We start from the raw sequence: 144,179 nt of genomic DNA on the forward strand, positions 1-144,179 counted from the left end.
TTCCATCACATACCTCACACAAATTACAACCATTGGATGTCTTGGTCTTTAAACCATTCAAAGCACAATTTTTGAAGGAAAGGAACCTTTGACAAGTTTGTACATTTCCCTACCAAGCAAAGAGGAGCTAATAGGAGTGGCATCAAGAGCATTGAAATTTGCTTGCAATCCAACCAATATCAAGGCTAGTTTTGAAGCCATGGGTACTTGGCCATTGAATTACAACATTCTCACATTTGATCATATGCCTTGTGCTAACATGGATGTTGAATGTAGCATAGGCAATGTGAATGATCGTGTCATCCATGGTGATCCTTTAGATCAATGTAGCCAAGTGCCAACCACACCCCTTCAAGAGAGAGTGGAAGGGGAAGCTGCACTTGTACTCACTACCTTGGGTATACAAGGTGAGAATAACGACCATTTGGTAGTGGCCCTTCCTTTGAATCGTTAGCCTAAAGCATTGTGGATTTGCTTTGAATTCCTAGAGAGTGGGTATGTATCCAGTGAGTTCAAGGAGAGGCATATATTGACTACTCAAGCTCTCTCATCCAAAGCATGCTAGCTAAAAATGCAAAGAGGCAGAGGTGGAGCATCATTGAGATGAGAAGCACAAAGTGAAGGAACAAAAGATGCAAGAAGCATTGGCCACTATAGCTACAAAGAAATGGGCTCATGAGGAAAAACTTGTTCATCAAGTGCAAAAAAGATGGGAGGCCCAACAAAAAGAAATCGACAAGCACATGAGGTTGGTGTTGTGGGAGGGAGGTGTAGAACATATGCATGGGCTATGTTTGCTTCATGTGCCAACATTTCAACATAAAGTCAATAGAGCAAATCGTCTACATGTGTTACAACAAAAGAAACTCCGTGCCATGGACGTATGCACCACAAGATAGGTGTATATCTCCCTAAAGCCCTTTCAATAACTCTTCTCTTCTCCTTGCAACCATTTCTCTTACCTAACTTGTGTATCATAGAGCCCTATCTTCTAATCCTCCCATTTTTTCTTAGACAATATATTGCATTAGCCCCTGTTGTAGCTTGGGCATCACTAATCTATATATCCGCAAAATCAATCTATCAAACTCAACCCCTTTTGCCACCATGGCTATTGACTTTGTATTTTCAATCCCCTTTGATGACAATATATCTATGGAGTCCCACATTTTTATTTCTTTGTGTGGTAGAACATTTGTGTAATTGCTAGTGTTTACAATGTTTATATCAGCAAAAGCAATCCCCATAGTAGCCTTGGGCTGTTATCAGAAGGCAATTGTAAAAACCCCTTAGGATCACACTTGAGAAATACATCTTCAATAAAGTCATAATTAGCTTGGGAGTTTGCAAAGTAATTCCACAGATAGGGAATCAACTAGCAAGTTGCTGCCTCAAAGATCTCAAGGATGTCCAAGGCTACACGATGGTATATCCTTAGAATGGGATCTCTCACACTATAGGTTCCATTCAATTGGTTAATCACTAACGATGAGTCGCCCTTCAACTAGTGCACTCAATTGATTTAATATCAACTAGATTGGGAGTACGTGAAACCAAAATATCAAGGTTGTGTTACGAGTGAGAGATGCTCACTTGAAAAATTGTGTTTAATTTTGCCTTGGATACTCCACTGCTTTAGATTATGTGCACCTACTTTGATGTCTCCTTGTCTTGTTGTTTTACATACTTAATACCTAGAGATCCACCTTTATTGTCAGCTTTTGATTAACATTTGGATTTAGTGTATATGTACATTCTAGTGTTTGCACAAGTAAGGCTAATGAGTTATTCAAATAGGTATGTATATTTCAATATATTCCATTTTTGAATATGTACATGCAAAGCATATCTCAAGCAAATTTCCTTCTATTGCTCAACATAATTCTACTAAGCAATGGCAAGTGTTGTAGCTACATTTTATAGATTAACATTCTTATAAAACCTCAGCTTAGGAATATTATACCTTAGTCTATCTAGCCCATACCAATCTACTAGTATAAGCCAATGCTATACCACCACGATGTCAGCTTTGTAGCTAGAAGGAGAAGAAGTTCTTGTCAATTCTATGGCTTCAGGATGACAATCATAGTAGATAAAGTGTAACATTGCCTACAAATACAAGGTGTTCTAAATTTAGTCCCAATTCTCATAGGTTGCCATTTTTGGCAATCAATTTGATGCCCTCACCATAGCCTCCTTACAATATCCTACCTTTAGTGCGAGCTCCTGTCCCATGTGAACTTGCAGGCCAAGATCAGATGCTTGATGTTGCCCTACATTCGCATGATTTATAGGCTTTGCTTCAGCTCTCCATCGAATTGAGAGATGTACCTCAAATTTCTTTCTTTCTTTTATTCTTTAATGAGGCAAGAAAGTGCAAGATGTTTAATGGGGATCAAGCATCACAACGACCTAATCACAACTTCCATATATTGCCTATGCATTCTCTATTGAAGAACCATGTAGGTTCCCCTCCAAATTTGGAACAAAAAACCCCCAATAGAGAAAGGAATTTCTATTTAGATTAACAAATTGAAGGTGGTAAAGAAAGAATAAATCACATGCATTCCCTTTTCATCCATTAACAAGGCCATCACTTTCATTGTGAACTCTACCATTCCCCTTGCCATTGTGCCCCGACCTCCCATGGGCATCAATCAATCTCATCCCTATTCCTCCTACTGCCACACCTATCATCATCATCATATGACATGCATAAGTGAGAGGTATCTTTAGGTGATAATCACACTACTGCTACATGACTGTTGCCACTCTCCAAACTTGCCCTACTACCAAACCCAACTCTGGACTGCTACCATGGCTAAGATAGATGCATTTTATTGTCTTGGAGACATCACTTATGTTGTGACATCATTATTATTCTAGCAAGAGATTGCAATATTTTCAAGTCACTACTTGTGACACAGCTGGCCAGTCCATCTCTGGGTGATTTCATGCACATTCCAAAATTGAGTGATGTTGGCTACTACATTATGAAAATGAGATTATTGATGACAAGAGGGATATAAAGATAGTCTATGTTCAAGAAGTAGAGGGACCAATTACAATGTAGTCAAAGCGGAGTCAAAGGCTTGAAGCAAAGGTTGGAGAGACTGCATAAGTCTCCATTACTCGTATTCTTGAGTTGTGGGTATTTGGACTCTCTGCTGGCGACACCATGAATCAGTAAAGAGGAGTTCGTTAGATTTGTTGCAGCATAATCTTTGCTTGGGGATTCACAATGATGAGGGTGAGCTTCACATATGAAGGCAAGCAAGCATACTTAGTGAGGTAAATGACAATGCAATGGATGACGATTGGCACGTGATCATGCTGCATGAGTGTGCTAGAGAACTGGGGAAGAAGCTACCTTTCATCGACCACTTGGCAAAAATATAGTAGTGAAGTTTTTCTCCACTTAGAATGGTAATGCCATATCACCCAATGGCATTTGTGCCACATGTTAAAGGCCATTTTTTAAAAATCTCTTTATAAAAGCTCTTTAAACCTTTTATTTGTCTTGGTTTTTTTCCCTAGGATCTTTACAGGTGCAGCTATGTGATGTTTTGTAATTATCTTTTTTGTTATTTTTTTGGGTTAAAGAAGGAAAACATACGCATACACCCAAAATTGAAGAAAAGCTTTTTAAGAAAAGCTTAAACGTTTGAAAGCTTTTAGGCTTTTCAAATTTATAAACTACAAAAGCTTTAAAAAGCTTAAAGGAAAGCTTTGAACGTTGGGAAGCCTTAAGCCTATATAAAAGGGGGAGAGATAAGTAGTATGGGCCATTCTCTTCATTACGACATTAGTCTCTTATTTGAGGAGAGAGGAAGGTCATACATAAGTGTGTAGAGATGTGTACGTCAGTTCTTTAGTCATCGCGTTTGCAAGGTAAAAGGTTAGATTCAAATCTTCGTCATTCGTTCTTTTTAGGATTAGTAAATAGTAGTGAAACAAAAATAAAAGAAAACAATCTTTTGAATGTACAGCGAAACCAGAAGTGTAATGAACTTTTAAACGTACTGAAAAAAATGAAAACATAAAACTTCAACAAACTCGATATTTTGAATGAATGGGATAATGGCATATTCTCCCATAATTATTTAATTACGAAGAGATTTGTGCCAACTCTTCGGCATGCCATATAGTATGTTTTCTCATTTCATTTATTTTTAATTTTTTTTGAAGTATTGTTATTGTTTATTAATTTTATTTATTTATTTTATGAAAATTACTATTAAGAAGAAAAAAATCATCATCATTGAATGTCGAAAAAATTAAATGCCCTTAAAAAAATAAAATGATGAAGTATAGCATGTTTTTCCATGAATCAGTATACTGCAGTTTTATGATAAAAACATATTGTTCTCATCAGCATTAATGGATGCTATGAAGAAACAGAGTCACAAGGCGGATTAAGACTTCTCGAAAAAGGAAAACTATGGCTTCTAGAAAAACATCACAAAAATCATTTGCTGTAACTTGGTACGACATAGAAAAATTTAAATAATCTTGGGCGACAAAATGTGAAAGCATCATTGAAAGACTAATAATGTGTGGATCATGTGGTATAGTCACAATGCAACATCATTCTGTGAACTAGCAAAAGAATGATCCATCGATAGACGAAATACAAGTTACAACGGCTTTGTCAAGCACTATTCTAATCCTTGCATGCCAACAACACGGAGTAAATACAATGATAACTAAATGCTGACCATGTCTTGCGAAAAAAGAGAGAAACAAATGCGTGGTATCACTCTTACTAGACTACACAAAACAAATTCTCAATGCAAAGCCCTTATAGCTTCAACTATTGAGCATCATTGATACATCCCTCTCAATTTGCAAAACGATAAGAGCAATTGCGAACAGAACCTTGGACTATTGATCTATTCTTGATAATCCTCTAGTCTCTTGGAATGATGGATTGCTTTTGCAGCCATCTACTAGAATTGACTTGACTACATCCGATATTGTGGATGCGTTTGCTTTCAACATGCTACATAATCCACATTAATCCAGAAGTACATGGATATAATAGAACATCCACATCCAAGGATAGAGCTTGGTACCCTCAACAAGCAATCCATTGAAAGGATTATAGAGCTCCATTGTGAAAGCTCTCCAATCGACTCAATGCCCCAAGCAGATCATGAGAATGAAAGATATTACAATTTGCTTGAAAATTTAATTAAGCCAAGCCAACAACATGCATTCCAAAGAGCCGATCAGCTCGAGTTCGCATGCATCATATCATGGAATAATAACCATCTCATTGAAAGAACGACGGCGTTCAGAATGAATGGCTTGCCTGTAAGAACCTCACCCTGCCTAGCTATCATCTTGGAAAATGCAGTGTTTCCATTCTTATTCTCACTTGGCAATGGCACCTAACTATGAACAAAAGAAATGTGAACATTCAAAATCACGATTAGTGACTCGAACTACATATGCATACATATTCTCCTTTCGACATCCATGTATTTAGACAACGCAAAAACTTATCTACAAACATACTTCGAAACACCATAAGTTAAACTGTTACATAACAAACAGAACTACATATAGAACTTCAAACTCCTTTACTGATCTGCACATATTATTGACCTTTTTTTTTTCGGTTGTAAGCCACTCGTGGATTGATAATGGGCATGGTGCCATGGTGATGAAAGAGGCATCCATGTTGTTGTGAGGAGGCCATGGGAGCAAGGGGAAGTTGGGTTTTTCACCTGCAGGGCAAAGGGTTATTTTCGAGAGATCTCTCTCCCACGTCCATGTGTCTCCGCGCGCGCGCGTGTTTAGTAGCAGCCAAATAGTATCATTGTGACGACGATGAACGCATGGGCGACCCTCCTGCCATCAGGAAGATTATCAGCTTGGCGAAGAAATACAGGAAGCAGAAGTGCCTGCCCGAAGCCAAGCAGTTGCTCTCCTACACGCGCGATCACAAGCTGGAACCCTACCACGACACAGTCCTCGGGAACTACCTCGTCCCCATGCTCGTCGATTGCGGGTGCCTGCCCGACGCGCAGTCCGTCTTCGACGCATTGCCCCTCCCCAATGAACACTCCTGGTGTTCCCTCATCTCAGGCTACATCCGGCACGGCGACCCCCGCCATGCCCTCCTCCTGTACGACCACATGCAGCATTGCTCCATCCGGCCGAGCGCCTACACGCATACGGCCCTCCTCAAAGCTTCCGGGAGGCTTTGCAATGCCGAGCGTGGCTGTGGCATACACTCTGACATCATCAAGGCCGGATCAGACAGTGACCCCTTCGTTGGCAGCACATTGGTGGACATGTACGGCAAGTGCGGCCTCCTCGCTGAGGCACGCCATGTGTTCGACCACCTCACTGCTCGCGATGCTGTTGCATGGACTGCATTGATGGCAGGTTATGCTAAACATGGGCTTGGCGAAGAAGCTGTGCGCTGCTTTGAGGGCATGCAGCTTGAGGGTGTTTCTCTAGATGGTCTAGTGTTTGCTTCTAGCTTGGAAGATTGTGACAGTAGCCACAGAAGCAGTCATGTGTATGTGGCTTTACTCACAGGTTGTATAAGACTGAAGAATGTAGAGAAAGGCAGAATTTTGCATGCTGACATCATCAGAAGGGGATCAGAAAAAGATCTATTTGTAGGCAATGTGTTGGTGGACATGTACTGCAAATGTGACCTACTGACAGAAGCTTGCAATGTGCTTAACAAGCTTCCTGTCCGTGATACAGTCACATGGAACACATTGATTGCTGGGTTTTCTGACAAGGGGTTTGGGAAGGACGCACTGCTGTGTTATAACAATATGCAGCAGGAGGGTGTTACGCCTGATTCTGTCACATTTGCTTGTAGCTTGAAAGCATGTGGCATCTTAAAAGACACCCAAATAGTCCAACAGATACATGTGACAACTATCAGAAGGGGTTTAGACAGAGAGATGTATGCGGGCACCTCTTTGATGCATGCATACATTGAGTGTTCTTTGCTCATAGAAGCGCAGGAAGTTTTTGACAGACTTCCTGTTCAAGATGTACCAGCTTGGGCTGCATTAATTTCAGGTTATGCTGAACATGGGCATGATGAGGAAGTTCTGGATTGTTTTTCAAAGATGCAGGGGAAGGGTCTGTCAGCTGATGCTGTCACTGTAATTCATTGCTTGAAGGCTTGTGGCAACTCAGGAGCTCTAGAAACAGGTAGGAAGCTTCATTCTGAGATCAGGAAATCTGGATCAGAAAGAGGTGTCTTGGTGGGCAATGCATTGCTAGACATGTATGGGAAATGTGGTTCTCTTAGAGAAGGGCAACAAGTCTTTGAGAATCTGTCAAATCCTGATGTTGTTTCATGGAGCTTAATGATAAAGGCTTATGGTGAGAATGGTGAGGGTAGCATGGTTGTGCGATGCTATGAAGACATGCTAGAACAGGGAGTGAAACCAGATTCTATGACATTTACCTGTCTTCTTTCTGCATGCAGCCAGGGAAGCCTTGTCATCCAAGGCCAGAAGTTTTTCCAGCTGATGAAAGAAGAATATAAAATTGAACCTACATCAGAGCACTGCGCCTGTATGGTTGATCTTCTTGCAAGATCAGGACAAGTTTACGAGGCAGAAAATTTTGCTATAAGGATGCAGTGTCTGTCAACCATGGAAGTCCTAGGAGCTTTGCTGAATGCTTGTAAAGTTTATGGTAAAATTCATATGGCACAGCAATGCTTCCAGAAACTTGTCCAGCTGAACCAAGAAGATGCTGCTCCTTATTTACTCACAGCAGATATGTATGTGAGATCTGGCAGGTTGATTGATGCAAACAGCATAGAGGAGATGAGGATGAAGGCTAAGGCAAAGAAAAAGCCTGCTCTTGCATCAATAGAGATAAACAGTAATTTGTCTAAATTTTGTGTGACTGACCATGAAAGCAAGGACATACCACCAATACTTGAAATTTTGCATGTACATATAAAGATAGAAGGTTTTGTGCCAAGTATAGACATGGTTTTAAGAGACTACAACTGAGTTGACACCTTAGGTTAAAGACTTCAGATTGTTGTGTATCTTAAAGCCAAGTGTCACACACAATGTACATTAGGTCTATTAGGTTCCATTAGTAGAACAGGTTTCTGACAATGAAGGCAGAACATCCCCTTCACAAAGGAAGGAACCAGCTGTTCTAGAAAGTAGGTAGTGACTCTGCGTGGGCAACCAATTTAATGGACGTACCCTAATTAATGACATCTTATCTTGACTGTCAATGAAGATATGTAGCATCTGTGAGCATCCAATGCGGAAGTTCATTTTTTGGCAGGTCCATGCCATTTTATAACTGCCATGCACACTTTTGCTGCCCACTAGCTATAATTGCTGCTTTTCTGGGTTTGCCTCATTATACATTAAAACTGTTCCAAACTTTGACATTGCGAATGTCTAAGAACCAAGGAAAGGTAGAAGGTCTCGTACCAAGCATATACATGTTTTAAGAGACTAATATTCCAGTTGGCATTCTAGGACAAGGGTGTAGTGTTCTTGTGTATGCTAAGGGAACTAGGCCATACTCAGACAGTATGTCAGCTACTGCTCTTAGGCTTGATTGATAGGAACATTTTCAACATGCCCTTCACAAATGGAGGAACCAGCAGCCCAACAGAGTAGAAAGTGATTTAGGCTGCATGGATAACATGCCCTGATTTGTGACATGTTCATCATCACTGGTAGCATTGATGAAAGTAATGGCATTTATGACCATAATTTTTAATAGTTCCAAGCGTCTGTGCCATTTTCTAACTGCTATACTCCCTCTTTAAGAAATGATTCCAGAACCCTGCTACTTGGTTGGAACTTACGACACCTCGAATATCTACATCTTTTGGAATATACTCGCATTACAAGTATCCTGTAGCAAATAAACAACACTGCCCCAAAAAGTATGACGCCTAAATTAGCTGCAAGCTTTGCTATTCTGCTCTTGGCACACCAATAAAAAGCAAACTGCCACAATTATCTACCCATTTGTAACAAATAAACAACACTACTCCAAAACTTATACCCCGCAGTCAGATGATGCCTAAATTAGCTGCAAGCTTAGCTTTTCCTGGCACACCATAAATAGCAAACTGCCACAATTATCTACCCATTTGATACACAAAGATATCCTAACTGCTCCTAGCTCTGACATGGCCGATGTCAGAGTTCTAAAGTGAAGAGTTGCAATAAGTCTTGTGTGCACCTTAGCAGGATTTTATTGCAATAGGGATGGAATCTCTGAGGCATTGTCTGTGAGATATCTACTGATGCTAGAGCCAAGCTTTCATTTAGTCTCGAGACTCTCACAGTCATGGGGTAGGGCTTTCACCATACAAATAGTGTCCCTGAGAATAAGTTGGCATTCTCTCATTCTCTGCATTATTATTGGTTTTAGGTTTTCTGTGTGTGTGTGTGTGTGTGTCCTTCAGAATGAGCAACATCAGTATTTCATTACAAGAATATTAATAGATTAATCAATTCTGCCCTACACGGTTCTAGATTAATCAATCCTAGCCTACACAGTTCTTATAGTTTTCACTTAATAATCCATCTTACCCAAAAAATGGCTCTTCATGAAAATCGATGGACTTTGTAGACCAAAGCAACAAGGTGACCTCACCCTGGAAAAACCGGTCATAAAATGACAAGATATGCAAATCTAGAAGATTGAGTGTGAAAAATTTTGCTTCAAGATAAGACCTATGATTTTCACCTTGAGGTGATGATTTTCTACCGAGTTATAGTGCAATTTACCTAGAGCATAAAGAGTTTATACTATAATTAAGGTGATAACAAACCAATTGATGGCTAGGCAAGCTATGTATAATGCATGAAATGAAAATATAAAATTTTATATTAAGTGGACTAGGTGAAGAAGAAGGGAGAGAGGAGCATCAAATGAACAAGGACTAGGTAGCATGCTTGGCATATGGAATTCAATGCTTCATATTATGTCTCTCCTCTTTTTGTGCAACAATTGACTAGATCATCACCCCTTTAATAGGGTGTTTGTGCTCTTATTAAAGTTGTTGATGCTAGGAGGCATATTCCACAGTGGATTCCGTGAGACCATGGTGGATTCCGTGAGTTTTTTATTCCACGGTGGATTCTGTGAGGTTTTGCGGTGGATTTCGTAAAATTATATTTATTTGTTGGGGCTCGTACACAAGGTGGATTCCTTGTGCGAGAAGTTGATGGGGACGCCTGTCCTTTTCCGACGTCATGTTAATTTAATGTGCACGTGGGTGACTCCACAACAAGTGATTTTGTAAAATACATATTTAAATTAATGAAAGTTTATGAGTTTAGAGTGCACTTGTATTAAATTAAGTTTAGGACAGAGTTCCAACCTATTTATTTATTTTGTAGCTAAAGACTGCTAGGTATTCACTTTTGTCGGTTTAATTTTATTATTTTCTAATAATTGTGAATGCTTTAATTGATATGTAGAGCAGGCATCGGTGGCGTTGGGAAGCACTGGGCGATAGCGTGTATTCAAATTACCTAGAAAAAATTATCATTTTTTATGGACGCGCATCTTATCATTAAAGGCATGGCGCTAATATTTATTTAGATACGCTTATTTATTGAAGCGCTTGATAAATATTTATTATTTTGTATGTGCATGGACGCACGGTTTAAATATTTCATTATAGAACATTGTATTTGGGCACAGTCTGACTTTTGGACCGCCCAACCGCTTTATTCTTTATTTGGACAAAAGCAAACACAAAAGCTAAAGCATGCTAATTGTAAAATTGGGCCATTTTTTAGCTTTGAGATGAATCTTGTTTTTCATGCTTCAATCAACCACAAGAAGAAAAAAAACACCATGAACAATAAATATTCATGTAGCATCATATGTAAGATCTCCCACGGATTTATCTTTAACAAAACTTATCATATTCTTTATAGAAACCACCAAAGAACCAAAGGAACACCAAGGAATGCTCAATCTTGAATGGAATTAATCACATAATATTCTTATTTCATAGTCTTCATAGTCTTTCTCTCAATCTCTCGCATATAGATACAAGGTTCATAGAAATTGGCTATCTCTTATACACAATCTCTCACACATATGCTCTCTCTCAATAGTACATGAGAATAACAAAGAATTAATTCTTAATAATCCTCTCTTGGTCTTGGATAAACCTTCCAAGAGGTATCCTTGATATGAAGAGGTACGAGAGCCATATAGTGACCCTTTAGAGCTTATCAATGTCACTATCACTTCAGTTTTCACTTCAACTCTTCATCAACTACCTTTTTCCACTTGAGCTAGTTAATTTGAGCTTATATTCTTCCCTTCCAAAATTGAAAAAAATCCCCAAGCTAGATATTCATCTAACAGGACATATATATAAGCAAATAGAAGAGAATATAAGGTTTACAAAAGCTCAACAATACACTATAGAAGATCAACAAAAAGTATAAAAATTATATGGCTCATACTAAAACCAATCCAATCCATAAAAAACCATTCAACTCACTCTAAATCATTCTTCAAACCACTCATCTACTATCTCAACCTCTCAATTAGAAAGAAAATAAAGGAAAAAATGAACTTGACAGTACTAAATAGACACACCTACAACACAATCAAAACATCATAACTCAAGCAAAAATCATCATGAGCTTCTCAAACCTACTCAACCCATCCCAAAACACTTCCAAACTCATAAAAAACCAATCAATCAACATAAAATCAACCACTCTGCACAAGCAAAACAACGAAAAACAATTAAAAAAAAGAGAGTCAGTTCGACCCTCAACATAACCTATCTAAGTGGATGTGTTTGATGTTGAAGAAAAATGAATAATATTAAGCTAAAAAACGAGCTAAATACTTCTATCTTCAACATCAAACAATCAACATTCTCAAATCAACCTCAACCCCATCAAGCTCCAAAATAACCTCGATTTATAAAAAAGATTAATGAAAGGAAAACACCTTGAAGCATAAACCAATTCTTGTCTTACAAAAGATACTCTTGCGAGCCATGTCTACATAGGAATACAAATCAAACACATCCACTTACAAATACATAACATATAAATTAGAACGACACCCCAATAAGGGGGAATGAAAAGAGATTCCATCAAAGATTATCCACCAAACACATCCAAGAAGAAACCATCAATGAAAATGTTCTCTTTTAAATGCTTAATGATTCTCGAACCTATCCAAGGAATATGCCTCATCAATAAATGTCCTAGAAGGGTTTTGCAAAAATTACAAACAACACATCCTCTTCACAAGTATAATATAACAACTAGGAAAATAATGAGTATGAAAATACAAAATATTCAATTGTTGAAGGTCAATATCAATATTGGGATTAAGGCATAGCTTTGGCAGTGGCTTTAGATCATTATGAGAGTGTTTATGCATAAAGGCCAAATGCCACAAAAAATGAGCAGCTGCACGAATTGAAGGATCTATTGATTGGCAACGAGTCTTGGCAAACTAAACACTATTATGAAATGCTTTTGAAGGAACATCCCATTCTCTTGGAATCACATGCCAATTAAATTGAGGATTGGTTAAACAATCTTTTTTATTTTAGTGTCTTCTTTTAGGCATATGTGAATCAAATCCAGTCTATTCACTAACCAATTGAGGTGGATAAAAAACAAAAGAAGTAGGGGAAGGAATGGGAATAAGAGTCAATGAATGGAGGAGAGGATCAAATTCATAGGAGAAAGGAAGCGATAGAGATAGTGTTTTAGGGAAACAAATAGAGTTCGACAAAAATGGAGTAAGAGCATAAGCTCGAAAGGTAGAAATGACAGAAATAGGAGGCGATTGAAAAGAAGGAGTAGGAGAAAACATATGATTAGTAATGTAAGGACAATGGGTAAAGATAGGAATATGAGGATCAAATGAGGGTTGGAATAAAAGAGGAGGAATAATAGATGATGGATTTGTGATAAGGGAAAGATAAGCTTTGAATCTATGGGAGAATTGTTGATAGTACATTAAGGAGAGAATGGAAGATTCTAAATCTAAATGATGGGGATAAGCATCAAAGAAGGAAGTTTTGAAAGGAAAATTGTGGGCAATGTAGGAAATAAGATTCAACCTCAGTTTGCTAGTATTCTATATAAATGTAGGGGCTTTCAACTGTCTCTGATTCAAGATAATGGAGTCCATTATAGAATGCCAAGAACTTTTAGAACATTTGGTCACTTTAGAGAGATATCCCTGAAAAGATTTATCCATCTTAATCTCAAGGAAATGACATATAAAGTTGCCTGAGGGACTACATCCCTTAAATACTAAGAGAGATCCTTGCCATTCAGAATCAACAGATCACCTCTAATATACATATATGACATCAACATGGTGTCAAGGTCACAAAATCCTAAAAAACCATTCTAACAACTTCCATTAGGAGATTTAATGACCAAAGACTATCCGACCTATCCTTAGGAGGAGATAAATTCATAGTGGATAACTTAATACAAAATGCTAGTTTTTTGTGTTGGTAATAAATAAAAAAGAATGATCTAGTGGCACATATTGCACGTATTACTCAAAGGCTATCCACGTAAACTCCATCCTTGGGGGCTGTAATCATTCCACCTTATCTTTAAACAAAGGACACAATGCAACACTATGCTAAAGAGTAGCCAAGTTCATGGGGAAAAGTGTGGGCACTTGAGAAGCAACAAGACTTGGGGGAATAAAACGGTAATGAGATAATTGTTCTTTCAACTCCTTAATCTTGGTAGCTTGATTGTCAACAATAGTATTTGTGGTTTGCAACTCCTTAGTATGAACAACTACCAACACCTATAGTTCCTCAACTTTCATCGAAAGACTATTTCTCTCCCCACTGCAACTGGGTCTGGCTATCACTAAGCTATGACTGTAAGGAGGATATCTCAGCCTTTTGATCCTCTAGCACAACTGAGTGGAATAATCCATTTGTTTAAAAAGATTAGATAAAGTCTCATTTGTGGATCTAAGCTCAGTAGTAACTTTATATATCTCATCCTTGGATTGTTGCATATTCTCTTAAAAAGATGAGCATAAATGCTAGACACAAGCTGTCACTATCAACTCAATAGAAGTGTTGAATGTCCCAACATAGGAAAGGAATAGCCTCTCCCACCACAAGGTGATGAAGAGAAGAATCTTGATTCTCCACATTACCCTCTCTCTGTGCCAAAAATAGATTAGGGCAAGTGAGGAATGTAGGAAGAGAACTTGTTGACATGGCAGGAATAGTGACAGGAGGAACTTGATTGGGAACTAGTTCAACCACCCTCTTTAACCTTTTGTGTTGGATTACTACATGGGGCAAAGGAGTAGTGTTATCCGCTTCGATAGGCATAGGATCCTCTACAAGAGCAGGACAATCAACAAGTTGATCGATACATCTGGAGGAGGTAGATTCTGTTAGGGGGTAGAATAGGTAATGAACACATACAGATAAGAACCATACGTCACATTGGTGACATTACCGCGAGTAACCTTTAGGAAGTGTTGGTCCATCTTTGTAAGGAGGTAAGAACTCCAATCAATTTTAATGCCCTTCAACACTACCCTGGAGGCAATGAACAACTCCTTAGACATGTAATTTCTATGAGTCTTAGCTGGCATGAACGTGTCTTGTAGAAACTGGCATAGCTTCCAAAAGGGATTAGAAATCATGGAAACACAGATACCCAAATTATTGATAACCCGTTTAGAGTCCAATGTATCCCGAGTTTGTTTTTGGAGCAACTTCATAATTTCTTCATTGGCCAAGAGTGATGGGCTACTAGAAAGGGTTCTCCTCGATAGGGAAGAGATAAGGCCTTCCCTAGACTTTGGAAGTCAATGTGAGGGTATTATCCCTAGTTGGACCTACATGCTTGCTATACGATGAAAGAAAAGCATCACAAAGGGTAGGACCAGTTAGAACACGTGGCAAGGCAAAAGTCAAATAATCCAGCCTTCTAAATAAGGTTCGATTGCAATAAAGGAGAATAGACCTTGGAAACCAGGGGAACATATTGGATAGGATCGGGTGCCATTCAAATTTGCACAAAACACACACATACACACCATAGACATGTAGAAAGATGCTTGAAAATAACAAATAGAACATTGATAAGATTTTGACCAAAGAAACTATGTGGACATGATAAAATTGACCACTCTAAGCAAACCACAATCCTATGGAAAAAATTTTACATGATCTACACACATATGCAATCTATAGCTTCATAATATACATCACACGTGCACCCTGATCCCCATATTAGGTAGTAAAAGAAAAAGAAAATACAGACCATGTCCCAAACATGATCAACAAAATACACGGAAACGAACAAACCACAACGCATCAACAACTCTTTACCATGGGTTGAGTTGAACTGAGCATAGCTACATAGACTCATTATTATTAAATTGCATTACCCACAAACCCCTATAGCACACTCATTAATTAGGTGATAAATGTGCATTGTGGATGGATTGAGATTTAATGTTAGGTGAATTTTAACCAAGTATTATCAATGGGTGAATATTTTTTAATTAAGTGATCAACCTTAAAAAAGAAAATGGTGGTTCCTTAATTATCTAGTACAACCTTTTGTTAAATTGAACGGTGCATTAAGTGGAATCCATGACGGTGATCCCCAACTCTTAGGGCCTCTAAATGCAAAATTTATTGATTAAAATTTAATGTGTGTAGTGCTAGCGTGTGTCATAATGATGGTTGGTTTATTTTATTACAAATTAAGGTGTGTGTTTGGCACAAGGAGCACGTGCAACGTAAATGAAGTTCCTTTTATTTTATTAGAAGTGTATGTATCAAGCATACATCTGTGTGGAAAAATTGATCAATTGGGTTCATTTTATCAATTAAATATGGTTTGTTCTGAACAAAAAGAGAGAGGAAAAATTAGTAGCTAATCAAAACTCTGAAGTTAAACGCGCTTGGGCCAGAACAATATTGGGATGGGTGACCTCCCGGGAAGTCTTGGTGCTGTGTGAATGCAGCCTAATCTGAATGAGCACATGAAAAATCAACAACCATGTCCATGAATAAAACCAAAATGCAATCTAGTAGTCTACAAATTTACAACATGAGAAACCAGACAAAAACATGGCATGTATTTTTTAAATTTTTTATATTTTAGAATTTTTTAAATAAATTTATTTGAATTTATAATTTTTTAATTTTTAGAAAAATAAACCAATTGGTGAGGCAAATAAAAATAAAATGTTTGAAATTTTTCATGGGTTTTATTTGGATTTTGATATATTTTGCTCATATTTTTATGCTATTTTTCAGCCATTTTTCTAACTTTTTAGGGATTTTAATGTAACTTGTAGGTTTTTATTGGGTTTTTTCAAATGTTCAATTGTTTTGTGTCCATTTTCAGATCGTATCTTTTGTTCCAAAAATTTGGCTATTAAAAATTTTATCTAAATTTTTACAAATTTTATGATTTTATTTGAATATTTGAAGTTTTGTTAAGGTTTTTAGCAAATTTAAATTGGCACCAAGGCGTGTACTTGGACCTGTTATACTGCGCATGAATGACAGTGACTCTGTGGCACAGTCAAAGACCACACATGTCCTCGTGCGCGTTCGAACAATAGCAAGAAACCATGCACACGAACGAACCACGATGACCTGCACATGAATTCAGTGTGGAAATGGGGGGTGGCCGTTTTTTTGCAGGTGGTTTCCCAGTGGTGGGGGTTGTAGGCACGGCTTAGATGGGGGGGGGAAGGAGGATGCTACATGGGGGAACCGGGGGTTAAGAGGGGGCAAGGGAAAGGTGATTTATGAGGGGGACTACTTTGGGAGGAAGGGTGGTTTAGGATGGGTGGCGGTGGAGGGTTGGTTGGTGGTGGAAGGGAGGTGGTTGGTGGTAGGTAGGAAAGGAGCTAGGGGGTGGAGGAGGGTTGGTGGGGGGGAAGAGGGTAAAGGAGGATAAGGAGGGGGTCGAGGAGGTGGAGGCAACACAGACGACAACAATATGCAAAGAGGGGAAGGGCAATGGGGCCGATAGCAGTGGAATTGAGGCCGCACGGTGGCTGGCGCAGAGAGGCATCCAAGTGGTCACAGACGGCCGAAGGCAGAAGTGACAATGATTGGCACTAATGGTGGCAATGTTGGTGGCCGAGGCGGTCCAAGTGGTGGGATGACTAGTGAAGCATGGGGTGTGGGCGAACTTATGGGGGCAGCGAGTGCGGGGCGGGAGTCATGGCGGGGGAGGAGAAGGGAATCAAGGAGAGGCAGAGAAAGGGAGGAGGGAGGTGGGGGCGAGGAAGAAGGAGGAGGAGGTGGAGGTGGAGGAAGAAAAAGAGGGGAGGGAATGGAGGAGGAGGATGGAGGAGAAGCATGAAGGGGGGAAGAAAGAAGGGGGCAGAGGGTGAAGGTTCAGGAGACACAGGGCAGGAAAGAGAGGAGGAAGAGAGTGAAACAAGGAGAGGGAGGTAGGAAGGGGTGCGGAGAGAGAGGGAGGGGGAGGTGAGAGAAAGAAAGAATGAATGAAAGAGAGAGAGAAAAAAAAAGTGAGGAGAGAGACAAGGAATGGGGATGGTGGGTAGTTATGGGGGAGGATTATATATTTTTTAATTTGATATTTTATTTTTTAAAATCATTGGGTGTTTTTTTAACTTTTTTGTATCGCCGCCATCTCGCACATGTGCACAAGGCGAGGTAAAAAATTTTGCATTAATGGGATCGTATGGGAGCATAATGCCTTGTGGAAGCATGGACGGGGTTAATATGACAAATTGGACACAACGACGTATGTCATGGAACAAAAGACAAACATTCATGTGGACATGCAGTGACACATCTAGAAAATCAAGGAAAAATTAATTGTGAAAATTCCGTGCATTAGATTAACAAGAAAATAAAAGGAAAAATAGACACGACAAAAGGGAAAATAGATTGGACAACTCAAATAACACATCTGGCATCAAAAAGGGACATTCACATGAAAAAATATAAGAATATATATATGAAACCACGATCAATTTTAATAACAAAAAATTTGTTAAACTAGAATAGAGTGCAAGAAAAAGGAAAAATGTTTGGTTTGACAAACTGCATAGGGCAATCAAGTAAAAACATAGGATAACAAATGTGAGCATTCACATGAGAAAACATCAAAAATGTATAGGAGAAATACTCAAGACTTGTCAAAAAGTAGCTGTAAAAAGGAAAAATGTCTAATAGAAGGGGAGGATCGAGTCTATGAGGTCAAATCCCAATTCTGGTGCGACAAAGATGGATTCACATAGAAACATAGCCAATTTGCATAATTCTTTTAAAAATGCACAGTGGTCAAATCATAAGTCTGAATAGGGGCCTATAAAAGGAAAAAGTGTTTAGTTTAAAGGGACAAACATGTCTATTATATTAGATTGCACTTCTAGTGAACTTAGGGTGCATTCACATGGAAAGTCTGTAAAATAAAAACATTGCAAAAAAAGGGGAGAAACCCTCGAGTCAAGGGTGTGACATGATGCATGGGTGGAGAAGGGACCTAGTAGGAAATAGAAGAGGAATTTTTGTGTTTGGAGATTGGATAGGGATGTTTTCAAAGATAATATGCAAAACAGATGCATAGGGACGTGTCCCTATACATAAGACTTGAACAAACCCGTTATGCTAATCAATAGGAATCGAGGCACTGAAAATGTATCCAACTTAGTATCCCCACATTTAAAACATGACATACACTCATAAGCACAAGAAGTAGGGTTAATAAATACTTGTGCCGTTTGTCAGTTTTGTCGAGAATGATCAATATTGCTCAATCATCAAGGGGGTGGAGTTGATTGGCAGGAGGAGGAACCATGGCTTAGAATATCACACTCCAATCATGGCGGCGCGGACCATGCAACAATACCCACTAGGGAGGTAGCGTAGTTGATAAAGACCGCTAGTTTGTCATTGATGAGAATATAACACTTAGCTCAATAGTCACTCATGTTGGAATGATAGATCAATCTCTCACCCCATGGCTCATGTCGCTCAAGGAGGAGTGGAAAAACCCATAGCTTACACCCAGTAAATTTGGCATAGATATGAGAAGGAAGGCCAAGGAGCATTATAGTGCAAATCGTGTGGAACAAAGTGACATGTCCTATTGTGGGGGGTGTAGATGCCCATTCCGTGTGTAGAGAAAAATGGGAATGTACCTAATTGCCAATTGTTGTAATGTCTCTCAATCCTCACCTCTTAGTTGATTGAAGGGAAAAATCAATCACACTTAGCCCTCCCTCTATTGCACGCTATATTGATAGATACAAGAGGATAGCCCAATTCCTCAGACCCACTAATATATTCCTCACAGTCACTTATGTGAAGATTGTATGCCTCATGTGCAATTGATGGTGCAATCGTGCATCCCACCTTGTGGTGACATATAGTGCGAGAAAGGAAGGCTAAGAAACCTTATAGTGTGGTGCACAAAACATATCATGCAGTCTATATTGAGAGGTCCAACTCATGTGTTAACACTTCATTCACATAGCTCACCTCTCATTTGAATTGAAGGAAAATGACTAATCACTCATCACATCCTCTGTCTCACACTCTATTGATAGATACAGAGGGCAACCCATACTTACGTCCCCATCCTGTTAGAAGCGAATCTCACATTACTCAAGGGTTGTCGATAAAGATCAGCTTCAGCTTGTCAATGATGTCGAACTTTTGTTAAAGGAAGAGATGATCATGAGGTAGCCAATGGATCAAGAACATAGAATGTGTGTAAGAATATTTTGTCTGCCATAGGGGTTAGACACACCATAGAATCACAAAATATAGTGTACCAAGGGAGGTGGCTTCAAAATTGTAGCTTGGAGATATCAAAACTGATGATTTGATTGATCCAGATTGTAGGATTCTACCACCTTTTCCACAGCTGCCACCTTTTCATTGAGCGAGTCCTGTTATGATAGGAAATTTCTCTCTTTTCTCCTATAATATATTATTATTATTATTATTATTTTCTCCCTACACTCAAGGGTGTTTCCACATTTTCTCAAAGAATAGGTCAGCATGGTAGAGAGTGAAGTTCTTTTCAGCCACAATCATTGTTTTTTTATTTTTTTCTTTTTTTAATTGTAAATTAGTAAATGGTAGGAACACCATGTCTCAGGACCATCTATACCACAATTGTTGGATCGAAAGGAAAGGTAACAAAATAGGGATGGGAGTGGGAGCTAAGGGGCTAGAAAAATGATGCCACCTCGTTAGAATGAGAATGACAATTATCAATAATAGCACAAAAAGAATTAATGAGTGACACCCAAGGAGGAGAGGGGCTGTCAGCTGTGTTTTTTAGGATCCCTAGGGAGGGAAATACTTCTTTAGGTGATAGCCATTAATCAGGAAGGGATCATCAGAGGCATCGAAGACTTGTACTTGGATAGAGCTATTAGGGTTGACTTCAAGTACCTTATAGGGGCCCATCCAGTGTTGTTGGAGCTTTCTAAGAAACTTTCCAAAGTGTGAATCATGGGTGAGAACGAGGTCACCTTCCTTGAATTCTTTATGCTTGATGAAGCTATCATGGTAGGCTTGGCACAGAACCTTTGTGGCTTCCATGCATTGTAAGGGCCAACCTTCAAGTCTTATCCAACCATTCCAAATGCAAGAGATAGCGATGCATGGACTTTTCATCTCCCAATCATTTTTGATAGCTAATTGTCCTTGTAGAGAGGTTTGTTCTAGCTCAATAAGAAAAATAACTTCTATACCATGCAATAGCTAGAAAGGTGTTTATCTGGTGGTAGCCTTATGGGAGGTTTTGTATACCCAGAGGACTTCTTTAAGTCAATCATCCCAATCACAATAATGTGCAGCAATCATCCTTGCCAAGATCAAATAGAGAATGAGATTGTTGATTTCGACTTGGCCATTGGCTCTAGGAGAGTAGGGTGTAGACTTGCGGTGTCAAATCATGTAGATCTATGTCAGCTCTTCCATAATCTTGTTTAGAAAGTGAGTGCCTCTGTCTCACTGAAATGCTCTAAGGGACTACCAAAGTAGGTGATAATGTTTTTATATAGGAATAAAGCCATGCTATTTCCATCATCTCGCTTGAGAGCTTTGGTTTCACACCACTTTGTCACATAATCAGTACATACCAAGATGTATCTGTTTTACTTCCTCTTGGTTGGAGAATCAATAGATCCCATAAAATTGATGCCACATTCTCAAATGGGTTTAGGGGAAGGACGAGTTGTTGTAATGGCATGGCACTAGTTTTGATAGGCTTTCCATTTGTTGACAAGCATCGCATTACTTGCAGTATTCATAGGCATCTTTGTGGAGGATTGGACACCGTCCTGTGAGTAGAGCTTTCCTAGCTATTGCCTCTCCCACAAAGTGCCACCACATGGCTCCTCATTGTATGCCTTTAGGATGATTCCTATTTCGCCCCTTGTAACACATCTATGTAGTACTTCATCTTTGTATTTCTTGTACAGTGCACCATCTAACATGGTGGAGGGCTAATTCCAAAATGAAGCTTCTTCTTCTCTCTACTAGAGGTACCAGGGGAATATTGTTGTGTAGCCAAGAGGTTGGAAATATTTGCATACCATGGGGTTACCATCACCACTAGAAACATGGCTACATCAGGTAGGTCTAAATCATCCTACTCCTCTTCTTCACTCTGAGGAATTCAAGAGAGATGATTGGCTAATGCATGGGAGCAACTAGGCTTTGTGACTACTTCAAAATCAAACTCCTGGAATAATAGTAACCATCTCATCATTTTGCCTTTCACATCGGCCTTGTTCATCAAAAAAGACAGAGCCTCATGATCCACATGAAACTTGAAGTGCGTTGATAAAAGATCATGCCTAAAATTCTTTAGGTCAAACGCCATCGCCAAGCATTCTAGTTTTGTCACTATATAATTTCTCTCCCTATCAATGACTTTACGGCGTGCATAATAGATGGGTTGATCCAGCTTTGAAGTGCCTTTTTGGCAAAGGATTGCACTTAAGTCTTTGATTGATATATCAATATGCACATGAAATTTCTTTGTCCAGTCATCAGAAGGCTATAAAATGGATGCTTTAATGAAACATCGATTTAGGGTGTTGAAAGCTTCTTCACAATCATCTGTCCAAATGAACTCTACATCTTTCCTCAAGAGCTTATATAGAGGGGTTGTCTTTTTCGCCAAATGTACAATGAACTACCTATAATAATCCACAAGACCAAGAAATCCTCTCAACTATTTTAGATTGGTTGGTGTGGTTACGACATGAATCTTTTCAATCTTTATAGAATCAATTATTATTCCTTGTGTAGAAACAATGCGGCCCAACAAAACTCCTAAAGAGACTCCAAAGATGCATTTATCAAGGTTGAGGGAGATCCCATACTCCTAGCATTGATCAATGCACTACTCTAAGTGTCCCCAGTGCTTGCGAATCAAGCTATATACACAAAATTCATCTGCGTAGACTTCAATGAAATCATGTAAATGATTTTGGAAAGTGACCATCATCACACACTAGAAAGTGACACGGGCATTGCATAGTCCAAATGGAATCACCTTGTAAGTATAGCTTCCCCACTCTATAGTGAAGGTTGTCTTGATTGGTCCTCTTCTACTATTTGGACTTGGATATACCCACTAAAGCCATCTAATAAGAAATAGAGTTCATATCCTGCCATTGTGTCTGACAATTAGTCTATGAAAGGAATAGGGAAATGATCCTTCTTTGCCTTAGAATTTAGCTTTTGAAAGTCCACACAGATTCCAAACTTCGCATTCTTCTTGGATTCTACCATGATGGGTAAAACCCATTCACTATTAGCTACTAGATAAATAAACTCAGTTTCTAAGAGCTTCAACAACTCTACTTTCATCAAGGCTAAGCGATTGGATTCATGCGCCTTTAAAATTGCCATACTAGCTTGGCATAAAGCTCTAAGTCAATGTGATATTGACACATAGTGGGATCAATCTCCTTCAAGTTTTTGTAAAGAACAAGTAAATATGTCAAAGTTTTTCTTTAATAGGTTATGAAGGGTCAATAGCTTCTCTTCTAGAAGGATGCTTTCCACTTTTAGGTGACATTCAGTGCCATTTGTATCCATAAAAGTTAATTTCTTTTCACCTTCCACTTCTCGAATTAAGGTCATGTGGACTACTAGTTATAGATCTGACTCCTTCAAGGGAGTGACCTCTTCTAATGCTTCGGTGGAACTATCTTTCTCTACTTTCAACAACAATTCTTTTGATCCTTCTAGATATTGAAATGGTATGAGGTCTATCTTTGATTTGGATTGTGGAACACTCACTTTATGAATTGACTACTCATATTTTGAGGATGCATCTAAGAATGTCATATAACAAGGACCTCTAAGTTTTGTTCCCAAACTGTGGGACTAGTGCGCTGACGGGGTGCATCTTCATCATCCTTCATTGAGAAGGATAGATTAGGGTGATAAGAGCCACTATCAAAGAAATGCTTATTTTTCTTAATCCAGTTATTATAACTCTTTTGCATATGATGAGATTCATTTATTAGTCCAAAGGGTACCATAGTTATTCTATCCAATAACATGGGATCTTCAACTTCTGTGCCCTCGAGGACTTCCCCCTCATTTGTATCCTCTTCTGATTGGATAGAATCTTCCACTTTGCATTCATAGTCTTTCTTTTCACTTTCATCAATATCCTCTTTAAACTTTGTCTCTACCTCTGTATAGGGGCTCTATAAGATAAGAACAAGTTGCATGCTTCATTTTTTGCTTTTGTCTTTGGTTCTGCTATGGCTACATAATAGGGAGAGCAATACATAGATGCCTCTATCTTGCTATTAGAGGAAATTTCAAAAGTCATTTCTGGTTCATGTAGGAGGTATTCACCCATTGACAAAGACTTTGCTTCTTCTTAGGGAGTTGGCTCATAGTACCTACTATTGGGGACTGTGCTTCAGGTTTCTTAAGGAAAATTTACTTGATAGTGTCTTCTTTGGCTAAGGTTCCATCCTCTTTTTCATTGGAAGAGTCAAATGAGACTTCTATGGAGGTGTATCCATGTCCTTTTTGAGAATCATACAACTTTAGCACCACTTTGTTGGGTCCCTTGCTTAGGGTTAGGGTTCCTTTGAACAACCAATCAGTCATCCTTACTCTTGCTTTAAACTGCCATGGTCTTCCCAAAAAAAGAGGTTAAGATGTCCCATAAGAGTTTGGCTTTACCACTAGGTATGTGAGCCAATAATCTCATCCCACCAAGGTGGTCTTAACATACAAGAGGATACCTAAGGGCTTGATTATGCTTTGATCTGCTAGTCTAATAAGCCACTGAGTAGGTTGCATGTCTTGTAGCTCCAGATCTTTCATCGTCACATCCATCATGATATTCACTAAAGAACCTCCATCTATTAATGCACTTGCAATGAAGCAACATTCTATCTAGATGCCAATCTCTAGAGAGTACTAGGATCCAAGAAGGCGTTGGTCACATCTACTTCTTTCATAGGCTCTAGAGCCTTATTGGTTTTGGTAGTAGTTGTAGGTTGGATAATCCTTAGACCATGTCTTTGTGTAAGGATGCTTTTGAACCTCTTTCTACAACTAGGAGATAGCATTAAGAGTTGTTAAAATGTCAAATCAAGGCACAGAAGGTACTCAAGTCTTTCACCAAGTCATAGTCTTTTATAGGGTCCACCGACTTCTCTAGCCAACTGGGGAATGGGACAATACCCACTTTGATTTTTCTTATTTCTTCAATTAGTGGTTGCATCACCACATCTTCTATCACTAGAGGTACATCCATCTCCTCTGTTTCCTACATCTCTAGTCCTGTGTCCTAGACTGTCTTTGTATCCTTTTGTGGCACTCGAGTGCTTTACACTATAATGCCCTATTTTATATTGTTCTTTGGCTTTGTTTTGAGAGCTTAAACTTCAAAGTTTTTGTAGGTGGAACATTTTCTTTCGAAATTTTTGGTTCTCTTTTCTTGGCGCATGTAACTACAGCCACCTCTAGTTCTACCAAGCTGGAGACCAGCTCTTGAGCTTTTTGTTGCCTATTGCTAGTACTAGCTTTTACAAGGGCTGGACTGGGATAGTCCTTAGCAGTGTGGCATTCTCCTTTGCATCAACTATAGAGGGGTTTGTAATCCATGGATCTTCTAGGATTTTGATATATTTGGGGAGATAACCTTCACTTTGCATTTGCAATACTTTACTTTTAATCTTTGGCCAGTGTCAAACAATCTTCATTTGAAACTTTAGGAGGGAAAAGTCCTTAGGTCAAAATTAGGGCCAAAATCTCTAGGCTTTGGTCTAATATCTTGCATTATCATCTTGGATTCCAATAGATTGAACATTTTTCATCTTTCTTCCTTCTATCATATATCTCATTTTTAGAGAGAAAATGTTCTTTGTATGGTTCTTCCTTAGACAACATGAACAAAATGTTCTAGGAATGGTTGGCTTTCACGTATATTTAGTGGCTAGATGTCCCGCTTGATGGCACTTTTCACACCAAGTATTAGACGTAATGATATTTCTTATTGCTCCTACATTTTTAATAAGTTGATAGTTTTGACTTTTAGTATCTATAACTATTCTATAGTCACATCCATTACTTCTTGATATTTGCAATTAAATTGGACACGTAGTTCTTCAAAATTTCTCCTCTTGGAGCACTTGGAGTAGGGTTTTGGGGAGTCTCTATATTCATTTCATAGACTAGTTGGGTTGATGCATGGGGTTATTTGTTGTTCTAATTTTGGTTCAAAGCTCTTGTTTGGAATGTTGGCTCTATTGATTCCAGTTGGTAAGGTTCCAATATTGCTGCTGATTTTCCATTGTGAAAACTGTTTAAGGCCACTACTATTGTGGTTAAACCATCATCTGAGGCATTGTATGTGACCATTATGGATTTGGTACATTGTACTAAGGTATTTTATGCATTTGAGGGTAAGAATAGGAAAATGTTCATGGGACTGCATTTGGCATCAAGCTCCCTCCTATGCAATGTAAAGCCATGAATGGGCACGAGAACCAAGCTAGGAAGAGAGGAGGACAAATGGAAAAAAGGGCCTAGACCACGATCGGCCATGTAAAAAAGGGGATAAGGGGATGACTGCCCAAAAGGGATTTAGGGTTTTGTATATAAAGTTCAAAAAGTGAATGAGAGCTCATTCTTTGACGTGTGGAAAAGTGGATTCTTCTTCTTCTTCTCTTCTTCTCTTCTCTTGCTTGCTTGTTAGTGCTTGAGGGAGAGAGTGTGAGTGAGTGAGGGAGTGAGTGTGTGAGGGTGAGGGATCTTGGAGGTGAAGCCCTCCACCATCTCCTCTCTTATTCTTCTCCCCTTCTTTTCACTCGTCTTGCGCATGGCTATGGAAGATGGAGCTTGAAGGGAAAGGCTTGAGGATGCTTGAGCGTGCATCACAAATTGTGGAGCTATTGGAGTGCTTGAGAGAGGAAGTAACTCAATCGGGAATTAAGGTAAGCTTACTACACTCGTAGAGAGGGATATCAAGTCGGCTATGTGAGAGATAGCCATTAGTGCTCACTTAAAACGCTTGTACAATAAGCGATTTGTGTATCTTGGCAGTTGAGCTTGAGCTCACCTCTACATTTTGGTTTTGTTGTTGGGATTGACGGATTCAAGCTTGAGAGCTTGTGCACTTCAAATTGAGTATCGAAGTAAGGGTTTCATCCCCAAACCGGAGCTTGAGATAGATAAGAGGTTTTGGATTTTTAATCTATGCTACAACTAAGTATTTTTGGTTTTTGATGATTAGTTGAGTAGGAGAAATAAATTCAGTACTTTGCTTTTGATTTTTGTTGCATTTAGAGTAGGATAGGAGGGAGAAATCGGAGTGGGAAGCTTAAGGTTCATTGTTATAAAATAGTCCTGAATAGGGCAAGAACAAGGAAGAATGGAAAAAAAAAGAGTGCTCACATGTCTCGGAGTCACAAGTGGAGTGATCAAGAAGGCTAAGGTGCTGGCCATTAAGGGTTTAAGCTCCTAGGTGACCAGGGAAAACCTCATTTGCAGTCCTAGTTTTGTGTGTGAGAGAGAGAGAGAGAGCTTGCAGGTCACGAGTCTACATTGGATTGATCAAAGCATATCGAGGCTTTCTACGAGATTCAGGTATAGGATGCTCTTGGCCTACACCTCTACTTGATTTCTAGAAGTTTTTGTAGGTAGTGACAACATCAAAGTCGAGATTTTTGACAAAAACGTGATTGATATGCGTTTCGGTCAGCGGAATTGAATGTTTTCCACAATGTCTGATTCCCAAAATCAGACCCAGTGACCGGTCCAATTCCCAAAATCAGACTCGGACAAGGCTAGCCATCCAATTGGACATACCTGTCCAATTTTGAAAATTGAACACTTTGGAAGTCAAACATTTTGAAAATCGGACCACTTCCTAATCGGACACACCACTTTCATCCCATTTCAAGAATCGGATGAGAAGGAATTGAACATACCACCCCGTCTAATCGGATGCTTGGACATCCAATCGCAGCAATCGAACCACAGAATCAAACCCAATATCTTGTCTGATTGGATACACATTCGAATTAGATGAAGCACCACTGTTCTATTCTGAGAATCGGACATAACCCAATTGGACCACAACTCAAGGCGTCCGATCGGACATACCTTACCCGATTGTGATAATTGGATCTAACTTTGTCCAATTCCTAGAATCGAACATTGGTAAATCAAACACAACCTGAGAAAAAAAATCTTGAAATTTGACAACCCCCGGCTAACGAGAAGCATGACCCATGCTGGAAGAATCCATCAAATGCCTCATAGGTAGTTACAGACCTAGAAATCGTGATCGAACAGTTTGGAATTGTGTCTGGTGTTATGGGCTGATTGTAAGACCCCAACTTGACCTTGATTGAGCTGAACAAAATAGCGTAACAAAAAACCCTAGAAGTTGGCAAGGACAACTCTAGAAATCGAACACACGACCCTATTAAGCCAACCCATAGACAAGAGCGCCAAGGCTGTACACACTTTTTTTTCTCACTCACACTGACTTCCAATACTTGAAACATACTTAAGGAGAGCAAAGAGCCTGGTTACGCATAGTGCACTGAAAAGAATGCACTCACACGCATATGTATGGAGTGAGGGTAAGTTGAGGATTGGTTGCAATTATCAAGAAACTCACTCAAATGAAGAACCTTGAAGGAAACCACTAGTAGGAGAAGATCCCAGAACATAGAATGGTGATTGAATCCCCAAAAGTAGGACCAGGTGATAACGCAATCGAAGAGCCAGACATAGCAAGGATCGACCCCATTGGGGAAGTGGATCTACGCGACCTCATTCACCTGATCGACAACTTGGTGGTACAAGAAGCCCTAGACATGGAAGAGGGCAGCTCAGGCCAAAGAAGATATGAGGAGCTTGACCTAGGAGATCTTCCTGAAGATATCCAGCAATTGATGAACAAATATGATGCTCAAACTCAGCTAGAACATTGCAGTAGACCTATAGAGGACGTCATAGCAGACCTCGAGGAAGAGAGGAAGCTATCTCGCAAGGCTCTGCAAGGCCTGGCTGCGTATAACTAGGACCAACAAACTAGGAGCTTTGCGCCAGAGCTTGGAAATGCGAAAGATTCAGAGAGTGCTAGCCTTAGTAGGCAAGAATTGATCGGAGAGTGAGAAAGCACTAGAAAGGGACCTTACACTGCGCAAGCTTCTAATGAAGCAGCTGCTAGATAACACATGAATAGAGCAAAGCACTACAGTGTTAGCAATATCGCTACTAGCAGGGTTAGGGTTTAACCAAGGCTCTAAGAGCCAGTAAAAAATTCCTATGGTGGCAAAGAAACTAGACAAATACCAAGAAAACGACAACACATACAACTTTGTGGAACAGTTCGAGCAAGTCTACAAGGCCAACGGCCTTACCGATCTTACTCAACGCTCCCAAGCTTTTGGATGATGCTTAGGTGACAAGGGCCGGACTTGGTACACGAGTTTGGATGCTATAGAGTGTGCCAATTTCAATGGCTTTAAAAATCTCTTCATTAAGAGATTTTTTAAACCTGGGTACTCCGATAACCTGCTAGTGCGACTCATGAACATCAAGCAGAGAGAGAAAGAGAATATTCGAGATTATGTAACCCATGTGAGGAGTCTCTTCAAGAGAATCCCCATGGGTGAGAAACCAACCAAAAGAGCGGTATCCACAGTATTCATTAATGGAATACGAAGTGAAGAGCTCTATAAAGCCTTGGCCGACAACTCGAGCTTATAGCACGACACACTAGCATGGGTCTTTGAAGAAGCTATTAGAGTGGACAACCAGCTCAAGGAAAGCGGCTTTAGAGGCTCAAATCGAGAAGAGTCCAATGCCAAGAGTTCTAAGAGGGCCTCAATGTCGAGTGAGAGAGCAGATCCAAGTGAGTAGGAGACAAAAAAAAGGGCACTGATTCGGGACAAGAGCTAGCAGAGATTAGGATGGACATAGCCAAACTACAGGAGATGATGAGACAGTCGACACACCCACACATCCAATCTGTGCATTCTGGCAGAAACCACTTTCCAACTGAGTGTCAGGACCCTAGGTCACGACCTTGCGCTAATTGTGGTAGGTTTGACCATGACACCATGCATTGTCGATTATCTCGGAGGCTCCCATACCCGTAGCCTTACGGTCAATCCTACCTTGCGAACAAGCCACCAAACTTCTTTGGAAGGGGAGTCCCATTTTCTCTCCCGACACCTAACGATGCCAATCCATCCATCACTAGGATGGAAATAAATCCTACAAGCATCCCTAGACCACTTGGACCCTATGTGACCCACCCACTGAGTGACGCTCTAGTCCACTATGTGGACAAGCTTAGCAACGATGAGCCATATGTTAATCCATACGTGTCGTAAGATGAGGAAGGCAACGCAATCTTTATGGACTATTAACTAGTACTGGTGATGGCGTTAGGAAGAGGGAGAGGCAGAGGTAGAGGCCTAGGAACACAGACCCAAGACCCAATCGTGTGTTGGACTTGCCATCACCCAAGACACATTTCTTTGCACTATCCTGAGAGGAAGCAAGCAAATAGAGATAAGGCTGGCCAGAGATGCACTAAGTGTGAAATCACTTATCTCTTTATCGATTGCCCTAAGTGATGGCCATCTTCTAGTTCTGCAAACAAGCCATTGGTTCCATTGGGATTGTTTGGTGTCGAGACACTCGATGGGGAGGCCATGCCTATCCCATTGCATGTCATGACCCACACACAAACGAAGTAGTCTGGCATATCATTGCCAAAGCCCTAGCAACCTTGACGCAACCTCAGTTGGAAAAAAGAGCTATAGACGAAGGAAAAAAAGACCAAACACTAAGGTTACCCTCAAAACAGAAAGTACCACAACATTACCGGTTGGAAGGAAAGTCATTGACATAGAGGAATAAATGCTAGCCCCACGGATGGCTGGAAAGGGAAGTGCTAAGGTCGGGGAGTACCCCAACCTGAAGTGCCAACTTGAAGCCATCAAGAAGGTGAAAGAGTGGGTGAAAGAGGCCTAGGAGCACGCTGAGTCCATACTAGAAGACGAGATTGATAATCTCTCAAGCATAAGCACGCCAATCTCTCTCCCACGACCAAGATGAAGGGAGATGATGGCACCACAAGTTAGGCCACTTAGACAAACTCTAAATGCTCTGGGCCAACAAACCAGTCAAGGCCATTGGCCAAGAACCGCAGAATTAGGAGGGAGGCAAGTGACTAGCAACCTCCTCAATACACTAGTGACCACCCCTGTAACTCTAAGCTTAGGTGACTGGCTTAGGCAGCATCCAATGCTATGGCTAGAGTTAAAACAGTGGATTGAAGAACCAAATGAGCCAATTATCACAGACTTGCCTAAGTATTAACCCTAAACTCAAATACTGAGTCTGACACTACACTCCATACCTAAATCCTTGCATGTTAATGCCTTTTGGAAAGGCACGAAAATGCATATAATCCTGCCAGTCTTAGCACTACGGGATGTCACCAAAAAGGGGATTGTGGATACGAGGGCAAGAGTAAGTGTGCTAAGCCATGTGGCACTCCAAACTTGGGGTAACCCACCGGTCGAGATTGCTAGGTTCAGCGTCACACTAGCTAACAAAATGAAGGTGAAACCATTCGGAGTGTTGAAAAATTGGGCAATGAAGATCGCGAGAATCCAATTTTGTGTTGACTTCATAGTCATGAAGGGACTGGACTACGACATCCTACTAGGTCGACCCTGGATGCACAACACGAGAGTCATAGAGGATAGGGGCAACAATCTTACCTTCCTGGGCAATCGAATGGAGGCTGTAAGAGTGGAGATGGATACATGGAAGACTGCGCCTATCGACTTGGATGCCATCTCCACTACGCTGAAGGGCAACGGAAAGTAGGGGATCCTATGGGACCCTTACCAAGTATATCACGTGACCTAAGGACGAGTGAGACTAGATGCATGTTCTTGATACCATTGACCTATCGTTCTCAGGCACTGAGGAGTATGAACAAGCTATCAAGGCAACCAAAAAACTTGAGGACGTCCCCTCGATGCTAGTCTGCATGATGACCGAAAGCCTATACGGAAGAACACACCCTGAGTCCCAAACAATAAACAAGAGCTCTTGGAGATCTTAGGATATCTGATAGAAAAATTGAATGGCAATCTAGCTACGAATCTCAAGCCACTATCTCAAGCCACTCCAAGACCTCTTAGACGAGCCTGAATGGCGATGATCCAAGGTGCATGATTTAAACTTGAGGTACAATTGGGTCTTAATCGTCGACTAGCAAAAAGAGAAATGTCAGAACTTGGAGAATGATGAGCAACCGAATAAAGACAGCTTTGACGATGAATATGATGATTGTTGTTCCTTTAGTGATGAGAGTGAAAGGAAAATCAATACTATAGAATACGTACACTAGGGGACATATAATCAAATAAATATGGGTCTCCTGACCACGCAGGCAGAATGCTCTTAGAGTAGAGAAAGGAGTCAGATATAAGGACTACGATCGAACTTGGTTGGAGCACATAGGTGTAATTGACTATGAGCAAGCAGGCCTAACCCAACGAAGTGATACACTAGTGCTCCAAATGAACTCATCTTCTAAGCTATGACCACCAGGAGAGACTTCCTCTTCTAGCGAAGATGGAGAGTTTGATTCTGAGTCGAAAGGCAACTCAGATATCAAGGGGAACCTACCAATCCACCTAAGACACCAATGGTTAAGGGAGGAATGATGGAAGCTACCTAAGGAAACGCAGACAGAAGAACAACAAAAATCGCCAGACCTGCCAAAATCATTCACAAAGTTCAAAAAGGGAGATAGGGTGGTGATCTTGCTGGGAGCCAAACGAATAGGGGCAAGCAGGCGAACTAATCAAGGGACTCACCAAGGTCAAAGAGGTCAATTTAGCCAGGGAAGGAGAGACCCCACGACCTGTCTTTATAGCTGATGACTTGACTAAGGAAGAGGAAGTAGATCTCATTACTCTCTTGTAGGAGTATATAGAAGTCTTTGCTTGGTCCCTAGAAGAGCTCAGAGGGATAGACCTTAGTGTGGTGACTCACAATATACCCATGACACCTGATGCAACACCGGTCACAGTGACCGTATCCCATGAATCCAAAGCACACCCATGTTATCAAGGAAGAAATCGACAAGCTAATGAGAGCAGAATTCATTTATGAAATTGAACACACAAACTAGGTTTCCCCATAGTCATCGTATTAAAGAAAAATGGAAAGATTAGAGTGTGTGTCAATTACAAGAAGGTAAACATATCTATAAAGAGAGATAATTACCCACTGTCGTATACCGAGCACATATTCGAGAGAGTGGCTGGCAAAGAGGCCTACAACTTTCTAGACAGCTTCTATGGATATAATCAAGTGTAAGTACATCCTAACGATAGGCATAAAACTACATTCGCCACTTAATGGGGCATCTTTGCCTACATAGTCGTGCCTTTTGGGTTGATTAACGTGCCAATTACCTTCCAACGACTGATGTGTACAATATTCAAAGACATACTGAGGAAGGAGTTAGAGGTCTTTGTGGACGAATTGTGTGTTCACTCTACTTGGCAAGAACACTTAGAGTGGTCTTTAAACAATGTTGACTATACTATCTCCCATTAAACCCCTTGAAGTGCCAGTTTTGGGTGAAGCATGGATATATCCTAGGACACATGGTGTCAAAGAATGGAATTGCCACAGATTTCTCGAAGATCAAGGTCATTTTTTATCTTCCACCCCCAACTAATTTCAAGGGTGTTCAATGCTTCTTAGGACATACAATGTATTATCGACGGTTCGCGTTGAACTATGCATTGATTGCTAGACCTCTATACAAGCTATTGATCATATTCAAATGGAGCGAGAAATGCCAATGTTTGTATGAGGAACAAAAAAAGACTCTAACCACAAAACCAATTCTATGAGCCCCAAATTGGACACTCACATTTCATGTGCACATCAATGCTTCGAAATTCGCCATAGGAGCTGTGTTGTGCCAACCTGGTGAACACAACCTGGATTACCTAGTGAGCTTGGCTAGCAGACAACTCATTGAGGCCGAAATTTATTACTTGACAACGGAGAGAGAGGGCTTGGTCATCATGGTGTTTGCCATAAAGAAGTTTCGACATTATCTTTTGGCTACGTCTTTTACTTTGTTTGTTGACTATCAATATCAAGCCTTATTGTATATTGTTAACAAACCATGCACTACAGGACTTGCATCTCTAGATAGCTTCTTCTACTTTTGGAGTTTGACTTCTCCATGGTGGTGCGTAAAGGGAACCAACATTACATGGTCGACCATGTATCTCGTATTCCCATGGGAGAGGCAGTTGGACAAGGCATTGTGGATGAACTGCCACATGTACATCTATTTCGCTTATCCGGTGAAAAAGATTTGTTTAGAGCTGACATGATGCCGTATTTAGCAAATGACATATTTCAAGTACTTGAGCACGGATTGTCAGAACGACCAATAGAAAAAGCCCACTGACTTAGACGGCTCATCCTGAAGATTTAGCCATATCAGTTGATAGCAGGCTAACTTTACAGGCTAGGGCAAAACTGTTTACTACACAGATGCATGTGTGAGCACGAGATGCATTACATAGTGATAGAGGCACATGACAGAATCACAGGAGAACATTTCAGTGGATATGCGATAGTCTGCAAAGTGCTACAATCCCAACTGTGGTGGCCTACCCTCTTTTGAGATACGACACGATTTGTGAAGAATTATGATGAGTACCAACAGACTAAAGTTTCGATTCATATAAGGATCACATGGAGCTAATCCCAATTATCACATGAAAACCCTTCGAGAAATGGGGGATTGACTTCATTGGAGACCCATTAGTCCTGCGACACAGTGTTCACAAGCCAAATATATTATTGTGGCCATTGATTATCTAACAAAATGAACAAAAGCATGAGCTACAAGAAAGAATGATGCTAGGACTACTGCTAAGTTCCTATGGGAGCAAGTGATCTCACAATTCAGCTGCCCCATCAAACTAGTTAGCGACCAAGGCACACACTTCATCAACGAAGTGATAGCTCACCTCCTGTCCTCCTTTCTAATTATCAATTGGAAATCCTTGCCTTATTATCCTTAAGCAAACGGTCAATCCAAATCCACAAATAAAATCTTAATAAACATCCTAACCAAAGTCATCTTTGCTTCATGTAGTGATTGGGATAACAACCGCACAGCTTACAAGACGGTAGACCCCCTTTAGATTGACATATAGTATAGAGGCAATTCTTTCCTTGGAATTCTTCGTACCAAGCCTCAAAGATAGCCCTTCAAGAGAGATGGATAGGAAGGAGGCATGGACAAAATGCTCGATTGAACTCGAATGCTTATCGAAAACCCGGTTTCTAGCCACCCATGCGCTAATATGCGAAAAGGCAAGACACAATTGCTAGTTTGACAAGCATGTCAAGTAGCGCAACTTTGAATAGGGTGACTTAATATTATTGTACTTAGTCAAGGGACACAAGAAAAAGCTCAAGTTTTGGGGGCTAGGACCTTTTAAGGTCCGAACCATTAGCCAAACTGGCAATGCAGAACTCAAAACCCTACAAGGTGAGAGCATAGGCTTCTTCAATGGCAACTGCATAAAGAAGTACTTCCCTCCCATGCACCCATTACATGAGCCCCCAATGCTGTCCACGTACGAGTAGTCACTATCAATGAGATGGACGGTGAGGATGAGGAAGTAGTGACCTAAGCATGACATGATGGTCATTGCTAAAAGCACACTTGCACCATCAATGCATTGATCGATAAGGGAGTTAATTTTAATATCTTAACCTATGACTATTGGATCCAAATTGGCAAACCGCAGTTGCAGCCCACTAATGCTAAGCTCAACCCTTATGGAGGCCAACCCTACATACTTTTGGGAAAGTGCAAAGTTGCAAATTCTATCGAGTTTGAAAGCATGCTAATAATCTTCTATGTGTTTCCCAACACTAAGAATGCACGCACAGAATCGATGTTAGGATGAACCTTCAAGAAGCAAGCTTGATGCACTGATGACTATGAGTCACAATGTATCCACCTAGCCATAGGCAACGTCTCAATAGTTGCATCTTTCAGCAAGGGCAACGGAACTCCTTCTAAGTCCACAAAGCCACTAGTAAAGAACCGCACCGTCAAGCTTAAGGAGGGGTGTCGTGACTCGTCACAACCCGCTAAACCTCAAAGCTAGCAACTTGGTGAACCCAACACTATGACAGAGAAACCCTAGTTCAAATGGGTACCTAAGTGTCAAGGACTACCACCTCAAAATAGACACCCACGCCCTTGTGACGCTATGGACCCACACTTGAAATCTAGGAAGCCAAGACAAATTTGTAAACAATGATGCACGGTCCCCAAAATCTTGTTGCAAGCGTAAGGCTACTATGAGGGTAATCCTTGGATTTGGCTACCTAAAGACAAAATAACCAAAACTGCTACTCAAACGCAACCTTCGAGGTTGGCCACACGAAACTATGAGTTGAAGACACTCAGACCACAAGAGAAGCGGGCCACCAAGTCCATAGAACTGTAAAACCTAGCTCACCAATGCCTAAACCAATCTATCGCCCAAAATCACAGCATGTTACTAATAAGACGCCCAAATCTTGCACTGATGATACCCCTCAAATCTGAGATGCATCTAATAGCACGATAATCGCAACTATAGCCCAACCCATCGAACATGAGGCCAAGCTACAACCTAAGGAGCAAACCAAGTTGTGACCATTAGCTATTGAACTCTCTAGTGTTGTCAAATCTCAACCACATGTCGGGCTTAGACCCTCTTGTGAGCGGCAATTAATTCTAACCTTGACTGCGGACTTAGCTGAAAATACTGGGGATGACTTGATTGATTGCCTAAGACACTTGGACGCTACTTTCATGGCACTGGCTAAAAGCTACAATTGACTAGACTTAGGTCTCTTGGAAGAACCTATAGCAACGAAAGTACGAACACTCCCTTGCTCTTGGGAGGAGTCAAAATTTGCATTCATTAAGGCTTCTGAAGCCGCTAAGGAGTCAATTGGAACTGAGATATCTACGGAGCAAGCAATCAAATAGCGTCTCATTACATCATATAGCAAGAACATGATCATGGCCACAAACCAAGAAATCAAGAAGTTGAAACAATTGCTGACAAGGACTCCTCCTTCTTACGTAAATGGTACGCTCTACGACTGCAATGGGAGTAGAGGGATGCCAAATAATGACCAACGCTAAGCAGCGACACGCAATCAAGGCACCAAAATACGATCCAACTTATGTAGCTCCAACTTCATATAGGGTGTTGACTACCCTCCATAATCGACCCCTTGAAGAACACATTAAGGGACACCCTTATTTAGATCACATCCTCACTTAGGAGGAGTTGCATGTTGCTAGCCGAGTGGACTCCTGTGACTTCTTGCTTGATGTCCTCACTTACATTACACATGTAGGCATTTGCCCTTTTGATATGGAAAGCTATGCTAATTTAGAATCTAATTCAAATTTCTACTCCTAACTCATGTGAAAGTAAAACACTAAGATTATGTGTTGAAAACCCTTCATCCTCTAACCCTTTAATCCTAGAAAGGATTCTTCTCATTTCAAAAGGGGGAGGGGGTAAGGTGAATCAAAACAAACACATAAGGAGAACAATAAAGGAAAAACACACATTGAAAGGGAAGGATGCAACAACTTGTAATTGACGAAAATGTCAATAAAACAACTTGTAATTGAGAAAAATGTCAATAAATTTTGAAATCAATAGACTACTAGGAGAAAAAAAAAGTCTACTTCTGCACTCAAGCATTTCAATTTAGCAAGTATGTAGTCATTTCCTGTTGCTTGTAATTATTCTGAAAAGCACTAATGGTGAATATGGCTTCATGACAAGCACCCATCATGGCAGGCCAAGAAAAGGCTGGAAAATTGCATTTTTAGAAAGAAAAACAAGCAAAATACAGACTTTCAGTGGAAACACGAGCCTTCTGCGATGCTGTTAAGTTCATAAAGCATTTCAATGAATGTCAAAAGACCAAAGTACCCATTTGTAAGGAGAAGAAGAACCTGAGATGGTAAGGACGACAAAGGCAGCAAGCTTCCATTCACGCAAGAAGAGTAGGCCAAATACAGCCTAACGACAAAAATAGGGGCCTTTAATTAGCTTAAGTTCAAAAGCATCTAGAACTTAGAAAACATGGCAATAAAAGAGCAAGTGGTAAAACAAATGGTCGACCCATGTAATCTTGGTAAATATATGGAGAAGGTCGGCCTAGCCATTGACTACACGAAGTGCACAGAGTTTCTACAAACTTTTGATACTAACAAGAACCATGGCACCATGACAATGAGGCAAGGAGGAGAGACTTGCAAAGTAGAAGTGTAGTTGATCCTCGAAATGGTGGAAAGAGCTCTAGGGCTAGTCAACAAGCCCAAGAGGTAGCTCAAAAGGGATGTTTACAATATGCTAGGGATGGACAAGGCCCAAGTATACACGAATGGTGGAGTCAACGTAGTTGACATCCCCCATCCCAACAAAGGTACAATGCCTTGATGAGCAAGATTGGAGTGCCACTGCTTGAGAGCCTCACGGCTAAGTCTCTGGATGAAATCAATTGGAATGGCTATATGTGTAAGACTATTGAATCTTCAACAAAATCTCTAGTCATAGGAGCTAAGGCAGTAGGTGGGGATTCTTTGGCTTTCACAACGGAGATGGCAAGGAAAAAGCCAATAGCCAAGGCCTTCCAAATAGGGTTTGAGGTGTACTCACCACCATCGTCTAAGAGGCTATTGGAGACTTAGAAAGACAAGAAGTGGTGGAAAAAACCCCCTGAGCTCTCATCGTCTCATAGATTTCCTGTGCAGTCACTCATAAAGATGAGCACCCCGGTCTCCTCCATTAGAAACTTGGGGGATGACGAGGCCGTGAGAGTGTAGAAGGAAGAAGCAAAGGAAGCTGCAAAAAAGAAGGAAGCTCTATTCCAAGTCCAACAACAACAAGAGGCTTTGAGTGAGAGAATTATTAGTGGCGAAGGGAAGGAGGGCTCGTTCCCACTAAACCAAGGTGAAAAAAGAAAAATCAAGTTGAATATCCCAAGGAAAAGATGAAAACCACAGTAGAAAGAGACAAGGAATCAGAAGCCGCACAGAAGGAGTTAAGAGAACTAGAAGATGAATGAAAAATGAAGTAGAAAGAAAAAAAGGAGCAACTAAGAAAGGCAGAAGAGAATCCAAAAGGGTGAAAGAGGAACAAAAAAGGAAGCAAAGAGAGGATGAGGAAAGGATGAAAAGAGAAGATGACAAGCAAATGGCCCTAGCCTTATGATTATCGATAGATCAAGCCTCCAACCCCAAAGAGGTGACAAGGAGAAGCCCAGGTGATGCCAGCACTGTAGTAGAGAAAAGAGCTCAAGGGCCCATGTGCTAGGCAAGGGAAAGGCCCACATGTGCCCACCACCACTAGCCTTAATTGCCACACCAGCCACCACCTAGGAGCCCTTAGAAGTGGGAGTGGACCAAAGCAACGTGGTGGCATGGGTGCAATACCTACTAAACTCGGTAAAGCAACTTGGTACATGCCAAGTGGCAGAACCTTAGTGATAGGGACAAAGAAACCTGCCGCTATGGATGTAGAATCTAGAAAAAACCCAAAGAAGTCCAAGGTTAAAGCATTGACCACATCCATGCCATTAGCCATACCAGCAGCAACCAATTATGATGAACATGTGCAGGAGCTCCTAGGCCAACTCAAAAGATGAAGAAGACAGGAAGGCCACTATGGCAGAATTAGAGATTGAGAAGGATGTGCTCGCTACCTACTGGCTAGAGAAAATGAAATAGATAACCATCTATCAAAGGCAAGTGAATGATCTAAAGAAGAAACTAGAAGCAATGAAGAAAATGAAGGTGGAGAAGGAAGATGAGGATGCAAAGAAACTCCAAGTGGAGAAGGTAGAGGGAGAAATGGGGATAAAAATAGACTTCTCAAGCCTCATACATGGCCGAAAGGACATGGTAGAGCAATTTAAACAACTAAAAAACCTCAAAGAGGAGCTCACCAAGGAGTTGAAAAAGATGAAGATAGGCACATGCGGAGTTCCATAAGGAGAGATGATAAAAGGAATGACTACTAAAGGAACTACAAGAAGCTAGGGCACAGAAAGATGAGGAGTCATCTAAAAAGCTACTAGATGCAGAAAACCAACTCCTTGGGATCCTCCAAGAGCAGGAATGACTGAAAGAAGAGCTGAATTGTTACAAACAAGACAATGAGAAGATGTTGGTAATCTAAAAAGAACAAGAAGAAGTGGTGACAATGTTATCACAAGAGTTGAGCCAGAGTTAAGAAAAGATGGAGGATAAGGCTGAGGCTTGGAAAGAGAGGAATCTTAGAAGGGTTAGAGACCTATCCAAATGCCTTGCCCTAGCAGAAAGTAGGAGAATCATGGTAGAAGCAAGGGTTGAAGCACTGGAGGCAGGGCTAGAAGTCTAGAAACACTCCTTCTTGAACATAGTGCTTCATGTAACTCAGGCTAGAGATTAGGACTCTGTGAAAGGGCTAAAGAGGAAGTTAGAGATCTTAAGGAGAGCCATAAGGTATGGGCTCCAAGAGCACACCTCTATAATCAACACTAGCCCAAGCTTGACACAATAAAGGCAACTTTTGATACAAGCAGGGCTCTTGATGGAAGAGTTAGAGTAACTTGGAATTGAAGAGCAAGGGCACCGAGAGGCCAACCACAATGGCCCAAGTAGAATCACCAAGGGAGGAAGGGCCCGATTTTGAGCAATTTGATGACACGAAGGCATAGTCTGGTGAACAGAGCCTACCCCCACCTCCATCAACAAATGCAAAAGGCCAACAAGAAGAAGATCCTGCCACTACAAAAAGAATGATTGAGGCCAAAAGAAAATGCAAGCAATTAGTTGAATTCACAAGGAGGAAGTTTAATGTCAGACCACAAGATGTGCCCGACGTTCAAATGCTGCAAATTGAGGAACAATTTCCAATCAATTGGGTACTGGAATTGAACCATTGGGAACAGTGGGAGAATGGGTGTAGGCCATTTGAATTTGAATTATTCTACCCTTCTACCCTGAATCGAGTGTTGCCCCCATCGGTAGTGGAAGGATCCATCCTAGTCTCAAAGAGCTTAGGAAAGCGGTGGCTAGACAAGAGGGTTAAAAATCCCATGTTATGGAGAAAAGAGCATACAAAGTACTGGGAGGATAAGGTCATGGAAGAGCCAAAAAAAGTCAGGCTATGAATCCCAACCTGAATGGCACCAAAGGATCTAGGACAATAATTTTGAGGCATGGATGGATTTTTGCAATATGCTACCATACGAAAGGGATGACCCCACCTACATGGCTTACCTAAGGCGCCATGGTGTAGATTTTGACTCAAAAAAGCATGGTAGATACGACTTCCCTTTGATCTGCAACATCAATGCCACCACTCCTAAAGAAAGCCTGACCTTTGGGGCACAAGACCTGTGACCCTCCATCACTCACTTCTTGGACAAGTTCGTGGTATGCCCCAATCTCACTTTCCTTACCACTTGTAATTACCTCCACCTCTTGTGAATCCTACTAAAACAAAAACCTACATCCCAAGAAGAGTGTCTACAACCCCTCTATTTTTGATAGACAGTTGTGCAATGACCCACCTAATATTAAGGGCCGCTCTCTTGCCAACTTTTTGCATGAGCCTTTTGGAAGACATGAGTGACAGCAAGTTCTCAAAGTGTAATCACCCTTTCCTATCTATTACACCTCTCAATGTAAGAATTAACCAAAAGGACTACATACAAACCCATTCATTCCTTAGCAAATCTCTTAGGCCCCCTTGAAATGTAACTACTAAAGATCACCAGGATGATGTCTAGAGTGCTCCCTCCCAATGTCTCTCCAAAAGAGAGAGAGAGAGAGAGAGAGAGAGAGAAGAGGGAAAAGAAAAAGAAAAAAATGAGAAAAATAAATAAAAAGACCCACACAAAGCAAAAGGCAAGGAATAAAGAGCTTTTCCATGTAATATCAGTATGCCACAAACACCACACCTAGGGGTTCTCAAGTTAGGTGCGTCCGAGGTCTCGGTCGACTAAGCTTTGTGCCTAACCCCCTAGCCCACACTGTCCCCCCGCTTCACACTTAGGGCACATCAAGGACAAGACATACCTAGGGAGTTTGTGCTAGACCTATCGCCCTAAGTCACACCCACAATACCTTCCCTTGTACACAAGCTAGGTCCTCAAGTGTGGGACAATACCACAGGCTTCCTTGAAGTTTGACACAACTCCCAGCTTCACTTGCATGGACACCCCGCACTGCACAGTGAGACATGTATACCCCTAGATATTGCACTCCCTTTCCCTTTTCAAGTACACTCGATGATCCGTGACAATGCCCAACCAACTTTAGAGACTCTTGTCACCTACTCAATCTACTATCGCTCTCCACAATCTCACATTTATTTCATGATGCTTTTTCTCCATGTCCAATCTCCACGAAGCCCCATCATTGATCCACATGGCATTTCAACCACCTAAGCCCTCATCAACAAGTGCCATGGTACTAACACTCGGCTAGGAGGGGGATATGTTAACCCCAATGTAAAGAAATTTAATAAGACATAGGGCAAAGCTGAAAAAGACAGTCCGATTGAAAAAATAGGAGGAAAAGTGCCAAAAGCATAAGGAAAACCTTGAAAGTTCAGGGCAAGTACAAAAGAGGATAGGCACATTTTAAATACAAAGGCACACCCTAAATTTTTGTAAAAGAATGGCAAAATCCCTCCTATACAATTTGCAAATATAGGCAGGCATGGGTAAAGGCACAATGTAAATAGGAAGGGAATAGAAAAAGGGGACTTAGGCTAAAATGGTCGATCATGTAAAAAAGGGAATGAGTACCCAACGGGAGATTAGGGCTTATATAAAAGGTAAAAAGTGAATGAAGAAGCTCATTCTTGTGTGTGGCCAAAACTAGCTCTCTTTTTCTCTTCTTCTTCTTCTTGTTCTTACTTGTGCTTGTGCTTGAGAGAGGGAGAGTGAGGGAGGGAGTGTGTGAGGGTGAGGGACTTCTTCTCCTCTCTCTTCTTCTCTTCTCTTCTCTTCTCTTATCTCACGCGTGGAAATAGAGCTTGGAGCTTAAGGATCGAGCTTGCTTAGGCTTGCACCTTAGATTATGGAGCTATCAGAGTGCTTGAGGGAGGCGGCAACTCGATCAAGCATGGAGGTAAGCTCACAACACTTGTAGGTGTGAGAGTGTGCACGGCTATGTGAAAGATAGCCATTGTACTTGGATTGAAATGCTTGAAGCAATAAGTGATCCATGGGTGTTGGTGGTTGAGAGTGAGCTCCCACACTAGTTGTGAGAAAGTAAGAAAGAAAGACCACGGTTAATTGACACTAAAAGCTGTTACAATTGCAGTGTGTCAGTAACCATACATACGGTAGGCATAGACATCATGCACATAGGAGATCTCAAGGTAAAGAGAGGAGAGCTACTAAATGCATAACCCACTGAGCAAAGCTCAATATATAACCCAAAAGCATACATAAATATCATTGACAGTACACTGATAGACATAAGTGTTAGGTTCAAAGTAAGTGATCAAATCAGCCCACCATTGTATAATTGCATTAAATACATACCAAGAGAGCATATACATGAAATAAGTGTCCCACGGTCTTGATGAAAGTAAGCTTAAGCTCAACTACATAAACCCAAATCTCTATGTAACATCCAAATTAGCACAAGGGTAACTCCCACTAGAACAAAATTAAATGCCAAATGAGCAATGCAATATCAATATATCAAGTATATGACATCCGACTATCCGAGATACATGAAACATGAGCTGGTAGCATAAAACCCAATAGATTCTTCAAGCCCGTTAACTACATAAGCCATTGAAATAACCAAGGCATATAACCATAGCCAAGATCAATGTAACAAAGCCCAAATATTAGCTCAAAGGCATGATATAGCATATCAAGAAGTATAAATAACAACCAAAGTAGCGATACATCCACTAAATATCCCCCAAAACATCAATAAATATTAGGCATAAGTTTTTCATTGATAAATGCTGATGTCTTATTGTTACAGTATTAAAATGACAGTGAAATCTAAGCTATTTCAAGATTAAATTAGTCCCAAAAGCATAACCATACCATTCGAGCACCAAAATAGCATTCTTGAAGTATCAAACATGCATTATGAAATTTACTATTTGATGTCCAAACCAGAACTATTCTATTTTTTAATAAAATAGAGAATATAAAACTACAAAAAATCAACTTTGTCATTGCCTATATCTGTAGCTCTTCTTGTGCTCTTCATTTCTAGCTATAGAACACCTAAATTCGGTACCATCTACAAAATTTATGGCCAAAGTACGATAGTGCTTTCAAGCTGTCACAACTGTCTATAACTTCTATAACATACTATGTATCCACTCAAAATGGATAAAATGAATTTTCCTTAGCTTAGTAAGCACCCAACAAGGCTTGGCTAAGCCGCAGGAAGCTCCTCACAATAGGCACAAAGCAAGTTGGAACAAGCCAAAAGAAGGAAAGACTCAATGCATACCTTGAGAAAGAAGCAATGGCTGCCATAAAAACTTGAGTTGAAGTTTTGAATCCAGGCTAGGATGAAAAAGCTCCTCGAATGGTTGGCTCTGACACCAATTGAAAGGTAGAGTCCGAGTGAAAGCACATAAGCAAAAGCAAGAGCTATGGCAAAGAGAGAGAGAGAGAGAGAGAGAGAGAGAGAGAGAGAGAGAGAGATTATATGTGGGAACTCCAAAACAGTCACAATGTGTGACCAACCTTCTCTTATTCAAATGTCACTAAAATAATAAAGAATGAAGTGACTGATGGGTGTCCACCACCTACCGTATACAAGTGTGTAGGTATTGTCAATATAATGAATACACGGGCAGTTAGATAGAGCTACCTTCACCTCCAACATGTGCTGCCCTATTATTACAACACTTAAATGATAGTGAGATCTAAGGTATTTTGAGATCAAATAAGTCCCAAATGCATTCCAATACATTGATATAACATCCCCCAATGATCCAACATTAATATGTGGGCATACAAGCATCAATAGTGCTCCAAAGCTCTAAGAAATAGGCTATCCCAAAGGTAGTAACCAACTATGGCTACTCTATACAATCCAAAATGGACCTCAGTATCAACTTTAAAAACATCTCAATGCATTAGGCAAGCATCCTTCAATGATCTCAACGTCAGATAAGCATGGAGCATAGCTAAATGACATCAATGCATCATAGGCATAAAAACTTTCCCTGTCAAAGCTTACTATCCAAAATTGTGTACAACGATGAAAATGACTGCTAAAGAAAGTCAATGCAAGCTCAAAGTCAAGCCAAAAGCATGTCAAGTCATCATCATGACATCCATTAATGATTTAGGTACCAAATAGACATTAGTAGGAATATATATATGCCTCAAGCTCTAAAGAAAATCGTCTCAGAGTTGTATACAATAAGTCCAGTATCCATAATTAGCAACAATAACAGAGATTTGGGAGCTCAAAGCAACATCTAGATGCAAAACGCTAATACTAGGAGAATGCCACAACCTTTGCCAAGTGCTAGAGAGGAGCAATAAGTTTTTGACTGAGTGCTGCAAGTCAGAGAAGGGCTTGAGATTCAAGTGCAAATCATGTTAAGTGGGCTAATCACTATGCTAGTCTTCTTGGTTGCTACCTAGCACTTAGCAATGAGCAACAAGGTCTTTTGAATCCATGGTATAGGCCTCAACAATAAACCAGAAAGAAGCAGGAGCAAGATTCATATCTTGGAAAGAAAAGGGCTGAACTGTCATGGAAGCTTCAAGTTGAAGCTTTATTTCATGTTGAAATGAATGGAAGATTTATCTCATGTTGAAATGAATGATGGGGAAGCTACTCAAACCAATGCTCTAATACTAGTTGAAGGGATAAGCTCCAAGTGAAAGCATATGAATGGAAGTAAGAGCTATGGTGGAAGAAGTAAGAGAGCAAGAGCAAGACACACAGGATGTGGGAACTCCAACAATCACAATGTGCGACTAGGCTTCCCTTATTCAAATGCCACTAAAAAAATAAAGAATGAAGTGACAATGATAGGCGCTCACCACCTGTATGTACAGGTATGCAGGTATTGTTGGTGTAATGAATACATGGGCAATTAGGCATAGGCATCTTTACCCCCAATAGTAAATCCCTTTGAAATGGTGATATTCACGCTAAAGAATGCTTGCTATCCATAAACTCCCTATCTAGGATTTTCAAGTTTCAAGAGAGCTCAAGAAAGAGAGAAATCTTGTCCAATGCTTCAAGAAAGATAGACATACGTTGAATAGAAATCCTATTCAAGCTTTCAATGAGATATGGTCTATTGTCCACCCTATGCTCACAGCTTCTATGCCAAAGAATCAAGTCCCAAAGTTGAATTTTGTCCTTCATCCTCAATGTAGGATCCAATCATGAGTCGAAATGAAGGGAATGAAGAGAGCATTGCCAATGATTACTAGTCACGACCAACCTTGCTACCTCGGAAATTTCGGCACAAAATGCACAGAGTAACAACTTGCCTTGATGGCCTCAATCCTAGAAGATATGGTGCTTAATTTGCTTGAAATGAAGCATGGAATCATGCTTTGCAAGCCACTTGAGCAACATGAACCAAGGAAGAAAGATATGGATTGAAATCATCCATGAGGGTAAGCCATGGTTCATGAAATGTAGTCACATCTTAGTTTTATCTAAACTCACCTTATCTTCATTTTGTCTAGGTTACTTTAAAATTAGTCTCCAAAAGGCCATGACCTAAACTAGCATCTTGACCACCATTTCATCCACAACCTTGTCGATAGTCTCCAAAATGATCATGGTTAAGAATGGTAAAGCCTATCTAGCGACAATTATTATGTGACCACACCTTGTGACCAAGTTCCAACTAAAGTTTCCTACCTTCAACTTACTATAATTAAATGTTGACATGAAAATGACTTTCTAACAAGATCAAAATCCATGCTCTAATACCAATATAAAAAAGATAGCATCTCACAAACATAAAATACTCATGAAATACATGAAATGTTGGAAGCCATAGCCTTCATTATCACATATATGAAGAAAATATCCAAGAAGCCACGAATACATGAAAGTAGGATCCATAGCCTTGTTGAGAATCAATGATAAGCTACATGGAACTCATCTCATGCTAAAGTGGGGTAAGAAACTCATCTCTATGCCATGGTGGAACATGTACACACCCATGCGAAGGTGGAAGGAACTACATTAGGCTAATTAGCCTTATTTATAGGTAAACCCTAGCTTCTCATATCCTAGGCTCAAATAGGCTAAAAATAACTACATTATGTGTGGCCCTATTCTCAGTATCCTTTGGTAATGCCTCAAGTAGGGATGTGGATTGGCAGTCAATTGAGTGGTGTGCTTGATATTTCTTAGTGGCTCTATCTAAGGTGACTCCTTGTGATGGAACCATCTATCAGTTTGGGGTATGCTATGAGGTATCAAGAGTATTTGTAGCTTTAGAAAGTTGGTGAGGGTGCACTGACATGGATCCCCAAGGTACCTCCCTCAAGATTGTAAGAGGCAACTTCTATGTCTACAAAGCTCCAAAAGAAAGAGTCCAAGGTAATGATGATTTTGGGAAGTCCATCACATTGGATAGTGGTCCAAATCCATCCCTGAATAGACAATGGAAGTGCCATTTTATCACATAGTACATGAGACCCTTGTACATATAGTGCTCCTCATCAAGCTGGCAAAGTTGGAAGATCCAACTCTCCAAGGAAAGGGAATCAACAACATACTCGACGAGTCTCTATCTATAACTTGTGTAAGGATGTGTGGAGTTGACCAATGACAAACTATACTCCACAAGGTAGGTGTGTGTTCATGTATCTTGGGTGGATCACAAAACTACTAGGGGATACTTGTAGAAGATGCCTTTGGTAGAGAGTCATTTCTATACCTAGAACCTATAGGTAGGTGCACTAATCAAGTCCTAATTGTATGTAGCTAAATAATGTCCATCCTAATGATCTTACTGAGCTCCTCTCAATTTTCTAAGAAATGGAAATCCAAACTGTACTATAGAGGTGGAAGGTGATCCAAATATGCCTTAACATACTAAGCTTAGTGTCATCATGCAGTGCTAGCTATTTGGGTGACTCTAGAAAAGGTCTAGGTGATCTTTGACTTGGGAGGATCCAAATCATGTGCATAAAAATCAGTATCTAGAAAAGGGCCACGTCCACAATAGGTGGTGCTTCCATCTCTCCTCTAACTATCTCATATGGCACTAAGAACTTATTTTTGATCATCTTGGAAAGCATTGCTAGGGGGCCTCTCCACCAACTCCCATCCCTCATAAACCTCCCCTCCATCTGGGAGTGATTGCCCTCTTATAGCTCTCCTCCTATGATAGGGTATTAATCCCCAAATAGGAGCTCCATGTAAGATTTTCTAGGGTAACCAATGTATTAAACAACTAGACCTTTGTCTAAGGTTTCCACTGAGAAAGAAAGAGAGAGAACAATGTAGAGAGAGAATTTCTTATGATACTTAGGGGAGTGTACGTGTTCATAAATGGGTATAAAGATTTACAATAATCAACTTTCAAATTAGCACTCCACCCATTCAAAGAAAAAATTGTTTTCTCGTAAATCCTTTTTACTCGACACATGTTCATAAGGAATCTAGCTTTTGAAGAGACAACAAGAGCACGAGGGGCATGGTAGATGTTGTTTCATGGGAAAAACCTTTTAGAATGCAGTACTAGACAAGCACACAAAACTACACACACATGAACAATGTATGTGCCAAGCCTTGGAAGGTCGAGAATTTTGAAGGTCCAATTTTTGTTCTGCTTTTTTTTTTTTGCGAGGGGGAGAGGATGACATAGATCTACATCTTTTATATTGGAAGGGTTTTAGAAATCCAATGGGTCATATACATAAACTATTCTATCTATCTAGAGAAAGTTTTGATGGAGACACATGTGGCATTGTCACTACTCTTTGTTCTTCATATCCTTTATTCATATCTCATAATGTGTCTAGCATCTCTCACACTCCCTTTTGTGGATGCCCTCTCTCTTCCCTTTTTCTTTTCATCAACTCTCTATCAGTTCTTATCTTTCTCTCTCTTTTAGAGAAGCCTACAAGGAGGAAGAGACTCTCTCTCTCTCTCTCTCTCTCTCTCTCTCTCTCTCTCTCTCTCTCTCTCTCTCTCTCTCTCTCTCTCTCTCTCTCTCTCTCTCTCTCAATCATTCGGAGCTTAAACAGTTCTAGGTTCTTACTGCTCAGCAAACGATAATGATAATACACATCGACGGAATCGGCTCTCTCTCTCTCTCTCTCTCTCTCTCTCTCTCTCTCTCTCTCTCTCTCTCTCTCTCTCTCTCTCTCTCTCTCTCTCTCTCTCTCTCTCTCTCTCTCTCTCTCTCTCTCTCTCTCTCTCGCATACACCATGTCACCAGTAATCGATAGTGCATCTGATAGTTCTAGTTGTGGTGCTATACACCATAACACAAGTAGTAGCATTGATGGCATAACAACAACTAGTGTTATTACACTCAAGAATCATATAGCTCCTTGCATGGCATAGCCAATTGGTGGTGGCACAACACTGGATAATCCTACTACCTATGAGGTCTCCACCTCGGCATCACAAAGTGGCCTTTTGGTATCACTAAGAAAAACCCAAGATGCAGCCTGTCATGACCACCATGCTTATAATGTTAGAGACACATATGGGGGTGATATACCTCTACTTTGGGCATGTGAGCAACCCTAGAGGCCCATGGATTATAGTTTATAAATAATTTGTTTAATAGTAGTGAATTTAATATCTCATTATTTTCTCTCTCAATGCTTTATGATTTATTGGATATTGTACATTTTACCAAATATCCTATATGATTTACCACAAGATACCTCGGCCCATGTGTACGAGTTATTTAAAGAGAAATTTTAGTGTACAAAGTGCCTTTTTATTTTTATTTGTTTTTATAAAGGGGGTAGGGAGGGGGGCATTGCAATAACAAGATGTAATGCTTATATCTAGGGATTTTATGACCCAAAACACTTGCTATCTGAAGCACACTTCGGGTTTTGATGTCGAGCATGGAGCGCCTAGTCAAGCATAACTAGGCACTCTACATCTAGATTCTTCTAGTGCTTCATGCCAGTGTACTTTTGGTGCTTGGCACTGGGGTTTGAAGGACTTTTGTCTAAGAATTAAGGGACTTCATGTCTTAATGCACATTTCATGTAGTAAGGAGGTTCATGGGTGGTTGAGTCACAAAGAAGCCAATTGTGCATGTGGGTATATGTGTGATTTATACATATATGGCCTCATAAGCTTGTAATTTTTTTCTCCCCTCTCTTTTCCATCTCGTCTTCTCTCTCTCTCTCTCTCTCTCTCTCTCTCTCTCTCTCTCTCTCTCTCTCTCTCTTTCTCTCTCATATTCTTCTTCTTCTTCTCTCTCTCTCTCTCTCTCTCTCTCTCTCATATTCTTATTCTTCTTCTTCTTCTCTCTCTCTCTCTCTCTCTCTCTCTCTCATATTCTTATTCTTCTTCTTCTTCTCTCTCTCTCTCTCTCTCTCTCTCTCTCTCTCTCTCTCTCTCTCTCTCTCTCTCTCTCATATTCTTCTTCTTCTTCTTCTTCTTCTCTCTCTCTCTCTCTCTCTCTCTCTCTCTCTCCCTCCCATATTCTTCTTCTTCTTCTTCTTCTTCTTCTCTCTCTCTCTCTCTCTCTCTCTCTCTCTCTCTCTCTCTCTCTCTCTCTCTCTCTCTCCCCTCCCATATTCTTCTTCTTCTTCTTCTTCTTCTTCTCTCTCTCTCTCTCTCTCTCTCTCTCTCCCCTCCCATATTCTTCTTCTTCTTCTTCTTCTCTCTCTCTCTCTCTCTCTCTCTCTACCCTCCCACATTCTTCTTCTTCTTCTTCTTCTCTCTCTCTCTCTCTATATGTGTGTGTGTGTATGTGCATGCATGTGCATGAATGAATGTGCATATATGTGGTCTATTTAATATGTGTGTTTCCATTGTTGTTGTCTTTGTCTGTCCTCTCTCTCCCTCTCGTCATTTTTCTCACATCTCTTTTTTTTCCCAAGTCTACTATCTCTCATATTTTTCCGCCTCATATGTTTGCATATTGTCTATGCATGTGTGTTCATTGTTGTTGTCTTGTGTGTGTGTGTGTGTCCTCTCTCTCCCTCTCGTCATTTTTCTCACATCTCCTTTTTTTCCCCCAAGTTCTTTGTCTTTCATATTTTTTCGCCTCATATGTTTGCATATTGTGTATGCATGTGTGTGCATGTGCATGCACATATGCATATGCATATGCACGAGTATATGTGTGCAAGTATGTGTTTTTGCATGGATATACAAGTTTATATGTATGTGTATGCATGTATGTATGTGCATGGTTTGTAAGTTTATATCCATTCTATCTCCTCTCCTTTATTGCCTCTCTCATCTCTTTCATGGTTCTCTTTCTCATTGATATTTCTAGTCTCCCCCCCCTCTCCCTCTCTCCATTTTTTCTCTCACTCATATGCTTATGTGTGTATGGACATGTGTGCATATGGAGACCTAAAACATTTGGCAAATCCATATGCATACACTCACAATGTCCATTTCATATCAATTTGTTTATACCAATACCATAAAAAGAAATTGACTAATCACTACAAAATTCTCCTCTATGTGCAATGATAATCAAAATGAGTTTCAAAGTGATATGTGAAAAATGAAGCTTGCCCATGTATGCATGTGGGTGTGGGTGTGTCTCAAAGCTCAAAACATTCATAATGGCTTACCTCCAGCTTTTTCTTTGTGTATCTAGGGGTCCTTTAGCGATTGAAGATCAAGCTATCCCAATGGGTAACCTTTACAATGAGTCAAACATCATTCAAATGAATACATAGATGGCAAATTGGATTAGTTTCTTTCTAATGTAGGGCCTTTTACCCAATTTCAAAAACTCAAATCTATTAAATATATGAACCACTCATGGTGTACAAAAGCTTGGTCCATCCCCTAAAGTTGCAAGACAAATAGAAAGTCAAGAGACCTAGAATGGGAAAGACCAATATTGAGATAGCAAATTTGAACCTATGGAAAATTTGGCGCTTCAAGGGACACAAAGATTACTTAGTCAAAATGTGGAATAAGATTCTCTCAAACCAAGTAGAATACCACGAACATAAAACATCTACCAAGCATGATCAACAAATAAGCATAGTCAATTTTTGGGCTCAAAGTGAGGTCTTTAAAGCACAGGCATACGATGTGCTATTTTTTCTATCAGTGCCTCTCCCTAAGAAGGCAATGGAAGAGGTAACTCTCTAGGGCTTGTATCTAAGCTCAAGTTACCTCTTTGATTGTATTTAAAAGGAGAAAAATGTGTTTTGTTTAATTCGAATGCTCTCTCTTTATTTTATGATAAAATTTAAAAAAGATTGAAATCTCTCTTCTCATCCATTATGGCTCTTCCCTCTCTATTTTGTTTTATTATATTTATTTTCAAACTTTGCCTCACTCAAAGATGTGTAAGAAATTTTATGAAAACCCTTTTAGGTTCGGGCTAAAAAATGGAGCTTCGGATGGTTGGGGCCACCCAACCCAACCTTCAAATAATATATTGAAAATATATTATTTCATATGAGAAAGAGAGAGAGAGAGAGAGCGCTATAACAATTTTTCAAAGACACCTTAAAAAGAGAAAAAGAGGGAGAGTATGTGTATGTGTTCAATTAAAAGAGAAAGAGTGTGTATATGTGCATGAGAGAGAGAGAGAGAGAGAGAGAGAGAGAGAGAGAGAGAGAGAGAGAGAGAGAGATGATAAGAAGAAATCTAACCCCCCACTCACCCTTCAAGAAAAATCCCTTTTTATTTCTTGAATATCAAACTTCTCTTCCTCGTGCCACATAAACTTACAATCCAATTGCCCCAAGGTGAGTAGGGTGAAAAGGCCATACCATTTGCTCCTTTTTCTTCACGATTGCACCAACACCATTTAACAGGATGATTTAGTTAGAAGACAACAAACATAATTAATTATAATGGAAAAATAGAAAAATCATTGGTTTTTCTAATGTAATGTGCATATAAGCTTGTCAGAATGCAATGTCGTCCATAGCATTTGAACAATGAGAGAGCACGAATCACCTTAACCGTCTAAGCATAGAGATAGCACCTCAATTTTTGGGCATGCTAGGAGGGGAATTTTGAGGTTATGTTAACCCCCTTAACCCTAAACCCACGAGCACAACCCTAGAGTTAGCAAGATGCCACTCCCTCCACTAACCCTAGGTGCGACATGGCCCTTAGGAGCCTTTGTGTGGTTTGGAATCCCTAAGGCAAATGTGTAAACCTCTAAATAATACATACTAGTGTTCCATGCATGATTTGTGTGCACGAAACTCTTTTCCCTCTCTATTTCCAAGTTATTTCATTTCTTTCTCTCTCTCCCTCTCCTCATGCTCCACTCCCTCCACCCCCCCACCAAATTTCCCTATATCTAGATATTTTTCCCCTTAGTCTCTCTTCACCCCTCCCCCCCCCCCCAATTCTCTCTCTCTCTCTCTCAAATCTATAAAATATCCAATAGAGAATGTGAGATATACATACAATCTCACCTATACATGACTGTAAGGAAACGCATGCTTGCTTCGCATAATATTTAGAAATGGCTTCCTCTCTCTCTCTCTCTCTCTCTCTCTCTCTCTCTCTCTCTCTCTCTCTCTCTCTCTCTCTCTCTCTCTCTCTCTCTCTCACATCAAACTTAAAATTAAAAGCAGCTTATAAAATTTGCAACATAGAATGTCAGAAATACAAACAATCTCTTCCATTCATCTAACTTATAGACGTTCATCCTTACACAAAGGCAAGAAATCACCTACTTGCTTGCACGATACTTAGAAATAGAAATGTTATACTAAAAAATTGGATCAAATTTGAAACAAAAACCAAGCACCGTAAAAGCACTTTCTATAAGCACGAATCATTTTCATCTCCAACCAAGGCATTCATAGGTGAAGCAGAGATTGATGCCATTATTGTTGGCCTCTTTCTACCAATCATGCCACGAAGGGAAGGTATAAGGCATTCTACTTCCCATTAGCAAGCTATGAAGGCCACGTTTGGGACATCCTATCTTTTGTCCACACACACTCGGCTATTTCTAAGACCACATGAAAATGGCCAATGCCATTAGAAAAAGGCACCACTTTAGAGGTGCCTAAGAGGAACAAAGCTTCATTTTCTTTGAGAAATCATTGGCAAAATCACCATCCTCGAGTAAAACATGCGAAGGCAGAGCAAGGGTTGACTCCACAATTTCCGTTGGTAATCGCACAAGGGATGTGATAGTCCTACCTCTCTTTGTAGCACCTGCATCTAAATAAAGTCTAAACATAAGTGTGTGGAACAACTAATAGATACCATATCATTCCCAAAATAATAATACCTGACCGAGAACACTTTTGAAACTTTCAATAGATATCGAGAGACGTTGATTTAGTGTAACAAAATAACCCAAATCCTTGAATCCATACTTAAACCAATGCCTCGAAATCTTATTAGTGTGAGAGCATCAAAACCTCTTCCCCTGGTCAGCCTCGTACATATGCACCTGAAAACATTACATGTATCCACAATGTATAACTTAAATAAATACCAGGAGCTTAATGTCTATGTTGACATCATCATGTAAACACTCAACAACTCTTGCAAGTATCCTTCGTATGATATCATCGCTCGTTACTGCACGCAACGTGTACTGTAGCTCCTTTTGATAGCTAGAAGCTGGGTAATAGTCCCCACTCTAGGAGGGTAGCATATGCAAAAGTCAAATAAATAATGAAATGCATCAAATAATCCACTTCCAAAATAGTACATGTTAACCAAACATGGCATGAAAAGCAATTCACACATACGCCAAACCAATGACCCTATACAATCAACAATAGCAATGCACATCACTACACCTTTCGAAGTACATCCTTGTACACAATGTTTGTGGTCATGCCCCCATCCTTGTCACCCAATAGGACTTTCACACTATGCGAAGATCTCACCCTTGAAAGTGAAACATACAATTGACCATGTGTAAATACTTGGGCTTTTGGATAAAGCCCAATAATGGATAGAGTTTACTCTTGTGACTTCTTGATTTTCATAGTCAATGCCAATCAAATGGGAAACTACCTCCGTTTCAAAGTAAATGGTAGTTGTGCAACATTGGAAATAAAAGCAATCCTAGGAATAAAAACTTGTTTGCCCACATTTGCCCCCATTATTATCTAAGCATCTATCACCTTTGTATTGAACCATATATCGTTACACAAAACCCTTATTGAGTTGAGGTTCCTAAGAAGAAAAACAAGTGTATTTACCTTTAGCAACAATAAATGAGGAAGCAATCCACCCTCAAGATCCAATGTGTTTAAGTACTCAACAGAGTACAAAAATGAGTCATTTGTCTCTGCAATCGAGTCTGCACTACAATACTACCTAATCTCCCTTGGCATCAATTGCAATGCACACTCATTCAAGTTTGCCACCTCTGTATTCTGCGACACAAGTATAGCTCGCTCACCAAAATACATTTTATAGTCACCCACACTAGACAGGCCACCGTAGACACTTCCAATCAAGGTTTCAATACAGTGTCCATTTAACACCATGCCATGTGGAATGTCCACCTCGTCTGGTAATGTCCACCTCGTCTCTTATCCCTTGAATCCAACAAATGAACCCATTGTCCATCACATTACCAGCTGTTGACATTCTCATATTCCTAGATAGCCTCAATACCCTCACATAATGCCACAAATCATAGTAACATAGCGCAACATTAACAATATCCTCACATGTTCCCTTCACCACAATTGATAAGACCTACCTAAAATCCCCTCCAAACAAAATACCATTTCCACCAAATGACATATCACACCACATAACGTCTCTTAGACTTCTATCAAATGCTTCAAAGGCATATCGATAGGCCAGAGAAGCCTCATTCCACAAAATAAGACTCGACTATCTCAACAACTGAACAAGGTCACTTTGAATAGGATTGTACCAGGTGGATTGACTATTCAAGTCTACTAGGATTTTAAACCATGAGTAAGTTATACGACCACTTGGCAAGAGTAGGGCAACAGTGCCACACAATGCTACAGCCAACGCTACATCACCACCACTGCATACCTTTGTAATCAAGCACTTATACAAGAAAGTCTTTCCAAACCCACTATGGCCATCCAAAAAGAACACACCCTCAGCATTTGCATCAACAACATCCATAACTACACCAAAGGCAATTATATGTCCATCATTCAACATTTCTCCATAGATTTAGAGACCAGTGTTCGCATGTGTTGTCTACATACTCACCCTGCAAGAGGGGTTTAGCATGCAATTGAGAGTTTGGCTGCTGAGGTTGTGGCAACCCATCAAAATCAAACAGTCTTCCCCCTATATATGGTGCAAAAGGTCTTGGAGATGCAACAAAGCCATGTTAGATGCCTCATATTGCAAAACATTGGGAGAGGCATGCACGTGTTGTAATTGCAATCTATGTAGGATATTCTCTACCATTGGCACCAAAAATATTTCCCATAACTAGCCAAGCCGAGCTGGCTCACAAAATACCAAAATTACAATAAATAAAGTACAAAGTTGAGTACCAATTTGCACGAAGGCAACTTCTTCCAAGCGCATAGAATACTCATCATCACTCTCAAACATCCCCCTTGCAATGCAAGCATTCATAAAAGTATCATAGAACACATTGTCAACAGTACGCAGATCTTTAAAAGAAGTACACCCCCTAACACTCTGTTAAAAGCATATGCAAATTGTAAATCTCATCACAGGTAGGTGCCACAAAATACATCCAACCACATGTATTCCCACGCTTCCTCTTTGTCCATATCTTATGCCGTGCATTCCACACCCAGTACATAGGGAAGTCTTGATAGCGAACACTTCTAGCCTCCAAACAAGCGTGACTGCATACAAACCATTCAATAAGAGTAGTCTTTTAGAGGTCTTCATTTTGCACAACATCTGATATACTATCTACATCGATACACCACATAGTTCTCACTAGGCAAGTACACATGTAACCACTGTATGTCAGGCTTTTCATTGTGCAATGAATAATCATAGATCCACTAGTATGCCTCAAGACGCAAAAACATATCCTGCATCAAAATAACTCTAGATCTCGTCCACCTCACGAACATTGCCACCATTTTGCATTGAATCAATACCGGTAGAAAATTTGATAGTTGCACGGCCATGGCCCTTGTACACGTGCTTATACAAATACTTAACAACTGCCACTCTTGAGCACACCACCACATTGATGTGTGCATTATACTTCTTACTCAAGAAAGGATTATATGGAACAACCCACTAATAATATTACCATTTATGATCATCGTGTTTCCATCATCTTACCTTTGATAGATGGGATAGCTTAAACTATCAACCATTGTCATGCACACTAATTTTTTAGGGTATCCTTTAGTACATTTACCCTTTTCCATGCAAGGACTATTGGGGTTCAATTGTCCATAAGGGCCATGAATGTTGCATTTTGAAATTGTCTCAAAAAATGTTAGAAACTTAACTTTGTCAGGCAATTTAGCACAAACCATTCTATTGTAGTGACTCGCTTCACAAGTTTTGAAAGACTGCTCTAAAATTAGCAAAGTATGAGAATGTGGTAGTCCCTTCTTTTGGAATTCAATCATAGTAACATAGCCTACAACCTTTCCAAATAGGTCTCTTTGCAACAATATGTGCATCAAATCAACATGTTTTTTGTGAAACATGCGAGTAGTCAAATCCGGATGGTCATAAGCACTTTGTCCAGGCAACAAAGCATTAGTTATCTCTAACCACTTTGAATTACATGCCATTGTTATAAAAGGTCAAGTTTTCCCTTACACACATCGCATTATAGCCGCCGTGGTACAATTGATACATGTGCCTTGGCCCACTTGTATATGATGATGGCAAAATTATTCTCCTGCCAACAGAGGCACCAACAATCTGCGATGCCCCATTATTGTTTGCCCCCACCATGTTTGCCAAGTCTTTATAGGCCTCAAATCACAACACTGACTAATTCTAATGACACTAAACCAACTTGCACTACTCTATACTACAATAAGCATCAACAATAAACTGTTGCAATAGTTGACCATTGCGCAATATGCACACCTTAGTATCTTCACACACATAGAGTCTAAATGCATAAAGTTGCATCTGGGTAACACAATTTTTATTAGACAATTAATGTATGTTAATAGGAATAGTGACATCATTATAGGGAACATTTACATGTCAACCATCATCACCCATTGGAAAAAGGAGAATATATAGCATTGGCATATATGCTCCATGCAAGTTTGAAATAGCAATGCATCGACCACCTCGAGTGTAAACATGAATATCTCGACGATCAAGAGCCTTCTCATCACCCTGCCCTGGCATGATAGCAACAACCTTAGTTGCCGCATGAGCCAAGTACCGTTTGCTAGCTCTTTGAACACAAAAAATACTCATTCTTAACTCTCGCATGGGATTGTTTTGCAATTGCACAACCACAAACCTAAAAGCTTGTACATATACTTTGTGTTGATACATCATAGATCACAACTCCCTAAGAAAATCTAGTAATAGATCATGCATGACCCCCAACCATTGATTAAGCAACTCATGCTCGGTATCATAAACATAGAGATATGCAAATCTTGGCCTTTCTCAACATTGCATATTAGGAAGCAGAGGATCTATACAGTGATAGATAGAGCCATGCATTGTAAAGGTGTAGCTATTCTTGACAACAAGCACCTCATCAACATTAGCCCCTAAGGGATACAAATGCAAGAGCACTATTGTATGCTCATATATTATTCTTAAATATCCTACTCTGGGGGTGCATACCATGCAACAAATCGTGCAATGGCTGCAGTGGACATTACAATGGTGGCAACGTTACTTTTCCATTCCGACAACAGTGATTTTCCAATAAAATCAATCCTTGCATCCAAGTCTTGTACCTCCACAATTCAATTAAACATCTCTCACATATTTTAGAAAGACTCCCCATGCAATGCACATCTGGCAAACAGCAACACCGTTGTTGCTAGATTAACATCAGCTGCATGCAAAGTATGCAAAATGGAGCACAACCCACCATTTTGGGAATCAAAATTTGCAATACTATAAACATGCAACTCATTAACCACAGAACTTTCCACATTGCAGCGATTCCTAATAGCACAACCATCGATTGATGTTAAAATGTTAGACACAATATGATCAACATGTCGTTTGACTAGGTCATTATTCCCATAAACCACTCCATTATGATTCCCTCCATCTTGGTGGATAAACATTGAAATATTATTAACTTGCAACTCAATAATCACATGATTTTCCATACTCCCATTGCAATTGCTTGTTGACGCTAAAACATTAGTCAAATCCACACTAAACTGTTGTTGAGCCAGCCCGTTATCGCCGCTTGCATTCCCAATGTGAAAAGGCATACCAATCACATTATTATCCACACCAATGTGATAGCAGTCATTGCAACCAACAGGTGATGGTAAAGCATTAGCTAGATCCACACCAAACCATCATTAGCCCAGTTCATGATCACCATCTGAATCTCTCAATGAAAAGGCAGGTTCTCAACATCCCTAATGAATGAACCTGTCATGCTCTAAAATCCCTCTCTGAGCCCTAAGCCTGGCAACCCACCATCATTCATGCCTAATGGAGTTAAGCACACCCCTACGAACACACAACTTATGGTCTCTGCCAGTTCCTCAATGCGAACGTTCCATGTTGATTGAATGTCCACAAAATCTGTTATCAACACACTTTATCAAAGGCATGGCTCAATATATGCATGCATGCATGTTGAATGCACCATTAATATTTAAATATTTAAATATTAAATACCAAATATTAAATATAAATATACCAACCATCGCTGGATTACCAAAACTGCTCCATGTAAACATCAAGAAAGAGACATTACATTGTACATACTCAATAATGTTCACCTAGATATGGCTTCTTATATCAAAAGCATTGCACACATTAGTACATTCCATGTAGCCTTACGAAAAAGAAGCATATATTATCAAAAAAACCGCTCGCCTAAGCACTTTAAAATGTGTGAGATAGTATAAGCTTATAAGTTTCTTCCCATGCAAGTCTTGCACATCTTAGCACATCCCACGCAAGCTTCATAAAAAAGAAATACATCTTATCACAAAAAAATGCTCACCCAAGCACTTTGAAACATGTGATATAGTATAAGTTCCCCCCTAAGTAGGTCTCTCGCCCCAGCTATGACCACCCATTTGATGACTCAATTGTTGTAGCAAGGCATTAAACCTACTAATGTTCATTTGAAACTGCAAGAATGGCAAACCGACAACTCCTTTAGCAAATCACAAGCTCATGGCCATCCCCACGTCCCCAAAATGATGCCCTTATATCATTCACCAATAGATTCATTAACTTTCTTGTCTTGAAAATAACCACTGAGAGCGTCCTTACTTTACCACCCAGATCAGCCGACACTTAGTGAAGAATACTCTGGGTGTGCTTTGTCTCACACACAACACCATGTAAACCTTTAGCTTGTTCATGCAACTCCGCCAAGTACATGGCAAGTGTATCATCCACATGTGCGCATAGACCCATCTACTTTTCCATCAACTCGTTCATCTTTGTCTCAAGGTTTTTGAAGTTCGAAGAACTTGGAGTACTCCTCATGTTTTTTCGAATCCTTGTAGTTCTTGCACACTTAGCAATATGTGTTCCTTGTCTCCTTACAACTTGTTTCATATTTCACACATTCAGTCTATTAGAGTCCATGTTTTGGCTGCAACAAAACATACAAATGGTTATCTCTAAAAATATACATAGTATCTTCATGCAAGCACAATCAAAACAACTACCTTCCATACCCATGTGAACAACTGCATCGAAGAGATGATATTGTGGCCACTTCGTTTAACTCTATAAAATTCACTGCATTCAATGGTGTTGAAAGCACATAGGTCTGGAATATCTCCCATGGCTCCGTCTTGTCCTGTGACCACACCAAACCTTCAAGAAAATGTAAGAGTCACACAATAAACAAATCTCAAAGCTATTCAAGACATAAGTGACTGACATACTCGCAATCGCAAACCATATATGCATGAACAAATGCATATATGGCTAGCCAAGCATTGCCCAAAGGCCTTGCTAATGGATGTACATTCACCTATACCTATAGAAAGATACATTATCGAGGAAAAAGAATGACCACACAATGAAGTTGCAACTCTCATAGAATCCATTAAATACTTTGAGAACATCTTATGTACCATTTTCTTGATGCTAATTTTGTATTCTAGCCTAGGCCAATTTAACCCAATAAATGTGTATTTTTCTCTAGTATTTTTAGCATAAATGTGACGACTATGTACTATTATAGGAGTTTCTTTTTAATTGGTAGTTGCTTTCTTGATTATTAATGATAGGTTGTTATCAAAGTTTGGGTCTTAATTTTGTTGTTGTTTGTAATTGTTTATCTTAATTTTCCTACTAGTTTTGCAAAATAAATCCTAGGTAATTTTAACCATAATTAGTTGTGCGTGTTCTCTTCAAGGTGCTTACAATTGTTGCCTTGCTTATGCTACCATGATGGATGGGTTCTCATGGTGTTACAATCTCTTTTGGTGCCTTGTTTTTAGAGTTGTGTTCGATCCCACATAATGTCACCAAGTAAAATAAAAGTTCAATTAATGGATACATATGGATACCTTTCACTTATAGATGGTAACTAAAATGACTCTTGAGGTTCATGTTTCTTGCAATGGATAGACCCAATAAGTATTTCTTATCTTGTAATACACAAAAAGTTTTAGTTATCATTACATCAGCATTAATTAGTCAATAGTTGTTATCTACAATGCTTTGCCAATTACAAATGTGAAATATTTCTTTGTTTTTCAACTCTATTCCACCCTTGGCTCTATCACAATTGAACATTAATGCTCTATCATCTTTAGCTTAGTCAACTTAGCTTTGAAGGCATGCCTTCTTTATTTCATCATGATGGGCTGATTGTAATGGTGTTGCAATCTCTTTGGGTCCCTTAGAGTTGCATTTGTTCTTTCCACACAAATTCACCAAGTAAACTTAAGGTTCGATTAATGGATGTCTTTTCACATATAAAAGGTAATTACATGACTCTTGAGGTTCTTGTTTACTGCAATGGAAAGACCCAACAAATATTTCTTATGTTATAATGTATGAGATGTTTTAGTAATCATTACATTAATTTTAGTGGTCAATATTTGTTATCTAGTGTGCTTTGACCATGACTCAATTATAAATGTGAAATAATTCTTCGTTTAGCCCTACTCCACCCTTGACTCTATCACAATTGGACATTAGAGGCTTTAATGCTCTATCATCCTTAGCCTAGATTGAGTTGACTTTGCATGCTAAGATTGTTAGTCATCACTATAGCTTGGTTCTTTAGGATTGTTCTTTGCCTTACTTTTCTTATTATCCTCATGCCCTTAGTTGTCGTTTTCTTCTTTATGCAGTTTAATCACCTTGCATCTTCTCTTCTGTAGCATTTATATTTAGATTCAACTAGTTGGTTATCTAACTCTGCTTGCTTACTTTCGAAAGTAACTAGTTTTTTTATAAAAAAGCTTGAAAATGAAAAGAATATGGGTGATGAGGGGAAGTCAAAGGCCTAGCTTTTTTATAACTTTGTTTTTTTATTTGTTTATTTTTTTGGCATTGTGATTAGCTTGAATCCAATGTTGTCCAATTCTTTGGTGTTTTGAATTTTAAATTGTCTCCTTTATTAGTTAGTTTCATCTTTTGCATTTTTTTAATATTTTTTAGCATATTCTTCTTTAGTAGTAGCTCATTGAGATGTATCCGCTTTGAAAATTTGAGGAATAACATTGGATAGCCATCTAGTTGCATACCCTAAGCATCACCACTTGCTTGGAAAAACCAAGGAGTATTTTGGATAGTCACCTAGTTGCTTATCTTAAGCATCACCTCATGGATCCCATGGAACCTTGGGTAGTCATCTAATTGCTTATCTTAAGCATCACCACCTAGATCATATAGAGCACACACGTTTATGTGCTTAGGTTGCTTATGGGTCTACCTCACAGGGGAGCATCTAGCTTGACTTATGAGGATTGACCTAGGGTTCCTGATTACTTATCTACAATCTCTAACAACATTCTAGAATCAAGTTAACAAAGCCATTATTGTGTGATAGATCATACCTCAGAGTGGGTAAGCACCACACTTGTTTTCAATGATGAGAGTAAAATAAGGGGGAGTAGGACACCAAACCCTCTTCTCATAAGGCATAGCCTCACACTAGTCCCCCTAAAATGGTGCTATATTGGGATCTAAGACCTAGACCTTGAGGAAGTTACCATTCATGTCTAACCCTAATCATTGAGAAGTGACTTAACTAATTGTGTCTACCTAGCCATAGGAAAACTTTCGTCGTGGGAAAATCATTCTCATGCTTCCCATGGATACACCCAAAGCACCCTTAGATTTCTATAAGGTATAGTAATTTAATTGAGATATTACAAACCAACTTTCTTAATTATCCCTTTAACATAGGTTCATTTCATGCCTTTAGATCATGTATATGAAAACAATCCTTCAAAATTAGTCCTTTATTCGAAACATGGAAATACAACAACTATTAATCAATCACAAAACTAGCTCTTGACAAAAACAGCCATCTCCTAGACACATTTTGCACTGGATAGATTGTCTCTAATACCAAGCAAACTGCTTTGGATTGAAACTATTTAAGCAAACCATCCTCTAACAAGTGTAGGGACCTTCTCGAACATATCTGGGCTTGCAAGTTAGTAATCCCATGTTAGACCTTGTAAAAGTTTCCCTAGAGCGCCATTAGTTATCATGGTCTTGGTTGATTAGTCAGACCACCTTGCATAGAGACCTCTCATCTATGGGCCCGATCTAAGCAGTTGTGATAATGGAGCCACTTCTTGGTGGTAGAACTCAATGATATGCTTGGGGATATCCACAATTGCTCCCCATAAACTTTGTATGGACTCAATTCATTAGTAGCTTTCTTTGGAAAACACAAGCAAGAAAACCAATATCCAGTTAAAAACAATGCATGAAAATAATTATGCCCAAATAGTAATTTTCTTAGTTGTATTTTACAAAGGAAACAATAATTAAATAACAGCAAAATCATAGTACATTTCTATGACTATAAATTGACTAAGTGTTTTGATTCATGTACCTCAAGGTGCAGCCGATTCTCTTGTTTTGAATTTACTTGGAGTTCTAACAACACTAATTTCTAGTAGAAAAACTTCACTAAAGGTGGAGGTGGAAGAGGGGCTATGCTCATTGTCACAACTCTTGTTCTACTTCCCTCATTGTTAGGCTTTCTCACATCTCCTTTTTGGAGCCATTGTATTGTAATGCTCTTGATTGGATTTTGAAATAGAGTGGATGATAGAGAGCTTCTTGGGAGAAGGTGAACATATAGCAGCTGGTAAGGATTAAAGGTAGGGTTCTTAGATATGAGGCTATCATGTTGATGTTGGGATAAGAGAGCAAGGTGTAGAAAGTCCGGTGACAAGAGTATCGTCATCGAAGAGTTCACCGGAGAGCTACACCTAAGCAGGGGACCTCTATTCGGAGTTGATAATGATCATAGCTTCTTTCTCTCCTTTGTTAGGGTGTCCTCTCCTACTCACAGTGTATCTATGTGATACCCCCCTCCCCTTTATTACTATTTGGGGGGGGGTTTGCTTTTAGCATTTGTAGCTTACATCATTAATGATGACATGGAGGGTCTATTTTGAGAGGCCAAATTGATAAGTATGGCAACATCTTCTTTGGCATTGCTAGCTTTTTTAGCTTGGAAAGAAATCAGTAGATTTTTACTCATTAAAAAAAAAGGCATAGCATCACCTAAACCATATTATGGCATTCCTCATGCGGCTGCGATCAATGCATAGATCTTGGCAATGAAGCTATGAAGGCTTCATTAGCACTGTTGGCTATACTCAAGGTGCAACCCTTTGCTTGAAGGAAAATTTTCTTTGAAGGTCACCCATTTCAATATCGTCATTTGCTAAGCATGCTTACATGCAAGGTGATTAACCATAGAGTTAAACCTTACTGTTCTTCTTCTATATGACAAAGGAAGTTTTCATAAAGCTTGTTTTGGAGAAGACAAAGAGATTTTCAAGTGCTTCCCACTTAGAATTTGGCATTAAACACCTTATTAACAATGAGTTTTATTTATTATTGAGACATGTCTAACCAATGGTAAAAACATAGAAATATTTTATTGCATAAAATTTGGGTACAATACACTCTTTCTATTTATAAGGTCTCTTTGATCTAGGCACATAACTTATCTTTCTACTCATTTCATAGTTTTACATCTTTGGTTGATTGGGATGGTAGGGTGTGGTGTAACCTTTGACCTCCTTTAAAGCGTTATGTTGATGAAGGTAGAAGCTCAGGCTAGTTACACACCAAGTAATGGACAGGCAACTCCCGGCCAGAGTGTGGGCATGCACTTTTTGAAACTGTGCACGGACATGGGCGCCATACCTTTACACACCAAATGGACATAGTTTGTAAAAAAATAAAAAAGAATAAACTTATAAATCTTTTGATTGGTTGCAAATGCAAAAAGTGCACCCTTGTCCGCCACTTAACAAAGTGGGTAAGGAGTTCACCTGTTTAGCAAGTAAACAACAGGTCATGTCCTCTCCAGTGTGTAAAGGACTACAGACATCCAACCCTTAAATAAGTGTTTTGATTGGTTAAAGCTTACAAAGTGGGCGTCCCTTTTTTGATCAATAACCAGCCTCAAACTACACATTTGTTTAAGAAATTTAGACACTCAATTGATCACCTGTCTCTCAAGTAGGTTGGTTATATCCACTTTTCCCTTCTCTCTTCTCCTTCTTTGCTCCTACTCAAATAGAAGGAAGCCCTAATGCCCAATGAGCAGTGATGCCTCCACCCCCGTTGCTATAGTTTGGATGGTGTGGAAAGAAGCTATTATGGTCTCTTGCTCCAAGGTTCAAAGCTTAGTAGCTACTCTTGATCTTCACTAGTTCAATCCATTCTCTTAAAGCATGTAAGTAAGCAATAGAGAAAATGAGAAATGGTAAGCATACACACTATCATACTGCCTCTCAAGCTCAAGTTATGGTAGATGGAGAAGAGAGTCTAAGATAGAGAAAGAGAGCCCCACACATTTGCACGGAAGAAGAAAACATTCATTATATACCTTATAACTTTATATAGAAGGTTGAATTAATGTTTCTATCCATCCATTCGGCCTTTGTGGCCCATTATAACCAAGTACAATGCTTGACTCTTGGCCTTAGCATTTCTGGTATTTGCACTAGTCCCCTTTGGATGCTTGCATGTGCTTCTTCTAGCAGTTTATTGCGGCTGCTAGCAGCAATTTTAAATGCTATTGGCTTTTGGTTGTGGCCCATGCTTCAACCTGAGTTTGCTTACTTTACTGCTTGAATTAGGTGACGTAATAGCACTAGAAATCAAATTTTGAACTATGTTAAATCTTTTATGCCTCATGCAAGTATCTCTTATATATTAATTCATAAGGTACTATTGCAATTAGCCAATCTTGATTGACTATTAAATATTAATAGTTGTATGCACGAGTTCTATTTGTATGGTCTATAAGTGGATACTTTTTTAAATAAAATATATTGATGTAGGATGCTTATGGTTGATTCATTTATGATCTTATGCGACTGTAGTTGTATAGAATTTAACCTACACTGTAAAAGTAAGTAGCAAAGTTTAAATAGTAGCTTTGTACATACAATATTGAAATGCTTCTCTATTGCAATACTATGAGGTCTAGGAAATGAATATATCTCAATTGTATACTAATGAGAATTCCCAATATTGGCTTATTGCTATGTTCCTCTGTTGATTTTCTTGATTACCTTTAAACTTACATAGGTAGATGCTACTAGGTTATATTTTTCAACTATACTTGTTTTCTTTTAATGGAACTTTTGACCTTATGTATAGAAAACAATGTTTAAGTTGTTGAATACTAATGTATGCCTCCAATTATGAATGCTTTTATATTCTAGCATATTGTATAATAATTATGATTTTTTAAAAAGATATTACTATATGCCCTTAGTTTGATGTAAGGAACTAGGTAGATCGTGTTTAACCAATTAGTCTGCTCTAATGTATAACAAAACCAAATGGTTCAACTTTATGGATTATATAACCAATTAGTCTGGTCTGATGTATAACAGAACCAAATGGTTCAGCTCTATGGATTATATAACCATAGAATAACCCTCGAAGGACAAGTTGTTAGAAAGTAGCCTACAAAACCTTTACCCCTCTTTTTGAGGGGATACTAGTTTGGATCTTATTATGCTATATTTTAAGGCCACACGCCTATAAATAGCTTTGACTTCTCTAGACTCCAATCCTAGACCTACTATTATTTCTTTTTGCTCCACTTTGAGCTTTAGTTGCTACCCTTTTTGCTTCACTTTGAGCTCTAGCTACTACCCTTTTGGGTTTTGACTCATGGAAATGATTAAGGTAATCTCATGGCTAGGGGGCGACCTAGATAGCAATTGAATGTTGCCATTGATGCTTGCAATGTAAGCTCGATTCATTACTACTAAGTAATTCTGGGCTTATTCGATTTTGCAGGTAACAAACATTGTCTCTTCCCCTTCTATTGATTTCCTTATTCTATGCATTGTAACTATTCTTGTAACTTTAGCCTGGGCCTTATGGGCTTAAGAAAATGCCATTGATCCTACATGGATACTATTTTGTGAATTGTTATACTTGTACTATTGTTCAACTTGTTTTAACACACATGCACACATACCATACACATGTACATAGCCACATAGAGTACTCAAAGCTCATTTGAGAGTTGCCTAGCCATGGATCACATAGGAAAGCTTGCTTTTGAGGATAACATAAAGTTTTGCTCTTGCTTGCCACATTGCTTGAAACATGGATACTTTTTGTACTACTATGAGTGCTAATCCCCTTGAGGATATTTTTAAATGCAATGAGGTAGAGAGTGCTCTATTGATAGAAGAAGTAAATAAGAAGAATATTGATGCAACCTCTTGTACTTCTCATGCATTGAAAATTAGAGGTAGGAATACTGGAAATGGTAATAATAATTATGATATAGGCTCATAGCCCAATAGGGGCAATGTCTCGATCTCGTGGGCAATCTCATAGTAAGTCCTGTGGTTGTAAGTTCTCTTTGACATGTCATTATTATGGGGAGTAGTGTTACATTAGGCCATAATACCATAAAATATGCAATGAGAAAGGCAATGGTAAAATACAAGAAAATGCAAAGTCCACAAACATTGTTTCTAAGTCGAGTATGTATGAAGATAGAGGAGATAAATGCATTGGAGTACAGTTTTGATAACTACTTTCTTGTAGCTTCATCTCTTGATTCTACTCAATTGACTGATGCACCACCTGCTTACTCTCACTGTTGGCTTCTTAATTCAAAGGCTTCCTTCCATGTTACCCCACATTTCCATTAGCTTCATAGCTAGTGTACTGTTATGGGTTCAGTTAGACTGGGAGATCACACTGCATTGGATTCCATTGGTGTAGGTGACGTTAGACTGCAATTTGATATTAGTGCTTTGTTTGTGCTTCATGATGTATGCCATGTTTCAGCTTTAATAAAAAGCCTTATTTCAACTAGACAGTTGGATGATGATGTGTACAATGTATCCTTTGGTGATTCTTCACGGAAGATCACATGGGGTAGTCTTACTTTTGCTAGAGGTACCAAGGTTGGCAGCCTCTACCATTTTGCTTATTTTTAGTCTGTTGACCATTTATTGGTTGTGATCAATCTTTCGCATTTATCTTTATGGCATCATCACCTTGGGCACATATCTTTGAAATGATTAACTTGTTTGAAGCATCTCTTGCTTGTTTTTGGGTTTGTTGACCATGTATTAGTTGTGATAGATCTTTCACATATATCTTTACAGAATCATCACCTTGGGCACATATCTTTAAAAGGATTAACCTGTTTGTAGTATCTCTTGCACTTGGAATACTCTTGTTTTGATTCATATGATCATTGTCTTTATGGTGAGCTAGACAGTTTCAAGACTCAACTCAAAAAGAGCTTTGAGATGAAGGACATGGGGCATGTCACACACACACACACACACACACACACACATGGTATGCAATTATGCATAATAGCTCTAAGGGACTTATCTACTTATCCTAGAAGAATTGTATGCATAGAATACTTGAGTTATTCCATAAGGGGGATAATAAACCTATTAGTTATCCTTTACCTTCTCATGTGAAGGGTAGTCAAGCCAATTGTTCACGGTCAGATAATGAGAGGGATGAGATGGCCAAGGTTTTGTATGTATTTGCAGTGGATAATTTGATGTATGCCATGATAGCCACTCATCCTAACTTAGCATTTGCTATAGGAGTTGTGGCATATTATGTGGCTACATTTGGTAGGTAATGTTGCAATATCGTGAAGGACATGCAGAGAGTAGAAAGTTCACCTCTAGGTATGTCTTTACCTATTCTAAAGATGCTATCTCTTGAATATTCATGGTGCAAAAATTCACGATCTTATTTTCTATTGAAGCCAAGTACATTGCAACCATTGAGGCTTGCAAAAGAAGGCCCTATGGTTGGGCTGTCTAGTTGTTGTAGATCTGGGTATGACTATGACTCCTACATTGCATTCAAATTCGATGAGTATCATTCAGTTGGCTCATAACTTAGTCTATCATGTGAAGACAAAGCACATTGAGGTGTGTTATCACTTCATCAAAGAGCTAATAGAGGACAAGTCCATTGAGCTTGTCAAGATCCCTATGGATAAGATGCTTATAGATTTGCTTAGTAAAAGTTTCCTAGTGGAAGAATATGCCTTCTTGAGAAGGTTGATAAGCATATGATGAGAATATATCTTTCCTCATCATGTTGTAATCTATGTACATATTTTACTTTTCTCCTTTTTCTTTTACTCCTCACTTAGGTACATTTTCCTTTAAGTGGGAGGTTGTTGGGGGTTAAAGGTCATGTGTGTTACACTACATGGCACCCCATCACTGTCACTTTATTTTTTATTCTTTTAGTGACAAATAGAATAAGGGAATGTGTATCAAACGTTGTGATGGTTGGAGTTCCCATACATCAATCTCTCTCTTCTTGCTTCCAATCGTAATTCCAGCTTGCACTCACCTTTCAAGATGCAACTTTGAGAGGGCCTTTAGAAGCAAAACATAATGTCCTCATTCATTTTTTACAATGATTATATGATCTACAAGAAACACCTTAAGTTTTGACTTTGCATCCAATGTTGTATTCACATATTGCAAAGATTTAAGGATTACTACTTCATGAAATTTCTTGTCTAGTAGTAGCTAGGATGATTGACGAAAAGAAGCTTTAACCCTGGTTTCACATAGTCAAGTAGAGGCATTTTAGGCTCTCCTTGAGGTTTAACAAGATTACCTACATGGAACCTACATTTTGTCTTGCATCCTAGAGTAGCTTGATAGGTTGTTGGTAAAATAGGGTATCCTTTTATGCCAGTGCAATTTTTATATCCTCTCCAAATCTACTAGAATTCTTGGCATAGAGTTTATCTTTGTGATCTTTTAGCTTTAATCTTGATTTTTCCATTTGCAAATTGCATCATCAATCTTCTTGGATATATTTGAAAACTTGTTATACTTGAGCAACTTTCTCATACTAATATATTCCCTTCACACCCAATGTGAAAAGAGGATTGATTTCCTACCGTAGATAAATCAATTATTGTGTTATCTCCATCATGTGCCATGTTTAGCATACAAGGAATAGACAACCTTAGGGATGATGTTTTATTTCACTTTCTCAAACCTCATCTCCTTACAATTTCGTATGATTAATTTCTTGGTTTCCAAATTATGATTAATTTCCCCCATCAAAAGCAACTCCTTGTTGAGGAGAACAAGGTAGTATTATGAAGAGTTATACTCACACCCATGATCTTGATATAGGAAATTCATTTTAGGAATAATAGACCACTTCTCATGTTGGGCAATATGTGCTCAATGTTGGGACTTTGGACATCCTCATTGATTCAAGTACTTCAACAACTATGTAGATGACTACCTCTCATATAATCTCTTGGTCATTCCAACTTTCTTTTTGGCCAAGTGATCGCTAGTCAATCCTCCTTGTATGCACCTAGAGCTATTGATTTACATGTCTTTAACTCAAGCGCTACTCATTTGTACAATTTTCATTAGAGGGAGTTTGATCTCATTATATATTTCAATACAATGATAAAACATAGTAATTTGCAAAAAATTATGGCCCTTCTATGCTCTTTTTTTTTCTTCATGTCTTCAAATTGTTAACATTTTGCCCCTCCTAGTTGAGTGCTAGTTCCATGGCACTCATGCTATAGAAACATGATGTAGATAGGAAGAATTGTTGGGTTAGTTGATGAAGGGATCTTAGAGAGAAAGGGTTCTTTATTTATGCAAAGGAAAGATGGGGGCTAGTGGTATCCTATAGGTTGCAAGATGATGAGGATGATGGTCATGGGAAGTGGAGAAGGTTGTAGGAAGCTGAACGCCACCAATCTTGATGGTTTTAGATGCACTTGGTATACCTGTCATACTATTGTGCTCTCCTTGAGGGTTGTGTCTATCTATCCTGTGTAGTGTGGAGTATGCATAATTTGCAATTGGAAGCTAGATAGAGTTCCAAGTATACTTGTAACATTATCCCACACTTGAGGACCAAGTTGGTGTAGGATTGGGTGCGGTGCTATGCCTAAGGTGACATGTCTATTGAGCATTCTTGAGTTTCCCTGCCCTTGATGTGCCTAAGGTTGTGGTGTCAGGACATGGGCTTGGGGATACACCCTTAGGTGTAGTGAATGTGTCATTGTACTTCTTCTTCTTATTCTCCTTGGAAATAAATAAATTCGATAAGTATTTATAGTACTTAGGGACTAGGCTTGAACACATGTTGGAGCTCCCCTACTTAGCATTTATCCTTTTAGCAAGTTGCATTAGGTATGATTTTGGAAAGAAGGGACACGTGCAAAGTTCAAACCTATCATCCCCACCATATCTTGTAAAAGCTCTACACAGTGAGGAAGAAGGTTGCCTTGAGTTGTAGTCGTATCATCACCATTCAATCAATACTTGCATTTACATCAAAGAATAGTGGTAGTAACCTCTCCTCATATGGTTTAGCAAGTTGAAGGAGTATTTTTCCTCCTCCTCTTCCCTCTTCTCTTCTTCTCTCCCCCTTCTATTCTTCCTTTTGCGTAGTAGCTATTCTTGTTTCATTGGTCCCTTTGATCATACCCATCCCCATGATGCTTCTAGGACCATTTAATAGTGCTATCCAAGCTTTAGTTTTGGCTATTCTGGCCGCATCTTACATAGATGAATCCAAAAAAAAAGGTTTTGTTCACAAGCACTCCTATCGATATTTGCATTATCTTTTGCTTTTGAAACATTCCTCTCTTCTCTTTTCTTAGTACTTAACGATAAAAAGATTTTTTAAAAGGTTAAATCATCTTTTATACAAGTATTATAAAGTAAATTAGCAAACATTATCGGTGCACCAGCCCGCCTCTTCTCACTCCATTTTTCATTTTCTTGTTCTTCCAGTCCTTAACTCTTTTTTACTTGCTTAGGCTCATTGTGCAAGCAAATAACTTTATGTTATTTTTGCTATAAGTACAACTCTTAAGTGTACTTTCATAGCTTTTAATATAACCTTATAGCATAGCAAAGTGTTGGTTAGGTTTTATACCTCACAAAACGGATGAAAGATGGGATGCAATTGAAGTGTTAGAACATGTAGAGTCTTTTCTTCTTAGTGGCTTTGACATTTCGAATCTTCAAAAAGTTGTATCTACCATGTATTTCTTGCCATGCCAATAGGGATAGGGACAATGTAGTGGATCTATCTTTGTACCATCATTAGAGTAAATAAAAGCGTACCACCCTACCTTGTCATTTTCTAAGATGGAATATCTCCATTCCAGCTATCCTAGCTAGGCTTCCCATGGTCTCATTGTGAGGAATCTGCTTTTGCCACGTGTGGCTTGACAATATCTCTTGAAGATCTCAATTTGAAGTAGCCACGCTCACTTCTCTACCATGATTTTTGTTATTCGGATGAGTACTTGCATTGTTCATGGGAGTAGGGATTCCTTGAACATGTCTCATTCATCTAGCTTAAAATAAAAAATCACTACACTACTAGATTCTTCTTGTGTGTGAAATTTCTATACCACCTTCTCAAGGTTTCCTTACTCTTCTTCTACTATGAGCTCTAATGGAAGAGGAAATTTAGTTAACCTTTTGTGGTTGTGTCTTTAGCTTCTCAACCATGATGTTATAGGCTTTCTTCTACTTAGGGGTTTCTTTAGTTGGCTACTCTAACGAATCTTTGAAGTCAAATTCTAACAGATTGGGTATATCCATGGAGAATGTCATGATGGTAGGTGGCTCTAGGAGGGTAAGAGGAGATTCTGGTGGGAAAGAGTTAGCCTGTAGAAGTCCAAAGGCATGTAGTTCTCAATCCCTGTATCCACACTATAGTACACCTTGCCACACTTGGTTCTAAACCCATAGTCAAAGAGTTGTGTCCATTTTTGTTTGATTGGTCACACCGCCATATCATACTCATCCTGCACTTGGTAATTAAAGACAACATTATTGCATTAGAAAAAAATGCATAAGGAAAAACATTGTTAAGTTAGCTTGAAGAACTACCTACCTTCCACATGATGTGGGTAAGTGCAATCAATGGTGCCTTATGCCATGTGGAAAAGGGTGCGGCTTTCTGTGTGCTTGCACCCATGCCTTTTCCTCATCAGTTAACTTGTCAAAAATAGTTACGTGGTCAGCCTATCCTAGCATCCTTGCTTTGCCAACAAGGTCTGGATACGAGGTATAAACAACCCCCTTTTGTGCTAGCATGTATACATCCTATATTAGGATCCCATGCATATTTCATCATCCACGTGACCTTTAGCACATAAAGGTAATCCAAACATATGAGAATATGGTCCATTGTATACTTGTTTATACAAGATATAACTAAAATCTCCTACTCTGCCACACTTGTCACTTTCACGAGGCAACAATCAATGTACACATGTTGGTCCATTGTATACTTGTTTGTATGAGATATAGCTAACAAAATCTCCCCCTCTATCACACTTGTCACTTTCACGAGGCAACAATCAACACACACATGTTGCCTCACGTTATGTAGAAAGGCTGTTGCAAACAATCAATTACGTTAACAATGACATAAGCAACAAATACATTGCAAATTATTAAGGTCCTACAATTTAGGGCCGCTCACATGTACATATCTCATTCATCCATGCTGTGAGATAATGGTTACTATCCCAAACATACAACAAGCAATTTGACAAAAAGGCCCAATCGATGTCGCTGATTTTTGCCTCAAAGTCCTCATGCTTGTTTAGCAAATGGATTCCCACTCGTTTCTAATCGTAATCTCCTTGCACTGGTGCCTTGGAGTCTATAATGATACCATGAATATACCCATCCCTCTAACATACTCGTAATATAGGAATTTTAAGGCTTGCTAGGGTTAGATTAGGGTTGCCTACAAATAGGGGAGCAGTCACTAAATTTGGCATCATGCTATTTTGGAACAATAAGTTTGGTTTGTTTCTTCCCTTGTAACCATTTCATTTCATAGTTAATGACAGTTCTAACTATGGTTTCTTGCCGATTTCTTGTCCTTTTCTTGTCAATTACACGTTCATAGGCTAGAATTAGGCAAAATCAGTTTAGGTTATGAATCCTTCATTTCAATGGTATTAGAGCCTTGCTTTGATCCAAGGCAGGCTTTAATTTCATCATTTTCATGATTATGATCTACTGGGGGGTCATTTTCATGAAGGCCTGGTTACATGCATCATTTCTATGTAACTAGAGTTGAAGACACAGCTACCTGGCTTGGTTTCTTCTTGACAATGACTAGCCAGGCATTACTACTTCAAATTGTGGTTATTTCAAAGCTTCTTGATAGGGACATGGTGGCAAAATGGAGGTTCATGGCTACTTTGGCAAGTCGACATCAAATTTTACTCCAATTTGAAGGCGTATGGACCAAAGAAAGGGCTGACATGGCTGGAGAACATTTTAACCTTGGTTACTTTTGAGAGGGAAGGGTTTCTTTTTGGGACTCAGTCTTTCTCTCTCCTGTTCAAGTTCTCTTCAAGCTTCCATTGAAGCTATGGTCCAAGAAATCATCTTCTATCCCACTCCAATGGATTCAATGGCTTCAAAAGCATCATTTACTTGACTCTTGGCTCTTAAGCTATCCATGGAGGATAGCCACACCTTGCTCCAAACTTGTGAGGCTGGTTTTGTGCAGACTACGCCTGCTGAACACACTCGCCTATGAGCTGATCAAATTCATGGTCAAAAGCTATATAGAGCTTGGATATGGAGGCTACAAGCTTATTATCAAGCTATATACCATCTATGGCAAAGATTTCATCAGCTTGAGCTCTTCTCTTCTTCATGAAAACCCTATTTCTTGACAGTTTATTATAGCAGCAAGTAAATCTCAGATTTCTTCTTCAAAATCACGGGATTTTTCGTCCATTCCACTCCTTGAAGGTCTCTACTTATATCCTATGACCGACATTGAAGGACCTTTGAGCTTGAAGCTTTGTTTAAGCATGGCTATGGAGATTTCAAACCCTAGGATTGATAGTTTTGGACAACACTAAAAATTTTCAAAACTTTTGAAGAATTTCATGGGGTTTTTTCTCTTCAACACTTTCTGAAGGTTCTTAGCATCAGTGACCAACAAAATTTGAAGGTTCTTCCCCAACATTGAAGAGATTGGACCATTTCTTGAAGGCTCAACAATGATCTATTTGAAGAATCTTGTGCCACTTGACTCCTCTTCATCAACCTATTGCCTATGGAAGACCGATGGAGCATTCTCAAGGGTATGATGCTGTATTTGGTTGTTTGATCAATGAACATCTATGGACAAATGGTTCAATGTTATGGATGCAACATGGTAATGAAGTATGGCAGCAAGATGTATTCTCCCTTGGACAAATGGAATGCAGGGATGAGTATTCAATGAATGTACAAAGCAATCTATTTCAGCCCTACACTTGGAAGAGTTAGTACTTTGATGTATGCAGGGTTATGAATAGGGCATACATGTTCATTGGCTTTCCCATGGGCAAAAGAGTGTTTCAATGAATCTTGACTTGGATTCATATTGACCATTTCTTGGGTATTCTTAAGCAAGATTTGCTTTAGTTTTGGAATTGCAAAGATTATTTTCACCTACTTCAATACCCTAGAGCTCTTCCCTACTCCTTTGAGTGTTTTGGTGTTGGATATTTGCTCAAAGTTTGATGAGAAGTACAAAAGACACTTGAAACAAGGCATTCACTGTTTACAGAGTGTGTCTGGCTATCAACAAAAAGCAGTTCCTGAATTGCCTATACTTATCCATTTGCAGAGATTGATAGCTCATTTGAAAGAGCATTGTATAAGCTTCAAACAAAGCCATAAAACACTCAATTTGGATAATTGTAGATCAAGTTATTGAGGATTTTTCACTGCTGTATACTTAGGACTGCATGTATAAAATGGGAGACTGACATGGATATTTTGATGGAAGGGTGGATAATCATGCATATAATGATCCATATGAGTAGTATGAAGCTTATGCATTATGTATGAATGGTGGGCAGCATCAATCTTATGCACATGAGCATGATATGGGTCCAAATAATGCCTATGGCACACACTATGCAGGGTACCAAGGTCAGCCAGCTTATGTCATGGTTTATCATGAGGAAGAAGAAGTACTAACCCGTCCTTTCTCCTTTAACAATGTTCATGGTACCTACTTATCAAGCCATATGTTGCATAATCTCACTTCTAGAGGTCTATGCTACAAATGTGGAGAGAAGAATGTTATTGGTCATCCAAATGTATGCAGGGCACAGCATGTTAGAATTTCAATTATCTTAGAATGGCCTACTTCTTTTGGCACCCGAAGAAAGCTTATATCTCATCAAGAGCTGATGGAAATGAAAAGACAACTCATATGCTATAAATGGTCTCCTAATCATGAGAGTTACTACAGGAATAGTCACTTTGCTACAGCCCTTGTATTGGAGGATTCTAATGTAAATGTATCTCAAGTGGAAGTGGAAGTTTGTCATGGATAGCAAGAAAAAGATAAAGATGTTGATAATAAGGTTGAAAATGTAGTGGGAAAGCTTGGGAAAATGTCTCTTAATGCAATGTATGCAGAAATTTGTAAAGAGCAAGCATAATTGGAAGATCAAGAAGAAGATGATGATTCAAATGACCACATTGAAGAGCAAGATGATGCAGTTGAAGATGAAGAGCAAGAGTATGCAGATTCAAATGAACATAGTGCACAAGAAAAGTTTGTTGCAGATATGAACGACAATGTATATGTGCATGATGATGAGTTATCATGGGGTAATGATGATAACAATGAAGAAGATGAGGAAGAGGTCCAAGCTGAAGAAGATATACAAGAGAATGATCAAATAGAGCAAGAATTTCAGAATGAAGATAGTGAAGAAGATGAAGATCAAAACGAAGAAGAGAGTTTAATGGATAATGAAGAACATGAGGATGCAAAGATATGTGATGATGGTTCACAAGGAGAGTTAGTTGTAGAAATGGATGAGAATGCATATCCATATGATGATGAGCCACCTTGGGATTATCATGTTGATGAGATACATAAGCCCATCCTTGGTCATGATTCTTATGATTCCATGGTTGATCTACATCAGCCCATAGTTGATCAAGGACTACAACCACCTAATGATGTTTCTTCGAATTCTCACATATATGATTTTGAATATGGTGTTGATATGTCATATGATTTGAATGCATCATTTCCCTATGATCCAAGCATTCATGATGGCAATCATGAGTTCTTGGGTGGTTTTCAATTTGACCTGGGAGGTATAGATGATATGCATGATTCTTGGACAGGTACCCATGATTGTGACTATTATTTTGAGGGATTTTCTTTTGATCCCGGGGGTACTTGATATCTTTATTTGGAGTATTGCCTACAAAGTAGTAACTCATAAATGGGTGCTGCAGTTTTAATGATTTTCTTATGGTTACTACATATGGAAAAGTACATTCCGAAGACAGGGCAGCTTGCAGTCCAATCTGTCATAAAATAAATTGACTTATCTTAGTAAATTTGCAAGCTTTATGATTGGGGATGGTACTATATGATGTCTACTTCATTATGACATCTCATATGTTGAAAACTGACATGTATTTCAAAAGTTATGGCCATTCTCCTACAACAGCCCTGTTTTGACAGTTTTTAGCAATTTACAGCCATCACCTTCATTGTAATTCTTTCTATATTCCCAAGCTTTGAGGACAAAGATTTTTCGAGAAGGGATGGTTTGTAATGAATTTTAAGGCTTGCTAGGGTTAGATTAGGATTACCTATAAATAGGGGAGCAGTCACTAAATTTGGGATTATGCTATTTTGGAACAAGAAGTTTGGTTTGTTTATTCCCTTGTAACCATTTCATTTCATTGTTAATGACAGTTCTAGCTATGGTTTCTTGCCAATTTCTTGTCCATTTCTTGTCAATTTCACATTCATAGGCTAGAATTAGGCTAAATCAGTTTAGGCTAAGAATCCTTCTTTACAATTGAAATGAAGGTCCTATGACGCCAGGAGGCATATTTCACGGTGGATTCCGTGAGGTTTTACGGTGGATTCCGTAAACTTTGTTGACCGGGGCTCATACACAAAGTGGATTCTTTGTGCGAGAAGTTGATGGGGATGCCTATCCTTTTTGGGCGTTTCATTAATTTAGTATGTACATGGGTGATTCCATAGCGGGTGATTCCGCAAAATGCATATTAAATTAATAAACATTTATGAGTTTAGAGTGCGCACTTGTAATAAATTAAGGTAAGGATTGATTTCTAACCAGTTGATTTATTTATGTAGCTGAAGACTGCTAGGTATTCACTTTTGTCGGTTTAATTATATTATTTTACTAACGATTGTGAATGCTTTAGTTGATGTGTAGAGATAGCAGTAGTGGCGGAGGAAAGCATTGGAGAATAGCGTGTATTCGATTTATTACTTATATTTTGATGGGCGCATACCTAGGCATGGTGCCTATATTTTGTCGTGCATATTTATTGAGGTGTTGGATATTTATTTATTATTTTGTATGCGCATGGGTGCACGATTATATTATTTGTACTTGGACATTGTATTGGGCATGCCAGACTCTTTGGGTGCCACCCGTTAGCTTTATTCCTATTTTATACTAAAGCAAACTCAAAAGCTAAAAGCTTGCTATTTTATAATTTTGGCTATTATTTGAGCTTGAAGATGATTAGTACATAAAATACATGCTTTGTGGAGCGCTCACACAAAGGCATGGGGAGAGATTGTACCCAATTGGTTTCTTATTCATGTCGTGCATGCTTTTTACCTTGAGTTTTGTGCAAAAAGTAGAGTTCTTTTGTTCTTGGGGACCTTTCGACATTCACTACGCAAACATACAGCATCCAATTTGTGCACCATTGGTATCAGAGCGAAGCTGAGATCAAGAGCTTCCAATCGCTACCCATCTTGTGCGAATGCAGAGCTCCTGGAATGATCGAGCTCTATGGTCAATCTCGTCGTGAACCGTCGATATAGGTGGATTCTTGGCGATCAAGAACCTCTATTTCCATTATCAGACTGCGAAGGACCAGCTTGCAAAGGCAGAGGACCACTCCTACATCCTCACATAGAAGTCGTGGAGTTGTAGAGATAAGTTTCAACCTTCATATCTTCAAATCTTTAAAAATTAAAGCTTAGAAAGCTTAAAGAAGTTTTAAGCTTCACGAAAATTCAGCGCGAGGTATCAGAATGTGCTGCGAATTTTTCGCCAGGTTGAAAAACGCCCCCCCCTCCCCCCCCCCCCCCCTAAAAATTGACGTTTGATTCAAAGAAGGCTATTACACTAAGTCTTCTAAGCTCCAAATCACATAAGCTTCACAAACTCAGTAAGTCTCCCAAGTCTAAATTCTGCAAGTCAGATAAAGCAACTAAGTTTTGCAAGTCTTCATACTCTGCAAGTCACATAAGTCTGCAACTCTGCAAGTCAAACAAGTCACATGGAGTCAAAACTGACTTCTGTTTAAAACTCATAGAAAGGCTGTTCCTGCGTAGAAACTCCGAACTGCAAAGTTGTTCATTGGAAGGTATTCTTCGCATACGCAGGTTTGCTGAAGTATTTTCAGCATACACAAAAGATTAAAACACAGATTTTTCAAAGATTACAAATCCCGCAATAGTCGAAGACGAAGATTGTGAAAGTCACACCCAAAAATATATAAGCCTTGTATATCCGATCTTGAGCTACGCTCATCCCGCTAACTTGATTTTGAGAGTGAGAGGTCTTTTGAGTTTTGCAGGATGATGGAATCACATATGGATGATTTAATGGCTGAAGGCGACATACCTGAACTTACAATGGAGCAAAAGATGACTTAATTATGATACAGTTGGATGAAGAATGACGAGCTAGGCAAGCATTGCAAGTTCAATTGGCTAATTTACAAAGAACGACTACCGACAAAGAGGAACCTCAATCTGAAGACCTTATCCGACGTACCATCGACGCGACTCTCGAAGCTCAATCCATCCGCAAGGAAACAAAGATAAGTAAAATAAATATCAAATTCCATACTTTCAATGGCACTTGAGAGGAAAAAACTGTTCTTGTATTCATTAGTCAGTTTGATGATTACTTTCATGAGAAAACATATGCAGAAAAAGATAAAATCAAGTGTGTCACTAATCATTTAGTAGATAGAGCATCTCTTTGGTGGACCGTGGTTCGCAAAAGTATAGATTGTCCCACTACCTGGGAGAATTTCAAGAAGAAGTTTATGCAGAATTTCCTTCCTCCACAATTTCATGAAAAAGCCATAAAGCAATGGAACCTTCTTCAGCAACGAGATCGTGAGCCTATTCCTCAGTACACTGAACGCTTTTGGAATGCATTACTCCAGTTACGCATGCTTGAAGATATACCTGAAGCGACACACAAGCGCAAGTATATGTCTAGACTACTTGGGCATTACTACGTTGAAGTTAATATGTTCAAGCCTGCAACTCTTGAAGACACAATTTCATTAGCTCATGACACTGAAGACAAGCTACGAGGAAGAGACAAGATTCCACAGCAATTCCAAGCCAATGGTAACTACGGATCTAAGCAATTCAACTCAAATTTTAGAAGATTTAATCAAGGTCGTTTTCCTTCATTATCTTTCCGTAAAAATTGGGCAAAACCACTTGCTTTACTATCCAATACCAACCAAAACCCCAAGCTTATTTCACAGCCAAATCCTAATATCCATAGACTTCCTGCCATTGCAAACAATGTAACCAAAGCCAAGCCTATAGGATGTTATAAATGCCACCAACCTGGATATCTAGCAGCAAATTGCCATTCGAAGAAGCCACCTGTCCATATCAACTACTTTGGAGCAATGGAAGAAGACAAACATGAAGAAATGCTTGATTTCACGGAAGATGAGGACGACATTACTACTCCTTCGGATACTTTACCAAGTATGCCAACTCCACATTCTTTATTGACAATGAAATGTTTAGTGCATAGAAAGGAAAAGATTATTTTGCATGATTATGGTAGTACTCATGATTTTATTTCTACAAAGCTAGTAAAAGAATTGAAGTTACAGATTGTACCTACGCATTATCGTATCAAAGCAATATTCTTAGGCACTAGGTATAATGGTACACAGGAAGTGCATAACTTAGAAATTCAAATTGGTGAATACACTGAAAGAAGAAATTTTCTAGTTGTACCACTACAGTCTAGTAATATTATTTTAGGTATGCCTTGGTGTCATCAGCATAACCCAGATATAGATTATTCCACGCATTCAATTAATATTCAATTTCAAGGAAAAATGTTTTTCCACTGCTTTCGCATACTCAAGCTAAACGTGCATTATGCAAAAGTAGTAAATCTTATCTCATTTGGGTAAATGAACTGCAAGTTAAAGAAAATCATATGCACCCTAGACATAAAAAATTTCTTGCACACTTTAAAGACTGTTTTGCCGAAGATCTACCACATGGTTTACCTCTTTCACGTCCAGAAGACCATAAAATAGATTTGATTTCTGGTACACAACCACCTTGTAAAGCACCATATAGACATAACCAGATAGAGCAAAAAGAAATTCAAAGTCAAGTTGAGGAATTACTAAATAGAGGATTGATTAGACCTAGTAGTTCTCCATTTGGTACACCTGTTCTGTTATAGTAAAGAAGAAAAATAATACATATCGTATGTGCATTGACTATCAAGTTTTAAATAAGATCACTGTAAAGAATAGGTATCCAATTCCTAGAGTCGATGACCTTATGGATAAACTGCAAGGATCTGCTATATTTAGTTAAATAGACCTTAAATTTGGTTATCATCAGGTGAGACTAGATAAGTCTATATATTCAAGATTGCATTTAGGACACAGTTTAGTCATTATGTATTTTTAGTGATGCCTTTCGAATTGACTAATGCACTTGCTACATTTAGTAGAATGATGAACTGTATATTTTTAAAATATCACTATTGTGTTATTGTCTTCTTTGATGATATTTTGGTGTTAAGTCAAAACGAGAAAAAACATTATGAGCATTTGTCATTGATTTTCTAATTATTAAAAGATAATCAACTGTATGAAAATTCGAAAAAGAGTGAGTTCTTTAAAACAGAAATTGAATATTTAGGTCATATAGTATCATCTGATGGTATTAAGGTTGACCTTAAGAAAATAGAAGAAATATTGAATTGGCCTGTATCTAAAAATGTGCATGAGTTATGATTACTCCTAGGTCTTGCTAGTTTCTATAGGAAGTTTGTGCGTAATTTTTCATTACTTGCTTTACCATTGACCAAACTTCTGAAGAAATGTATTGTTTATCATTAGTCCGATAATCAACAGAAATCCTTTGACTTATTGAAACATGCATAACCCATGCTCCAGTACTACAGTTGCCTGATTTTAATAGACCATTCTTTTTAGTAGTGATTGATGCTAGTGGATCAAGAATAGGAGCCGTACTTATGCAAGACAATCATCCAATAGCATATTCTAGTTGTAAGCTGAAACCCTCTGAACTGAAATATTCAACATATAACAAAGAATTATTAGCTGCGGTACAAGCCTTAAGACAGTGGAAACATTACTTAATGGGCTCTGAATTTATGATTAAGACCGATCAACAAAGTATTAGACACTTACTTAACCAACCTCAAATATCTGACCGACACATCAAATGGGCATCCTTTATTCAGAGTTTTCATCCTGTCATTCAATATCAATCTGGTAAAGAAAATGTAGTGGCCGATGCATTAAGTAGAAGACCTGCCATTCATAATATTTATGTTATATCATTTGATTCTTTGATTGCTATGAAAGATACTTATCATCAGGATATTACTTTTCATGCTGATTGGAATAAATTAGTTCAAAATAACTTGATTCTTATTGATTCACTATCTTATAATGATGGATTCATATTTTATGAAAAGAGATTATGTGTTACAGTTCCATTCAGATCTTTTGTTTTGAATGAGATTCATTGTCCTCCATATCAAGGTCATAGAGGTATCATATCTACTTTACATACATTAACTGAAGATTTTTATTGGCCGCAAATGGACACTGATGTATCTAACTTTGTTTCTGAATGTTTGATTTGTCAAAGAGTTAAGAGACATCATGGTAAACAGTATGGATTACTTATGCCTTTGTCTATTCCATCGAGACCATGGGAACAAATTTCTATGGATTTTATTATTGGTTTACCTAATACTAAATCTAACCATGATATGATTTGGACAATAGTAGATAGGTTTAGTAAATAAGCATATTTCATTCCATGTAAGAAAACTTTAACAGCATCACAAGCAGCACAATTGTTTTTTAAAACTGTTTTCACTAACCATGGATTACCAAAAGTTATTATTTCTAATCGTGATTCTAGATTTTGTAACAACTTTTGGATTACTTTGTTTGCTAACCTAGGCATAAAAATTGATTTCTCATCTGCATTTCATCCTGAAACTAATGGACAAATAGAAGCCACTAACAGCACTATTTTAGATCTTTTACGTGCTTATACTATTTCTAAACCACAAACATGGGACACACATTTGTATTTATTACAGTTTGCATATAACAATACACCACACACATCTACAAAGAAAGCACCGTTTGAAGTGATTTATGGTTATAGATTGTCTACACATGTTACATCTTTATCAAATAGAATTCAGAGTGTTGATGATATTACTAGTATGCACAATACTATTTTTTATGAGATTAAAGACATGATTACCAAAGCCCAGCAATCATATACTAAACAAGCCAATAAGAAAAGACAAGCAATGAATTTCAAAGTTGATGACTATGTTTGGTTGAGAATAGAAAAACGTAGACTACAAAGTGTAGATAGACACCCAGTTGTGAAATTAGCCCCTCGATTCTATGGACCATTTAGGATCATTCATAAACTTAATGACAATGCTTTCAAGTTAGAATGATCACCTCACTGGAAAATTCACAACACATTTCACATTAGTTTATTACGACCATTTAGAGGCCAATTACCTGTACACCATGTTTATGAAAACCCACCTTTGTTAGAGGAAGAAATTGAAATACTTGAACCTGAAGCTATCATAGATACTAACTTTATGACCACTAGAACTAGCCGAATATATTCTAGATATCTAGTTAAATTTAAGAACCATCCTGTAGAAGAAGCCCAATGGATGCACGCTAGAGACTTAAATGCTTTCCCCACTCTGTTAGCTCCACATTGAGCTAATAGCAATTGAGGTCAATTGCTATCCCATCCCGAGGGTATGATGCCATGAAGTATATTTTATAGTGGATTTCGTGCCACGGTGGATTCCGTGAGGTTTTACGGTGGATTCCGTAAACTTTGTTGACTGGGGCTCATACACAAAGTGGATTCTTTGTGCGAGAAGTTGATGGGGATGCCTATCCTTTTCGGGCGTTTCATTAATTTAGTGTGTACATGGGTGATTCCATAGTGGGTGATTCCACAAAATGCATATTAAATTAATAAACGTTTATGAGTTTAGAGTGCGCACTCGTAATAAATTAAGGTTAGGATTAATTTCTAACCAGTTGATTTATTTATATAGCTGAAGACTGCTAGGTATTCACTTTTATCAGTTTAATTGTATTATTTTACTAACGATTGTGAATGCTTCAGTTGATGTGTAGAGATAGCAGCAGTGGCGGACGAAAGCATTGGAGGATAGCGAGTATTCGATTTATTACTTATATTTTGATGGGCACATACCTTAGGCATGGCGTCTATATTTTATCGTGCCTATTTATTGAAGCGTTGGATATTTATTTATTATTTTGTATACGCATGGGCGCACGATTATATTATTTATACTTGGACATTGTATTGGGTATGCTAGACTCTTTGGGCACCACCCGTTAGCTTTATTCCTATTTTATGCTAAAGCAAACTCAAAAGCTAAAAGCTTGCTATTTTGTAATTTGGGCTATTATTTGAGCTTGAAGATGATTAATATATAAAGTACATGCTTTGTGGAACGCTCACACAAAGGCATGGGGGGAGATTGCACCCAATTGGTCTCTTGTTCATGTCGTGCATGCTTTTTACCTTGAGTTTTGTGCAAAAAGTAGAGTTCTTTTGTTCTTGGGGACCTTCCGACATTCACTACACAAACGTACAGCATCCGATCTGCACACCATCCTAGTGTACTAAAAAATCTAACTATGGAATAATGGAAAATGGAGAAATTACTACATTAACCTATGCTAAAAACATGAATACAAGAAAGGTTTCTTGGAACACACCCAAGCTGGTGCCATTGAAACTCACCTCCATGTAGGTGAAGGACAAGAAAACTAATGTGACTACCAAGAAAACTTACATGACTAACATGTCCAAATGGAAAAAGGCCCCTAACTTTGGCTAGGGCTACCTATTTATAGCAAACCCTAAGCCCTAGACCTCTAGTTTTATCAAAAAGGCATTTAGCCTACTGTCATTGTTTGCCATTGGCCTTATTTTCTTCATTACAAACCCTCCTTGCTTTAATTAGCTTTGTCCTCAAAGCTGCAAATGGGAAGATATTACAATGGATACGTCATGAATGTCCAAAAGCACAAATTGAAGAAGATTCCATCGTCCAAGAAGTTGATGACTGCCTTCATGCTGCTCATGCTGTCCATAGAAGGGCAGTGATAGAAAAAGAGTCATAACTTCTTAAATATAGCTCCAAATCCAACAAATGAGGTGTCATTTTGAAGAATACACCTAGAAGCATCATATCCAATCATCAAATCATGACTTTGATGATGTCAGTCCATTTATTTTTATGACAACAATTTGATACAGCAAGCTATATTAAACAGTGAGCTCATGCTTCTTCAACTGTTTTTTCCATAAACCATGTAAAAATCAATGAAGACAAGCTGTCAATCAAATTTGCAAGTCAAGGGATGTCAAATCATCATCCAATCATCCATAATAACCTTCGGGATCGTATGGAAATCCTCCAAAATAATGGTCACAACCTCCTGGGTCATATGGAAATCCATCCAAAATTTCATAATCATCAAGATAAATCCCTAGATCATAAGGAAACACATCAAAGTCATATGTCATATCACCCCCATAACCAAAATCATACTCATAAGAGTCCGAAATGCCATCATAAGGTAGTTGCAGTCCATGATCATCTATGGGCTGATAATGATCAAGGATAGGCTGATACATGTCTTCATCATTACCCCATGATAACTAAGGTTAAAAGTAACCAAGGTTTAAATGTCCTCCAGCCATGTCTGGCCCTTCTTTGGTCCATGTGCTTCAAAATGGAGTAAAATTTTATGACGACCTGCCAAAGTAGCCATGAACCTCCATTTTGCCACCATGTCCCTATCAAGAAGCTCTAAAATAACCATAGTTTGAAGTAGTAATGCCTGATTAGTCATTGTCAAGAAGAAACTAAGCCATGTAACTGTGTCTTCAACTCTAGTTACATAGAAATGAAGCATGTAACTAGGTCTTCCATGAAAATGACCCTCCCAGCAAATCACAATGATGAAAATTATGTAATGAAGAAAATAATGCCAATGGCAAACAATGACAGTAGGCTAAATGCCTTTCTCTGATAAAACTAGAGGTCTAGGGCTTAGGGTTTGCTATAAATAGGCAGCCCTAGCCAAAGTTAGGGGCCTTTTGTCATTTGGACATGTTAGTCATGTAAGTTTTCTTGGTAGTCACATTAGTTTTCTTGTCCTTCACCTACATGGAGGTGAGTTTCCATGGCACTAGCTTGGGTGTGTTCCAAGAATCCTTTCTTGTATTCATGTTTTCAGCATCGGTTAATGTAGTGATTTCTCCATTTTCCATTGTTCCATAGTTAGATTTTATGGTAATCTAGGACCTTCATTTCATACTCGTTGCTAAAAAAGGTCTCTTAGAGTTGCTTGTACCTTGATGTGACTTGTCTAATTGTAGGCATGGAAACCAAACAGCATAATGGGATGGGTGGCAAAGGGGTGGATGTCCGCATTTGAATGAGACGATGAAGTAATTAATATCCACATCAACGGGAAGGAAAAAAAAGCATAATCTAAATCATGCTATCATCTCTTACAAGCACTCACCGTCAACATTTCCAACTGGTCTTCTATGTATGCTTGCATAATACATTTATCGCAAGTGACTATGAGAGCGGCCTTACTATTCGTTTCCCTGGCCTTTTCCATTCACTTCTTTTCAGTTCTTTGCATTCGCTTCTTTTTACTTTGCATGTGGCCATGCCCGTGATGTGCACTAAAGGACTCAATGCTTTGATGGTCATCACTTTTCTCGTCAATGTCACTCTCTAATACTACGAGCTTTCTCTTTCCCTTCCTCGTTTATGTTATTGAAGCATGCCCACCTTCTCTTGATGTTACTACTTCCCCACATGCAATTGCAATGGCTACCTATAGCTTGGCAGAAGTCAATGATCGCATTTGTGTTGCTCTCCCTCTCGCTCTTGAAGGGCGACTCCCCCCTTGTGATTGCATGATGTTGGTGACAATAGCTTGTCCTACTCTAGGTCATGGAGGTAAGTTAGAGTCCTCAAGAGACTGATCCGGTCATTGCTCTCTTTCTTGCAAAAAACGATCCAAAATAGGGTAAAAGGGGGAGATAGAGCAATTGTAACAAAAATCAACTCTAGAGGGGCTACTTACGTTTGTTCCATTGGCCATTGCACAATTGTGTTTTACTCAACGTGAATCTCAGTATTGCCTTTGCCATGAACCTTCACACCTCTCTGATGCACGACAATGACAAGAACTCCCACTCGTTGTAGTAGAGAGCAAGCTCGGTGAGGCAAACCTTTATTGGGTTAAACCTTGTGTAATTCTTTCATCGCCCTCAAAAAGGGTGACATGATCTTGTCTTTTGAAATCTGATCTAGAGAGAGGCTTAAGGTTACTTCTTGCAGATATATTGCTTCCTTGATTTCCTACCATCAAATACCAATTTTGAGAGAGAGAGAGAGAGAGAGAGAGAGAGAGAGGATGACATGACATTGGGATGAGAGAGAGGGAGAGGGGGGAGAGGGGGGAAGGAGGAGAGAGAGGGAAGTAGGTGGGGATAGAGAGAGAGAGAGAGGGAGGGAGAGTGAGTGAGTGAGAGGTGGAGAGAGAGAGGGAAAAATCATGGGATAGAAAGGTGAGATAGAGTATGTGTGATAGTGAGAGGGAGAGGTGTGTGGAGAGAGATAGAACGGTGCTGAGGGTACGGGACAAAAAACACGAACTTAAATTATAAGGAAAGAGGGGTCCTTTTAAAGACAAAGGAGAGAGAGTGAGAGAATGAGAGAGAGAGAGAGAGAGTCACATACCGAGAGTTGTGGGAACGATTTGCAAAAGGGGAGATGGGTCATTTTATAGGTGAAGGAGAGAGAAAATGGGGGGAGATAGAAAAAGAGTGATGAGAGAGAGGGGGAAAGGGAGAGAGAGCTTGTGATGTGTATTTTTCTCTAAAAGGGGTCCCGGACAACCCCTTATCGACCAATTTTTTTTTCCAATGAACCATTCTTGTCAGCAAGAGTAAATTTTCACCCAATTGGATTTATGGGCTTTTTTTGCCCAATAAGGGGCTGTCGTTGATGACCCCTTCTAAGCAAAAAAACAAACCACAATTTTGAGAATAGACAACATAGGGAGAAGAGAGAGCAACAGAGTGTGGGATTTTTTTCACCTAAGAAAGGGCTGCCGACAACCCCTTCTTTTAAAAAAAAAAAACCTGCAGGTTTGAGAATAGAGAGCATGGGAAATATAGAGTAATAGAGTGATGAGAGGGGATGAGAGAGAGAGCATGCAATATTTTTTCATATAATAAGGGATTGCTAGAGTGACACATTCTTGGTGAGAAAAAATAGTGTGTATTGCACGCTCTCTCTCTCTCTCTCTCTCTCTCTCTCTCTCTCTCTCTCTCTCTCTCTCTCTCTCTCTCTCTCTCTCTCTCTCTCTCTCTCGTCCCCTTTCCCATCACTCACTTACTCTCTCTTTCCCCCATGCATTCTTAGACTTGTTTTTTCTTTCCTACTGAGAAGGGGTTGCTAACTCCTTCTTGGGCGAAAAAGACCCACACTCTATTGCTCTTTCTTCTCCCCATGCTGTCTATTCTCAAAACTGTGGTTTGTTTTTCCATCGAGAAGGGGTCGTTGACAGAGCTCCTTATTAGGAAAAAAACCCACAAATCTAGTCATGCGAAAATTTACTATTGCCAAGAAAGGATTACAAAAAAAAAAATGTCCGATAAGGACCTACTGACGACCCCTTTTTGGCAACAAAAAGTTTCATATATTGCATGCTCTCTCTCTTCCCCCCCTTTTTCATCACTTTCTCTCTCTCCCTCCATATTTTCTCAACTAATTAACTAATAATTGCTTAATTAACTTTATGAGAGATATATTTTTAAATAATAAACTAAGTCATTAAACAATTAACTACTTAAATAGATATTAGTTACTAATTAAATTTTAGTTATAGTTATTAATTATTATTTACTCATTATTAGCTACTAGTTATATTTTAATTACTAGTTACTAATTATTGATTATTAATTTCTATTTATAAACTAAATACTAGTCACTATTAATTATTAAGTACTTTTTAACTAACTATAAATGTCAGAGAGAGAGAACTAGTGAGAGAGAAGACTGTAGAAGAGAGAAAGATAGGAAAGAGGGAGAAGCCATAGAAGCTGTGAGCCAGATGGGAGAGAAAGACTGTAATTGTATTAATGTGTCAAAAAGATCTGAAAAATTACATCTCCTCTCTTTTTATACCAATGTTAGTGTGACATGGTATAATATCAATAATATTTATGCGGTGGTAGACAGACTCACCAAGGCAGCCCATTTTATTCCAACCAAGATTCAGTTTACTGCTTCTCAAGTGGCTAGCCAGTTTATGGAGCATATTTTTAGACTACATGGATTACCGCAGGTGATTGTCCATGATAGAGGCTCAAAGTTTATGAGTAACTTTTGGCAAGCGGTATTTACATCTATGGGCACTAAATTGGCTCCATTTATGGCTTATCATCCTCAAACTGATGGACAGACAGAGAGAGTTAATAAATGGTTGAAGACTTATCTTCGCCATTTTTGCTATGATGTCCAAACCTCATGGGATTCTTGGTTACACTTGGCTGAGTTTGCTTATAACAATTTCGCTCATGTGAGCATAGGAGTTTCACCCTTTGAGGCTTTGTATGGTTACAAGGTGCCCTTACCCACAGTCATCTTTAATGAAAAGATCAATCCTCATGGGAAGGAAGAGTTGGAAAGAATGCAGACCCTTCTTCAGCAATGTAAGGTGAATTTAAGGAAGGCTCAAGATCAAATAAAGATGTATGCTAATGAGAAGAGGAGGCCCTTAGAGTTCCAAGAAGGAGGGCTGATTTTGTTGAAGGTGCCCAAATCCAAGTACTCTACGTTAAAAGATGGATTTAGTAATAAGCTTGCCCACAGGTTTTATGGCCCTTACCGGATCCTTAAGCGAATTGGAGATTTGGCATACAGACTAGAGCTTTCCTCTTGTACAAAGATTCATAATGTCTTCCATATTAGTCAGCTCAAGCCCTATTATGGCAATCCAGTGGATATAGTTGATGAGCTACCACCTATTGATGAAGATGGTCTTATTTAGTACATCCCAGAGCCTGTTATAGGTCAGCGTGAAAAGAAGCTTCAATCACGTTCTATTGTGGAATATTTGATCAAATGGAGAGGTTTACCACCTGAAGAAGCTTCTCGGAGACCTGATTCTATATTGGATGAGTATCCTTACTTGAGGGATACATTGGTGGCAGACTGGTTCAGGACAGCACACTATTGTAGAACAGTTTTTATCGTGCCTAATTTTTAGAATTAAGCTATTTACATGGGCTTAAAGTACTCTTCAAGAGCTTCGTTTTGATATATGGTACGTCCCATTTGGACACTTCTACTAGAAGTTATGGCAGATTTGGTCCAGCAGGATCTGTTTACACAGCAAGATTTCTACTTTGTTTCAAGATTATTTGTTGAAGACTTTATGGCTCCATATACTTCTGAAGTATGCCAAATCATGTATATAGCTGAGGCTTACTTCCGTTCTTCAATTTCAGCTCATATAGTTAGTCATACTTCATTCATTTTCCATTTGTAAAGCTATAAAAACAGAGTAGTACTCTATTCTATCCATCTTTTTCTAGTTGTTTCCAGGTTTGTTTTTTAGGACAAAAACTTTTGGTAAGGGATGGATTGTAAGAAGCTGGGAATAACAAATTAGTATAAATAACATTGATATTATGCCATGTCACACTAACATTGGTATAAAAAGAGAGGAGATGTAATTTTTCATATCTTTTTTGACACATTAATACAATTACAGTCTTTCTCTCCCATCTGGCTCACAACTTCTATGGCTTCTCCCTCTTTCTTGTCTTTCTCTCTCTAAATCTAGTCTTTCTCTCTCCTCATCACTCTTTTTCTCTCTCTTGGTGCAATCTTTCTCTCTCTTCTACAGTCTTCTCTCTCCTCCTTCTCTCTCCCTAGTTCTCTCTCTGACAAGTACTTAGGTCAAGTTGACCTAAGTATAAAAGGTGTAAGGGACACTGCGTAGGTACCATTTGATGAATACACATTTGTCCTTTTACCTTCTTCACCCTCTTCCCTGTCCTTCCATGGCTTTGCCAGCCATTTCTCTCTCCTCTTCTTGCCTTTCTCTCTCTATTTCTAGTCTTTCTCTCTCCTCATCACCCTCTTTCTCTCTCTTTCTCTCTCCTCTCTGCAATCTCTACCTTCTCATTCTCTCTTCTAGGTCCCCTTCATTACACTAAACTAATAAATTAATTAATAATGATTTATTTTAACTATTTTTAAACTAATTATTAATAAAATTTATAACTAACTATTAACCAACTAATTAAATCAATTAACTAGCTAATTGAATTTTCTCAACTCATTAAAATATTAATTCTTAACCAAATTAACTATCTAATTAAATTAATTAACTATCTAATTAAAATATTTATTATTAATATGATGTTGACTAATTTAATTATTAATAAACTAACTAAATTTCTAATTATTAACTAATAAATAAAATTAATTCACTAACAAAAATTTCTAGCTAATTATTAACTAACTACTTAAATCTATTAGCTAATTAATAAATATTAATTCACTAATAAAAATATTAATTATTAATAAAAGTAATTGACTAATAAATTAGTTAACTAACAAAGCTTTTAATTACCAAAAAAATTAATTGATTTAGTTTAGTTAATTTAAAAACTAATTGACTAATGAACTATCTAATTTCTAACTAACTATTTAAATTAGATAACTAACAAAATATTATAACTAATTAAGAATCAAGTAATTAATTGAATTTAACTGATTGAATTTCATGAACTAAATAAAAATAGTAAAATTAAATTAACTAGCTAGGTAGTTAAATTTTTAATTAGCTAACTACTTAATTTAAATTGATCAATTAACCAAATGATTTTTAGAGGGAGGGGGGATCACAAAATAAAAAAGATTAGGGGGAGATAAAAAAGAAAATTAATATAGTTTTGATTAATTAAATTATTAATAAATTAATCAACTTTTGAATAAATAACTAACAAATAAAATTAGTGAACTAAAAAATGTTTAGCTAATTATTAACCAGCTTATTAAATCAATTAACTAACTAATCAATATTAATTCACTCACAAAATTGTTAATTATTAACAAAAATAACTAACTAATTAAATTAGTTAAATAACAATTTTTTTATTATCAATAAAAAATTAATTGATTTATTTTAGTTAATAATTAATTTTACTAACTTTTTCAATTAGATAACTAACAAAAAGTTTTAACTAATTGTTAACTAGATATTTAAATTGATTTAACTAATAAAATTTAGCTAATTCAATTGAATCATCTAAATAAAAAATAGTTAAATTAAATTAACCAATGTTATTACTTAATCTGCTAACTAAGTAGTTAAAATTTTAATTAGCTTCAATTTATTAATTAACTAAATGATTTTTAGAGAGAGGGGGAGAAAAAAATTAAGTAACTAATTAACCAATTAACGAATTAGGCAATGAATAATAAACAATTAACCAACTAATAAAATTATTTATTAGTTAATTAATAAAATAAATAAATAATTAATTAAAATTAATAACTTATTAGCTGAATGACTAATTACTTAAAACTAATAATTGATTAAGAATGAATTTACTAAATAATTATTAAGTCAATTAATTAACTAATAATTTTTTAATAGTTAATTGGCTAAAATTAATAACAAATAACTACTTACTTTAAATGAGTGAAAATTTAGTTAAAATTAATAATTAATAATTAATTATCAATTATTTATTTATTAGTTATAAATTACTTAAATTAAAATCAATTGAAATAACTATTAATAACCAATAAATATATTTAATTCAAGTAGTAATAACTAGTTTTTATTTTTTATTTTTTATTTTTTATTTTTAAAATTATTATTGAATAATTGTATCGCATAGTTATTTAGTAATTGATAGTATTAATTATTCAATTTATTAATATTAATTTAATAATTTAATAATTAATTAATTATTTTATTATTATAAAAAATAATTAACACATATATAAATCAATTAATATTTACTTAGATGGTGTCAATTAGTTTATTGATTGGTTAATTAGTGTATCGATCAAATTATATCGATTAGATTATTAATTAATTTATTGATTGATATTAATTATCTTGTTCATTAGTTCATGCAGATGAATTAGTTAATTAATTAATTAGTTATTATAGTAATCAACTAGTAAGATTTGAATCATTGGTATATTAATATTAATTAACTTGTCTATTAATTTATATGTTAGTATTAATCATTTCATATAAATCAATGTGTTAGTATAGTAATACTTATTAATCAATTAATATGATAGTACATTAATATGTTAGTTGTATGGGATTTGTTTAGGGGATGAAGAGAGAGTGCAAGTGCATGTGGATTAGGATTGTTCTGCCCGCCGAGAAAGGGGTTGTTGACACTGGCATCTATGTCAGTTATTTGGGTTCAGGGTCCAGGGTATGCGAGAGGGAGTGCATGTGGGTCAGGATTGTTAAAGAGAGAAAGTGCATGTGGATTGGGATCATTCTATCGCCAAAGAAGGGGTCACCGACACCCCCATATTTGGTGTAGAAAAATATGACAAGCACCCATTCCCCCCCTCTCCCGGCTCTCTCTTCATACGGTACATGTCTCTCACTCACTCACTCTCTCTCTCTCTCTCTCTCTCTCTCTCTCTCTCTCTCTCTCTGTGACAAGCATTTAATGCCCTACTATCTCAAAGTGGTTATATAAGGCCACACCCCCCCCTATGACACTGTCTCCCCCTCCCTCAAGTTGTGAAATATTTTCTTAATCTCGTAGGTACATGCACCTCTCTCTCTCTCTCTCTCTCTCTCTCTCTCTCTCTCTCTCTCTCTCTGTGACAAGCATTTAATGCCCTACTATCTCAAAGTGGTTATATAAGGCCACACCCCCCCCTATGACACTGTCTCCCCCTCCCTCAAGTTGTGAAATATTTTCTTAATCTCGTAGGTACATGCACCTCTCTCTCTCTCTCTCTCTCTCTCTCTGTGTGTCACCCCCTCTCTCTCCTTGGCTCCCTCTTGTTGCTCTCCATCCCCCTCCTCTATATATATATATATATATATATATGGCATCCACACCCACTCACACATGCACTCTCTCTCTATCTCCCTCTTTTGCTCTCTCCCTCCCATATATCCTCTCTCTCTCTCTCTCTCTCTCTCTCTCTCTCTCTCTCTCTCTCTCTCTCTCTCTCTCTCTCTCTCGTGTACATGCTTTATATATCCTCCTCTCTGTCTTCCTTTCTCATATAGGACATACACCCCCACACCAAGTCTTTCAATGACCCTCATATTTGACATGCGTATTCGTACATGTGTAGATAACTTTGAAAATGGATCCAGTATCAAGTGCTACACCAAACACCAAGGTCCACATATATGTATCCTCTCTCTCTGCCAAACCTATTATGCACTACACAAATAGTGGGTTCCTAATGTTGAAGAAGAAAGACATTTGCAATAGCGATGGCTACCATGTTCTTGCTATCACCATTCACGCTTATCCATTGTAAAAATGACCATGAGACTGGCTAGGTATATTTTTTAGATACCTTGGCCTTGCAAGACTATCTTGTCGAACAAGGAAATGGGCCTACATTGTAGCCTTCCCCCACCATAGACCTCACCCAGAGCCCTTGCAGTGTTGAGAAAATAACAATCACTATGGAAGCCTCACCATCCCCTAGACATTGAGAAAAACAAAACCATCCCTATCACGCTTGATGTGGAAGAGGAGGGGATGCGACAATCCTCTTATGTTGTAAGTATGGTTGAGTACATAATGTCTTTGGAGAGCCGACACTGAGTATTATATCATTTGCTTCAAAATATGAGTGCTATAGAGAGAGTGGAGGAGATCCCAGTTTTGTATGATGGTAATGTGGCGTACAAGCTTTCATTAATAGCAGACAATATGCATCAAATGGAGGGTATGGAGCAAAAGTACGATGGCCATTGCTGGACAAAGCTTGCATCAACATCAATGGAATTCCTCGATACTGTTTGCCAAGCAAATGTGTCAAAGAACTAGAGTGTTCCAATAGAAATTATATTGGCAGGTCAATCTATGGCTCCCTAAACAAGGTGGCTTAAACATGTAGAAGATTCTTCATTCGCCTCACTATCATTAAAATGATTGCAAAGTCACATGACATGGTTCTAGTACTCTATTGCAAGTAAATTGTACTAATTAAGTCCAATACATGCCATGCAGGTAAGCTCAATACCAATATCCCGATGTCAACTGATGGTCTCGAAAGCCTTGGATGCTTCTATTGTAAGAACACCCCCACCTTGCTCTCCAAGTGCGAGTGTGTAGTATATTATGTGATGTCAGTGAGCCCAATGTCAAAATTGTTCATCCATCAAGGCACACATAACCATGAGGTGCAAAGAGGCATGTGCAGAGCTAATGTCAAAGAGGTGCAAAAGACCATAGAGAAAATGGTAAAAGACTTTAATGCAGCTCAACCTCGACACCGACTGTGGCTAGAAGGCTAGTGATGATGAGTGCCTTGGTTTGTGAGCAAGGTAGTCTAACACTAAACTCTCGATGATGCTCAAGGAACTCCAAACACTCATTCAGAGGAATAGGTAACATATTATTCCATTCACAAGCATTTCAAAATATCATTAAAAAACCATGCATATGAATATCAATACTCTATGCATGCAAGTTCAAACACTTGATCCATGCAGCATGTATTGAGAGCAATCATGGAATGGATTCTCGTCTTCTAAAGTTAAAGAAATGTTGTGCATATATATTTTTCCATGGTAGCCTATTTCCTAAGCAAGCCATTGACAATGATAGTAGGTGCTTTATATTCAAAATGTCAACGACTGGGCCATGGCCTCAAGGCTTGACTTAGTAAATCGTATGCGAAGTAATGGCATTGGGGAACTACACAATATCTAGATATGATTCGACCACGTGCATTGCATTAATGATTGGACCACCATGGTAGCACATGTGTATGACCCAAGGTACTTTCTCTTACATGATTCGACCATCACAACATGAACTTAACAAACATAGTTCTCCTTACTCTTCCATTCCCATCTTGTGTTTTTGTAGTGTACAAGAGGTGATAACTCTAGAAATATGTGAGATGAAGGAAGAGGAATGAAGTGATGGAGAAGTGTGGATACCCAAGTGCTGATTTTCGAGGATTCATGGTAGATAATGGTGCACAGATCGGATGCTGTATGCTCGCATAGTGAACACCGGAAGGTCCCCAAGAACAAAAGAACTCTACTTTTTTTGCACAAAACTCAAGGTAGAAAGCATGCACAACATGAACAAGAGATCAATTGGGTGCAATCTCCCCCCATGCCTTTGTGTGAGTGCTCCACATAGCATGTATTTTATGTATTAATCATCTTCAAGCTCAAATAATAGCCCAAATTACAAAATAGCACGCTTTTGGCTTTTGAGTTTTCTTTAGCACAAAATAGAAATAAAGCTAATGGACAGGCACCCAAAGAGTCAGGCATGCCCAATACAATGTCCAAATACAAATATCATAATCGTACGCCCATGCGCGTACAAAATAATAAATAAATATCCAACACCTTAATAAATAGGTGCGATAAAATATAGGTGCTATGCCTAAGGTATGCACCCATCAAAATATAAGTGATAACTCGATTACACGCTATTTCCAATGCTTTTCTCTGCCACTGCTGTTATCTCTATACATCAATTGAAGCATTCACAATCGTTAGTAAAATAATACAATTAAACCGACAAAAGTGAATACCTAGTAGTTTTCAGCTACATAAATAAATCAACTGGTTAGAAATCAATCCTAACCTTAATTTATCACGAGTGCATACTCTAAACTCATAAATGTTTATTAATTTAATATGTATTTTGTGAAATCACCCACTATGGAATCACCCATGTACACACTAAATTAATAAAATGCCCGAAAAGGATAGGCATCCCATCAACTTCTCGCACAAAGAATCCACTTTGTGTATGAGCCCTAGTCAACAAAGTTTACAGAATCCACTGTAAAACCTCACGGAATCCACCGTAAAATATACCTCCTGGCATCATACCCCCGGGGTGGGATAGCAATTGACCTCAATTGCTATTAGCTCAATGTGGAGCTAACAGAGTGGGGAAAGCATTTAAGTCTCTAACGTGCATCCATTAGGCTTCTTCTACATGATGGTTCTTAAATTTAACTAGATATCTAGAATATCTTCGGCCAGTTCTAGTGGTCATAAAGTCAGTATCTATGATAGCTTCAGGTTCAAGTATTTCAGTTTTTTCATCTAGCAAAGGTGGGTTTTCATAAACACGGTGTACAAGTAATTGGCCTCTAAAGGGTCGTAATAAACTAATGTGAAATGTGTTGTAAATTTTCCAGTGAGGTGATAGTTCTAACTTGAATGCATTGTCATTGATTTTGTGAATGATCTTAAATGGTCCATAGAATCTAGGTGCTAATTTCACAACTAGGTGTTTATCTACACTTTGTAATCTACGTTTTCTATTCTCAACCAAACATAGTCATCAACTTTGAAATTCATGGCCTGTCTTTTCTTATTAGCTTGTTTTGTATATGATTGCTGGGCTTTGGCAATCATATCTTTAACCTCATCGAAAATAGTAGCGTACATGTTAGCAATATCATCAGCACTCTGAATTCTATTTGATAAAGATGCAACAGGTGTAGACAATCTATAACCATAAATCACTTCAAAGGGTGCTTTCTTTGTAGCTGTGTGTGGTATATTATTATATGCAAACTGTAGTAAATGCAAATGTGTGTCCCATGTCTGTGGTTTAGAAATAGTGTAAGCACGTAAAAGATCTAAAATAGTACTGTTAGTGGCTTCTATTTATCCATTAGTTTCAGGATGAAATGCAGATGAGAAATCAATCTTTGTTCCTAGGTTAGCAAACAAAGTAATCCAAAAGTTGTTACAAAATCTAGAATCACGGTCAGAAATAATAACTTTTGGTAATCCATGATTAGTGAAAACAGTTTTCAAAAACAATTGTGCTGCCTGAGATACTGTTAAAGTTTTCTTACATGGGATAAAATATGCTTGTTTGCTAAACCTGTTTACTATAGTCCAAATCATATCATGGTTAGCTTTAGTATTAGGTAAACCAGTAATAAAATCCATAGAAATCTGTTCCCATGGTCTTGATGGAATAGATAAAGGCATAAGTAAACCATATTGTTTACCATGATGTCTCTTAACTCTTTGACAAACCAAACATTCAGAAACAAAGTTAGATACATCTATTTTACTAAATATGGCAAAACCTTGTAGTTTGCCCATAAGATCATCGACCCTAGGAATTGGATATCTATTCTTTACAGTAATCTTATTTAGGGCACGATAATCAATGCATATACAATAAGTATTATTATTATTCTTTACCAACAAGACAAGTGCGCCAAATGGATAACTACTAGGTCTAATTAATCCTCTATTTAATAATTTCTCAACTTGATTTTAAATTTCTTTCTGCTCTATCTGGTTATGCTTATATGGTACTTTACAAGGTGGTGGTGTATCAGGAATTAAATCTATTTTGTGGTCTTCAAGACGTGAAGGAGATAGTCCAAGTGGTAGATTTTCAGCAAAACAATCTTTAAATTGTACAAGAAATTCTTTATGCCTAAGGTGCATATGTTTTTCTTGAGCTTGCAATTCATTCACCCAAATTAGATAAGATTTATTACTTTTGCGTAATGCACGTTTAGCTTGAGTATAAGTAAGTAGTGGAAAATTATTAGATGCGTGCATACCATACAATGTAATGTGTTTTCCTTGAAAATGAATTTTAATTGAATGCGTGGCATAATCTATGTCAGGATTATGCTAATGACGCCAAGGTATACCTAGGATAATATCACTAGACTGTAATGGTACAACTAGAAAATTCATTCTTTCAGTATATTCTTCAATTTGAATTTCTAAATCATGCACCTCTTGTATTCCATTATAACTTGTGCCTAAGAATGCTGCTTTGATGCGATAATGCGTAGGAACAGTTTGTAATTTCAATTCTTTCACTAACTTTGCAGAAATAAAATCATGTGTACTACCATCATCATGTAAAATAATCTTTTCTTTTCCATGCACTAAACATTTCATTGTCAACAAAGAATGTGGAGTTGGCATACTTGGTAAAGTATCCAAAGGAGTAGTAATGTTATCCTCATCTTCCGTAAAGTCAGGCATTTCCTCATGTTCTTTATCTTCCATTGTTCCAAGATAGTTAATATGGACAAGTGACTTCTTCGATTAACAATTGGCTGCTAGATGTCCAGGTTGATGGCATTTATAACACACTATAGGTTTGGCTTTAGATACATTGTTTGCAATGGTAGGAAGTCTAGGAATATTAGGATTTGGCTGTGAGGATTGCTTAGGGTTTTGATTGGTATTTAACGGCAAAGCAAGTGGTTTTATCCAAGACTTATGGAAAGATGATGAAGAAAATCGACTTTGATTGAATCTTTTAAAATTTGAATTGAATTGCTTAGAACCATAGTTACCATTTGTTTGAAATTGTTGTGGACTCTTATGTCTTCAGTGTCATGAGCTAAAGAAATTGCATCTTCAAGAGTTACAGGCTTGAACATATTGAATTCAACGTAGTAATGCCCAAGTAATCCAGACATATATTGCGCTTGTGAGTCGCTTCAGATACGTCATCTTCAAGCAGGTCCCATTGCTTTATGGCTTTTTCATGGAATTGTGGAGGAAGGAAAGTATGTATAAACTTCTTCTTGAAACTCTCCCAAGTAGTGGGACAATCTATGCTCTTACGAACCATGGTCCACCAAAGAGATGCTCTATCCACTAAATGATTAGTGACACACTTGATTTTATTTTTTTCAGCTTATGTTTTCTCATGAAAGTAATCATCAAACTGACTCATGAATGCAAGAACAGTCTTTCCATCTCGAGTGCCATTGAAAGTACAGAATTTAAAATTTCTTTTACTTATATTTGTTTCTTTGTGGATGGATTGAGCTTCAAGAGTCGCATCTATGATTCGTCAGATAAGATCTTCAAGTTGTGGTCCATCTTTGTCGGTAGTCGATCTTTGTAAATTGGCCAATTGAACTTGCAAGGCTTGCCGAGCTCTTTGTTCCTCGTCCAACTGCATCATAATTAAATCCAACTTTTGTTCCATGGTAGGTTCAGAAAGATCGCCTTCAGCCATTAAATCATCAATTTTTTGCTCCGTCATCTTGTAAAAATTCAAAATACCTCACACTCTCAAAATCCAATTAGTGGGATGAGTGTAGCTCAAAGTCGGGTGTACAAGGCTTATAGATTTTTGTTTGGCTTTCACGGTCTTCGACTTTGGCAATTGTGGGGTTTGAAATCTTCGTAAAATCTGTGTATAACCTTCTGCGTGTGCTGAAATTGGTTCAGCAAGTCTACGTATGCGAAGAGAGTCTTCCAGGAAACAACTTTGCAGTTCGGTGCTTTTGCGTAAAAACAGTCCTTATGGGAGTTTTTGAGTTCTGACTTTTGGTGACTTGTTGGACTTGCAGAGTAACAAAACTTATAAAACTTGATCAACTTTGGAGCTTTGTGTGATTTGAGACTTGGGTTACTTAGCTTATAGCTAATCTGAATGAAAACGGCGAATTTTAGGGGGGGGGGGGGGGGGGGCATTTTTTGCGCCGTTGATCCAGGCGAGGACATGCCACAATACTAGACGATGAAATTTGGGGCTTTAAGCTTTTGACTTAAGCTTTTAAGCTTTTGAAGATTATGGAAGCTTATCTGCTGACTGTGAGAAAATATCTTGGAGAAGAAGATATTGACGTGGTCCTTCGCAATCAGAGGCTATAAACAGAGGTTCTTGACCACCAGGAATCTACCCGTATCAACCGTTCGCGATGAGACTAACCGTAGAGCTCGATCGTTCCAGGAGCTCCATCTTCACACAAGATGGGTAGCGATTGGAAGCTCTCGATCTCAGCTTCGCTCTGATACCACTGCTGCATAGATCGGATGATGTATGCTCGCGTAGTGAACACCGGAAGGTCCCCAAGAACAAAAGAACTCTACTTTTTTGTATAAAACTCAAGGTAAAAAGCATGCACGACATGAACAAGAGACCAATTGGGTGCAATCTCCCCCCCATGCCTTTGTGTGAGCGCTCCACAAAGCATGTATTTTATGTATTAATCATCTTTAAGCTCAAATAATAATTTAAATTACAAAATAGTATACTTTTGGCTTTTGAGTTTGCTTTAGCACAAAATAGAAATAAAGCTAATGGGCAGGCACCCAAAGAGTCAGGCATACCCAATACAATGTCCAAATACAAATATCATAACCGTGCGGCCATGTGCATACAAAATAATAAATAAATATCCAATGCCTTAATAAATAGGCGCGATAAAATATATGTGCCATGCCTAAGGTATGCACCCATCAAAATATAAGTGATAACTCGAATACACGCTATCCTCCAATGCTTTTCTCCACCACTTCTGTTATCTCTACATATCAAGTGAAGCATTCATAATTGTTAGTAAAATAGTATAATTAAACCGACAAAAGTGAATACCTAGCAGTCTTCAGCTACATAAATAAATCAACTAGTTAGAAATCAATCCTAACCTTAATTTATAACGAGTGCACACTCTAAACTCATAAACGTTTATTAATTTAATATGTATTTTGTGGAATCATCCGCTATGGAATCACCCATGTACACACTAAATTAATGAAACGCCCGAAAAAGATAGGCGTCCCCATCAACTTCTCGCACAAAGAAATCCACTTTGTGTAAGAAATCAACAAAGTTTACGGAATCCACTGTAAAACCTCACGGAATCCACCGTGAAATATGCCTCCTAGCATCAGACAAGGCAGCTGCCAATTGGACAGTCATCTGCACAAAATGTTCAATGGTAATCCGAACAACATAATGCAAGGAAGGGAGAGATCTTGCTTATTTCATTGGGAACAAAGTCTCCAAATACACACATCATAGTATGTGCACAAGAGTTTCCAAGATGATCATAAGCGCTTATGGTGCATGTGGAGATGTCCAACCATGGAAGATGATGCAACAATGCAATATCGATTCATTCTGGCTTTGTGGGCCTCAGGGAAAGTTTCAGATTGCAATATACCAACAATGGATTGTTGGCTTCATTGGTGGCATATTAGATATCAACATTGGAGGTGACACTTTATTGAGGTAAGACTAATTCATAATAGCAAGATGTGATGTTTGGTGCATTTTTTTTCTCACGCTCCATACCTTCTCATGCTATATTTTTTTCCAAGTGGTAGAGGACATTACTCATATCAAATTTATTAGGGGGAGAGAGAGAGGGGGGAGGGGAGGGAGCTATCAATCCATTACAATTAAAGTTCTAAAAACACAGAGTGGCCACACAAGTGTTCACATTATGAGAGAGAGAGAGAGAGAGAGAGAGAGAGAGAGAGAGAGAGAGAGAGAGAGAGGATTAAGAGATGTGTTTGTTACAACATGTGCCATAATCTGATGTGAGGCATTATTATATAATAAGGACTAATTGCACGCATGAGAGAGAGAGGGAGATAAACATGGAGAGTGGGTGAGTGATTTAGACATACATACATATAGGTGAGAGAGAGAGAGAGAGAGAGAAATTGCATGTAAAACCCTAAACTAAGAGAGAGTAAAGACATGGAGTAATTTTATAGAGAGAGAGAGAGAGGTGTGGGCCGTGGTGTTCTATTCCAGGGTGATTGTATGAATGTATCCACATTATGTACTAAAGAGAGAAATTGTTTACACAAGATAGAGTGCTATTTGATCAAGTGTGCTAGAAAGAGAAAAAGGGAATATACACATAGAGAGAGAACTTAGAAACTGAGAATGAGAGATAGAGAGAGAGAGAGAGAGAGAGAGAGAGAGAGAGAGAGAGAGAGAGAGAGAGAGAAAGGGAGATACACAGAGTGAAGGTAGTGGTGGAAATCATGGAGGTGTTGAGGGTAATGGTGGTAGTGGTGGTGGAGGTAGTTGTAGTGGTGGTGGCAGTAGTGGCAGCATTAGTTGTGGTGGAGGAAGCCATGGTGGTGGTGGTAGTGGTGGAATAAGTGGACTATGTGAAACAAGAATAAAGTGATACACATAGTGGAGCTAGTCACAAGGCCAAACCTATAGTAGAGATCATCACTCCAACACATTAGGAAAAGCAACAACAAACTAAGAGCACTCACAACCATCGCAAGCAACAAGACATAGTGGGTAGTCTAGAAACTCTAGAAAAAATGTGTAAAGAGCTCAAGGAGAGCAAGGCAATAATACTTAAAGAGAAGAAAAAAGTCAAGGAAGGGAAAGAAGCGAGATTTTCCACCCCAAGATTTTTCCACATAGTCCAAGTACGGTGGCAAAAGTTCTAGAATGAAAAAAAACTTCCCAAATCTCATATGCACCTAATCAATCTTCCATCTACGATATTGGGAGTAATCATCCAACACAAAGGCACATTTTGTGTATAGCAATGGTGACCAATTTGCTCCCTAACATGGCAATCTCGTGGTGAAGTGTGTACAATTTATTCAAAAAGAAAGTGGTTGAGCTACAAATGTATTGTAAGCCATTGATGAGTGAGAAGTCTTTGAGGATTGTAGTTGGTACATAAGAAGAAACGATTTAACATGCTTTTAATTGCTTTTGTGATATCTCTTGAGCTGGTTGGTCCAAGACTATGAGACTTTTGTAGATGAGGTGCCCGTGTTTCTCCCATATAGTGTGCCATTAGAAAGTGAACAATATCACATTGGTGTTGGCCCCTATATTTATCATTGCAAATAGTCTAGCTAGGGTGCCAAACATGGAATCCAAGTAGAAAGCAATCAGTGGGGTGGACTATTTAGAGAGTGCAAAGACGTCCTCAACTATTTCGTAAATAGAGTGACATTGTTTTGGCAATCTCCAAGTGATTCAAGGAGAAGGTCCATACTTGCTCATCCTATAGGGGAAAGTTTGTAGACATTGGTAGGGATCTCATCTTCTATTGGTAGATGGTCACTATCCAAGCATGTGGTTAGGGTTGAGGATTGGCAAGTGGATTAGCTTGGATGGGGTGAGAATGGAGAATAGGGGAAGTAGGGAGAGAAGAGGGCATAGAAGAGTATTGATCCTAATCATGAGTTTGCCACATGGGCTCATTGTGAAGAGGGAGGCTAGTAGCTATGGTGACTTTAGCTATTTTGGATGTAGTCATGTCTACCAATGTGCCGATAGTTAGCTTGGGTAAGCAAGTTTGTGATAGGCTTCATAGTACCCTTCTGCTTTCAGGAAGGTTATTTGGATCCATTGTTAGGTGACACATGGGTTATGTTGACAGTCGTGATGTCACTGTGGTTGCGTACATTGATAGTTCCATGGTATATGGCATGTAGTACCAAATGAATAGGCTTAAGGATTCCATTGGATGTGTGATGGAGCACTAACATTGGGGCTTGATCTATCAAAAGTTGGGTCAATGATGGCATGGTTTTTTAGAGTGGCTTGGATTGAGAAATAGGATGAATTTGAGTGAAATCTACCCATGATTCCTTGGGGGCAAAGGTAGTAATTACTCTTGTGTCTACCAACTAGTAGCAAATGCAGTTGTCAATGTAATTGACATTGCAATTGTTCTAGAACTTGAAAGTACATACCATGAGAATTTCAATAGTGATTCCTTCAGTGTTTGAAAGAAAATAGAATAGGAGTAGGATGTTCTTAGCCTCAATGGTGACCATTAATTTATAGGGATCCAAAAAGGAATAAGGCCATCCTCCATAGGTGTTTTAACTTTGCTTCCATGGACTACAATTGTGGCTACCCTAGATTGTTCCAATAGCAGTAAGGAATGATATTGTTTGATCCTTCATCAATAAGATTGTTTACTAGCACTAATCTATCAGCAATGAGGCAAATGTGGAGGTGCACAATTGGAATCAGGGGCTTGTCATCTAGTTTTATGTCACTAAGGGTAACAACCCTAATAACTATGATTACTTGATGAGGTCTTGTGGTAGCACGTGGTGTTGATTGTGTTTGTTAAATTGTTTGTAGAAGGTTTGTTCAACATGCAGCAAGGGTTGTCTATATTTACCATGGGAGAATCATGCAAAAGATATCTAGGTCAGTAGTACTTCTTAATCATGCTGCCATTGAAGTGGCCAATGGGTTGGCAATCTAAAGTTTCGGCTCCACATTTCTTGCCCTACTGATTACACAGACACAAAAGGGTCAAAGACCTTATAGTTTCAATTTTTCTTTATGGCCTTTTATGGAATATAGCAGAACAAGATCCCCATTATGGAGGATCTTTTTTTGACATGCTTGTCAAAGGAGGCTTTTTGTGGGGCCTTCTCAACAAATAGCGCATGGATTGCTAGCAATTAGGTCTCTATTAGGCATTCTAGCTCAACTAGGTGAAGTTGCCATGCTTTAATGCTTTCCCATCATTCTTGGATAGTGATGCATAAACTTGGAATCATGAATTCTACCAACATAATGCCATTCATACCGTATGTAAGTCTAAAAGGGGTTTGGCTTGTGGTAGTTTTGTAGGTTGTATAGTAGGCCTAGAGTGTTGCCATGAATTTATGATCCCAATTTGAGCATGATATTGATACAGTCATTGTTAGAATATTAATAAGAATCCTATTTGTAGCCTTGGCTTGATTGTTCGCTTGGGGGTAGTAAGGGTTGGACTTCCTATGGATGACCAAGAACGTGGATATTAAGTACCCAATCACCTCATTTAAAAAGGGTATTCTTTGGTCAATGTTGATTTCAATGGGATAGCCAAAGTGTTAGATGACTTCCTCCCAAAGGAATCGAGTAGCGGTTCTTGCATCATTTTTACAGGTTGTCTTGGTCTCCACCGTTTATTGTTTAGTCCATGGTGATGATTATATGTCGAGCCAGCAATTATTATGCAGCTATAGACTAATGGGTCCCATGAAGTTCATAGCCAACTTTTCAAAGGGTTGGTGGGCAATCACTAGTGTGAGTTCCATTTTATCTTTTCTAATGGGTAGCTTTGTCCTTTGGTGCTCTCCATAGTGCTTGAAAAAATGGGCTGCATCCTTGAAGAGTGTGGACCATTATAATTGGGATTGAAGTACCTTTACCTTTCATGCTATGTTAGTTGCATCAAAGTGTATATTCACAATGCACACCATTCACCTCTTGTAACACTTCAATTTCATGTTCACTGACACATCTCCTTAGTAGACCGTCTTACCCTAAGTGGTACGATTGTTCAATGATCAATTAGTAAGGTTTGGTCTTCATCAAGGGAGATGTGTGAAGCAAGATTTCTCAATTGGCTATTTGGGAGGTCTTGCTCAAGGATATGAACAATGTCATCAGTCCAGTGAGGTGTGAAATTGGCTTTGAAAAGCTAACATTATTGTTTAATTTGGAATAGATGAGCATCAAGGAGTTGATCATCAATCCCTATGGCTTTTTCACCACTACTGATCACTTAGATAGGTGATCATCAAATGAAGTGCTATTTTCTCTTACACACTACAACTCAGGAAGTAAAATTCTAGCAATAGTAGAATCCATCACAAGCAATGCGTCTTGTGGTGCAAGGTTTATTTACAAGGTATAAGAGTACTTGATAGTCTACAAAAAATGTGAAGGGAGTGTCTAAAGTTTTTAGCAACACAAACCATTGCTAGTCCTTCTCTTTCCATAGTTGAGTATTTCATCTCAAACTTAGTGAGTTGTCGACTAGTGAAAATTATAGGGAATCCCATATTATGTTCATTGGGTTGGTAAATGCAGTTCAACTTGCAATCTTAGATGTGTTGAATGTGATTGTCCAATTTAGGGCTCTTAAGATGGGTGCAGTCATTAGAACCTTTTTTAATGCTTCAAAGAAGGCTTGAACATTCCCCATGGGGTTCATGCCCAAGTAATGAGCAACTTGTAAAGAAGAATATGCATGTAATCTTGTTAGGGAAGGGGATATATTTAGCCAAAGGTTAGGTGGTTGAAGGGTCATTAGAGTCTCCTTTTAATAGTGCAAAGATAGAATCTAGATCAATGGGGGATGTTTTCTAATATCCCATCTCAATACAAACTACCTCCTTCCAATTACCTAGAAAAATTAAACCATTCCCCCTCTCTTCAGTGAGATGAGCATTGTGCATCCATGGTCGAGCATTCATGGTCAACCAAGAAGGAGGTCATAGTCAGCTCCTTTAATGACAACAAAGTTAACCTTGACACCCTTGCAACCTTGACTAGCCAATCCCTCAATTCTCTTAATGATCTAACTATAAACTCGTCAATTATGATCAAATTAAAGTGCAGTAGTTCGATCGATCAATTTCTCTAGGCTTGAAGTACACTTTGGTTAACTATACTCACACCAGCTCCAGTGTCCATCATTCCTCTTCATGTAGTGTCTCTAAAGGTTTGCACAGGAATATTTGCATCTTCCTTGGCTTTTTCCCAAAGTGTGTTAAACCCCTGAGGTGCTTAGGTTTGGAGCTACACTAAAGTGAGATTGTGGAGCAGGGTGGGATTGGTTAGGATTTATACCTTCTACCCATGCTTTCAATTGTTTAAATCAATGGACTACCTTTGAGTAGAGTTCCAAGTGGGATGGTAACTTTAGTTGATGCAAGTGTTGCAATTATGAAAAACTTGATTATTGCAAGTGGCTTGCATCATAAACTAGAGAAATCTCTTATTCCATGGGTTATGGGTTGTTTCGTGGTTCAGATCTCATATGTTGATCGTGCTCTTGCTTGGAGAGATGCATCAAGTATGTGAGATAGATAGGCTAGGGAGGCTCTCATAAGGGTGCTCTTATGTAGCTCTTCTTGTGTTGCTTTCATCCACTCCTTGACTTTGTCAATAGTAGCTAATTGTTGAACTAGGTTAGCATATGAATTATCCTTGGCAATGGTTTCCATTATGGTTTGAAGTACACTTATAGCATTCTCTGCACTAGAGACAAAAGTAGTTTGTGGTATTGAGGAGAGGTCATCATCACTCTTGAGTTTTAGTTGAGCTCTCTTTCACTCTTTTTTTTTGCACTCTTTTTGCCAATCACGGAGCCATTCATTGTTGTAGGGCCTTCGACGTTTACTCCCCCCATCTTGCTTTGTATGCGAATGATAGCATACACTCAAATGGGAATACTAAGTTCATCATTAATCATTTTCATTGCAAATACGCTTAAGGGTATTGAAGGTACAATGGCCTTACTACTACTCGCCTTACATTGTGGACATCATGATACATGTGTGTGGCTTTGCATTCCGAACAACATTGTTCAACTTCATTTCCCTTGACTTGCTCTTGTTTCTGTGGACAACTCAAGGAAACATCTCATGGTTACCCACGACTCTAACAAGTAATGGGGTCTCTAATTGAAGGTATGCTTTGCACATGGCCTCATCCCAACATCATGATTGGTACATGTCTATAATCCATGAGGTTCAGTTGTTCTTCATCATCATAATAGACAAAATGATTCATGTACTCATCATTCCATTGGTTCCTCAATGAAGTGGATGAGGGCATTGCTATAAGTTGATGTGTGCTTATTGTCATGGGGGGTCTAGGTATTTGTGAGGGATTAATTTCTCCCTTTGCACAATCATTTAATACTCTAGAGTGGCCAACAATGCTAATTGTGGGTCAAGTGGGGGTTGTCTTAGATAGTTAGCACCTCGAATATACTATTGAGACAAACAAAATTAGGGTCGGGGAGTCTTCATGGGGCTTTGCAGTATGCAACTTCATGGTCAAAACATCTGTAATTTGTGCATATCCTTGGTGGTTGTTGGGAAACATTTTAAGGGGATATTATCTCCACCACAATGTAAACACTCCATGTTTTGGTGATATGGCCTTCAAATTTTTAGTGACTTTGCCCTATTTTTGTGACCAACTCTTGATGTTGCTTCTTATAAATCTAGCATCCCCTTAACTCTTTATGTGAGCTTATCTTGTATATGTTTCTTGGTGGGATTCCACTGTGTGTTTGTCCCTACTTTGTGCTTTGATCATCCACATGGATAGCCTCATCAAGGAGCAATTTAGCTCAGAGTTTCTAGCTAAGGTTTTGTATATCCTTTCATTGCGGATGCCCTTGATAAAGGCCTTGGTGACTCCCTTGGATGTGGGTCGCTTTGCAAGAGGAATGAATTTAAATATGCTTTGAACCTTACAGACATAGTGCCTTATGCTTTTCCCATCTTAGTTGTTCTATGTTCATCAACCACATGATGAGGCTATCCCCATAGCCAATTTCAGCAAATTATTTGAGGAACAAACCTTTCAGTAGTAGAAAAGAGGCCTTTTCTATGGTATCCAAGCCAGTAAGCCAAGTTTGCCCTTTTTCTCCTAAGCAAAGTTCTAACACTTGCGCTTGCTTGGCATCACTGAGAAGATTGTTTGCCGTACATATAAATTGTTCTATGAAACTATAAGGGTCATCATCAGTGAGAAGATTGTTTGCTTTACATACTCAAATTGTTCTATAAAACTATAAGGGTCATCATTGACTTGATATTTGTCTAATTTCTTAACTATTAAGGGAATTTTTACTTGGTCTCTATTTCCTAAGACGTGTCGCCCATTTTTGTCAAAATAGACTGTGCAATAATGGTGCCTCCTTGTAGTATATTAGTGTGGTCAAGGTAAAGCAGGCACCTTTGCATAAGGTCGTAGAGGGAGCCCTACAATGAGCTTGTAGCTTCAGCATTTTTCAACATCCTTTGGATACTATCCATTGATGATTGCATAGTTTTGCAAGCTATTGTTTGGTGTCATTGTTAATGTCAACCAATTGATTGATGGTGATCATCACGTGTGCTTGTAATTTGAAAGGTTTACATTCTATGGCTTATAGGGCCATATTTCTTATGTTAAACCTTGTAGCCTGCTTAAAGCTATCGACTATGGCCTTTGAGTCACTGCTTAGATTCCTAGATCTATCCATATCAATAGTAGAGGTCCACATGGTCTCTAGGTTGACTAGGTGAATTACTTGATTGATGAGATCCCTAAGAGGTGTATTCTCAAGGTTGAGAGTTCACTCAATCAAGACTAGTATCTCTACTAGCAGTCAAAGTTTAAAGCTCGTGTCCACTTCATAAGCACATGTACCTACCTCCCTTGTAGGTTGTGCCATGGGTTTTGATCCTTGGTCGATAGTTCTTAGGATGATTTTTGTGTGTTCACATCCCTAGGGTAAGTTTCTCTTATTTATGGACTTAGCAATGAGGTGTCCCTGTTTTGATTCTTGTTCTATGTGTTGGTCGAAGTTTTCTTATGTTTTGTTTTCATTTTTTATATTTGTTTTTATGTTTTTGTTTGTATGTTGATGTTTTGTTTTTTATTTAAGAAAAGGCAAAAACATGATCCATGCTTAATGAACACATTTATGCAATTCTGTTGTGTGACATGAAAATGTATATTTATGCAAGGTTACTAGATGATTATGTTATCTTGTGCATGTGTCGTGGTGTTGTAGGGTGGGCTTAGGAAAAATGTGATATGCTATATGTGGTGACTCTATCATGAATTGTGTAAGTATAAGTGAATGAGTCTGTGATTACAATGAGCGAGGTTAGCATGGAAGTCAAAAATTAGTGTGAGTGTACATCTTTCTGCGAACAGGAGTGGTTTAAGAGGAAGTGCACTCTTGTGTATACAAGTGCGTATGGGTGCACAAGGTGTTATGAGTGCACATTGCAGCACATGTATACACACAAGCACACACGATAGCACAAGTTCACAAAAATATTGTAGAGTTTTGTGAGTGTGTTTTAAATGCACGGTGTGTGTATATATACATGAATGCATAGGTGTATGGGTTACAATGTAGGGTAATGCCTTTTATGGTCAAATGAGGGGTGGATTAAGACGCTACACATAGTGGATCTAATTCATGAGTGCATTAGGATGCACATAGGTGATAGTGTCTTGTGGATTATGTGGCCTAACATGGTGTTGAGAGTGAGTTATTAATGCATGTGTGCATATATGGTGTATGTGTATGCAAGTGTATCACTAGAAAAGTTGATGTGACTATGGTGCTTCGATTGTGTGTATGTGCTACAAAGTGTTACCATACACTCAAGCAAGATATCACTTCCTCCTCAATGCCCTATGAGTTCCCTCGTTCAACTAGGATGGGAGTCATGGATCTTGAGAATGAAAGACTTCGTGTAAGAGGCTATGTCATACCTACATGTACTATGTCTACGTGCATTATGTCTATGTGCCCTGAGGTGCAGTGTGAGAATCTGTGTGTGCAATAGTGGTTACAATGCTTTACTATGCAAGATGAATGACTGTGTTGGGAGGGGGGGGGGGGGGGGGGGGAAGATACGCAATGCACAATGGAAGGATTATGTGTCTAATTGGATGCACAATGTGTGTATGTGAATACACTATGTATATATAACTAAGTGGTCGATGTGTGTATTCTAGATGCACAATGTGAGTGTGTGGGTGAGTGTGCAATGTGTGTACACCTGCAAAGACATGACTTTCCTCTCACTTTATCCTTCTGTCTTCCCTTCCCAGTATGGTAGACTTCAGGTAGTTGAGGCAAGAAAGGGGGTCTTTTAGTGTAACAAATTTTAATCATGCTAACTACACAGGTGAATGCTCTATTGGATGTATGCATGAGTAGATGGATACACTGTGTGTTGATGGATACATTATGTGATATGGTTGCACTATATGTGGTTCATGAACACATATTATGTGTATAGGTGAGATGGATATGTAAAGGGATGTTGCATGTGTGACTATGTGTTATGTATGTGTAGGCACATGTATAGTGTGTGTAGGTGGATGCACAAAAGTTCAACACCAAGGCATCTTCTTCTTCTCTCACTTTCCTATGATCCTCCCTTCCTAGTAGGGACGATGTTGGTTGTGAGAGGGAGTAGGGGATTTTCCTATGCACCTATGATGCTCTCTCACTTTCCCTATGATCCTCCCTTCCTAGCAGGGAGGATATTAGTAGCAAGAGGGAGTAGGGGGTCTTGGTGTGCACCTATGATTATGTGTTTACACATGTCTATGCATATATAATTTGTGCTTCTCTATATGCAAGAGGATGGTGTGATGCAATCATGTGTGCATGTGATGCAAAGATACTTACATGGTGAGCATGCATAGGGATGTGATGCATGTGTGTCACTATGTGAGTCAATGTGTGTTAATGTGATGCATATGCACCCACATTTGGCAGTGGTACATCAAGCCCTGCTTCCTGTCTTGCCATTCCTACTAATCCTTCATTCCATGTAGGTTGGACTTTCAAGTTTGCAAGAGGGCAAAGCCAATTCTCCCTAGCCACAATCAGGCATACGTGATGCACATGAGTACACATGGAGAGAAAGAGTGCATGCAAAGACAACAAATGCCTTTTCTTCAAGAAAAGAAGAGAAAACAATTAAAATTTCCTAAGAGTAAGGACAGAGAAAACCAACTCTTTTCCAAAAGCAAAAAACTTAAATGAACAAAATAGCTTAACTAAGCTCCTTCTTGTCAACATAGAGATCTTCACAACCCTTAATGCACCAAATGAGGAGTAAGAAATTATGGCTACCATGGAAGCTTGAGCTAAAGCTTTGAATTTGGGTTGAAGCAAAGGATAAAGAAGATCCTTACATGGTTGGCTCTAATACCAATTGAAAGGTAGAGCCCAAGTGGAAGCACATAAGTGCAAGCAAGAGCAAAGCAAGAGCCATGGCAAATGGAGCAAGAGAGTAAGAGAGAGAGACACCATATGTTGAAACTCTAGCAGTCACAATGGGTGACCGGACTTCCCTTAATCAATAGTTACTAAAATAATAAAGAATAAAGTGACAATGATGGGCACTTGCCACTTGTAGTGTACAAGTGAGCAATGGGAAAAAAGATCTAGCTACTGTGATTATCAGTATCCTTAGGGAGGGAAGTACTTATTTAGGCAATAGTTGTTGATTATTAGAAAGGGATCATCAAAAGCATTGATGGATTGTACTAGGACAAAGCTATTAGGGCTGATTGTGAGTACATTGTAGGGGCCCATCCAATGTTGTTGGATTTTTCTTGGAAGCTTCTCAAAGCATGAATCATATGCACTAGCTAGATTTCCTTCCTTGAATTCTTTGTGATGATAGTGGTGACAAATGCTGGTGAGTCTCTTACTAATGAGGACATATCTAAAGATGATAGTGACTCTTAGGAGAGGGCCATGCAATCAAAGTATAACTCATTGTAGTAAAATCATACATGGGATTTGATTCCTTTGCCTAGTGAAAAGTGTGTTTTTTCATACAAGTGGCTATACAAGTTGAAGAGTATCCCTAGACACCCCAAGCTGGCATATAAGGCCAGATTAGTTGCTAAGGGTTTTAAACATGAGCACAGTGTTGACTTCAATGAAGTTTTTTCTCTTGTAGTCAAGATGATTATCCTATGATTGGTTTTAGCCTTGGTTGTGCATTTAGATTTGGACATTTATTAGATGGATGTAAAGATGATTTTCTTATATGGAGACTTGCATGATGAGATTTATATGCAATATCTAAAGTGCTTTGAGGAAAAAGGCAGGGAACACCTAATGCGCAAGTTAAGAAGGAGCCTTTATGGCCTTAAACAAGCACCTAGGGAATGGCACCACAAGTTTAATGATTTCATGTAGTCATAGGGATATGCTCGTAGTGACATGGATCCATTTTTATACTTGAGGAAGGCTCATGATGGCAGCCTTAATACTCTATGTGGGAGGTTATTGGAAATAAGGTATATATACCTATGTTTTTCATATATTCACTACACTTATGATACCTCCACACATTTACACTGTATGTGGCAAAACTCCACACCTATACATTGTAAGTGATGGACATCCATTTGTGTCACTTTATTCTTTATTTTTTTAGTGACTAATGAATAAGAAAAATCCGATCACACATTGTAATTATTGGAGTTCCCACATATTGAGTCTCTTTCTCTTGCTCTCTTGCTTTATCTTTCATAGCTCACACATCCCTTGCTTCCACTTACTTGTTCTTCCACTTGGACTTCTCCCTTCATGTGATAGTAGATAATTGGCCACCCAAGTTATAGAATAAATTGAGCTTTGTAACCACTTCAAAATCAAACTCCTGGAATAGGAGGAACCATCTCATTACGTGGCCTTCCACATCACCTTTATTTGTCAAGAAGGACAAAGCTTCATGATCCACATAGAACTTAAAGTGCATCAATAGAAGGTAACGTCGAAACTTAGTAAACACCATTGCTAAGCACTCCAATTTTGTCACTATATAGTTTCTTTCCCTATCAATGGCTTTGCAGCTTGCATAATTAATAGATTGATTTAGCTTTGAAAAACCTTTTTGGCATAGCACTATGCCTAACACTTTGATCGATGCATTAATGTGCACACAAAACTCCTTAGTCTAATCAAGAGGCTACAAGATGAGTGCTTTAATAAAAACCTACTTCAAAATGTTGAAAGCTTCTTCATAGTCTAGCGTCCATAGGAATTTCTCATCCTTCCAACAACAAAGAAGCTTGTGTAGGGGGACTGTCTTTGTTGTAAAGTGTGTAACAAGTCTTCTAATAATATCAAACATGGCCTAGAAATCCCCTTAGATATTTAAGATTGGTTAGTGTGGTTAGGGCTGTAGTCTTTTTAATCTTTGCTAAAAAAATTTCTATCCCTTGTGCAGAGACAATGTTGCCTAAAATAACTCCTAATAAGAGACCCAAATATCCATTTTTTGGGGTTGAGGGAGATCCCATACTCTTGACATCAATCAAAGCATTGCTATAGGTGTCCATAGTACTTGCCAAGCAAGCTAAAGATATAGAAGTCATCTAGGTATACCTCAATGAAATCATGTATATGGCTTTGAAAAGTGTCCATATCACTTGCTAAAAGTAGCTAGGATATTGCAAAGCCTAAATGACATCACTCTGTAGGCATAGATTTCTCATTTGATTGTGAAGGTTGTCTTTGATTTGCTTCTACAATTTACACTTGATTATATCCACTAAATCTATCCAATAGAGAGTATATAACTCATATCTTGCCACTGTGTCCAATAGTTAGTCTATGAAAGGAATAGGGAAATGGTCCTTCTTTGTCTTCGAATTCAACTTTTGGATGTCCACACATATTTGCAGCTTGCCATTCTTTTGGGGTACAACCGTGATAGGTAAAACCCGTTCAGCCTTGGGTACTTAACCATGATGAGCGGCATGCCAGTGGACTCATAGGTTCCTACTCTATCTACTGCATGATGGAAATTACTACTAGAGCCCTTGCTAGAGGTGCATCTCTATGGAGAGACATCTCATCCTAGTGTCTATCCTATACATAAGATGGATCTTAGTTCCTGGTGAGGAAACCTAACCAATAATCTTGGGGGAAGGTGCTTATCCCTTGTAATTATCTATTAAAAAATAGAATTAATGCTATTCCACAAAAGATAAAATCATGACAAATAGCATAACTAGAGAAACAAACATTTTCCCTAGAAAACATTCTTTTCAAGATAAGTTTCAAAACAACTCTTTAAGAAGTTGCTTTTCAATCCATAATAAACAATCCGTTGCACATCCTACATAGGATATTTCACATCAATTTCCTTCTAAAGAGTACAACAATTTAAAGGGAACTCAATACTCAAAGTCATAAACAATAGCTCTTGTGTATAATCTCAATAATTTCATTCTAAAGAGTACACAAATTTCAAGGGAACTCAATACTCAAATTCATATACAAGAGCTCCCTTATACAATAATTTCAAGGGAACTCGATACTCAAATTCATATACAAGAGCTCCCTTATACAATAATTTCAAGGGAACTCGATACTCAAATTCATATACAAGAGCTCCCTTATACAATAATTTCAAGGGAACTCAATACTCAAAATCATACACAAAATTTCTTTTCTACAATCTCGAGCTTAAGCCTTATAACTCAATGCAAGAGGGTCCTTGAATCAAGTCCATATTTAGAGCATCAAATTAAGTCATGATTCCAAGTTTCTTCTTATGTTTAGGTTTAAGGTGCAAAGTTTTAAGATCCTCTTTCCATCCTTGGGAGTTGTTGGGTCTTTTTGGCTTCTTATTATAAAATCATTTATAATGCGATTATCACCTCAAAAATTTAGTTGACACTTGATAGGGGCAAACTTAGTTCTATCAAATAGTTATAGCATCCTGAGCCATTCACACTTTATAAGCCTCTAATATATCATCATTTAAGTCTACAACGAGGCATACACTTTTGGTTCTTATCCTTGATTCTAATCCCTTTTCAAGGGCCCAAGAGATCTTACATACCCTAGGTATATTCTTGAGTAAGGTATCTTCTCTACAAAACATTACCAAGGATGCCTTATGAATTGAATAAGGTGTTCTTCTTAAAAGTTTAAATCTCATAATCAAAGAAGAACATTATAACCTAGTAAGGTATCTTCTCTACAAAACATTACCAAGGATGCCTTAGGAATTGAATAAGGTGCTCTTCTTAAAAGTTTAAATCTCATAATCCAAGTCAAATATTATAACATAGTCATTTGGCTCTACCCTCATTTTTTTCAACAAGAAAGAGAAGCAAACTTTACGGAGGGAAAGCAAGTGACCCATTCATAGTGCAAGAGCAAGATAAGATCTCATTGCTTGGGTGCAAGAGCTAGGTAGGTGGGTGGGTAGGAAAGCATGCATGCATGTAGGGTAGATGTGTAGTTAGGTAGGAAGCATGTAGGCATATATGTAGGTAGATAGATTGATAAGTAGATACATAGGTAGGTAGGTATGCATGTAGGTGGGTGGGTGGGTGGGTCAGTTGATAGGTAAGTAGGTGGGTGGGTGTGTGGGTAGGTAGGTAGGTAGGTAGGTGTGTGTGTGTGTGGGGGGGGGGGGGGTAGGCAAGTAGACAGATAGGTGGGTGGGTGGATGGGTAGGTAGATAGGTAGGTATAGGCATATAGATGGACAAACAAAGAGGTAGATAGATAGATAGATAGGAAGGTAGATATGTAGATAGGTAGGTAGGTAAGTAGGTAGGCATATAGGTAGGTAGGTGGCTAGCTGGCTAGCTAGGATAGGTAGTAGGTAGGTGGGTGGGTGGGTGGGTAGGCACACACACGGTATTAACATCTTCAAAGATGCCAAAAGGGCATATGAGATCCAAACAATGAGTCCAATCACCAATGTTATCTCATCAATGAGGTGGGTGGGTGGTTGGTTGGCTGGCTGGCTAGGGTAGGTAGGTAGGTAGGTAGATAGGTGGGTGGGTAGGTGTGTAGGGTAGGTAGGTAGGTGGGTGGGTGGGTAGGTCAGTAGGTACGTAGGTAGGCAGTTAGGTGGGTGGGTGGGTGGGTGGGTGGATGGGTAGGTAGGTAGGGAGGGAGGCAGGCAGGCAGACAGGCAAGCAGGTAGGTAGGTAGGAAGGTAGGTAGGTAGGGAGGCAGGGCAAGTAGGCATGCACACACACACACACAAAGGTATTAACATCTTCAAAGATGCCAAAAGGGCATATGAGATCCAAACAATGAATTCAATCACCAATGTTATCTCATTAATAACTGCAAAAAAAAAAACGTTATAGATTTAGAATGAGTGAACTATCTTAACTCACAAATGTATGTATATGAATCGGAAGTATAATATCCTATGAACAATATTGAAAATGTTGGAAAAATGAGAGTATGTATAATGCTAATTAGTGAGAAAGTGAGATGATACTGACTAGTGGGGTTGTTACTCTCTCCTCGAAAAACATCTCCCTTATGAAATGGTCCGAGATAGATAGGTCACCAAAATGGCATATATATCTCCTTGTAGCAAGCAATAATTACTCAAATCTATTGAAGATATGGTGGTCAAAACCAATGTCTAGGTGGGTGCAGGCCATATGAGCTATATAATAATGGCTTGGTCCACTATGATTGCTTTGTGTTGTTCTATTGACTATGGCATTGCTTTGTGTCATTCTTTATGCTACAATCAATATGCATTGATATATGTGTTGATTAAAGTGATGGAGCCAAAAAAATCTTTGAGGATTCTTTCTTTAGAGGGGTTAATTTTGTTCTCTTATCTTTGATTAGCTCTACTTATCCCTCTTAATCCCAAAAAAGAACACTGGGTACACGCCATATGAACTATATCAGGTTATGGCTCGGTCCACTATGATTGCTTTGTGTCATTCTATTGTCTATGGCACTGTTTTATGCCATTAATGGGAAAATGGGAATTTTCCATAAGTTTGGGACACGTGGTCAAATCTTTGGATTTGTCATAACTTAAAAACTATAACACTAAATCAAGCACTCTATAGCTCAATAGATTTCATTTTTCAAGCACTTTTCAATGATAGGTCACATCATATGGTTTTGAGAAACTTATGGGCATGTTATCCAGGTGCCACCTTTTTAGTATTCAAAAAATGGGAATTGAGAGATTCCCAAACTCACTAATATTGAGACTCCATGCTACAATCAATGTGCATCAATATGTGTGCTAACTAAAGTGATGGAACCAAATCAATCTTTGAGGATCCTTTGTCTAGAGGGGTTATCTTTGTTTTTCCTATCTCTAATTAGACTCTCTCTATTCCTCTTGATCTCAAATAAGAACAACCCCAAGCATTTCTCTTTATGTTCCATCTCTTGTAAAGAGCCCTAAACCCCTCTTGGAAGGGACAATTATATCACTTTTGACCTTGTAATATACTATGCATCATCACACACAACGTTCCTGCAACTTTGCCTCTTAATGCATAACTAGGATATATGGTCCTCTATAGCTATATGTGTGTAGCAACATGTCTCTATCCTCAATGATGCAAAGAGGCCAAAGTCCATCCAAACACACTATGTATTCCATATGATAGGTGCACAACCACGTGTGTTGGTCTAGGGACAAGGTGAGATATGTAGAAAATGGTACTAGTAATTCTTCATATGAAATGGCTTGGGGGAGTTGGGGGGTGGGGAGTGCACCCGATATCTAATTTAACAATATCCATCCTAATGATGCAATAGAATGATAACTATATAGTGCCACACACACACACACACACACATGGTATGTATGATTGAAGCTTATGAAAAAAATCAAATAAATTCTCTCTCTCTCTTTCTCTCTCTCTCTCTCTCATTTCTATATAGGTAAAGATTTAGATAATGGTAAATGGTGCTTTCAACGATACAAAAGAACCAATGTCTTTTTGAGATTTTTTATAAGAGAGCCAAATAATTCTTTCTCAAAAATTACTTTCACATTTGTACACACGGATGATGTGATCTAGGTTATACTAATGTATATGGCTCTTATTTAAGAAAGATGGATATGCTACCTTATCCTTCTAGTTGCAAGTTGCAAATAATAAGGAAACTCTATGTTTTTAATCAGCTTGACATTCAAGACACATCCTTCCTTTACATAGCACAAAATACTCACCTATTTCTTGTGCCACGATTAAATCTTGAACTCACAATCATGAAGAAATACTTATGATTTCATAAGATTATAGCTACCATGTGTCATGCACCACCTCATCGAGTTCCTTCTTTCTCTTCACAAGGTTGTTAAGGCCCTACAATCTCCCCTCAACAAGCCATAGCTCTCAGTGTAGCACCCTCCACCACACTTTCTCCAATGATGGTTCGTGCCTCGTATCCATTTATTTGTCCAATGTTGGGATCTGCATGTCAAACCAAAATGGGTCAAGTATGAGAAAGATGAGAGACATGCAAAATGCATCAAAATATGAGAAAGATGATAGATAGAAATGATGAGAGACTCATTGAACATCATGGCATTTGATACCACTAGGAAAAAGTTGACATGGGTCCCTATGATAAAGAAAAAATCCTTGATATGCAACAACCCTAGGATGGTCAAAATTGGTCTAGATAGTATGCATATGATATATTGATATGCTATGTAGGCACATTTGGGTGATGTGACCCATGCGATATGAGCCTGTTCCACCCTCAGAGAGAACCAATCATGTAGGACTATGATGCATTTTTATTCCTTGTGTCAAGCCAAGAAAATGTATTATGTAAGATTAAGAAGAAGACATGATATGACTATGTGTATGCTGCAAGATGTTGATGCCCAAAGCCCTAATGTAGACTACAGTTGGGGTATAAATATACAAACCTTAGTCAAACACACTACATCACTCTACTTTTCATACTCTCTCTCTATACATTGTGCATAGTTTCTTCTCATCCTCTTATCTTCCAACCTATCATTTCAATACATGGTATTAGAGCTCTAGTTCTAATTGATAGCCCATCATTTCTTCCCCACTTCCTCCAAACCACAACTCCTTGTTCTCTTATCTCTTTTATTCTCATAAGTTTAATCTAATGTCTCTTGTCAATGCTACTATTTCCTACAATTGCCACATCAAGTTCAACAAACTCAATGGTGATAACCATCAAGTTTGGAAGTTGAGGATGGAACTCTACCCATGTCAAGCCAACCTCTAGAACATCATCAATGGAAAAGAAGAATGCTCTAAAAAAGAAGGAAGTGACCAATATGATTGGATACAAAGGGATACAATTGTTGCAAGTGTGGAGATTTTAATCCATTGTGGAGATCGACAAGTACAACTAGTAAGAACAATATCAACTACAAAAGATATTTGGGATTTCTTCAAAACTACCTATGAGCAAATAGATATTGTATATCAAGCGACCATATTTAGAAAGTTAGCCATTGCCACTCTGCATGAAAATCAATTTGCCACCAAGTTCTTGGAGTAGTGGTAGTCATTGTTGGAAAAAAGTCATTTCTAAAGAACTACAAAAGCTATGTTTCTTCTCTCCTCTTTGCCTCTATCCTCAAAATCCTTCATCTCTACTCAGACCTCCTTTGATAAGCTCAAGCTTTAGCCACTTATCAATAGAATCAATAAGAACAAGTCATCAAGGGGGGATACTCTTTCCACTTCATCTATCCAAGAAACCAAATCTCTAGCTATAACTACCTATCATTCAAAATATTCTCACAAAAAGCCTCACATTTTTTATCAAAATCCCAAAATATATCCTCACTCTAATTTCAAAGGAATCATTGGCACTCCTCAAAATAAATCCAATTTTCATCACTCATCTCAATCATCATCCATTCCTAGATATCCTCACTACTACTTCATATGCAATATTTGTAAAAGGCAATGTCATCTAGAGAAGGATCTCAGCAGAGCAAAGAGAAAGGTTTAATAACAATCACTCAAAAGAGCAAGCTCACTTTGTTAGTATTGGAAATTATGACACAAAAGACCAATTAGACACCATCTTCAACCTAGCTACAAGTGTCTAGTTCCCAGCTACTCATCATATGACCTTCCACAAAGAATGGTTGGTGAACTTCAAGGAGATGTCCTCTCTAGTCAATGTAGCCATGGTTGATAACAACATCCAATGAGATAAAGGGTATGGCACCACTCAAGTCAAGATTCCATCCAACCATAGTATTAAGGTACACAAGGTCTAATATGCTCCAAATTGCAAGAAGAATCTTCTTAGAATCGGTGAGCTTACTTCTCAAGCCTCTCTCACTACTCACTTCTTCAAGCACCATTGTATTCTCTAATTCAATTCACTTCTATCAAACTTACTTGCCCAAAACTACATCCCCAATCCAAATAATATGCAATTCCAAGTCACATCCTAATCATAGAACCTGTCATGTTGCAATAGGAAAATAAAATCAATCCCTATGTGGGGGGTAACATGAAAAGAAGTCCCCTGAATCAAGCAACTGACACTGAGAATATGTAGATGAAGCATCGGTCAACTTAGAAGCATCCAAAGAGGAAGCTAACAAGATGTACTTATCATTTGACTTAGGATGCACTAATTTATCTCTTCAATCTTTACACTAGACTTACTAGGGACAATGTTGTAATCATCAAACGTTTCCTGTACTTTACCCTTTCCTTTCTCTTGGTGATTATGACTAAGATTGAGACTTCTATGAGTCTAGAACATCATTATTGCTCTTACCATCTTGTCTACCCCCTAATAGTCAAAGCATGAGAGATACATGAAGCATCCACATTCTTTCTATTTAGTCCTTCTATCAATAAGGCCCTCTCAACATTCTATAATTTCAAGCCATCCTTAGGTCTATTAGTGCACACACAGCAATATGAAAAGTGTCCCATGACTTGGGGAGCATGACAAGAAAGAACAAAGGAGGAAAAATATCCTTAAACTCTATGCCCTATGAAGTCAAGTGGCTAAAAATTGAATAAAACTCATTCAACTGCATGGATATAAAAGTCTCTTTCTTCATGTGAAGGCCCATAAGTTGTTTTAGATAGTACATTTGTGAGGCAAGACTTTGCTTATCATAGAGATTGCCTATCTTCTCAATGCCATGCACTATCATCTTTAGAGACAACATTAAAATATATTTTCTTAGAGAGTGACAGTATGGCAGTGGATTTACAAAGCTCATCCAAGTCATTTCAATTTTCCTAATTTATGTCAATGGCTTAATCTAAAGCTTCTATACCAAGACCTACCGTATCTATATTTTCCAATAGCTAAAATTAGTGCCATCAAGTTTATCAATATTGGAAATGATACTCTCATGCAAACCATCAACCATAATGACAAAAGATAAGTACATAGTATAAGAAAATAAACTACTATAAATGAATGCAAATCAGTCCCAAAACTCAATCAAAACAAGAGAATACAAAAGTATAAACATGTCCATGAACTGCAAGCAATATACCAAAGTAAAATGTATGGTCTCCAAAAGAATGTCGAAAACTAAAATGATAGCACTAATGTAATAAATTCAGCAACATGACTAAGACCATTGTGGCCAAATAATCAAAATATACCAAGCTCTCACCCTTTGCCAAGAATATTTAGGTGTAACAACATGGATATATAAAAGTAACTAGCAGTGAATAGACATATAATTGATTACAAAAGTCTATCATAAACTCAAGGTGTCAGTAAAACTAATATATCCGATAGGCATTGACATCGTGTATGCCATAGATCTTAAGATCAAGTGTAGAGATCTGCATGCATAACTAACTTACAAGAGAGTAATGAAGCTCAATATATAACTAAGAAGCATGTATATATCAATGACATCATATTAATAATGGTAACTACCAAAGTCCAAAGCATGTAAAATAAAATCAGCCCACTAGTTGGTGTAACTCCATCCAAGAGCATCCAAGAGAGCATGCACATAAGGCAAGAGTCCCATTGTCTCAATAAACCAAACTCAACTACATACAAGATCCAAAGTTCTAATTCAAAATATATAAAGTAAATGCAAATATCTCAAAGCACATATGTATACTAAAGCATATCCAGAGTGTAAAGGAGCAACACAAGTCTTGATACATCAAGTACATAACATTCAAATGCCCAAAGATATCAACCAATACCTCTAAGAGCACAAAACCCAATAAGTCTTCAAACCCATAAGTGGCAATTATTGAAGCAACTAAAGCATCTAGCAAAAGCTCTAAGACATCAAATGTAGCTCAAACCTTCGTGCGAAAGCATTCCATAATCATATCCAAGTCCAAGCATCAATGCTAAATATTACATCCAAGTGGTATACATGAATAGCATCAAACCTCAATAAGCACAATCTTCCCAGTTAAGTACTTGTTCTATAAATTATATCACAACAAGAAAACCCTACAACCACTAAGCTCTTTTAGCTCAAATCAATCCAATGGCACTTCAATGCATCACAAAAATATTTTCCAAGAATTAGTATGCTAAATAAGCACATTAGGAAAAGTATACAAAAGGCACTGAGCAAAAATTATTTTAGACTTGTATTACAATAGGTTTGCTACTATACACAGCAAAGAACATGAGTTTATAATGTCTAAACAATGCCCAATAGCAAGGTACTAATGCTAGAAAAGTGTTGATTCCTTTGCAAAGTAGTAGAGACCAAAGCAATGATGAGTGGGCTATTGGATTTGTCAAGGAGGAAGCAAGTTGAAAACAAGACAACATGTGAGGATCACGCCACAATTGTTTTAAAAATGCTAGGGGGAATGTTGAGCTTTAAGTTCACAATGGGGAGTCCAAAGGGGCTGAATGAAGCCTTCTTAATGATTTGAAGAAGCCCACACAAGCCTAAAGCAAGTTGGGATCACAGCATCTCTTGAGAAGAGGAAAACCATGGCTACCTTGAACTTGAGATGTAGATATTTGAATCCAGGCTGAAATGAATGATGAGGAAGCTCCATGATCCAAGCTTTGATACAATTGAAAGGTGGATCCCAATTGAAAGTACAATCAAGCAGAAGCAAGAGAGATGTGAGCTATAGCAGAGGAGTAAGAGAGCAAGAGAGATAGCCACAAGATGTTAGAACTCCAACAATCCTAGTGTGTAGCCGGCCTTCCCTAATTCAATAGTCAATGAAAGAATAAAGAATGAAGTGACAATGATGGGTACTTGCCACTTGTAGTGTACAAGTGTGCAAGTGGAGTGCGTGTATTGAATAAAGATTTGCAGGTATAGTGTATCTAGTGAATACAGGGTGGCTAAGGCACATGTGCCTTTACCTCCAACACAATGATGGCCTCTTGTAATAGTCTCTTAAGGCTATGGTTGCTAGTGAAGAGGGATAGGGCTACCACATTCAATGGGATTATCCTACTTGTGTGGTAATAAGAAGCATGAAGACATGCAAGTACTCCTATTCTTGCCAATTGTGGTCTAAGTTATGAATCATAGATAGGTCAAAATGGATTTTGGGCAAGGTTGGGGTTGTAGGGTGCAACCCCAAGATTTTGAATGATTATGAACCAATCATGGTTTATTTACTTTGAGTCATAGGTAGAATATGGAGTCTTGGTACACTTGTTTTGAGTTGTGGCTTTATGCTTTTAGGCCATGGGCTTATTGATTAGAGCATCATGGTCTCAAGGTCATGGACTAGTATGCTACAATTTGGGGATCAAGAGCTATTCAAGTTGAGTTGTGAGATGCTTTTTGTCATGCTAACACTTGCTTTTTTAGGCATTCAAAACAAAAGCAAAATCTTGTTTCCTAGCCCACGATCAGAATGTGTGACCCAATACCTTGCTTTTTTTATGCCATGTATGATGCTCTTCGATCATCACAAATCTAGCCATGGGTTACCAAAAACAAGATTATGATGCTAATGGATAAAAAGAAAAGTAAAATAAAAGCAAGATTAAGTGGAATTGAGGATGTTGTAGTGGAGGACTAGGACTCAACAATTCATGCATACAAGCAAAAAAATAAGCTAACCCTAGTTAGTCCAAGTGTGGCGAGTTGGTAGGCTGACTTGAGTCCAAGTGCAAGGTTGGATTCTACATCAATCATGGGTTGGTCTTAATATGAAAAATATACAAGCTTAGATACTTTGTCACACAATTGTGGGATCAACAACAACCTTATCTGCTACTAAAACACTTATTCAAGCTCTCAAACATATCAATCATGAAGCTCAACCAATCTCATGTAAGTAGCCAATGAACAACAAAGCACAACATTGCTCACATAGAATCAAAATACTAATTGTCTTAAGGAGTTTTTCATTCATTACTCAATGGGTACTAATCTAATCTAACCTATTCTATTTTTAGTCTAATCTACTTCCATTTTTCGAATATGTTTTGGAGGGAGAAAGGTCTACAAGCATGATATTGATTCCTTATTATTCCATTCCTACCAAGAATACAATGCCTCCTATTCTTACATAGAGTAAGAATATCGCCTTAGGTGAATCGATTCCATCCTTGTCCTCCTTATAAGGGAAACAAAATGTTAGGCTGCATGAGAGCTCAACAATGGTATATTGGACAAAGACTCTTACTTCTCAAGAGCTAGACATACTACAACTCAACTATCTCTCCACCTAGATGTCTCTAGTCTTACTCCAAAACATCTAAGCTTCCTCTCCAACTCCTCCTTGGACAAAGGAAGCTAGAGTTCCAAAGGTGTAGTAGACTCACCTACTTACCTTCTTTGCTTTGTAGTCCAAAAAGCATGGAACACTTGTTAGTGGTCTCATGATTCATGTGTAGCTCCTCAATATATCACTTCTCCTTTGTAGGTCCAATGCCAAGAGAAGAAGAGAGAAGCAAAAAAATAAGAGTTTCTCCCAATATACCCTCTCACTCTCTTACACACTCGAGACCTCACACAACCTCTTGCCCAACCTCTTACTCTTCAAGCTAAGAAGAGATGGAAGTAAGGAATGAAGGAGAGCTTCAACCTCACATGGCCTCACTCTTAACTCCCTATCACTCTCCCCCTCACTCTCAAGCAATTGTTGCCACAATCTTAGTAGGCAAGAAGATAGAAGAGTGGAAACTTAAAAGCTTTACACAACAAAACAATATATTTATTCACTTTTACTCATCATAAATATTAGGGTTTGGATTTCCACTTTAGGTTGGGGGCACTTTAGTCATTTCCAATTTGACTTGTGATTTATCATTGTCCCTTTTGCATGCACTTTGGCTTTCATGGACCTAGTTTAGGCACAAAAGTATATAGAGATTTCCTACAAAACTTGCATCCATTGTAGCTATTCCAATATAACCTTGATAATATTATAATTTACATGGGATTGAACCCATTTGTCACTCAATATTCACAAAAATAAAATCCTATTTTGCCCATAAGTGATAGATTGTGATATATAACACATGCACTTCATGAATCAACCATGGACTAATGCATATAGTTGGTTGTGCATTGGGCCACACACATCACATTTATGTTTGTGATGATTGATTTAGTGCACCTTGAAGTAAATTTACTCACAAACCACATGTATGTTGCATTCAACTAGAAGTCATGAATAGAATGCCAATTACCATCAATTAAAACATTCTAATGCATGTTTCACTAAATTAGAAAATACATAGTGCTTGTAGATCTTGGAATTGGTAAAGTTGTCATGTATTTATGGGTATTCCATCCACAATACACAACTCCAATTTGCAATCTCTCTACCCTATTTATATACTCTACCAATCCACAAGATTTTATAAAAAGCAGAGCATGAAAAACACAGAAGTGAAAATCTAAATGCTAGATCTAAGAATGGTTGTTAAAATAGTATATTAGGCTCATAAGACTTTACATAGTATGCAGAGATGACTTCTTGCATCCTTGATGAGTCTTCTTGCAAATTCACTCTAGATGCCAACTTTCTTCAACAATTTGTCTCTTGTAAGGGTTAACAAATATCACCTTAGATAAAAGTTGTGGCGGAAAAGTGGGGAGAAGTTTTTTATAGCAATTGTTGTGAATTTGTATGAGGAAAGTATAGGATTGATTTTAATAAGTAAAATGAATCGCTATGTGGAGAGGAGTAAGCAATGTGGAATGCTTACGAAGAAGATGGATGGTAGTAATATGTGGCTATCCGAAGGTTGGAATATGACTACATTTGTCTCGAGCCCCTCGGGTGCAAGGAGCACGTGAACCATAGCCGAAAAGGTAAAGGATAAAAGTAAAATAATAATAACAATAAATTGCTTTGACCATCAGCTATAGCGCTGTTGTATCTTTATCTTCCTCATAGTGATCAATGAGCATACTATCATCAACTCCATCATGTCCATTGTCATCACCACCATGGTCATCATGATCAGGTTGGCACTCATAAATCGACGCCATACAACGAGAAATGATCGTCATCATCTTCGTTGCGCTCATCAGCATCCCAATTATCATGGTCTTCGAGAGCAGCCACAATGCAAATGAGGGGCCCTCTCAGATCCAAAGACTCCTACATAGCAACACTCAACAGGACGTTGGAAACAAGGAGAGGAGATAAGCAATTAGCCTTTTAGGCGATAAGTCATTAAGATTTTATCTGAATCTGAGAGAGAGAGAGAGAGAGAGGTTTCGGCCTTCCAGGGCGGCCCGATCTAGGCGTCAGGCTACCAACAAAGGGCATCACAACTACCCTACCATCATCATCTACCCCTCAACTCTACTCCAACATTGTCTTGCGTGCCGAATAGCAGTATTCTCTTCTCCCATCCCCCTACCATTGTAGCCAATCGGTCCCTTTTGCCATCATCTCAATCTCTTATTACCCCACCCTTGATACCATCTATCTTATCAATACCCCCCTTGGAAGCCCAAACTCCTTAGCATGTAAGCATTGTACTCGCATAGTAGCCTCTTGTTCTACTAGTAAATCTAGTAATAATCCATAATTGCAACACTATCTCACAAGTAGCATCTATTAGTGTAATTCTACTCTTATTGTTCTTGAGAGCTTCTATTCAAGACTTATACAAGTTGGCATTGAGAGCACAATATCTTGCCACTCTTGCGGATCGTAGGAGCTACATAGATCATCCCAAGCCCTAGTGTGAGGAGGGGAGCAAAGGAACGAGAGCATCAGGGTAAGGCAAGGTGAATGGCACCCAAAAGGAGCACTTCATGTTTGAGATGCACAACCGAGATGGTATCAACGATCCCTAAGGCTACATAACATTCTAGGTGCATGAGAACCTTTTATCTTAAAGTATAAATCAGAATTACATGTTTGTAATTGGAAACACATTGATGCTTTGTAATGTTAGATTGAGGATCTAAAATAATATTGAGTTTACATATAGATTGACCTCTTAATAAGAACTCATCAACAATTTGAATTTTGATTGATTAGTTATGCTTAAGTGATATACCCTCTTTGAAAGTTCATGATAATAAATTGACACTGTACAGTTAGAAATGATCATCTTCTTCTTCATTATCTTCATCATCATCCCAATTGTCATAGTTTTCAGGAGCAATCTCACCATGCAAATTGAGAGGCCCTCTTAGATCTAAAGACTCCCACTGAGCAATGCTCAATTGGATGTTGGAAACAAGGAGAGGAGATAAGCAAAGAGCCTTCAAGGCTGTATAAAAAACCTTAGATTAGCCCTTAAGGCTTGATCTCTCTATTTTCTTAGCAATGCTTATGGTCATCACACACACACACACAAAGCAAGAGGTGCCCCAACCTTCTATGGTCACCTGATCTAGGTAGTGGGCTACCAACAAAAAGCACCACCACTACCCTTCCATCATCATCTACCTCTCAACTCTACTCCAACATTGCCTAGATGCCAACTAGCCATATTCTCTTCTCTCATCCCTCTACCACCAATTGAGTCATTTTGCCATCATGTCCTCAATCTCTTATTACCCCACCCTTGTTGCCATCTATCTTATCAATACCCCCCTTGCAAGCCCAAACTCTCTAGCATGCAAGTTAGCCTCTTGTTCTATTAGTAACTCTAGTAATAATCAATTATTGCAACACTATCTCATAACTAACCTCTATTAGTGTAATTCAACTCTCATTATTCTTGAGAGCATGGCATTGAGAACACAATATCTCGCCACTCTTGCAGATCGTAGGAGCTACCTAGATAGTCCTAAGCTTAGTGTGAGGAGGGAAAAATGCATAGAAGCATCAAAGCAAGGTGTGGTGAATGGCACCCAAAAGGAGCACTTCAAGTTTGGAATGCGCAAGTGAGATGGTATCAATAATCCCTAATGCTACACAAGCATTGATCTAGGTGCATGAGAACCTTGCACCTTAAAGTATAAAATGGAATTATGTGTTTGTAATTGGTGCGCAAATCGGTCGCAGATAGCTCACGTGGTGAATCCCGGAAGGTCCCCAAGAACAAAGTACTCTACTTTTTAGCACAAAAACCCATGTAAAAGCAAGCACGACAAGAGACAAGAGACAAATTGGGTTCAATCTCCCCCATGCCTTGTGTGAGCGCTTCACAAAGCATGTATTTTATGTATATTTCCAATCTTCATGCTCAATAATAGTCCAATTACAAAAATATGACAAGCTTTTAGCTTTTGAGTTTGCTTTCTACAAAAATAGTAAAATAAAACTAATGGACGGTGCCCATAGTGTCTGGCACGCCCAATCTCAATGTCCAAATAGAAATAGCATATCCAGGCGTATAAGCGCATACAAAATAATAATAAATAATCGATGTCTCTATAGACATAACAAAATATAGGCGTGGCGTGGCGCCTATCAAAATCTAATGCAAGAGTCGAAAACCCGCTAGACTCCAATGCTTTCCTCCGCCACTGCTGCTATCTCTACACATCAACTGAAGCATTCACAATCGTTAGTAAAATAACACAATTAAACCGACAAAAGTGAATACCTAGCAATCTTCAGCTACATAAATAAATCAACTAGTTAGAAATAAATCCTAACCTTAATTTATTACGAGTGCGCACTCTAAACTCATAAACGTTTATTAATTTAATATGCATTTTGCGGAATCACCCGCTATGGAATCACCCATGTACACACTAAATTAATGAAACGCCCGAAAAGGACAGGCGTCCCCATCAACTTCTCGCACAAAGAATCCTCTTTGCATATGAGCCCCGGTCATCTAAGTTTACGGAATCCACCGTAAAACCTCACGGAATCCACTGTGGAATATGCCTCCTGGCATCATACCCTCGGGGTGGGATAGCAATTGACCTCAATTGCTATTAGCTCAATGTGGAGCTAACAGAGTGGGGAAAGCATTTAAGTCTCTAGCGTGCATCCATTGTGCTTCCTTTACAGGATGGTTCTTAAATTTTACTAGATATCTAGAATACCTTCGGCCAGTTCTAGTGGTCATGTAGTCAGTGTCTATAATGGCTTCTGGTTCAAGTATTTCAGTCTCTTCTTCTAGTAAAGGTGGGTTTTCATAGACAGGGTGGATAGGTAATTGGCCTCTAAATGGTCTCAATAAACTAATATGAAATGTATTATGAATTTTCCAATGAGATGGCTGTTCTAACTTGAATGCATTGTCATTAATATTATGAATGATTCTAAATGGTCCGTAGAATCTAGGAGCTAATTTGACAACTGGATGTCTATCTACACTTTGCAGTCTACGCTTTTCTATTCTAAGCCAAACATAATCATCAACTTTGAAATTCATAGCTTGTCTTTTCTTGTTGGCTTGTTTGGTATATGATTGTTGGGCTTTAGCAATCATATCCTTTACCTCATCAAAAATAGAGTTATGCATAGTAGCAATATCATCGGCACTTTGTATTCTATTAGACAAAGATGCAACAGGTGTAGATAATCTATATCCATAAATAACTTCAAAAGGTGCTTTCTTTGTAGATGTGTGCGGTGTATTGTTATATGCAAACTGTAATAAATGTAAATGAGTATCCCAAGTCTGAGGTTTAGAGATAGTGTATGCACGTAAAAGATCTAGAATGGTGCTATTTGTGGCTTCTGTTTGTCCATTTGTTTCTGGATGAAATGCAGATGAGAAATCAATCTTTGTGCCTAGATTTGCAAACAGCGTAATCCAAAAATTATTACAAAATCTAGAATCTCTATCTGAAATAATCACTTTCGGCAACCCATGGTTAGTAAAAACAGTTTTCAAAAATAACTGTGTTGCTTGTGATGCTGTTAAAGTTTTCTTACATGCAATGAAATATGCTTGCTTACTAAATCTATCTACAATTGTCCAAATCATGTCATGGTTAGATTTAGTATTTGGTAAACCAGTAATGAAATCCATAGATATATGTTCCCAAGGTTTAGATGGAATAGACAAAGGCATTAATAATCCATACTGTTTACCATGATGTCTTTTTATTCTTTGACAAATCAAACATTCAGAAACAAAATTAGATACATCTGCATCCATATGTGGCCAATAAAAATCTTCAGTTAACATGCGTAATGTAGAAATGATACCTCTATGACCTTGATAGGGGGAACAATGAATTTCATTCAAAACAAAAGATCGGAATGGAATAGTAACACACAGTCTCTTTTCAAAGAACATGAATCCATCATTATATGACAATGAATCAACAGGAATGAAATTATTTTGAACTAATTTTTGCCAATCAGAATGAAAAGTAATATCCTGGTGATATGTGTCTTTCATAGCAATCAAAGAATCAAAAGATATGATAGAAATGTTATGAATTGCAGGTCTTCTACTCAATGCATCAGCAACTACATTTTCTTTTCCAAGTTGGTATTGAATGATAGGATGGAAACTTTGAATGAATGAAGCCCATTTGATATGACGATCAGAAATTTGGGGTTGGCTAAGTAGGTGTCTAATGCTTTGCTGGTCAGTCTTTATCATGAATTCTGAACCCATTAAATAATGCTTCCATTGTTTTAATGCTTGGACAACTGCTAAGAGTTCTTTGTCATAAATGGAATATTTAAGCTCAGAGGGTTTCAGCTTAGAACTAGAATATGCTATTGGATGGTTGTCTTGCATTAGCACGGCTCCTATTCCTGATCCGCTAGCATCGGTCACAACTAAAAAGAATGGTCTGTTAAAGTCAGGTAATTGTAGAACAGGGGCATTGGTTAATGCACGTTTGAGTAAGTCAAAGGATTTCTGCTGGTTTTCAGTCCATTGATAAACAATGCCTTTCTTAAGAAGTTTGGTCAATGGTAAAGCAAGTAATGAGAAATTACGTACAAACTTCCTATAGAAACTAGCAAGACCAAGGAATGAGCGTAATTCATGTACATTTTTAGGAACAGGCCAATGCAATATTGCATCAATTTTCTTAGGATCAACTTTTATTCATTCTTTTGATACAATATGACCTAGATATTCTATTTCTGTCTTAAAGAATTCACTCTTGTCAGGATTTGCAAACAATTGATTTTCTTTCAGTAATTGAAAAACTAATGATAAATGCTCATAATGCTCTTTTTCACTTTGACTGAACACTAAAATATCATCAAAGAAAACAATCATACAATATTGATATCTTAGAAAAATACGGTTCATCATTCTACTGAAAGTGGCAGGTGCATTAGTTAATCCAAATGGCATGACTAAGAATTCGTAATGGCCAAACTGTGTCCTGAATGCAGTCTTAAATATGTCAGTTCTATCTAACCTCACCTGATGATATCCAGACTTAAGGTCAATTTTACTAAATATAGAAGATCCTTGCAGTTTGTCCATAAGGTCATCAACTCTAGGTATAGGATACCTATTCTTTACAGTGATATTGTTTAATGCTCGATAGTCAATACACATCCGATAAGTATTATTATTTTTCTTGACTAAGAGCACATGTGCACCGAATGGAGAACTGCTAGGTCGAATTAAGCCTCTATTTAGTAATTCTTCAACTTGACTATGGATTTCTTTTTGCTCTATTTGATTGTGCCTATATGGGACTTTGCAAGGTGGTTGTGTGCCAGGTATTAGGTCAATCTTATGGTCTTCTGGACGTGATGGAGGTAAACCTGGTGGTAGATCTTCTGCAAAACAGTCCTTAAAATATGCAAGAAATTCCTTATGCCTAGGGTGCATATGATTTTCCTTTGCGTGCAATTCATTCACCCAAATGAGATATGATTTAGTATTCTTGCGTAGTGCACGTTTTACTTGAGTATGTGAAAGCAGTGGAAAAATATGAGATGCATGCATACCAAATAATGTAATAGATTTTCCTTGAAAATTAATATTCATTGTGTGTGTGGAATAATCTATATTGGGATTATGTTGGTGTCTCCATGGCATTCCTAGAATAATGTCGCTTGACTGTAATGGGACAACTAAGAAATTTCTTCTTTCAATATATGGACCAATTTGAATTTCTAAATCTTGAACTTCTTGTGTGCCATTGTACCTAGTGCCTAAAAATGCAGCTTTTATGCGATAGTGCGTAGGTACAGTATGTAATTTTAATTCCTTTACCAATTTTGATGAAATAAAGTCATGGGTACTACCGTCATCATGCAATATAGTTCTTTCTTTTCCATGCACCATACATTTCATAGTCAACAATGAATGTGAAGTAGGCATACCTGGTAAAGTGTCGGAAGTAGTAGTAGGATCATCCTCATCTTCAGTGAAATCTGGCATATCCTCATGCTCGTCTTCGTCCATAGCTCCAAGGTAGTTGATATGTGCTGATGGCTTCTTTGAATGACAATTTGTTGCGAGATGCCCTGGCTGGTGACACTTGTAGTATACGATGGGCTTGGCTTTGGTCACATTATTTGCAATGACTGGGAGTCTGGGTATATTTGGATTTGCTTGTGGAATAGGTTTAGAATTTGAATTGACAGTGGATGGTAATGCAGGTGGTTTAGGCCAATTCTTGCGGAAAGATGGTGATGAGAAACGACCTGGATTAAACCTTCTGAAATTGGAATTGAATTGTTTAGATCCATAATTATCGTTTGCTTGGAATGGCTGTGGTTGTCGATCTCTTCCGCGTAACTTATCTTCAGTGTCGTGGGCTAAGGAGATGGTGTCTTCAAGGGTAGCAGGCTTGAACATATTCACCTCAGCGTAGTAATGTCCAAGAAGTCCAGACATATACTTCCGCTTATGTGTCGTCTCTGGTACGTCTTCAAGCATGCGTAACTGTAGGAGTGAATTCCAAAAACGCTCTGTATACTGTGGAATAGGCTCACGATCGCGTTGTTGAAGTAAATCCCATTGCTTGATAGCCTTCTCATGAAATTGCGGTGGAAGGAAATTTTGCATGAACTTCTTCTTGAAATCTTCCCATGTGGCAGGACATTCTATACTCTTGCGGACTACAATCCACCAAAGTGATGCTCTGTCTATCAGATGATTAGTAACACACTTGATTTTATCTTTTTCGGGATAAGTTTCCTCATGGAAATAGTCATCAAACTGGCTAATGAATGATAAAACAGTCTTTCCTTCTCGTATACCATTGAAAGTGCGAAACTTGAAACTTCGTTTACTTATCTTGGATTCCTTGCGAATGGTTTGTGCTTCAAGAGTGGCGTCGATGGTACGGCGAATCAAATCTTCAGCTTGTGGTTCTTCTTTATCAGTGGACGCTCCTTGTAGCTTTGTTAATTGCGCTTGCAAGGCTTGCCTAGCTCTTCGCTCTTCTTCCAATTGCAGCATGATAAGATCCAGCTTTTGTTCCATGGTAGGCTCGGGTAGATCGTCTTCAGTCATAGGATCATCCATATGTGGGGTAGTCATCCTGTAAAACTCAACAAACCTTTCTCACTCAAAATTAGTTAGCGGGATGAGCGTAGCTCAAATGTGGGGTTACAGGGCTATGTATTTTTGGGTATTTTCTTCTTTAATTTTCAAAAATTCTGCAATATTTCTGTCTCCGTTTGCTGAAAGTACTTCAACAAACTTGTAGATAGGTAGAACAGCTTGCTGCGAACAACTTTCCAGTTCAGAGTTTTTGCATACGAACAAGTCTTCTATGAGTTTTAAGCACTAGTCAGTTCTGATTTAGTCTAACTTGCAGAGTTGCAGACTTAACAGACTTGCAGAGTTGTTGACTTGCTGGACTTAGGCTGACTTGCAGAACTTGCAGAACTTGTTTCCAATTGACTTGCTGAACTTGACTTTGGCAGCGCAAGACCTGAAGTTTGTGGATTTTCTTGTCCTATGTAATTTGCAGAACCTGGCTTAGCTTAGAGAAGTTAAGCTTTAGAGGTTAATGGCAGCCGTCGTCAATTTCGTGGGGGGGGGGGGGGGTCCGTTTTTTTTTTTCGCGCGGAAAAATCGGAGTCCTCTTCTTGCATAACGATGAGAATTCTTTTGAAGTTTGAAGCTCCTAAGCTTAAGATTAAGCTTTAATGTAATAATAAACTTGATTATGAAGAAAGCTTATCTCTGTTTGCAACGACTTGATGAAGGGAATGTATGAGTGGTCCTCCGCCGACAGAGCCTGGTCCTTTGCGATTTGACAGTGGAAACAGGGGTTCTTGATCGCTAGAAGTTTGCCTGTATCGACGGTTCGCGATGAGATTGACTGTAGAGGCCGTTTGTTCCTGGAGCTCCGCCTTCACCCGAGATTGGTAGCGATTGGAAGCTCTTGATCTCTGCTCCGCTCTGATACCACTGGTGCGCAGATCGGTCGCAGATAGCTCACGTGGTGAATCCCGGAAAGTCCCCAAGAACAAAGTACTCTACTTTTTAGCACAAAAACCTATGTAAAAGCAAGCACGACAAGAGACAAGAGACAAATTGGGTTCAATCTCCCCCATGCCTTGTGTGAGCGCTTCACAAAGCATGTATTTTATGTATATTTCCAATCTTCATGCTCAATAATAGCCCAATTACAAAAATATGACAAGCTTTTAGCTTTTGAGTTTGCTTTCTACAAAAATAGTAAAATAAAGCTAATGGACGGTGCCCATAGTGTCTGGCACGCCCAATCTCAATGTCCAAATAGAAATAACATATCCAGGCGCATAAGCGCATACAAAATAATAATAAATAATCGATGTCTCTATAGACATAACAAAATATAGGCGTGGCGTGGCGCCTATCAAAATCTAATGCAAGAGTCGAAAACCCGCTAGACTCCAATGCTTTCCTCCGCCACTGCTGCTATCTCTACACATCAACTGAAGCATTCACAATCGTTAGTAAAATAACACAATTAAACCGACAAAAGTGAATACCTACCAGTCTTCAGCTACATAAATAAATCAACTGGTTAGAAATAAATCCTAACCTTAATTTATTACGAGTGCACACTCTAAACTCATAAACGTTTATTAATTTAATATGCATTTTGCGGAATCACCCGCTATGGAATCACCCATGTACACACTAAATTAATGAAACGCCCGAAAAGGATAGGCGTCCCCATCAACTTCTCGCACAAAGAATCCTCTTTGCGTATGAGCCCCGGTCATCTAAGTTTACGGAATCCACCGTAAAACCTCACGGAATCCACCGTGGAATATGCCTCCTGGCATCAGTAATTGGAAATGCATTGATGCTTTGAAGTGTTAGATTGAGAATTGGAAGAATATTGAATTTATTGATAGATTGATCTCCTAATAATAACTCATCAATAAATTGATTTTTGATTGATTAGTTATGCTTAGTTGATATGGCCTCTTTGAAAGCTTGTAATAAGAAATTGCATTATTGGAACCATTGACTAAAAGAAGTAGTTAGAAATACCAATACTATTGGGAAGTCATTTGGGATAAACATTTGAGGATAAAGTAGATTCAAAAAGCTAGAACTATGGTTTAAGACAAATCTCTACGCATTGATAAAGTGCACTCTCTTTGGAGAAATATGTTGTGAAGTGGATCATTCCTTGTGAAATGCTCTCTTTCCCCATGTTATTGTTGTTCTCTTGGAAGCTTGATGTTTTGGTACATAGCGGAGGAAGACTACCATCAACAAGCATCTAGAATAGCTAAAAATGAAAGAAATGACACTATTGAAAAGAGACAAAACTAGAAAAAGATTGTAGAATTTCTTCTATCCCAAAAGAATTGAAAAAATGTATTGCCAAGGCCACTTTTTACAAGAAATTCATCCCTCAATGGAGAAAACACAATGCCATCCTAATGTAAGACTTATATGATAGAATATTTCCACTATCTTTTGAATCCACAAGAATATGCATTGTGGTAGCCAATTGTTTGGAGAAAAATGGAAAGGACATAAGCAAGGAGAATGATCATCCATGGAAGATCTGCTCTTCATTGAAAACTTGCAAGACAACATCAATTGGAATATCGTACAGAAGCTTTAGGAGTCTTGGTCAGTGTAGTGGAAGTCTATCATAACAAGAAGGAGAAAAGTTGGAATCTTCTCATGGATGCAACAATGGGATATGTGGGATGCTTGGTCTATTGATAACCTTCTATATGTTCAATTAGTAACCCACTAGAAGTTAGTGGATCGTATCTTCTTCATCACATATATTATTGAAACTCTCAAAATGTAATATTATCATAATGATGGTACCATGGCTATTTTAAGGTGGATGAATTTGAGCACTTCAAAACTAAATTTCTCTCCCTTTATAGTGATATGAAGGCTGAATTTAGAGACTGTGAAAAGAAGAAGTGGAAGCAATGCTAGTGGGTCTTCCAAAGACTAAAGTAAGCAATAAACTCTTTGTTCCCTTCTTTGGAGCATTGACAAGTTGGGTGGAGCCAACTCTATAATGAATGAGTCAATAATAAAGAGACAAGCATTGGAGCATTGACAAGCTAGGTGGAGCCAACTCTATAATGAATGAGTCAATAATAAAGAGACAGGCATTGGAGCATCTCTAGAGGTACATGAGAAGGCAGAAAGCAAAGGCCAAAATAGAGAATAATAAGGCAAGAGAAGGATATTTTGATGCCCTTGCAGCACTCTATATTACAGAAGTCCCAATGGCACAACCAAATCAAGGTCCCCTTCCTAGCCAGATTACATACTTGAAAATGTTGATGATAGGCCAATGAATGTAGTCTCGCACTAATATTTAAGGGAGAATACAACAAAGATCCTCATCTTCATGTAGTAGAGTTTATGACAGTGTGTGTAGCTAATAATGCCAAGACCCGAGAGCATTGGCTAGCAATATTCTCAATTGTAACTAGAAATTTGCAAGTTCATAGAACTGATAAGACCAACAAATCAATAGGCTACAGTGAAAGGTGCCAAATTGTATGATGAAGTACAAATAAGATTAGCCATGAATCAAGGACAAGGAGTCCTACCTTCCTTAATGCCAAGATAAATCCACTAGCCTTAACCTAGATCCCAAGATTGCACCCTACCCCTATCCATAGGTTACTACAATGCCCCAATATGGTGCGCCAACTCGGCAATGGTGGCTAAAGGTACCTCCATGATGACTCGACCACAACAAAAATGGTCTCGAACAATTTCCAAAATGGAAATTATTAATTGGAATTAGTAATAGCCAACAATCCAAGCAAGAGCTTTGAATCAAAATCAAAACAAAAGTCCTACATCAACCCAGCCAATTGGTCTATCCCATGATTATAGAGACACCTCAAACTCCCATTGCAAGTGTATCAGAAAGAGAAAGTTTGATGTACTACCTATCCAACTCAATTGTAAATATCAAGAAACAATATATGGATGTGATAGCAGAACGTATGCAAACTCTAAAAGTGAATATTTCTAGCATCTCTAATCCCATAGGAGCGGCCCAAGTTACTATAAGGTCTAATATCTAGTATAAAAAATGCCATCAAGGCAAATATTTAGCATTGAATGTACTTTAAAAACCCACCATTCTTGGAGCCTTCTATTTATATTTCCTAACAAAGAACCACACAGAGGATTTTTGCTCCTTGAACAAGATGTGTGAAAGAAGGAAGAATATGAAAAAGCAAGTTTCAATCTATTGGAATCCAAGTCGACAACCTAAGATATTAGACCAAAACCTAGAGATTTTGGACCTAATTTTGATCTAAATAGATTCTCATCTCAAAGCTATAGAGGAAGACACTCAAGAGGTGATCAAAGGTCAGAAGTGGAATGCTATAGATTCTAAGAGAAAGGTCATATTTTTCTGAACTACCTAAACCTTAGAAGGCTTATACATTATAAGCCCCTATGCAATAGATGAAAAGGTGAAGGCCACACTACTAAAGACTGTCCCAATCCAACCCCTATGAAGGCTAACACCACTAATAATTGGTCAAAGGATCAAGAATTCACATTCAATTTAGTGGAATTGGATGTTGTCACAATTACACATGCTAAGAAAAGAGATCCATTTATTTTAAAAGAAAACAATCCACCACCTACTACAAGATGTGTAAAATTTAAGCTCCCAACAGAACCATAGAGTAGAGTAGTACAAGATAGTACATGCAGAGTACCCTAGTGCCATTGAAGGATATATAGACAATCCAACAAGCAAGACTAGAGATCCAAGCGATAGAAGAGATGGATATACCTCCAATGGTAGAAGAAATAGGAATGTAGCCACTTCTTGAAGAAAGAGGAAAAATTAAAGTGGGAATTACCTCATTCCCTAATCAGCTAGAGAAGCTAGTGGACCAATAAAAGACTATGATTTGGTTAAGGACTTAGATACATTCTATCCTAATCTAACATTCTAACAAATGTAGATGGTATCCCTAATCATGCAAAAGGTTCAAAAACACTTTGATATGAAGACATGGATTGAGAATTGCTAACCACACATTGACATCAAAATCCACTAAAACTGTAGAGCTTGTGAAAGAAGCGGATGTGGCCAATGCCTTTCTAAATCCTAGTACTCTAAAGACTGGTGTATGGATTTGAAGGATATTACATTGTAGATGTATTAAAAGATGGGGGGGTCTTCAGTGAACAGTATGATTGATGTGATAATGAAGGATTTGGACCTACAAGGCATACAACCCACCACTCAGTGGCTCATCAAACTAGTAGAGAGTATAATAAAGCCTCTATGCATTCACCCCTATGTCAAGACTAGCTATACAATCCTCGAAAAGGGAATGGATCTACATCCTTAGAAGTATCTCTTGACTCATCCAAAGAAATTATAGAAGGAACATTGCCTAAAGAAGAAGCCATAAAATGGATATTTCCAAAGAAAATAGAGGCACACTCCATGACAGTAAGCATGCTGAGTCAATCCTCTAAGGAAACAAATCACTATCAATGGGAAATCAACTCTTGTCTAAGCCAAGACTAACCTCTAAAATCAATTTTGACACTAAGATAGAAGCATCGATGTATTCTTCTCCCTATTACATGGCCAGTTTGGACCCATAAACAACAAAAGACATTGAAATGGAGAGCATATTTTTCTCTCATAGACCCCCTACAGAAGTAGAGAAAGAACCTAAAGAGGAAGATGATGTAAGTGTGATCAAGGTTATGAAAGTGAAGCGAAAGAATCAATCGAATTAGAAGAGAATACAAATGATGATTCATCCACAAAGGCCTCAGAGGAGGATGAAGATCTCATGTTGTTGGATGGAATGATCGGTACCCTTTAGATTGATTCATGAATCTTATCATATACAATGGATCAAGAAAACAAAGATTTCCTTTACCAATGGCCCTTTTTCACCCTACTCTATTGTTCTTAAGAGAAGATGATGATGATGCAACATGCCAACAAGCACCAATGTCACAAAAGAAAAGCAACTTAAATGGTCCTTGTTATGTGACATTTCTAGATGCATCATCAAAAGATGAATCCTCAACAACAAGTGATTCTTCGTGAAACAAAATCAGAAACAACCCTTATATACATTTCAACATCCAATAGTTTCAGAGGAGTTCTAGTCAAAGAAAAAAGAAGCTAGTTCTAGCAAAGCATCCGAAGAAAAGGCAACTTCCTTGAGGGAGTTAGACCTATACCTAGAAATTGTCCATGTGACCTTTATTAGAGACGTGGTAGGTGAAAAGAAATTAACCTTTGTTAATGCAAATGGCACTAAGTCCTTGTGAATTCCACCCTTGTTATAACCATCCCCAAGCTATATTTGGACCTAAACACTTGTGAAGGAATTGTGACTCCCTATTTGCAAATTGATAAGAGCAATGACTAAATAGGGATGATGATTACCAACTATAGTAGTCATGTAGCTATACTTAAATAATAACAGTGGAAATAATATTACTAGTAGTCATGATGATAGTAAGGCATATACATATACATTATGGGTAATAATAGCTATTGTGAAGCACAATAAAGTAAGCTATATCTAGTAATAACAAAAACCATAATAATAATACTAAGCTTATAGTAGTAGCTATAATAGTAATAATGGAAATAGACACCACAATTTATATTATTATTAAAAGTAAAACTTACTCAGGCTTATCATTGTCATCAAGTATCATCTTCAACTCCTCACATTGTAGTCATCACCTTGGGGTTCTCTACCAATTGAGTCGCTACTTACTTGCAACTCTATCCCATCGATGCCATGCATCACAATGATGACCAACAATCCAATGGCCATCAATTACCCAAGTTTGTACTCTACTGCTAAAGTATGAAAAAGCAAGCCATCTTTGGTGGTAGTTAAAAATTGAGATGTCACCTCCAAAGAGAGTTTCTATCCAAATAAGGCGTCTTCATCGTCATCATTGCTAGTAGAGCATAACCTTCTCACCTTGTGAGTAGCCACCATACTAGCTTCATGGTCATCACAACTAGAAGCTAACACACACATGGCATGATAAGCCTTCCTCGTCATCATCACCAAGTATTCTTTGTTTCTTCCTTGGCAATTACCAAGCTATAATGAAATTGATGATGATCCTAGCTAAGATGGAATAGATTTTTCTCCACTTGTTTGGAATAAATTTTTTTGTTTCTAAATGGATTTTCTTTTATCACTTTTATATCCATGATCTAAAGTATGTGAAGAAACATCATGTGGAAGGATAATTAAAGTCATTTTTATATGTCAAATAATGTTGTACATAATTAGATAATTAAGGTTGTTTCTGTGTGTGCGTGCGTGCATGGTGTGCGTGTGTGGAAAGTGGCAATATATCCTTCTCGATGAGGAATATCCTATGGATGGCGGATCCGATTAGTCAAATAGCTTCCTATGTTTGCATGGATGTGGCAAGAGATCCTTATTAATGAGGGATATCTTGTGGATGGGTGTATCTGATCAATCACATGGCTCCTCAAAGATGCTAAGAATATAATAATTAGAACCAAACATTGACCTTCCTATTGCCATGTCTTGGAATCCTAGTAGCTCACCACTTTTTTAGGGGATGTAAGATTATGCCCATTATGAGTGGGGTTGATGCTTAGCTCCCCCTCATCTCTCACTCACTTCAATACAAGTGTGGTGTTAACCCACTTTGACCTTGATCAATTGCAAAGTGATTTTTATTGGCTAAATGCTAGATTTCTAAAATGTGTTCTTCCCCCCATGGTGATAGGATGATAAATGGGATTGATTACCGTACAACCATAATTGGTATTACCTCCTAAAACCCAAGTTATGATACCTAGGAATCCTCTCTTGAGGCATGTCCATTATTTTAGACCCCACGAACTTTGTATCAAGATTAAGATGTTTATTAATGAAATAAAGGAATTGATATATTATGCTTTATCTTCCAACGTCGACTTAAGTTGGAACTAGAAGGGTATCTTGTTAATTCAAATTTAATGCTTAGATAAATCATATTCACAAGAAGGAAGTTGATTTGATTGTGTGCCAAAATGAGTCA

At 38.4% G+C, this 144,179-nt stretch overlaps 1 protein-coding gene across 1 annotated transcript; it reads left to right on the forward strand.

The window, feature by feature from the left end:
• The first annotated feature begins 5,843 nt into the window (after nt 1-5,843).
• LOC148028260 (putative pentatricopeptide repeat-containing protein At3g01580) lies at nt 5,844-8,006 on the forward strand. The gene has a single exon (XM_087689938.1). It carries the CDS (start codon nt 5,844-5,846, stop codon nt 8,004-8,006), a length of 2,163 nt encoding a protein of 720 aa, XP_087546064.1.
• The last annotated feature ends 136,173 nt before the right edge of the window (nt 8,007-144,179 follow it).

Source organism: Lygodium microphyllum, chromosome 12 (assembly GCF_053477565.2).
Source record: "Lygodium microphyllum isolate KBCC chromosome 12, Lygodium_microphyllum_v1.1.10, whole genome shotgun sequence".
NCBI classification, from domain to species: Eukaryota; Viridiplantae; Streptophyta; class Polypodiopsida; order Schizaeales; family Lygodiaceae; genus Lygodium; species Lygodium microphyllum.

What these genes read in the sequence shown, in the direction of transcription:
- LOC148028260 (XM_087689938.1), top strand. Translation starts at nt 5,844, where the DNA reads ATGGGCGACCCTCCTGCCATCAGGAAGATTATCAGCTTGGCGAAGAAA.